This window comes from Coregonus clupeaformis, chromosome 33, assembly GCF_020615455.1.
Source record: "Coregonus clupeaformis isolate EN_2021a chromosome 33, ASM2061545v1, whole genome shotgun sequence".
NCBI lineage: Eukaryota > Metazoa > Chordata > Actinopteri > Salmoniformes > Salmonidae > Coregonus > Coregonus clupeaformis.
In genome coordinates this window covers 31,574,177-31,718,355 of record NC_059224.1, presented here as the reverse complement: position 1 = coordinate 31,718,355, position 144,179 = coordinate 31,574,177, and the positions used below count along the sequence as shown (strand labels likewise).

The 144,179-nt window shown below is 43.8% G+C and overlaps 4 protein-coding genes and 1 long non-coding RNA gene across 10 annotated transcripts in view; 2 read left to right on the top strand and 3 right to left on the bottom strand.

The window, feature by feature from the left end:
- Window positions 1-7,628, bottom strand: part of LOC121549298 (solute carrier family 22 member 6-A-like) — a 14,836-nt gene extending 7,208 nt beyond the window's left edge. Inside the window, exons 1-6 of the mRNA XM_041861160.1 lie at window positions 6,963-7,628; window positions 2,160-2,263; window positions 1,473-1,627; window positions 1,040-1,208; window positions 492-615; window positions 73-179 (exon numbers count right to left, since the gene is read on the bottom strand). Coding sequence (XP_041717094.1) covers window positions 73-179; window positions 492-615; window positions 1,040-1,208; window positions 1,473-1,627; window positions 2,160-2,263; window positions 6,963-7,370 — 1,067 coding nt within the window. The 5' untranslated portion in view covers window positions 7,371-7,628. The remainder of the gene's footprint in view (window positions 1-72; window positions 180-491; window positions 616-1,039; window positions 1,209-1,472; window positions 1,628-2,159; window positions 2,264-6,962) is intronic.
- Window positions 7,629-59,176: 51,548 nt separating this feature from the next.
- ccn6 (cellular communication network factor 6) lies at window positions 59,177-71,372 on the top strand. The gene is made up of 5 exons (XM_041860776.2): window positions 59,177-59,375; window positions 66,210-66,492; window positions 66,913-67,167; window positions 67,812-68,005; window positions 70,202-71,372. Exons 1-5 carry the CDS (start codon window positions 59,328-59,330, stop codon window positions 70,481-70,483), a joined length of 1,062 nt encoding a protein of 353 aa, XP_041716710.1. The 5' UTR covers window positions 59,177-59,327; the 3' UTR covers window positions 70,484-71,372.
- LOC121549006 (tubulin epsilon chain) lies at window positions 71,187-80,749 on the bottom strand. Of its 4 annotated transcripts, none has more exons than XM_041860772.2 (12): window positions 80,443-80,749; window positions 79,195-79,268; window positions 78,909-78,961; window positions 78,722-78,782; window positions 78,513-78,628; window positions 78,082-78,203; window positions 77,743-77,951; window positions 77,461-77,633; window positions 76,942-77,082; window positions 74,125-74,265; window positions 71,721-71,895; window positions 71,187-71,543 (listed from the first exon to the last, which is right to left on the bottom strand). In XM_041860772.2, exons 1-12 carry the CDS (start codon window positions 80,492-80,494, stop codon window positions 71,385-71,387), a joined length of 1,476 nt encoding a protein of 491 aa, XP_041716706.1. In that variant the 5' UTR covers window positions 80,495-80,749; the 3' UTR covers window positions 71,187-71,384. The 4 variants fall into 4 exon arrangements, with proteins under 4 accessions (XP_041716706.1, XP_041716707.1, XP_041716708.1 ...); XM_041860773.2 differs by having other exon boundaries at window positions 77,764-77,951; window positions 80,443-80,747; XM_041860774.2 differs by lacking the exon at window positions 80,443-80,749 and adding an exon at window positions 79,907-80,134.
- Window positions 80,750-81,350: 601 nt separating this feature from the next.
- On the top strand, window positions 81,351-93,049 carry LOC121549009. 3 transcript variants are annotated; one of them, XR_005996724.2, is made up of 4 exons: window positions 81,384-81,457; window positions 84,464-84,544; window positions 86,612-86,770; window positions 92,830-93,049. It is a non-coding gene; the product is annotated as an uncharacterized LOC121549009 (long non-coding RNA). The 3 variants fall into 3 exon arrangements; XR_005996725.2 differs by lacking the exon at window positions 92,830-93,049 and having other exon boundaries at window positions 81,351-81,406; window positions 86,612-87,658; XR_005996723.2 differs by lacking the exon at window positions 92,830-93,049 and having other exon boundaries at window positions 86,612-87,658.
- Window positions 88,822-115,983, bottom strand: LOC121549005 (laminin subunit alpha-4-like). The gene is made up of 40 exons (XM_041860771.2): window positions 115,632-115,983; window positions 111,886-111,987; window positions 110,990-111,117; window positions 110,545-110,625; window positions 110,053-110,267; window positions 109,220-109,320; window positions 108,373-108,553; window positions 107,131-107,214; window positions 106,833-106,984; window positions 106,384-106,494; window positions 105,712-105,823; window positions 105,256-105,420; window positions 104,959-105,152; window positions 103,336-103,452; window positions 100,514-100,662; window positions 100,047-100,188; window positions 99,844-99,937; window positions 99,631-99,747; window positions 99,306-99,491; window positions 99,007-99,146; window positions 98,683-98,847; window positions 97,753-97,898; window positions 97,252-97,414; window positions 96,900-97,033; window positions 96,456-96,627; window positions 96,138-96,269; window positions 95,870-96,012; window positions 95,520-95,649; window positions 95,269-95,406; window positions 95,027-95,160; window positions 94,701-94,856; window positions 94,150-94,303; window positions 93,494-93,687; window positions 91,506-91,695; window positions 91,185-91,340; window positions 90,495-90,654; window positions 89,732-89,862; window positions 89,540-89,633; window positions 89,279-89,398; window positions 88,822-89,065 (listed from the first exon to the last, which is right to left on the bottom strand). Exons 1-40 carry the CDS (start codon window positions 115,746-115,748, stop codon window positions 88,920-88,922), a joined length of 5,646 nt encoding a protein of 1,881 aa, XP_041716705.2. The 5' UTR covers window positions 115,749-115,983; the 3' UTR covers window positions 88,822-88,919.
- Between the last annotated feature and the right edge of the window lie 28,196 nt (window positions 115,984-144,179).

Sequence of the window (144,179 nt, the reverse complement as noted above, 5' to 3'; positions counted from 1 at the left end):
GTATTTGAGGCTTAATCGCTGCCAACTTCACAAGCAATTAGTGAACTGTGAAAAGAATGTCAGGACAGTCACCACAGGTAAAACATGATCAATGAGTTCCTCCTCATTTTTGGAGTTCGGACCAGGTCAACGACTGTGTATTTTGTGCTCTCCTCTATCTTCACCATGTCTTTGTACCCCTGGAAAATAACAAGAGCAGATTAGCCTTTTCACAGAGCATTTCACAGTGATGGTTATCAGTAAAGGAATGAGCTCATCAAAGCGATAAGCACACCAATGCAATGTAAATCATTTGCATGCCCCGCCGCATGCCTTACAGTATAGAGGGATAACATGCAAAGCATTTTAATATGCTCAGGCTTTAGCGCTATTGCTCTCAACATTGCTTGTATATAGAAGTGTTGTTTTGCAAGTGCTTTTATCAAGGCTGTTGGAACTTCTCTCTATAGCAATTAGCCTGTGGACAAGACAGCTTAACTAACAAACCACACCTGACATATCTCTATGTCCTCCCGCAGGGGTTGGCCGTTCATCAGAGCTGCTTTCCTGATCAGATCCACAGCCTCCTCGTTCCTCTGGTTGGCCATCAGCCACCGAGCCGACTTTGGTAGGACCCTAAGAATGTAGAGGAGAGCCACACACATAATCAACTACATATGACAACGGGCATTAGTTTGACACCATGGGAACAAGAGATAAACATGAAGTTACATTTACATTTAGTCATGAGGTAGGAAGTAGGCCAATACTTGTACTACAATATCAGGGAAAAAATGCAATTATTTGGTACTATGCACACAATTTTGCAATTTAGATATACTTAGATATTCCCAAATGGCATTTAATGACCCATCTGGTTTGGATTATTGAAGACAAAAGGGTTCCTCTTCATTCTCTTGAAATTCTCCTTTAGTGAGTTGGCGTGCTAGCCTGGAATCTAAACTGAATGATCCTTTCAGTTCACTGAAGATAATGAAAGTGAGTGATATTGAGTTTGTAGTCCAGGCTATAGGCATACTGCAGATGGCCAGTGACTCACCAAATGTAGAAGATAAAGAGGAAGCCTGGTGCTGAGATGGCCAGCTGGAGCTTACGCCAGTCTCTGATGAGGTAGGCAAGGCCTGCCAGGATGATGTAGCCGAACCCAAAGAAGTAGTCAGTGATGATCCCAGCTAGCATGCGGTGCTTTGATCCTGTCCACTCTGTGCCTGGGGGCCACAAACAGAACAGTATAGAGAGTATAAAACCAGCACCATATCATCTTCATTTTGCTAAGATCACAAGTCAATAACTTTATGAATATTTAATGTGTGTGTGTATGTGTGTGTGAGTGTGTGTGGTGTGTATGAGAGAGAGAGAGAGAGAGAGAGAGAGAGAGAGAGAGAGAGAGAGAGAGAGAGAGAGAGAGAGAGAGAGAGAGAGAGAGAGAGAGAGAGAGAGAGAGAGAGAGAGAGAGAGAGAGAGAGACTGACCTAAAACAAATGCGTTCATGATGACAGCAGAAATAGTGGTTCCAACAACAAAGCGCAGGAAAACATACATGTAGAAATTTGGGGCGAACGCAGCTCCGACCCCACAGGTTGACTGGATAGTCAAACCAACCAGGATTATGTTCCTGCGTCCATACCTGAAACAAGAGAGATTATACCTTTTTAAATGACTAGAAACTGTTTCACTTGAGGTGTCCTCACTCACGGTACTGTACGGGTGTGTTGAGAATGAATTGGACTGATAGGGAGTGGGACATGTGCTGCAAATTAGATGCACTCTTAAATATCCCGTGTTAAAATGCTTCAAATGCTTTTGACTGGGCTGGCCTACAAGAGCGCTGAATAAGACTGCTACTACTGAAAATAGTCTGTGCAGACATTTATCTGTGTACTTTCTATAAATAATCCTAGTTACACAAAGAAAATGTACTAGCAATACAAGCTGCAACATTTTTGTTTTACTTCACCTAAATTGGGACTGAGTTTGTGCAAACACTTTCTCCCTCTTTATTTGTTTTGCATTACCCTGCATTAAGTTTGTGACCTACCCACAATACATGCTTCATAGATCATCAGGCTCTTCAATGTATCTGAGCCAAGCTAATTATAAATTAGATTAAAAATATGTAAGTATCAATGGTGGAAAATGCACTGTTGATTTATACTTACTTATCAGCTAAGAAACCAAACAGCACAGCGCCAACCAGAAGACCAAACATGTAGATTGAGGAACCAATGTTGTTTAGATTGGTGTTGTCACACACCAGATCCCACTGTCAAGGACAGAGGGTTCAAATTAGTTACAAAGCTACGTCATATTGGCAAGCACCTGTATTTTCACCTATTGTCCACATAATTTATAAACCATGTACTAGGTATAAGATTCCACACCTTAAATGTTATTATATCCCTGCTACCAGTGTTTTGTTATTGATTGACTATACCTAGTCTATTACACTGTGAAGGCTCACAATTGCACAGCCCTGTAACCGTATTTTGACTGTGGTGTCCAAATCTTTTGCCCCTGAGCTATAGAAGCACCTTGCTTCTCAACAGATTCCATCTAACTGTCCATCATGGCTCTCACATCAAAAACAGATGAGTCGTTCCAGCAAGCCATGACACCCACCATCTCAGATCGTTCTGAAATCTGTATTTACAAAAGCCCCACCCTGTTCAGAGAAGTTAGCCATTGAAGTCACATTATTTACCATACATTTGTGTGAAAGTACCAGGTTTAGCCCACTTGATGCCACTGTTCCTGACACACCCTTTTATCAACTTCCTGGTCTCTTTTTTTGTGTTTATTTACATTTACGCCATTTAGCAGATGCTCTTATCCAGAGCAACTTACAGGAGAAATTAGGGTTAAGTGCCTTGCTCAAGGGCACATCAACAGATTTTTCTCCTAGTCATCTCTGGGATTAGAACCAGCGACCTTTCGGTTATTGGCACAACGCTCTTAACCACTAAGCTACCTGCCGCCCCAGATCACAACCCTTTCTTTGCAACATTGGGTCTGAAACCAATAGCTTTTGCTAATGATGAAAATAAATTAATCCTCACAAGTCAAGACAGTCTTTCATGAAAGCCATTCAGTTTGTCCTTCTCATAACAACCCTTATGCTTCCACCCAACTCTCATTGAATAGTCCAACGAATAGCAGCTCTCTGAGACATCTATCCCTATGGTGCAATTCTCATATGAAGACTATTTCCTGCAAGCCCAAAACTTTGATGGAGAAATGGGCTAGTGACTCAAATGTTGCGACAACCCTAATCAAATAATATAATTATAAGCCATTGCATTGCAGTCCTATATTTTTCAATACAATTATTTTATCTATATGTATGTGTAGTGTGATTGGTGACATTTACCATTAAACCCAACCCTTGGAATTTGTGGGAACATACGTTTATTGGTTTCCCATTGGCTCTAGGAACGAATCCAAGTTTCCTGAGCTGTAAAACAGAATGTTTTTTAAACGAGAAATGTTGCCTGTTCTGGGAAGGTACATTTTTAGTTGCAGGGAGGTTCTGAGAATGTTTTACGATGGTTCCCTGAAAGTTTTCCTGGGATGTTTTATTAATGTTCTGAGAACAGAAATTATAGGTTATTTTAAGGTTCCTTAAAACTTTCACTGAATGTCTCAATAAGACTTTTAATAAAACTGATAGCTTAGGTTAACTGTTATGAACTCCAAGCACAGTTAGGACACATATACATTAATTAATCATGCAAACACATTTATTGTTGCACAGCATCAGTGAGATTCAAACCTACGATCTTATGTTCTCTACCCATGGAATTAGTCCACTGCGCCACCAGTATGGAGCTAACATGCCATGTTTTTGTTAACTTATACAAAGCTGTTCATTTTAGTCTATTCAAACAGACCCCATTTCAAAGGAAACAAGCACTCATTAAGATCAGGTGTGGCCAAGTAGTGGCCGCGGCCAACACACTTAACAAGATAGAGGATAGTTCCTTAAAACCTCTTAAGGATCGGACCCTTTTTTTCAATTTTCACCTAAAATGACATACCCAAATGTAACTGCTTGTAGCTCAGGACCTGAAGCAAGGATATGCATATTCTTGATATAATTTGAAAGGAAACACTTTGAATTTTGTGGAAATGTGAAATTAATGTAGGAGAATATAACACATTAGATCTGGTAAAGGATAATACAAACAAAAAAACATGCGTTTTCTTGTTGTTGTTTTTTGCATCATCTTTGAAATGCAAGAGAAAGGCCAGACAGGGATGTCGGATTCTAGATGTAATTTAGATGTTGTCCACCAGATGGCAGCAGTGTGTGTGCAAAGTTTCAGAATGATCCATTGAAGAATTACATCACTACACAATATTTTGTATCAAGCCTGCCAGGATTTTTCCCAAATGTGCTGAATTGGTTTTCAAGTACATAACTATAGAGAACATACACAAATGCCATTGGTAATACAAAATTTACGTTTGCACACTCCCAGGAATGTCATAAATTATGGTTCATTAGCTTCCCTACAGAAAAGACACTAACCTTCACACATCTAGATGGCCGGGCGGGGTGGGTGTGGAGTCAGAGGTCAAACTGTAAAACCCAGTTCCTTTGAATATACATTTTTTTTTTCAAACAAAACTACAGAAAATTTTATCTCTGGGACCCTCAGGATAACAAATCAGAGCAAGATTACTGAATGTAAGTACATTATTTACCTTCAGAGGTGAATGTACCAAACCAGTTGCCGTGATAAAAGTGTTTTGTTGTGTGCACTATCCTCAAACAATAGCATGGTATTTTTTAGCTGTAATAGCTACTGTAAATTGGACACTGCAGTTAGATATCGGACACTCTAGTCACATATCGCATATTGAGCAACAACCGTCCTGTATAAAGACACCGATCCCGTAGAGGTTAATATGTGCTGAGAATGTTCCAAAGCCAAGCAACTATCCTGCACCATTCCCAGAATGTTGTAGGAAGGTTATATGCAAAATAACCATAGGACAACCACACTCTCACCAAGCTCTAACAAAACATATGGTTCTCAGAAAGTTATGTGCTAGCTGGGTGTGTGTTTGGGACTATAACCAGACCATTAGAGACCATAACATTAAAACCATTAGAACTGCTGTAGTACAATGGTTTGCTTGTTCACCAGGAATGGTCTAACTAATTCAGAACTTTTGTAAAGGGAATAAACCACACACAGAGCGGCCATTTCTTGGACACAGATTAAGCCTAAGACCAGGACAAACTAAATTGCTTTCATGGAGGTCTTGAATTGTGAGGATGACCACACATTTTATTTTCATCAAGAGCAAAAGCTATTGGTTTTCTACCCAAAGTTGCAAAGAAAATGTTGTAATCCATTTAAACACAAGAGACCAGCTAAATTGATTAAATGGTGTGGGAGTAGCAGGGACAGTGGCATCTAGTGGGCAAAACCTGGTACTTTCACACTTTCACACTAATTTATAATGTAAACGACTTCAATTGCTAATTTCCCTGAACAGGTAAAAAAAAACATCACCAGATTCACAGGGAATACATTACATAGGATGAAGAAGCAATAATCCAAGCTGCAGCTCCATACTACAATCTGAGAATCTCATAGAACCTCATAGAATGGCGCAGTGGTCTAAGGCACTGCATCGCAGTGCTAGCTGTGCCACTAGAGATCCTGGTTTGAATCCAGGCTCTGTCGTAGCCGGCCGCGACCGGAAGACCCATGGGGTGGCGCACAATTGGTCCAGGGTAGGGGAGGGAATGGCCGGCAGGGATGTAGCTCAGTTGGTAGAGCATGGTGTTTGCAACGCCAGGGTTGTGGGTTTGATTCCAACGGGGGGGCCAGTATGAAAAAAAGAATTTAAAAAAGAATAATGTATGCACTAACTGTAAGTTGCTCTGGATAAGAGCGTCTGCTAAATGACTAAAATGTAAATAGAATCTCAATTCCATACAACAATCTGAGATGGTGGGTGTCGAAAATCCTTTATTGTGCTTTTTGAGGTGGAACCACGCCCCATGGAATGTGACAGAGCGGGTCGTGAGTTGTCATACATCATACAGACAGCCTCCAACAGTTGGCCTCCCAGTGGAGGTCTAATCAAATCAAAGTTTATTGGTTGCGTACACAGTTCTGCAGACGTTATCGCAGGTGCAGTGAAATGCTTATATTTCTCGCCCCAAAAATGCAGCAATACACACATAATTTATTATGTTTTTGGTTTATGACATCAGAACGGGCAATCCTAGGTCAGTGTTTGTAAATCAACAACGTTCAACAGGTTCTGCTGGCTGGGACCATTCCACTATTTGTATTGTACCTTTATTTAACTAGGCAAGTCAGTTAAGAACAAATTCTTATTTACAATGACGGCCTACACCGGCCAAACCCGGACGACGCTGGGCCAATTGTGCGCTGCCCTATGGGACGGTTGTGATACAGCCTGGAATCGAACCAGGGGGTCTTTAGTGACGCCTCAAGCACGGAGATGCAATGACTTAGACCGCTGCGCCACTCGGGAGCCCTATGGTTAGTGTCGCTGTGTGAAGGTCCGTCAAGCAGCACTAGACCAAATCAGTTCATTCAAGTTACATAGTATCCCCCCACCCAACCCTGATCCACATACTGTATAATAGTGTGTCATGGGGGGAGTGAACTGGAGAGAGAGAGAGAGAGAGAGAGAGAGAGAGAGAGAGAGAGAGAGAGAGAGAGAGAGAGAGAGAGAGAGAGAGAGAGAGAGAGAGAGTCCATCTTACAACCCTCCGCTCTCCCAGCAGGCTCAGATATCACCACCATCACTACAATGTTACATAGCAGTAAAAATGCTTCCAGGGAAAAATGAATGGCTTCAATTCATGTGAGAATGTGGGACCAGGTGTTCATCACATTTGAGCCCCCCAGACAGACAGACAGAGAGCCTGCCCTGCCTGCTATGTCCATTTTCCTGCGGCGTCACTTACTCACCTCGGTTGCCACCGTGCTGTGGAAGGTCTCCTTGCTGAATTCCCATCCCCCTTGGCAACCCTCAGTGTCATGGCTGTCACTAAAGGCCAGGGCGGTGCTGTGATTCAGCTGGACCAGCAGGGTGCCAGGGATCCCCCCAGGGGCAGAGCAGGACCGGCCAGGGTCACCGTCTGGGCCCGTCACCAGGCTGAAGTTGAAATTGGGAGGGTCTGAGCTGGCGGCCAAGGGCCAGGTGGAGTTGGTGGAGCGACAGAGATGAGGGGGGACAGCCCCTGTGAATACGGATATCAGCATGTGGAACGCAAGCAGGATCTGGGGGAGGCAAATCCACACATACAGGCTCTTCTGGAACTTGCCAAAACCCCCAATATGAGAAAGAATCTCGTCAAAATTCATGCTTCTTTCCATAGCTGCTATTCCAATGCAGATCTTACCCTAATGTATCACCACAGATACAAGACGTCCAACACAACAGTGCACTCTCAAGTTGCCACCAAAGATCTGAGAGTGGAACAGAAGGCTGAAGGCTGACAGGCAGCTGGCACCTTACAGAGCTCAGGATCATCTAGAAAGGCTGGTTTAATAATGAGTTGTGTCAGTCTTCTCATTCAGATGCTATCACACCTGTCTGTAGTGTAGTGAACCCTGAGTGCAGGCAGGCTGCTGCTGTCGTCTGCAGTGTTGTGAACCCGCAGCACTGCACTAGCAGGGTAATATAACCGTCCTCTGCAGGGAGGGAGGGAACTAGATCCTGGGGTGGAGTCCCAGCTCAGAAGGAGGTGTTGCTCTTTGTGATAGCTGAGTGATTGCATTCGCTCTCTCTCTCTCACTTTTGCTCCCCCCCCCTCTCTGTTTATCTGCATGGTGAGAGTCTTATGTTTTGGAAACAGTGGGAATAAGTCATATAGAAGCCCATAACACAACATACATACATAAAGTGAAGTCTAATTGCCAAATGTAACAGAGGGACTCAAATTTAAAGAGGGATGCACAATAAAAGTCAACCTAAGCACAAAGTTACCCTTAAAAAGTGTGTACATGTATTTATGCTTTACAGTACGTTTTCAACAATCAAATTCCCAACAATGATGAGGGAATATTGCTAAGGTCAGCTATACATCCACTTGCCTGCCCCCTGAGACACTGCAGTTGCAAAACACCATCAAATGTCTTCAGTGGGGTACAGTTCTAAAGAAATGCAAATTCCCTCTGGCAGTGGTACCCAATCATTCATCTGGCATAGGGATGCCAATAGAGGAGAGCTGGCTGGGGCTAAGCTCGCCAGACAAAAGCAGCAAATAAATACCATGGGAAGGGACCAAGACTTTCCCCATGACACCAATGAAAGGCCTGTACTCTGGCAACTCCATTACCCATTATCCCCGGCTCCCGTTCTTCTGTCTTATCATTTCATATTTTCCTCTGTTGTGGTGTCACGTTTGAACATGGAGAGCACTCTTTTCTCTCAGTGAGCCGCAGCCCATCGCTCTCAGCCAGGGAGGAACTCAATAATGTCTGGATGTTGAAATGACTGCCACTGACTACCATGATCATATTCCTCAGACTCACATGTGAAACTCAGCATGTGAAGTTTTCCTGTGTCTGGAGTGACATAAAGACATAGAGCCTATGCATTAGATCCCGTGAATGGCAGTGTTGGAAGATCAGGAAGCCAATGAGGGACAATGTGTTTGTAAATTGTTTGTTAATTGTTTCTCCCTGATAAGGATCAAATGTGCAGTGCCATAAATTGCAAATGCTTTAATAATGATGACAACAAACAAATTAATGACAAGAAAGAAAAATACTAAATGGTCTAAAAGAAACAGCGATGTCTTTGAAATGGAAAGCTTTCAATCATTGATGAGAGTTACAAAAACAGAAAGTATCCACATACTCCCAGCTTCAGTGGAAATTACCACATTAATACTATCAGTTGATGTCATAAAGAGAGAAGTACAGTGCATTCGGAAAGTATTCAGACCCCTTCCCTTTTTCCACATTTTGTTACCTTACAGCCTTATTCTAAAATTGATAAAATTATTTTTTCCCCTCATCAATCTACACACAATACCCCATAATGAGAAAGTGAAAACAACTTGTTAGAAATTTTTGCACATTTATAAAAATAAAAAAAACAGAAATACCTTATTTACATAAGTATTGCTATGAGACTCGAAATTGAGCTCAGGTGCATCCTGCTTCCATTGATCATCCTTGAGATGTTTCTACAACTTGATTGGAGTCCACCTGTGTTAATTCAATTGATTGGACATTATTTGGAAAGGCACACACCTGTCTATATAAGGTCCCACAGTTGACAGTGCATTTCAGAGCAAAAACCATGCCATGAGGTCGAAGGAATTGTCCGTAGAGCTCCGAGACAGGATTGTGTCGAGGCACACATCTGGGGAAGGGTACCAACATTTTTTTGCATCATTGAAGGTCCCCAAGAACACAGTGGCCTCCATCATTCTTAAATGGAAGAAGTTTGGAATCATCAAGACTCTTCTGAGAGCTGGCCGCCCGGCCAAACTGAGCAACTGGGGGAGAAGGGCCTTGGTCAGGGAGGTGATCAATAACCCATGGGTCACTCTGACTGTGCTCCAGAGTTCCTCTGTGGAAATGGGAGAACCTTCCAGAAGGACAACCAACTCTGCAGCACTCCACCAATCAGGCCTTTATGGTACAGTGGCCAGACAGAAGCCACTCCAAAGTAAAATGCACATGACAACCCACTTGGAGTTTGCCAAAAGGCAGCTAAATGACTCTCAGACCAAGAGAAACAAGATTCTCTGGCCTGAATGCCAAGTGTCACATCTGGAGAAAACCTGGCACCATCCCTACGGTGAAGCATGGTGGTGATAACATCATGCTGTGGGGATGTTTTTCAGTGGCAGGGACTGGGAGACTAGTCAGGATCGAAGGAAAGATTAACAGAGCAAAGTACAGCGAGATCCTTGATGAAAACCTGCTCCAGAGCGCTCAGGATCTCAGACTGGGGCGAATGTTCACCTTCCAACAGGACAACGACCCTAAGCACACAGCCAAGACAACGCAGGAGTGGCTTCGGGACAAGTCTCTTAATGTCTCTAGCTAGTTGGTCAGGGTGTGAATAATCTATGTTTGTATTTCTATGTTTGGCCGGGTGTGGTTCCCAATCAGAGGCAGCTGTCGCTCGTTGTCTCTGATTGGGGATCATACTTAGGCAGCCAGTTTTCCTGCCTGTGTTGTGGGTTTTTGTTTGTATTCGGTTAGTGTGGCTTGTTAGTGTTAGCCTTCCGACGTCACGTTTCATTGTTTTTGTATGTTTATTCAGTTCAATAAACATGGATGCATTTCACGCTGCATCTTGGTCCGTCCCGTCTATGAACGATCGTGACAGAAAACCCCACCACCAATGGACCAAGCAGCGTGCCCAGGAGGAGCAGAGAGGATGGACCTGGCGGGAGATAAGAGAGGATCTGGCAATGCAGATGGAGGCCCTGAAAGGGATCAGGGTGGAGAGACAGACCAATAATGTTTTTTGGGGGAGCTAAAAGGGTGGTCGGGGAGCGACAGAGAGGAGCCTCGACCACTGCACTCGTGGGGGCTCAAGGAGGAGTCCTCACTGGAGGAGGACGGGGCGCGGAGTGTAAAGGACGGAGACAGTCTTAGACCTCCAGCGCTGGTTCCCAGTCCGGTACGCCCCGTACCTGCTCTCCGCACCAAGCCAGTGGTGCGTGTTCCCAGTCTGGCCCGGCCTGTTCCTGCTCCTGGCTCCAAGCCAGTGGTGCGTGTTCCCAGTCTGGCCCGGCCTGTTCCCCGCACCAAGCCAGTGGTGCGTGTTCCCAGTCCGGCCCGGCCTGTTCCTGCTCCTCGCACCAAGACAGTGGTGCCCGTCGCCAGTCCGGCCCGGCCTGTTCCTGCTCCTCGCACCAAGCCAGTGGTGCGCGTCGCCAGTCTGGCCCGGCCTGTTCCTGCTCCTCGCACCAAGCTAGTGGTGCGCGTCGCCAGTCCGGCCCGGTCTGTTCCTGCTCCTCGCACCAAGCCAGTGGTGCGCGTCGCCAGTCCGGCCCGGCCTGTTCCTGCTCCTCGTACCAAGCCAGTGGTGCGCGTCGCCAGTCCGGCCCGGCCTGTTCCTGCTCGTCGCACCAAGCCAGTGGGGCGCGTCGCCAGTCCGGCACGGCCCGTGCCCGTTCCACCGGTGCCTGGTTTGGCACCGGTCAGCTGCTCCACTCCGGAGCCAGAGCAGTCCACTCCACCGGTGCCTGATCCAGCTCCGGTCAGCGGCTCGACTCCGGAGCCGGAGCCGCCACCGAGGCTGGAAGCCCACCCGGACCCTCCCCTATTCAGTCAAGTTTGTGCGGCCGGAGTCTGCACCTTTGGGGGTAATGTCACGCCCTGGCCTATATAACTCTAGCTAGTTTGGTCAGGGTGTGAATAATCTATGTTTGTATTTCTATGTTTGGCCGGGTGTGGTTCCCAATCAGAGGCAGCTGTCGCTCGTTGTCTCTGATTGGGGATCATACTTAGGCAGCCAGTTTTCCTACCTGTGTTTTTGTTTGTGTTCGGTTAGTGTGGCTTGTTAGTGTTAGCCTTTTGTATGTTTATTCAGTTCAATAAACATGGATGCATTTCACGCTGCGTCTTGGTCCGTCCCGTCTATGAACGATTGTGACAGGAGGTGTGTTGAGTCATTGTCCTGTTGAAAAACAAATGATAGTCCCACTAAGCCCAAACCAGATGGAATGGCGTATCGCTGCAGAATGCTGTGGTAGCCATGCTGGTTAACCCTTCCGTTGTCCTAGGGTCAAAATGACCCGCCACTGTGTTGAACCAACTTTATTTAATTTTTACATTTTTGGGATCATTTGTGAGAAGGAGGCAGTGAGACTTTAAAGAAAGTAATTAATTGAAATGCATTCCAGGTGACTACATCATGAAGCTGGTTGAGAGAATGCCAAGAGTGTGCAAAGCTGTCATCAAGGGAAAGGGTGGTTGTTTGATTTGTTTAACACTTTTTTGGTTGCTACATGATTCCATATGTGTTATTTCATCATTTTGATATTTTCACTATTATTCTACAATGTAAAATATTGTAAAAATAAAGAAAAACCCTTCAATGAGTAGGTGTGTTCCAACTTTTGACTGGTAGTATATATATATATATTCTTAAAATTTCAAAAACCTGTTTTTGCTTTGTCATTATGGGGTATTGTGTGTAAATTGATGAGGAAAAATATAAATGTAATCCATTTTAGAAAAAGGCTGTAACGTAACAAAATGTGGAACAAGTCAAGGGGTCTGAATACTTTCCGAATGCATTATCTTTAGCTGGAATTGGTTTGGACGTTCGTGCTCACAGGGCAAGTGAACACTGTTCATCAACACCTCTGATCATTGGAAGCACTATAAATATCTAGCTTTAGTACAGTACAGACCGGGTTTAAAATAACATTCTGCCAGTTGTTCAAGGTGAAAGTGGGGATTTCATACATCTTAGAGTGGGCTGGATACTGCAGGCAACAGCATGACATCACCGGACAGGAATAAAAACCTTAGTAAAGTGGAAAACAGGTGGACCAAGGAATGGCAAATGGCTATTTCCAGTAAATGGCTGTTGGCATATCTGTCACAGACTTGGCATGGTGGGCCCTAGGCAGTGGGCTGTAATCTGCTGTAGTCTGATATACGTTTAATACAGATTCTTTGAATGGTGTGTTTCAAGGATAACTACAAATAATGTAAATCAGGGACGGCCTGTGGATCAATTTCCAAAGGCAAAAAAAACCAAATGTTTTTTTTTTGTGTGGGGGGGTGGAACTTAGTCGGGGTTTCAACTTACTGTTGAGAGTTAGAATAGTAGAATACACAAGGTGCCCTTTCAAACTTTGGTTGTGCATTAGCAGTTTTTCTCTTGTTATGTCACTCAATTAGCCTATGTCAGCTAAAATGTTTTAGATTGCTAAGTTAGTCTAGCGGCAAGCTATCTAAACTTGTTGTAATCATGGTTGAATTACCGACTGGGGGTCCCCCATTGATTTTGTTAGTCACTCTCACACAGATATCATATTAAAAACTGCAAACATTTCTCTCTACTCCATGTGTGGGTATGGATGTGGGTATGCAGACCCATGAGCCACTGTGGCCCCCCCATGATGAGTTCAGATTTTTTGTGGCCCCCACCCCCATCAAAGTTGCCCATCCCTGATGTAAGTGTATGTTATATCCATAAAAGAATAAATTAGTTTACAAACCTTAAAAAAACAGTAGACAAAACCGGCAGACCTGCCCTGAGAGAAGTCTTTGTTTCCACTACAGCAAGATCGACACATGAACATTCCTTGACGTTTACTATTTATTTGCCTAATTTCTCAAATCTAAGTGAACCAGATAAACAACAAATCTTACAACCTTTCATAAGCCTCATTATGTGAGGATGTGTTACACTTCTGTTGAAGCATCATGCCATTAGTTCTTCAGTCCAACATGTTGTTGACCACAGATGGTTTCTATAACGGAACCCACTTTGAGTAACTGGCAATGGCATTTACTCTTCTCTGTTTTAGTGTGAGATAATGTGAAAGGTGTGTGTGTAATTTATGAGTGGCTGAGCTGAGAACAGCACAGCTTGGGACAGGAATGTCCCCCAGGGCCCCCTTGTCTTGGGGACCTGTCAGAGATGGCTCCTGGGAGGAGGAGGATGTGGCGCTCTGTTTCAACGTTTATTAAAGCACTCAGAGGGGTTTCACCTACATTTTTGTAAAATTGTTTTAGTGGTCACCTACGGCGGAAACAGAAGAGTGAATAATTGGGCTGTAACTGTCAAGTCCAAGATACCAGGTCGTATATTTAACACGAGAGTGAAAGTAAAAATAACTACTCAGTTTGAACTAGAGACATTTACTGCACAGAAGGGTTAATGAAGAAGCTCTGGCACAAATTCCTGTTTGTGATATTAGATTCGCTCCGACTGCTCTGTGTGCCCCCTTCTGGTATTTGGAGAGATACTCTTGGAGAGATAATTCATAAAAGGGAGTCTTGCCTGAACAAGTAGTACAATGTGGATGCATTCCAGATCAGTGTGTGTGTGTGTGTGTGTGAGAGAGAGAGAGAGAGAGAAAGAGAGAGAGAGAGAGAGGATGCCTTGAGGTGGGTAGAGCCCCTCCTACCCACCCCAAGCCCCCCACTCCCACAAAGAGGGCCTCAACATGAAAGTCACACATACGCCCAGGCCGTGAGCAGGCAAACAGGCCCAACACCCACTCTTACACTAGCCCAAGCCAATGGCATGTACCAGATGCTCAGCAGGCTCTGCTCACAATTACTGGCCTGAGGCCAAACCACACAACCAACAACATTAGACACTTTATGGAACACAAAGCCTTCACTATTTCATCAAGGCCTGAGGTCATCTGCCTTTGGCCTAAAGAGCAGGAATCTGGACTTCACCAAAGAAATCGGAAATACAGACATTGTCATCCTACAAGAAACATGGTATAGAGGAGACGGACCCACTGGTTGCCCTCTAGGTTACAGAGAGCTGGTAGTCCCATCCACCAAACTACCAGGTGTGAAAAAGGGAAGGGACTCAGGGGGTATGCTAATTTCGTATAGAGCAGACCTAACTCATTCTATTAAATTAATCAAAACAGGAACATTTTACATTTGGTTAGACATTCAAGAGAAAAATGTCCTCCTGTGTGCTAACTATATCGCCCCACTAGAATCCCCATACTTTAATGAAGACAGCTTCTCCATCCTGGAGGGGGAAATCAATAATTTCCAGACCCAGGGACAAAATGCCAGAACTGGAGAAGAACCTGACACCCTCAGCACACAGGGGGACAAACACCTACCTGGAGGTGACAGCATTCCCTCCCCCATATGCCCCCCTAGGCACAAGTACGACAACATAACCAACAAAAACGGGTCACGACTCCTGCAGCTCTGTCGCACACTGGGTATGTACATAATCAATGGTAGGCTTCGAGGGGACTCCTATGGTAGGTACACCTATAGCTCATCTCTTGGCAGTAGTACTGTAGACTACTTTATCACTGACCTCAACCCAGAGTCTCTCAGAGCGTTCACAGTCAGCCCACTGACACCCCTATCAGACCACAGCAAAATCACAGTCTACTTGAACGCAGCAATACTCAATCATGAGGCATCAAAGCCAAAGGAACTGAATAATATTAAGAAATGCTATAGATGGAAGGAAAGTAGTGTTGAAACCTACCAAAAAACTATTAGGCAACAACAAATTCAATCCATTCTAGACAACTTCCTGGACAAAACGTTCCACTGTAATAGTGAAGGTGTAAACTTGGCAGTAGAAAACCTAAACAGTATATTTGACCTCTCAGCTTCCCTATCAAATCTAAAAATTTCTAACAGAAAACCAAAGTAAAGTAACAACAGTGATAAATGGTTTGATGAAGAATGCAAGAACCTAAGAAAGAAATTGAGAAACCTATCCAACCAAAAACATAGAGACCCAGAAAACCTGAGCCTACGCCTTCACTATGGTGAATCACTAAAACAATACAGAAATACACTACAGAAAAAGAAGGAACAGCATGTCAGAAATCAGCTCAATGTAATTGAAGAATCCATAGACTCTAACCACTTCTGGGAAAATTGGAAAACACTAAACAAACAACAACACAAACAAGAGCTATCTATCCAAAACGGAGATGTATGGGTAAACCACTTCTCCAATCATTTTGGCCCAATAACAGAGAACAAACAGCAAAAAAATATACATGATCAAATGCAAATCTTAGAATCAACTATTAAAGACTACCAGAACCCACTGAATTCTCCAATTACATTGAATGAACTACAGGACAAAATACAAACCCTCCATCCCAAAAAGGCCTGTGGTGTTGATGGTATCCTCAATGAAATGATAAAATATACAGACCACAAATTTCAATTAGCTATAATTAAACTATTTAACATCATCCTTAGCTCTGGCATCTTCCCCAATATTTGGAACCAAGGACTGATCACCCCAATCCACAAAAGTGGAGACAAATTTGACCCCAATAACTACCGTGGGATATGCGTCAACAGCAACCCTGGGAAAATCCTCTGCATTATCATTAACAGCAGACTAGTTCATTTCCTCAGTGAAAACAATGTACTGAGCAAATGTCAAATTGGCTTTTTACCAAATTACCGTACGACAGACCACGTATTCACCCTGCACACCCTAATTGACAAACAAACAAACCAAAACAAAGGCAAAGTCTTCTCATGCTTTGCTGATTTCAAAAAAGCTTTTGACTCAATTTGGCATGAGGGTCTGCTATACAAATTTATGGAAAGTGGGGTTGGGGGAAAAACATACAACATTATAAAATCCATGTACACAAACAACAAGTGTGCGGTTAAAATTGGCAAAAAACACACACATTTCTTTCCACAGGGCCGTGGGGTGAGACAGGGATGCAGTTTAAGCTCCACCCTCTTCAACATATATATCAACGAATTGGCGAGGGCACTAGAACAGTCTGCAGCACCCAGCCTCACCCTACTAGAATCTGAAGTCAAATGTCTACTGTTTGCTGATGATCTGGTGCTTCTGTCACCAACCAAGGAGGGCCTACAGCAGCACCTAGATCTTCTGCACAGATTCTGTCAGACCTGGGCCCTGACAGTAAATCTCAGTAAGACAAAAATAATGGTGTTCCAAAAAAGGACCACAAATACAAATTCCATCTAAACACCGTTGCCCTAGAGCACACAAAAAAACTATACATACCTCGGCCTAAACATCAGCGCCACAGGTAACTTCCACAAAGCTGTGAACGATCTGAGAGACAAGGCAAGAAGGGCCTTCTATGCCATCAAAAGGAACATAAAATTTGACATACCAATTACGATCTGGCTAAAAATACTTGAATCAGTTATAGAACCCATTGCCCTTTATGGTTGTGAGGTCTGGGGTCCGCTCACCAACCAAGAATTCACAAAATGGGACAAACACCAAATTGAGACTCTGCATGCAGAATTCTGCAAAAACATCCTCCGTGTACAACGTAAAACACCAAATAATGCATGCAGAGCAGAATTAGGCCAATACCCGCTAATTATCAAAATCCAGAAAAGAGCTGTTAAATTCTATAACCACTTAAAAGGAAGCGATTCCCAAACCTTCCATAACAAAGCCATCACCTACAGAGAGATGAACTTGGAGAAGAGTCCCCTAAGTAAGCTGGTCCTGGGGCTCTGTTCACAAACACAAACAGACCCCACAGAGCCCAAGGACAACAACAACAACAACAACACAATTAGACCCAACCAAATCATGAGAAAACTAAAAGAGAATTACTTGACACATTGGAAAGAACAAACAAAAAAACAGCGCAAAGTAGAATGCTATTTGGCCCTAAACAGAGAGTACACAGTGGCAGAATACCTGACCACTGTGACTGACCCAAACTTAAGGAAAGCTTTGACTATGTACAGACTCAGTGAGCATAGCCTTGCTCTCAAGAGAAGACAGGCTATGTGCACACTGCCCACAAAATGAGGTGGAAACTGAGCTGCACTTCTTAACCTCCTGCCAAATGTATGACCATATTAGAGACACATATTTCCCTCAGATTACAGTGATCCACAAAGAATTCGAAAACAAACCCCAATTTTGATAAACTCCCTTATCTACTGGGTGAAAAACCACAGTGTGCCATCACAGCTGCAAGATTTGTGACCTGTTGCCACAAGAAAAGGGCAACCAGTGAAGAACAAACACCATTGTAAATACAACCCATATTTATGTTTATTTATTTTCCCATTTGTACTTGTTTCCTATTTGTAACACTGTATATATACATAATATGACATTTGAAATGTCTTTATTCTTTTGAAACTTCTGAGTGTAATGTTTACTGTTAATATTTATTGTTTATTTCACTTTTGTTTACTATCTACTTCACTTGCTTTGGCAATGTTACAGTTTTTCTTAATTGCTAAAACACTAAAACCCATTGGCTGAACAAAGTTCTCAGTTGCCTGGACTCATTTAGCTAATTATGCAGTCTGTTGTCAATACCTTAAACCATTTCACATGGTAAAACACAATTTGCAGATCTCACTTAGACTTTTTAGCAAAACTCTAAACACATTCTCATTTTCAAAACACATTCTGCACTCTAATGCACATGTCATCCATACTGGTAAACACAAGTGGCAACAATCAAATAAAAATAGAGAACACATGTCATTGATTGAACACAACCACTCAAAATTTATTTAACCTGTTTCAAATGATGCGACACAACCAATATAAGCCAGTTCAGAGAGCAACAGGTTGTTGAAGGTGGGAACGAGAAAGTCTGAGAATGGATAGAAGAAACAATGTGAGAGGACGAGGACGAGTGCGTATGCGAGGTGGGCGACAAGGAGGAAGAGGAGGAGGAGGGCAAGAAAGAGGAAGAGGAGGACGAAGAGGAAGAGGAAGACAAAGAGTGGAAATATCTGATGAAATTCGAGCAACAGTCATAGACCATGTTCTTGTCCATGGACTGACAATGAGGGAAGCAGGACTTAGAGTGCAACCCAATTTCAGGCGATTTTCTGTGTCCACCATAGTAAGGACATTCAGAGAAGAGAACAGGTACAGTATACTACTGTATTTTAGTAATTGCAAATTTACTGTACTACACTATATGCAGCTGTTTCAATAGACATTTGTAAAGTTACAGTTTTTGCCCATTGCTTACACACTAAAACCGAATGCTTAGACCAAAGCCTCAATACCTAAACTTCTTGTAGCATACCTTAAACACAGTGTAACCACAGCTTAAACACAATGTCAACTTTCCACTTTGTTTGCAATTCTGTAACACACTTATTGTGAAACAAATGTTTTCTTACATTAGACACTTTGTTCAAAAACGAAATCACCTGTTATCATTGGGAAAACACTCTGTTCAAAATGCAAAACTCATCTGGCAATTGTATGCACTTACATACACACCTGAAAACACTTGCACAGAAAACAGAACACCAATCAGTCTGAGCCTTAGCACTACAAATAGGCCTCAGGTAAGCCATTTTTAGAACTTTGCAAGCATGGAGGCAATGAGAGTCAGAGTAAGAGGAGGACAAAGAGAGAGAGGAGTCGGATGTGGAAGAGGACGTGGAAGAGGACGAGGACCAGTGCGAAGACGTATATCAGATGACATCAGGGCTACTCTGGTGGACCATGTGATAAATCATGACCTGTCCATGAGGGAGGCTGGGCAAAGAGTCCACCCTAACCTCAGTCGCTACACAGTAGTGTAGTGTTTAAACAGTTTATGACTTTGTTGATGTTTGCAAATGGTGTGTTAGAAGAAGTCTGTTAGGTGGCCTCCTGGGATTGGTTTATGGGAAAACACCCATAAACCAATGATCGGCTATGAAAAGCCAACTGAGAGACCTGAGCCCTAGGACCATACGTCGGGACTACCGGCCGTGGTGACTCCTTGCTGTCCCCAGTCCGCCTGGCCTTGCTGCTATTCCAGTTTCAACTGTTCTGCCTGCGGTTATGGAACCCCTACCTGTCCCAGACCTGCTGTTTTCAACTCTTAATGATCGGCTATGAAAAGCCAACTGAGATTTATTCCGGGATTATTATTTGACCATGCTTGTCACTTATGAACATTTTTGAACATCTTGGCATGGTTCTGTTATAATCTCCACCCGGCACAGCCAGAAGAGGACTGGCCACCCTCATAGCCTGGTTCCTCTCTAGGTTTCTTCCTAGGTTTTGGCCTTTCTAGGGAGTTTTTCCTAGCCACCGTGCTTCTACACCTGCATTACTAGCTGTTTGGGGTTTTAGGCTGGGTTTCTGTACAGCACTTCGAGATATTAGCAGATGTACGAAGGGCTATATAAAATAAAATTGATTGATTGATTGATTGATTATGTTACATAGGGCATAGGATATAAATACCACGGTTAAAACAAAGGAGGACAGAACAACATATTATTTAGAGTCCGTTGTTCTCCAGATGCCTGCAGATGTCTGTCAATTTACGCTGAAATCTTGTGATATAAATAAACCTTTATAATCAAAGTTCAGTGTAAGCGGACTCCTTGTTCTCACAGCAAAATTAGCATAATTTTTTAGATACCACAGAATGGCGACGAGGAACATTTGGGGCGTGATGCGTCTCTCCAGTGTTCCATTCATGAGCTGCGATGTCACGCCCTGGCTCTGGGGACTCTTGTATGTTGAGCCAGGGTGTTAGTTTCTTTGTGTAGTGTCTATGTTCCGTGTTGGTTTGTGTTGTTAACCGAGGACTTCACGTTTCGTTTGGTTGTTTTGTATTTTGTATCGTGTTGCCAGTACACTATTAAAAAGATGTACGCATATCACGCTGCGCCTTGGTCCAATCATTATGACAATCGTGACAGAAGATCCCACCAATACAGCACCAAGCAGCGTGTCCAGGAGCAAACGCCGGAGGTAACGTTAGTGGATGTCCTCCTCGGTTGGGGGCAGATCACGGAGGAGGAGGCCGTCCGTTACCGGAGGGCGATGAAGGGGGAGACCCAGGCAGGAGAGGAGAAGCGGCGCCAACCGGGCCGTCGTCGGACAGGCGAGAGGCACCCCCAATAAAAAAAATTTGGGGGGCACACAGCATGGACGACGGGGCTGCTGGAGGCAGATAAAGGGCGAGTTTGTGGACGAGGAGAGAAGGCCATCAGGTTACGGGGGCCATTGGTCAGTAGAGGGAAGGAGAGTGTAGAGGCACGGCGAGAGGTACTGAGGTGTGTTACCAGTCCGGTCCGGCCCGTTCCTGATCCCCACACAAGGCCAGTGGTGTGTGTTCCCAGTACGGTCCGGCCTGTTCCTGTCCCTCGCACCAAGCCTGTGATGCGCGTCGCCAGCCCGGCCCGGCCTGTTCCTGCCCCTCGCACCAAGGCTGTGGTGCGCGTCGCCAGCCCGGCCCGGCCTGTTCCTGCCCCTCGCACCAAGCCAATGGTGCGTGTTGCCAGCCCGGCCTGGCCTGTTCCTGCTCCCCGCACCAAGCCAGTGGTGCGCCCGTCAGCCCGGTCCGGCCCATTCCTGCTCCCGCGCAAGCCAATGGTGCGCGTCGTCCTCCGGTCTGGCCTGTTCCTGCTCCCCGCACCAAGCCAGTGATGCGCTTCGTCAGCCCGGTCCGGCCCATCCCTGCTCCCCGCACCAAGCCAATGGTGCGCGTCGTCAGCCCGGTCCGGCCCGTTCCTGCTCTCCGCCCCAAGCCTGTGGTGCGCGTCGTCAGTCCGGCACAGCCCGTGCCTGTTTCACCGGTGCCTGGTCAGGTACAGGTCAGCTGCTCCACACCGGAGCCTAAGCAATCCGCTCCACCGATGTCCAGTCCAGCTCCAGCCAGCGGGACCAGACCAGGGGCGCTATGGGGGGGTTGTTAGAGGGTGGTGGTCACGCCCGGAGCCGGATCCGCCTCCGAGGAGGAATGCCCACCCGGCCCCTCCCCTGTTGGGTTTATGTTGGCGCGGTCGCAGTCTGCGCCTTTGGGGGGGGAGGGGGGTACTGTCACGCCCTGGCTCTGGGGACTCTTGTATGTTGAGCCAGGGTGTTAGTTTCTTTGTGTAGTGTCTATGTTCCGTGTTGGTTTGTGTTGTTAACCGAGGACTTCACGTTTCATTTAGTTGTTTTGTATTTTGTATCGTGTTGCCAGTACACTATTAAAAAGATGTACGCATATCACGCTGCGCCTTGGTCCAATCATTATGACGATCGTGACATGCGAAGTGACTCCCGCTCAAGACGCCAGCTCATAAGGTGAGATTTCTCAAAATGTTTGTGCGCTGGTCGGTTCGCTTGCTTATGTGGGTGTGTGCGCTGGAGAATTGTACCGTTTAAAAGACTTATGTGTGCAATTTTTGCTGTTATTTGCTGTGGGATAGGAGTCCGTTCTAAATTTCTAAATGTGTTTGCGCTGGTAACAACGCAAACAGGGGGAAGTGTCTATAACTATTGAAGAATAGAATGAAGGAATAAGGCCAAGGAAAAATGTATACAAATTAGGACATTGCGAATCTATGGAAGCCCTCTAACGAGGCGATCATTAGGATGGGCCGAAAAATCCTAAAAGCACATTAGGTGAATTTAGGTAAGTCCCGGGGACTTGGGGTTGTGGTATATATATTCGGTTGCAAGTTACCGCTCAACTTATAGTTGACGAACTATATGTTTGATGTAACCGCTCATCGGATGTCCGCGAACTCGTGGTAGCATAAATTTAGGAACAAGGAAAAATACGGCGCAATGGAGGTAGAATACTGCCTTAGAGGTCCGTAGGAACGGAAAAAAGCCTCTTAAACTGTTTATGTGTGTGTGTGTGTGTGTGGGAGAGAGAAAAATAATAAAATAAAGACATCTCTGTTGTGTTTAAACTGTGTGTCGACTCATGTTAGGATAAGATTTATGTTAGAGATATATACATATATATGTTTTGGTTGAGGATAGGGGTTTTTGTTTTTATAAGGAAATATGTAAGTTAAGGTTAAAAAATCTTATGAGTCTCCGTTGGTGAGAACGTTAATAATTGTTAACTATATATGAGCCCCCTGGAAGGACGTTAAGGTAAAAAATCTTATGAGTCTCTATAAAAAGAGAACGTTTACTAACTATTAGAATATCATGAGCCTACAGGGAGGAGTTTTAACAGTGTATAGAGATGTTTTGTAATGGATAAGAAAATAACTATAAATCTGCAGATTAGGATAAGTGAAGTTAAGAAACTTCAAAGTAGGATTTGTGTTTTATGTTTTATGTTGGTTTGTGAGTTCTGTTAAGTGTTACTGTTTGTCTATGGGGGGAAAGAGAGGAAGTACAGCGGGACTGTCTACTTTCTGTTGTTTAGGCTTGGAGAGAGCTGGGAGAGAGCTCCATCCACTCTGAAATCGCACTGGTGAATGTACTATGCATACGTGTGATTTTATGAGCTTAGAGTTACGTAGAGCAAATGTGCCACTCCTCTGCCTGCACTGAGCTGCTGGGAGACGCAGACTCAGAGCAGACAGAGAGAGGGTGAGATTTAAACACGAATGGAGTGTTCTGTTTGTTAAATAGGCTGTTGCTTAACAATGCAACTATTTGATTGAGATCTATTGAATTGATAAATGAGAGATATGTTGACGGATTAAAAATAAAAAATAATTAAATGAATAAAATAAAATGTTATTGAGCTATTTATACTATTCCTGAGTTAAGTTGTTTGCTTATTTCTTAGAGCGAATGTGACTAGAGGAATATTGAATGGTTGAAATATCCCAGTGAGTGCATAAACTACTAAATTATTGTCTGTTCTTTGTTCTTCTGTGATATGAGAGACGATAAGAAGGAGGAGACAGAGAGAGAGAGGAAGTGCTGACGAGTGCATCATGCGACAGAGTGTGCTGCAACGGATCAAGTCAAATCAAGGCTAGTACTGTTCTATTCACAAAACGTACCTTCCCATAGAGGATATTTTGGGTGCCTAGCATATTTGATGTTATAACATTTTGACAAGGACTTGGCAACAGACTGATCAATTGATGTAACAAACCTCCAAACGAGCTTCAATGCCATACAACAATCCTTCAGTAGCCTCCAACTGCTCTTAAACACTAGTAAAACTAAATGCATGCTTTTCAATCGAACGCTGCTGGCACCCGCCCACCCGACTAGAATCACCACTCTCGACGGGTCTGACCTAGAGTATGTGGACAACTACAAATACCTAGGTGTCTGGTTAGACTGTAAACTCAACTTCCAGACTCACATAAAGAATCTCCAATCCAAAGTTAAATCTAGAATCGGCTTCCTATTTCGCAATAAAGCCTCCTTCACTCATGCTGCCAAACATGCCCTCGTAAAACTGACTATCCTACCGATCCTTGACTTCGGCGATGTAATTTACAAAATAGCCTCCAACACTCTACTCAGCAAATTGGATGTAGTCTATCACAGTGCCATCCGTTTTGTCTCCAAAGCCCCATACACTACCCACCACTGTGACCTGTACGCTCTTGTTGGCTGGTCCTCACTACATGTTCGTCGTCAAACCCACTGGCTCCAGGCCATCTATAAATCACTGCTAGGCAAATCCCCGCCTTATCTTAGCTCATTGGTCACCATAGCAGCACCCACCCGTAGTCTGCGCTCCAGCAGGTATATCTCACTGGTCATTCCCAAAGCCAACACCTCCTTTGGCCGCCATTCCTTCCAGTTCTCTGCTGCCAATGACTGGAACGAATTGCAAAAATCTCTGAAGCTGGAGACTCTTATCTCCCCTCAATAACTTTAAGCATCAGTTGTCAGAGCACCTTACCGATCACTGCACCTGTACACAGCCCATCTGAAATTAGCCCACCCAACTACCTCATCCCTATATTGTTATTTATTTTGCTCTTTTGCACCCCAGTATCTCTATTTGCACATCATCTCTTGCACATCTAGCATTCCAGTGTTAATACTATTGTAATTATTCTGCACTATAGCCTATTTATTGCCTTACCTCCATAACTTGCTACATTTGCACACACTGTATATATATTTTCTGTTGTATTTCTGACTTTATGTTTTTTACCCCATATGTAACTCTGTGTTGTTTTTATTGCACTACTTTGCTTTATCTTGGCCAGGTCGCAGTTGTAAATGAGAACCTGTTCTCAACTGGCTTACCTGGTTAAATAAAGGTGAAAAAAATAAATAAATAAAAAATAATTCAGAATTGCATTTTGGAGTTTTTGTGCATGAGTGGGTTTGATTAGAGTTGAGTGGGGAAATCGAGCACTGACATTATTCTGTAAAATTAAGGTAATTGGGTGCTTATTAAGCAATGGGGTTTGTGAGTACTGTAGTGTTGCTGGATTAGAGGTCTTTATTTTTTGGATTGCTCTGAAGGTGACTACTTTCATTTACTTTCCTGATGTGATGTGGTAAGATTGCCACTAATCAATAATTTGGTAAAATAAAATAAAATGAACAAATAAGTAAATTGATGAATAAATAAATTAATTAATTGATTAATTAATTAATTTGGGGAAGAAAAAAAAAAAAGAGGGAACAATAAGCTACATAGTCTAAAATAATAAAATAATTTACAATAAAGGAATATAAAATAATTGTTACAAGGGGGAAAAAGGACATCAAAACTATGAAAGTAATTACTCCTGTTGATGTAGTAGAAAATAGTAATCCTTTAGTTAATGGTATTGCAAGGTTATCTGGAAAGGGAAAAACGTTGGCATGACATTGAACAACCATGGCTAGTGGAAGGGACTCTTAACCCTGACGTCATCAACATGATGAAAGTGATTGAATAATAGAGAGAGGAGAAGCAGAAACGACCATAAAGATTAATCCAAACTCCAAAATTAAGAAGAAAACGAGACGTCTGGAAACTAAGGGTGGAGTGAGGTTCAGGAAGATGGAAGTTGAAGATGATGATGATGATGATGATGATGATGATGATCAGAGTGATTGAGAGGAGATCATGGGTGGATATGACTCTGTGATCAGAAGGAAGTGGCAAGAGAGGAAAGAAGGGGTGATGGAAGTTGAAGGAAGAAGAAGGATACTAGAGATTCGATCTCTGATGAAAGTGAAGATGGAGAAAGCGATGAAGATTTGGAGATTAAAGGTGCTTTATGTTCAAGAGGATTTTATCCTACAATGATTAGCACAGAAGAAATAGAAAGAGATATAGACTGATGCATATCATGCCTGGATAAGGGGAATAATTTAGAAGAAGTAAGAACTGGAAGAACAACTCAAGAAGCTGAAGATACAGAAGAGAAAAAACTGCTGAGAAAAGGATCCCAAGAATTGGAGAAAAAGTATACATTGAGGCCAAGGAAAGAGGGCACCAGTAAGAAGATGATGCCAGTGATCATTCGAGGACAAAACCTAGAATATAAGCCTTTGAAGAATACCGATATGTCAGATATACTTGAGAAGCTGTCTACTCTTCAAGATGGAGCATATCCTTGGATTTCAAAAATTGGAAAAAATTATGGTGGGAACCAGTGGCGGCTCCTGAAAAAATTCTCAGGAGGGGCAATTTTTCTGATGATTTAGGTGACCTACACACATTTTAAAAAAGATATGTCCAGCAACAACATGAAGACAGGGGCAGCATATAAGTCAATACCAGAAGCATTTATTGACTGATCTGGGGAGATGGATTCCAGTTTCTGTGACAGATTATAAATAATCTCTGATGCCTTTGTTATATTAGCTTTTGGTTGAATGTACTGTCGTAGTAAATATATAATGTTATAAGCATGGTCGACTAAAATCTTGTGCATGACCCATTTTGTGTTGGGCCTTTGTATTCAATACAATGAACAAGAGTCCTATCTTGTCAGCCTTGTCAGCAGGTAGCTAAGGATAACACCCACGCCATAGGTCTCTCAGTTCTTCCAACTCACGAGTTCTTGCCCTGAGGACACACACACACACACACACACACACACACACACACACACACACATCATCACTGATAAACACACACACACACACACACACACATCATCACTGATAACACACACACACACACACACACACACACACACACACACACACACACACACACACACTGATAACAAACAAACACACACACACACACACAAATCCTCTTCTCTTAGGCTGAACATCTGAAGACAGAGAACCCGACTCAGAGCCAATGCAACAGTGACACTAGCCTGGAGGTGACCTCGCCCAACTCATCAGGACCAATCAGAAGATCAGAACTACTAGATTCAACCTACTTCATTTTATTGTATAAAATGTCAGCACACAATGTTTAGGGGCTCTTCTGATAAACTCCTCTACGAGTTTGAACAACGGGTCCGTGCGCGCGATTCCAGATATCTTTACCTCTGAATAAACTGCCTTATATTATACAATTATCCACCTTGTCCAAAAGTCTCTACTTGGTCTCCGTTCTCCAGTAAACTTGTTTTATCAACAATAGTAAGGTTCAATGACACAGAAAGCAGTTCAATGTCGGGGTACAGAGTCGCTCTCTTACCAGGATCGCGGTCCGCTCTGACCAGGGTGAAGCCGGCCGGCTCCACCTCTCTGTCCGGGACTCTGTCATCCAGCCAAGTCTCCCAGCTGTATTGGGATTCCGCTGCCAGCAGCGTTTTCCATTATTTAGTCCGTTCGTAGCGGGTATGTACCACGATCAACAAGATCAGTCCAAACCGAAGATCAGTCCAAAGCAGAATGTTTGCAGAATGTTTGTAAACTAAGTCTACAAATTAAAAACATAAAATAACGCCACACTGCAGGTCGCAACATAGACGCTGCTAGCCGCCCATTGTCTTGAGTTACGTTCAACGTTACGTCACGTATGACGAAAGCGGCGTAAGTGCATGCCCACAGACACCCATAGAGAATGTATTGAAAGCTTTGAAATGTGAAAAAAATAGATTTTACATGACAGGCTATGAGAGACTTCTGGGCGATTTTCAACCTGACTGAAATCGCCCAAAAAACGGGCGGGGCCATTTGAAGCACGACTTTAGCCTGATTTGACATTTAGTGGCTGGCAGATCAGACGTGAACACTGATAACTGCTGTTGCCGTGATATAATTGATTAGAAAAAAAATCCCTTCCTTTTCCCGTTTGGCAGTGCGTCGCCCATATCGCCCTATTGAACAAGCCGTCCCTGGTGGGAACACAGTCAGCCATAGGAGACATTAAGATACTTTTGGCTAATCTCCTTGGGATTCCAGATATGGAAGAAATATTTCAGAGAGCGGGACTTAATAGATATGTGGGGACTGAAGTGAATGACCCTGAATTGTTGGCTGCAAGTAGAAATAGGCTGTGGAGAGCACTGAAAGATAAGTTTCCAACAAATGTGCATTCTGACAACATTCTGATTGATCCACTAGGACAACAAGAAAATCTGAGAGCCTTTGTGTCAAGAGTTCATCAAGGGAGAAATATTATTGGAAATGATCCAGATGTGAGTCAAATTGAGAAGTCAATTTTGAGAGCTAAACTGCAGATGGGACTGCCCTCACAAGTAAGGAGCAAACTGGCAGAGGTGGTTGGACTTGGAAGCATGACAAAAGGTGTCTATAGAGATTATATAGCCCATCAAGTGGATCTGTAGAGGAAAAAGGAACACAACTAGAAAGAACAGGACCAAGAAACTCTCAGAAAACTAAATGAAATACAACTGGGGGAGAATAAGAAGGAGAAGAAAAGCTTTGGTTATGAAGAATCAGTGTGCACCAAATCAACAATCACTGCCACAGCTTCAACTGAACAAGGTCAAATGTAATTGTACCAGCCACAATAGAGGTACCAGTTGTTTCATATTCATAGACAGTTTCTGGAAAGAAAAAGAATTGGAGAGTAAGAGGAAGAGAAGGCTTAGGAAGAGGAGGAAGATTTAAGCCATACTTCCAACAATCTTAAGAAGTGTGTTATGATTGTGGACAGGTTGGTGACTTTGCTGTGAGTGTAATGGGCCAGAAGGAAACACAAGAGGGAATTTCAGAGGAAGATACAGGAGCAAGTGAAGATCATCTGGAGGACAGGTGAACCCTTATAGGGGCAAGGAGCAAGGATTCTAGGGGTGCCTAGAAGATCCGAAAGGGGGGTGTCAGCTGGTAGCACCAGTTAGGAAAAAAAGATCCAACAATTGAAGTGAAAATAAACAACGGACCATGGGAAGTGATGATGGATAGCGGAACGGCTTTTATCTGTGTTCAGCCTGAAGAGGTTACACATCTCACTATGTCAAATCAACTAATTAGGATAGGGATTTGAGGGAGTGAAACAGTTGATTACTCTTACGGAACCAATTGAGCTCTGCTATAAAAATTAGAAAATTATAATACCCATACTGGTACAGAACATATACCTATTGCATTGTTGGGAAGAGATGCATTGTGAAAGTTGAACTTCGACGAGGAGCAAGACCTCCTTGGAAGAATCAGTATCCATTGAAAGATGAAGCAATCCAAGGGATTGAACCAGACATTGAAGGACTTTCAAAAGCAGGTGTTTTGAAGACTAAATAAAAAATCCTTAGAGTAGCAATCAATTGTTGTTTTGGGAGAAACCATGAGGGGTTGATAGTAGCGCCTCTGGACTATTAGGTCTGATGATTTAGGAAGCTAGGGGTTAGCTAATGTTGCAAGGGGGGAGATTAGGAGAAAGATTATAAAGGAGTAGGGTTTTTGGGAATCATATTTGCTTGAATAGATTGACTATGTCATAGGCAGGTGGACAATCTGTCTGAAAAGTAATGTTTACAGGGGGTGACTGTTATTCTTGGTTACATTCCTACACCAAGAGGGGAATAAGATGTCAAACTAAGCTAAAAGATGCTCAATCGTTTGCCAAGTTTTTGTGTAAAGAAGTCATAAGCAGGTGGGGACTTCCGGATCAAATATCCTAAAATTAGTGGGAAAGGAATTTGTGGATAAATCAGTGAAATGGTTTTTGGAAACATTAGGGAAAAAGTCAGACTAAAAAGTTATGAAAACTAGGGTTGAAGGAACTCTAGGACAGTCAGCTCAGCTTCAATGTTAGTAGTAAGAGAGAGAGAACAGTGGTGAAGGGAAATGTAGAGTTCAGTGGGAAGATAGATATGGCAGGAGTTTAGATCTGTTAGGAGCAGTTGCATTGAGAAAGTTGCAATGAAGATTGAGGGTGACTGCAGTATCTATATTTACAATTCCCAGCAGGAAGATCAAGGTGACTATAAATGTATTTTTTATAATCCACAGTTTGAAAGTGAGGGATTAGAGTTGGGACTGAGAGTTAATGTAGTGACACTAGTGGTGATAGATGGAAATACAAGTAAAGAGTTCAAAGCTTTAGGGAGAATGGATGAATCAACAACAATGACATCAACACTTCAGCCTATTATAACAACAGTGAGAAGCAATTCAACTCTTTCAACATTGATAGTTATTAAAGCTATAAATGTATCACATTTGATTACAAGGGAGCCAATCGCTCCAGCACCAATTTTAGAGGAAAAGACTGTCATTAGGGTTAGGATGGGTGGTACAGCTCATCTTCCTTGTAGATGTGAGAGAGGGAATGTGTAGAGGTGATATTCCTCTCATGTGGAGAGATAATTATGGAGAAGAAGTGTTGTTATGAGGATAAGAAGTAGAAGCTGTTTCACCTAGTGAAAGGAAGTATATTTTGTAGAACGATATGAAGTGGAAGAGGGTTATGAGTGATTGCTAACTTATTTTGAGTAATGTTAGAGGGAGAATACTATCATGGAGGTATAGGATGAGTTGTTTGATTTTGATGGAAGACAAGAAGATATATCTGATAAATACTGTTCGTTAGGGAAGAGAGAAACTAAATGGAAGGCATTTGGATGTAATTCTTCTGTTTGGAAATTAAAGATGGATGGGCAGGTAGGAATATTTGGTTCAAGCAGTTAACTCATTCTATAAGATCAGTGAGGAATCTTGAGGGTCCATGTCTGTTGAGAATTCCAGCACAAGGAACATGGGGTTGAATCTTAGAGAATGTAGCTCAACCTCTATCAAGTATGTGTCAATCTTATGCTTTATCATGGCTGTTGTATCAGCAACAATCATTAACAGATACAATAATGTCGTTGTCGAAGTATTTGTTTAGGCCTAGGTTTAATTGTTCTTGGTTAAATGAATTACCCTATGTGAATTTGTTAGATGGGAAGGAAAATCAGTTAACAGCACTTCATGAAGCATTGGAGGTGAAACCAGTGAGGGCTAAAAGCTGTTTTTGTTAAAATAAAACATATGATGGAAAGAGGATGTTTAGGGGAATATCAGATGGTGATGATTATATGATGACTTTGGGGTAAGCATGAACATAAGGTTAGTAATGAGAAATATAATGTAACTTTTTATGTTCCAGTTAGTAAGAAGAGCAGGACTTTGATGGTGAGAGAAGTTTTGCATGGTAATGTTGTCACGATCGTTTAAAGACTGGTCGAACCAAGGCGCAGCGTGATAAGCGTACATGTTTATTAAACGAATAAACACACGACAAAACAACAAACAAACGATACGTGAAGTCTTAAGGTACACACAACAAACCTATACGGAACAAGATCCCACAACTAACTCGTACCAAAAGGCTGCCTAAGTATGGTCCCCAATCAGAGACAACGAGCTACAGCTGCCTCTGATTGGGAACCACCCCGGCCAACATAGATCTACACATCATAGATACTATAACAATGAACAAACACAACACGGAATATACACATCCTGACTCAACAAATAAATGTCCCTTGAGTCAGGGCGTGACAGTACCCCCCCCCAAAGGTGCGGACTCCGACCGCGCCATATAAACATAACAGGGTAGGGGCCGGGTGGGCATTCCGCCTCGGCGGCGGATCCGGCTCCGGGTGTGACCACCACTTACTCTCCACCTCCCCGTTGCGCCCCTGGTCTGGTCTGGACCTTGGCGCGCTGCTTCCTCTCTCCTTCCTCCCACGAAGTACCATGCCCTGTCTGTGGGAGACCCCGAACCTGGTGTGGGAGACCCCGAACCTGGAGAGGGGCTGACGTCTGGGTCTGGACTGGAACCGCTGACTGGAGCTGGACCCGACGACGGTGGATCGAACTGCTCTGGCTCCGGGGTGGAGCCGCTGACCGGAACTGGATCAGGCACCGGTGGAGCGGACTGCTCTGGCTCCGGAGTGGAGCCGCTGACCGGAGCTGGACTAGATTCCGGTGGAGCGGATTGCTCTGGCTCCGGAGTGGAGCAGCTGACCGGTGCCGGACCAGGCACCGGTGGAACAGGCACGGGCCGTGCCGGACTGGACACACGCACCACTGGCTTGGTGCGGGGAGCAGGAACAGGCCGGACTGGGCTGACGACGCGCACCCCTGGCTTGGTGCGGGGAGCATGAACGGGCCGGACTGGGCTGACGACGCGCACCACTGGCTTGGTGCGGGGAGCAGGAACGGGCCGACTGGGCTGACAACGCGCACCACTGGCTTGGTGCGGGGAGCAGGAACAGGCCGGGCCGGGCCTGTTTTTGGGCTTGTCTCTCCCCCGTGATCATGGCCTCCATCCCTCTTGCCAGACTCTCGCTCATCTCCTCCCAAGTCCATCCTCTCTCCTCGTCACGCTGCTTGATCCAGGATTGGTGGGATCTTCTGTCACGATCGTTTAAAGACTGGTCGAACCAAGGCGCAGCGTGATAAGCGTACGATCGTTTAAAGACTGGTCGAACCAAGGCGCAGCATGATAAGCGTACATGTTTATTAAATGAATAAACACACGACAAAACAACAAACAAACGATACGTGAAGTCTTAAGGTACACACAACAAACCTATACGGAACAAGATCCCACAAGTCAGGGCGTGACAAATGTGGCTATTGGGAATTTTAGAAACATCTGGGGTTTGTGGTGAGAAAGAATATATTCTTACCCTATGGATGGAAAGGATGTTGTTACATGTTGATGTTGAAGCTTCCATATGAGGTTTAAAATTAAAAGAGGGGAAGCAAGGGACATAGATAAACCTGATTCTGAAAGAGAGAAATTTCATAGTCTGGAAGCCTACCATTGGAGGATAAGTCTAGGAGAGAAGTGGGGACTTTTTCCATGGTATGGTGTAAAATTTTGGGAAGATTACATAGATAATATTACCTATACTTTGAAGGGTTTTGCAAATGAAACGATAAGAGGGTTTAACCTTCTGTCAAGACTCAAAGGAGTATTGATGGATAGATATCAATTTTGAATTTTTCACATTTTTAAATATTATGGTGATAGTTAGTATTTTGTGATTAATCAAAGGGGGGAAATGGTATGTGATTCATTTTATATATAATTTTATATATCATTTTTAGTTGATATTGATGTTTTAATTTGAATGTGTTGTTTTGCAAAAGATACTGTTTGGTCTTTTCTTTTCTTCCAGAAGCATATGGGGGAATGTGTAGATGGGATTCAAATACTCAAACATGGACAATATGAAGGGACAATATGAAGGGACAATATGAATGGACTGGAGGAAGTGGAACAAGGAAGGTGTGGAAATGTTCAGATTCCATCATCGAAGTTGAATTGGAAGTCGACACTGCTGAGGAGATGAAGTGTAGTGGACTACATTCCAGTGTCTGCAATGATATATAGACATATTTGCATGTGTAATACATAATTTGTGTCATATTCTTTCTGTATTAATTTTTGAAGAATGATATTTGCTGTTATTGGGTACATGTGGGGATCTCAGATGTTTTTGTTTATTTCGTGGATGCTTAGGGATATTGGGTCTAGGCAGGGATAGAGAGAATCCACAGGAGGGTCCGATGGGTCAACCAGCCTGTCACGCCCTGGCTCTGGGACTCTGTTATGTTGAGCCAGGGTGTGTTGTTTCTATGTGTTTTGTGTTCTAGGTTTTTTATCTAGTTCATTTGTTTCTATGTTGGCCGGTGTGGTTCTCAATCAGAGGCAACGTGTATCAGCTGTTGCTTGTTGTCTCTGATTGGGAACCATACTTAGGTAGCCTGTTTTGCCACAGTGTTTGTGGGATCTTGTTCCGTTTGGTTTGTGTAACCGTAGGACTTCACGTTTCGTATCGTTTGTTGTTTTGTTCGTTGTTGTACATTCAATAAAAAGATGTACGCATTCCACGCTGCGCCTTGGTCCACTTCTTCTCAAGACGATCGTGACAGAAGATCCCACCATAACTGGACCAAGCAGCGTGTCCAGGAGCCAACGCCAGAGGTGACTCTGATGGATGTCCACCTCGACTGGGTCAAGCAGCGCGTCCAGGAGCCAACGCCAGAGAGGACTCTAGCGGATATCCACCTCGACTGGGTCAAGCCGCGGGAGGAGGAGAGAGGCTGGACTTGGGAGCAGAGGAGCGAGAGTCTGGCGAGAGCCATGGAGGCCTGGCCCACGGGAGGAGAGACGCCCAGAACATTTTTTAGGGGGGCTCACGCCGTGGACGACGGGCAGCAGGAGCCGGGATAGAGTGGTTCAGTGGGTTGGCAAAGGAGGCCGCCAGGTTACGGGAGTCACTGGTCACCAGGGGGAAGGAGAATGTAGAGGCACAGCGAGAGGTACTGGGGTGTGTTGCCAGTCCGGTCCGGCCCGTTCCTGATCCCCGCGTAGGGCCAGTGGTGTGTGTCCCCAGTACAGTCCGGCTTGTTCCTGTCCCTCGCACCGAGCCTGTGGTGCGCGTCGCCAGCCCGGTCCGGAATGTTCCTGCCCCTCGCACCAAGCCTGTGGTGTGCGTCGCCAGCCCGGTCCGGCCTGTTCCTGCCCCTCGCACCAAGCCAGTGGTGCGCGTCGCCAGCCCGGTCCGGCCTGTTCGTGCTTCCCGCACCAAGCCAGTGGTGCGCTTCGTCAGCCCGGTTCGGCCCGTCCCTGCTCCCCGCACCAAGCCTGTGGTGCGCGTCGTCAGCCAGGTCCGGCCTGTTCCTGCTCCCCGCACCAAGCCAATGGTGCGCGTCGCCAGCCCGGCCCGGCCTGTTCCTGCTCCCCGCACCAAGCCTGTAGTGCGCTTCGGCAGCCCGGTTCGGCCTGTTCCTGCTCCCCGCACCAAGCCAATGGTGCGCGTCGTCAGCCCGGCCCGGCCTGTTCCTGCTCCCCGCACCAAGCCTGTAGTGCGCATCGTCAGCCCGGTCCGGCCTGTTCCTGCTCCCCGCACCAAGCCAATGGTGCGCGTCGCCAGCCCGGCCCGGCCTGTTCCTGCTCCCCGCACCAAGCCAATGGTGCGCGTCGCCAGCCCGGCCCGGCCCGTTCCTGCTACCCGCACCAAGCCTGTGGTGCGCATCGTCAGCCCGGTCCGGCTCGTTCCTGCTCCCCGCACCAAGCCTGTGGTGCGCGTCGTCAGTCCGGCACAGCCCGTGCCAGGGTCACCAGTGCCTGGTCAGGGTACCGGTTAGCTGCTCCACTTCGGAGCCTGAGCGATCCGCTCCACCGATGTCCAGTCCAGATCCAGCCAGCAGGGCCAGACCGGACCAGGGGCGCTATGGGGGGTTTGTTGGAGGGTGGGGGTCAAGCCCGGAGCCGGAACCGCCTCCGAGGAGGAATGCCCACCCGGCCCTTCCTGTTCGGTTTATGTTTGGCGCGATGCACGTCCGCGCCTTTGGGGGTACTGTCACGCCCTGGCTCTGGGACTCTGTTATGTTGAGCCAGGGTGTGTTGTTTCTATGTGTTTTGTGTTCTAGGTTTTTTATCTAGTTCATTTGTTTCTATGTTGGCCGGTGTGGTTCTCAATCAGAGGCAACGTGTATCAGCTGTTGCTTGTTGTCTCTGATTCGGAACCATACTTAGGTAGCCTGTTTTGCCACAGTGTTTGTGGGATCTTGTTCCGTTTGGTTTGTGTAACCGTAGGACTTCACGTTTCGTATCGTTTGTTGTTTTGTTCGTTGTTGTACATTCAATAAAAAGATGTACACATTCCACGCTGCGCCTTGGTCCACTTCTTCTCAAGACGATCGTGACACAGCCTGAATGTGGAAATTTTTGATTGTATTTTGTTTGCTGAGGCTTTGTTATGTGAATTATTTAACAAACTAGTTTAGTGTCTCTGTGCGTCTCCCAAAAGGTTGTAAGTCTTTTGGGATTTAAGTAACGGCCAGAGTCCCGGTCTGCATAGTCAGAGATATTTATTCATTGAGAATTCTGCCATCACAATTTCAGAGTCCATCTTTTATACTCATATGTCATACAAAAATAAATCCCTTCCCTCTGTAGGCGGGCTGTAGTTTTCCACTCTAAAACTGCTCTACTGACCTTCAGTTCACACACACACACACATATACACACATGCATACACACATACATACACACACACACACATATCCTACTCCCTGCTTTACTCAGTTATTGCCGTTCTCACAATATTCTGCACCATGTTTTCATAACAGTTTCTCCCCTCCCTAAATTGGGAGGCCTCTTTATCTTAGTTTCTCAGTTGTCTTTGTTGTCTGGCCTAACTCTTACTCACATTGCTAAATAGTGGCTCAATGCCATAGCCTTTACTGGTCCTACACTCACACATTTCTAACACATTATACACAGTTTCAGGGTGTAATAATTAGTCATTAATAATTAATCTATCAATTCCACCCTTTGACTAAATATTACACACATACAAAATATATGTTGTTATAGAAATGAATCACACTCATTGAAGTATATAAGTTGGTTTGCATATTAAAACATTACAGGTGTCTCCCGAGTGGCGCAGTGGTCTAAGGCACTGCATCGCAGTGCTAGCTGTGCCACTAGAGATCCTGGTTCGAATCCAGGCTCTGTCGTAGCCGGCCGCGACCGGGAGACCCATGCGACGGCGCACAATTTGTCCAGGGTAGGGGAGGGAATGGCCGGCAGGGATGTAGCTCAGTTGGTAGAGCATGGCGTTTGCAACGCCAGGGGTGTGGGTTCGATTCCCACGGGGGGCCAGTTTGAAAAATATATATTAAAAAATATTAAAAAATAATGAATGCACTAACTGTAAGTCGCTCTGTATAAGAGCGTCTGCTAAATGACTAAAATGTAAATGTAATTACAGGTTCATCAGGGTTACCCCATGATTAAAAGCATAACGTTACTTTTTAGCAATGGTAACTAGTGCATCATACTTAAAATGAGACTTTAATACACAAAAGATCATTACAATAACTTTTAAACTAGAGATTTATAGTTCTAGGAAAACATCCAGTCTCAAATTATCTGGATCGTCGTCGTCCTCCACCAAGCCTGGTAGGACATATCCTTCAGTCGGAGTCCGGGATTGGGCCGTATCTCACCATCTGTTGGGAAACCGCCTTGCTCACCAACCCTCAGACACAGGGAATAAGACAACATCCACAAAGAACAAGTATACCCATAGAAGCTATAACTTCACCCAGAATAGTTACAACAATAGTTTTCCATTTACCAAATATGTTATCAAACTAACCGTTTAGGGAGCTATCAATACCAGAGTTCTCAGCCAGTTCGTTCGCCAGCGTGGTGAGTCCCTGAAGCGCTTTGGTCACGGACCCGTCCGGTGCTGTATTGTTTGGGGATGAAAGTACAGCACATAGATCCAAACAGAACACAAACCCCGTCCCGCTCAGCCAAAAGCATATCTAAAGCTATTCTATTCTGCCATGCTATTAAGCTAGTTGCCGCTGTCTGCTCAGCTAATCCCTTTATTGCATCACGAGTGTGGTTTATAAATCTTTGCTGGTTATAGTAAATATAATTCATCCAATCTACGTTTTTATTAATTGTTGACCACCAGAAAAGACTTGATTCAAACCCAGCTGCAATCTGATTCCTAGCTTTGAATTCTTCTGGAACCCCTGGAGGTACTCCTATCCCATCAATATATATCCTTTCATCAAAGGATCCCGGGAGGAGGTCCCACTTTCTACGTGACAACTCACCAATCTCTGACACGTTTGATTGTTTGCGTATGTAGGTGAGTTCACAATCTGTTATCACCACACAACCATCAGATGTCAGCACGGGCCTGGTTTTGGTTCCTAAAATCCTCTGGCTGCAACAAAGAGGAGAGATTAGTCATGGTCTCTTTTAGTTGTGATATTCTCTGTGTGGGAGCAGGAGCTAAGATGCCTTACCCTGTATCCTATCTTATTAGTCCTAGAAAAACAATAAGACTCCCCTGTGACTTCAAACGGAGGCAACCCAGGTCGGGATGACTTAGTTATCGGGGGATACAGATAGTGCAAGTTACTACAAGACTCTTTCACCACATTCCCAGGTGGCTTGCATGGAACCTGACAGAGAGTTAAAGCCTGTCAAGGGGAACGAAGTAGTTGTTAACCTTGGTTTGGCTGTCCTACAGGCATAACAGTCCTCTTTAGACCGTATACTGAATCCATTCCAACCACAGGTTAAAATCTATTTACTCCGTCTCCATCTGTACTACTTCCTTCAGGTCTATAGTTTGCACTGTCTCACTACCTCCCTCAGAGAGGTTTACTCTATAGGGTGCCCCAGTTGAAGAAGATATCTCACTTGTCAGGTCTGTAATCTGTTTTAGCATAATTCAGACTTTCAGACAGTACCTACCCTCATATGGGTCGCACTGCCATTTCTGATAATTCCCTACTTTCACAATACTACACCTGTCCCTAAACTGTGTATGGAGATTGGTGATGTCCTTCCCTAAAGTCCCTAGTACTTTCCCCTTTCCCTACGTCTAGCTGTCTCCTATGCCTTTTCAACTTGTGTTAGGTTAACTACCACTTCTGGCTGAAACAGGAGGGTCCGTGTGTGTTAGGAATATGGCCCCCACAATCAGACAGCTACCTACCGTCGGGAGACCTGTGAATCCCCACCCTCGCCCTGAGAACATGTCAGACGCCAGAGGCCAACCCATTGCTTCACCTTCTATCGAACTCACACAGGGATGATCAGACAGGGTAAGGGAATCTTCGTTAAGGAGCCAACCCCCGAGCCCTAGTGGTGATCGGTTCTTTCTCCTAACTCTGTGTTTGTTCGTCAGGTGTAGCTGGGTTTACCTTTTTGCAGTGAGTGACATGCACCCAGATGGATCTCTCAGCTTCTGCTGGAAAAGGCAGCACTTGGTAGAGCCCTTCCCACCAGGCCTGCTTCAGTCTCCTGGTTAGATAGAGTGGGTCACCTTCTCCTTTAGTTCACCTGTGGGGCACAAAACCTCTGACATACAGGTGTGGTTAATAAACTACCTTCTCACGTGTTCTGCTAGGGTGCTCTCTAGTTCTATGTCTGCCTGTCTGGTCCTGCCAACTGTGGCATTCTGTAAGGTCTTCCAAACACTTTCTCAAAGGGGGATAACCCATCTTCATCTGGGGTTACTCTAAATTTCTTCCCTTCACTCCGTGATAACTCTATAAAATCAATTTCCAATTGCTGGAAAGGGTACTTAGCCGGAGGATACTCACCCTGAGGTGCCCTTTGTCTGCCCTGGTGATTATTTTGAGCACAGATAACACATCTTGAACATTTTTTATTTTATATATATATATGTTTTTATAATGAGTAATCCCATATGCCACAAAGTGTTGTCTAATCTGTTCTACCATCCATCCCTCCTTTTGACACATGTCACTGCCCATGTGTCAATATTATCACCTACCTAACAATCACTTAGGTAATATTGGTAATTTATCATCCAATTGCCATCCCTTATTTTTATTTATTGGTAAAATAAACTATCTTAAAGTCCTCCTCTCATGCCTTTAGAATTTACCAGTGTGGATGATTAATTAACACCAGAAAGTTAAAACAGAGTTCAGAGGCAATTGAAATTCCATCCCATAGTATACCAAACATTACCATTATTCTAAATATTTAATAAATGTTACTTATCCCAAGTGTTCATTAAGTCCTCATGACATTCATTCTCATAAGAAATCATATACCCCAAACTCAGCCAAAACCCGAAAAACTCCATAAAATTCACTGTGCGTGCTCCTCCAAGACCTATCACCCTTGACCTGCTGAAAACCCCCAAAATTGAAACAACAAGGCTTTATAAACATCATACTAGGTGTGTTGTTTTTTATTTGAAAACCCCAATTAAAAAACAACAACCAAACAGCCAGGTCATGAGGACTCCTGATTTCTCTCTTCCTCTTCTGCCTACAGTTTCTTAACTGGTGCCCCTTCCTTGCACAGTAACTACACGGTTCCTCACATTCTCTAGCAAAATGTCCCGTTTTGTCACAATTGTAACACTTCCACTCACTCCTGTCTCCACTATTACCATTTCCTTCTTGTCTGTCTTTGCTACCGTAACCTCTCTTCTCTCCTAGGTATTGACTAATAGTCTCACTGTCTCTAATTCAACACAAAACCCCATCATCCAATGTACTCCCAGCAGAACTGAAAAAAAAAAAAAAAAAACAGACTGTGATTTCCAGGACACTGCACCTTTGTTTCTGGCCTCACTATCTCCCCGGGAATTGGCCCTCCCTCAAGGTCCCTCCTAATCTGCTCTTGGTAAACTGCAAACCTTTTATTGCTTCTGGTTTCATAGGGTATTGCTTCTGACATGGCCTATGATTAGATTTGGGTATCACCTGTACTGGAATTACCCCTTTTATTAATCCTACGTCTGCTGGACCCCGGGACCACAAATGCTCTGGAACTTTTTGTAAGTCTGACTCCTGTTGTTCTGTCAACAGGTATTCCTCTCCTCAGCATCTGCTATTCTCATCTAAATGTACTATCTGTGGATGGGCTGTGTTGATCGCCACTCACAATATTGACCCAATCAGTGATCCTCTTACCCTTGGATACCCCCTGGCCCATGTCTTTCCAGTCCTCTGCTGGCTCCTTTGCTAGGGACACATGTGGGCTCCATATTTCCCTGAACAGTCTCTGACTTTGGAGCCCTAGTTCCACCTCCACTACTGCGTGGGTGTTGTCATAGTGAAACCATTTCAAGGCTATAGTCCTTTCTGTGGTTTTAAATAATGCTTTCTCATAGATTGCATCTGGACCTGGGTGTTTGTTATACCAGAGAGTACAGTGTAGGTCATCGGGGTACATTTTAGTGGGGCCTGGTACTACATCATCAGCAAGTTCCATCAAGGTTCGGGGAATATCAGTTATTCCCCCCCTAAACAAATCTTGCCTATACCAATAACATGGCTCCCCTTCCCCACAGACCACCATATTGTCTCTGACTATGTGTACTTTCATTCCCCCTCTCAGCGGAAATGACAGCCACATTCAATTTAGTCATTACATCACGTCCTAGTAAATTTACCCGACACAGCTTAGATATCAGGATGGGTATGGTTGCCTCTCATCCTGATTGGTCATGTTTTAGGGTTATTGGGGCTGATAACCTTTCAATAAATTGATGACCAGAGGCAGATCGCACTATGATTTTCTCCCCATCAATCCTGCCTCCATCTGGCTTGTCTGTTGCACAGGTTGCTGTCCTGCAGGCTCCCGTATCACAAAGGAATTTAATTTTCATACCCATTACTGTCAATGTCAAATAAGGTTTCTGTTCCTGTTGAAGTGCTAAGTCAATAGTAGCCAATTCAAACACCTCACAATTTGGATCAAAGGGTTCCTTAGTCTTCCCCCCACTAGAGTCTACTATTTCTCCCTCAAGGACTAGTCATGCCTTATCTTCCTCTTCCTCACGCTCAAAGCTGGGGGATGGACTTCTCTCTCTCTCTTCTCTCTTTTCTCTCTTTTCTCTCCTGTCTGACTTTCTCTGCCCTTGTCCTGTACTCCTCTACCTCTGGCTCTTCCTCACCTTCATCTTCCCTTCCTCCTCCAGCCCCTTCTTCCTCATAGGGAGGTGGGACCGGTGGGGGGGCAACATTATTCCCCTGCACTCTCCTTCTCCTCCCTACGTATTCATCATCTGGATTTTCTCTCCATGCCTGGTCTGCCAAGTTTGGACATAACCTTTCTGCCCTCTGCTCTGGGGGAGGCACGGAGACCTCAACCTTCACTTCTCTTTCCCTCTCACTCACTTCTCTTTTCTTCCTGCCTTATCTCCTCTCTCTCCTAAGTTTCTAGTTCTACCCGCCATCTCTCCCAGAGTGGCAATTAGTTACTCTGCATCTTCCTCTTCTTTCTTGGCTCTGTCCTGTCTGTTATTCTGCTCATGATGGATTGCATGTCTCTCTGAGGCTATTACACAATTCAGTTATTTTCCCAACATACTCTCCGTAATCGGCCCATGGCAAAAGTGTCCTCTGGGCATCCCCTGAAACCCACTGCTCTCTAACGGCAGCCCAAACCTTACTATTCCTGTTTTGGGGTGGGTCATTCTTTCTACCGCTCTGGCCACGTCCTCTGTGTTCATGGCCTGTCTGCTAAATGGCATATTATTATTATTACTGTATACATCTAAGGTTGCTGGGGCCCCTTTCATTCCCCGCCAATAGATTAGGTAAGGCTATCAGTGGGTACTGGCCCCCTCCTACTCTCTCTCTCTCTCACTGCTTATTTCTCCTTTACACACCTTATGTATCTGTTTAAGCATGGATTCGAGTTTATCTGCGTCTAGACGTCTCTCAAAACCATACCTCTCCCTACACCTGGTTACATAATGGAGATTTCTTCTATCCCTGGATTCCATTTTAATTACATCAAGCATTTCTCGTCCCCAGTAAATTCTGGGACCTCTTGTGAGGATTTGCCCCCCCATGGTTGGTACTGTTAAAAATCCCTTAGCCACCTCTTCTATATAACAAGTCAATTTAACAAGTAATTCAAAATAGCTTCACACAACAACACCTTGAATCACCCCTTCCTGTATATGTAATCTTGACTAGTCCCCCAGAATTATCTCATACTTTTACAGAGGGATTGATCCCCACAATGTAATCTTGATAATTCCTGACAGTCTCATACAACAGGAATGGGTTCTCCCCTCCTCTATACAACCACCTCTCCCTGTATATGTAGTCTTGACTAGTCCCCCAGAATTATCTCATACTTTTACAGAGGGATTGATCCCCACAATGTAATCTTGATCATTCCTGACAGTCTCATACAACAGGAATGGGTTCTCCCTCCTCTATACAACCACCTCTCCCTGTATATGTAGTCTTGACTAGTCCCCCAGAATTATCTCATACTTTTACAGAGGGATTGATCCCCACAATGTAATCTTGATAATTCCTGACAGTCTCATACAACAGGAATGGGTTCTCCCTCCTCTATACAACCACCTGGAATTATTCATGTGACTTTTGAGCAAACATTAGGTCTCACACGTATACAACCTTACATGATTATTGGTGTTGTATCGGTAACCTGGAGTTTATAAGGCTCCAGAACGGATAGAGTTACAGCAAAATCTACAGTTGTTTGTGACTTTTGACTTTACTAATATTCTATTTCTCACACATAATAATTCCTTCTGGTGTACTTTTTGTATTTGTTTAACCCGGATTATTTGTTGACTGTTCAATAATCTCTTACAGGTTACATCCCATAGGTGTACTTTTAATAGTTCCTTCTATTTCAACACCTGTCACGCTCTGGCTCCGGGACTGTGTATTTTGAGCCAGGGTGTGTTCATTTGGTTGTGTTGTATTTGGTTGTGTTTCATTGTTTGGTCGTGTGACTCCCAATCAGTGGTAACGAGTGTCAGCTGTCGGCTCGTTATCTCTGATTGGGAGCCATATTTAAACTGTCAGTGTTCACCTTAGTGTTGTGGGTTTTTGTTCCTTGTCAGTCATTGTAACGGAGGACTTCACGTTTCGTCATTGTTTGTTGTTTTCGTGTTTCGGCTTTAATTTAATAAAGTCATGTTCACCTTCAACGCTGCGCATTGGTCCTCCTCATTAGACGATCGTGACAGAAAAACCCACCAAGATGGGACCAAGCAGCGTGTCCAGGAGCCGTCGCCAGGGAGATCCCTCACAGATCTCCTTCGCCTCCTGGACTGGGTCAAGCCGAGTGAGGAGGAGAAGGGCTTAACACTATGGCAGAAGGGCGAGAGGCTGGCGAGCAATATGGAGACCTGGTCCATGGGTAGGAGAGACGCCCGAAAATTTTTAGGGGGGCTCACGACGTCGGGACCAGCAGGAGGCCGCGATAGAGCGGCCCAGTGGGTTGCCGGAGAAGGCCGCCGGGTTACGGGGGGCCACTGGTCGAAGAGGGGATGGAGGAGTAGAGGCACGGCGAGAGGTACTGGCGTGTGTTGCCAGTCCGGTCCGGCCCGTTCCAGATCCCGGTGTAGGACCAGTGGTGTGTGTCCCCCAGTACAGTCCGGCCCATCCAAGCTTCCCGCACCAAGCCAGTGGTGTGCGTCGTCAGCCCGGCTCTGCCCGTGCCTGCTCTCCGCATCAAGCCTGTGGTGCGTCGTCAGCCCGGCTTTGCCCGTTCCTGCTCTCCGCACCAGGTCTGTGGTGCACGTCGCCAGCCCAGTCCGGCCCATTCCTGCTACTCGCAACAAGCCAAGGGTGCGAGTCGTCAGCCGGATTCAGCCCATTCCTGCTACTCGCACCAAGCCAAGGGTGCGAGTCGTCAGCCGGATTCAGCCCATTCCTGCTACTCGCACCAAGCCAAGGGTGCGAGTCGTCAGCCGGATTCAGCCCATTCCTGCTACTCGCACCAAGCCAAGGGTGCGAGTCGTCAGCCGGATTCAACCCATTCCTGCTACTCGCACCAAGCCAGGGATGCGAGTCTTCAGCCTGTTCCGGCTCCACGCACCATGCAAAGGGTGCGTATCGTCTGCCAGGTCCGGTCCATTCCTGCCTCACGCGCCAAGCCAGGGGTGCGCGTCGGCAGTCCTGATCCAGCTAACTGGGTCAGATCGGACTGGGGACACTGCGGGGGGAATTGTAGTAGGGTGGTGGTCAAGCCCGAGCCGGAGCCGCCTCCGAGGAGCAATACCCACCCAGCCCTTCCCTATTTGGGGTGTAGGCGCGGTCGGAGTCCGCGCCTTTAGGGGGTACTGTCACGCTCTGGCTCCGGGACTGTGTATTTTGAGCCAGGGTGTGTTCATTTGGTTGTGTTGTATTTGGTTGTGTTTCATTGTTTGGTCGTGTGACTCCCAATCAGTGGTAACGAGTGTCAGCTGTCGGCTCGTTATCTCTGATTGGGAGCCATATTTAAACTGTCAGTGTTCACCTTAGTGTTGTGGGTTTTTGTTCCTTGTCAGTCATTGTAACGGAGGACTTCACGTTTCGTCATTGTTTGTTGTTTTCGTGTTTCGGCTTTAATTTAATCAAGTCATGTTCACCTTCAACGCTGCGCATTGGTCCTCCTCATTAGACGATCGTGACAACACCGGGTAGTTTCTTTTGGTAATGGCCTATTACCGTGAATCATTACGGACCCACCACCAGGATGACTAGTCCCCCAGAATTATCTCCTACTCTACGGAGGAGTCTATCCTCACAATGTAATCTTGATAATTCCTGACAGTCAACCCCACATTTCACTTAAAATGGCTACGCATTGATCAATTTGCTACTTTTCAATATTTTAGCAAGTCCTCAAATCAATTTCACCAAGTTAATGAATAAAGACTACTGACCTTATCCTTGCAGCCGAGATTCAATGTAGGTTTGGATTCCGTCACCGTCTCTGTCATTAATCAGGTGTCCTCTGGCCTGTTTTAACCCTTAATGTCAAAGGGGCAGGACTTTCTATTTACGAATGTATCATTCGCCCGTCGACGGTTTTCAGAGTTACCTGGAATGACAGAAACAGGGTATTGGAGTCCGGCTCAGAAGGACCAAGCTGTTATGTGAATTATTTAACAAACTATTTTAGTGTCTCTGTGCGTCTCCCAAAAGGTTGTAAGTCTTTTGGGATTTAAGTAACGGCCAGAGTCCCGGTCTGCATAGTCAGAGATATTTATTCATTGAGAATTCTGCCATCACAATTTCAGAGTCCATCTTTTATACTCATATGTCATACAAAAATAAATCCCTTCCCTCTGTAGGCGGGCTGTAGTTTTCCACTCTAAAACTGCTCTACTGACCTTCAGTTCACACACACACACATATACACACATGCATACACACATACACACACACACACACACACACATATCCTACTCCCTGCTTTACTCAGTTATTGCCGTTCTCACAATATTCTGCACCATGTTTTCATAACAGTTTCTCCCCTCCCTAAATTGGAAGGCCTCTTTATCTTAGTTTCTCAGTTGTCTTTGTTGTCTGGCCTAACTCTTACTCACATTGCTAAATAGTGGCTCAATGCCATAGCCTTTACTGGTCCTACACTCACACATTTCTAACACATTATACACAGTTTCAGGGTGTAATAATTAGTCATTAATAATTAATCTATCAGGCTTTCATGTGTATTCAAATTGCATCATAGTTTAAAATGCATTGATGGAGTACTTAAGTGGTTGCCTGGGGCAGAGGGGCCGTGAGAGAATTTTACTGTCTTGATTGATTGATGGATATTTGGGAAGAAAGCTGCCAGACAGGTTTTTCGCTCTCACACTCCATAAAGATTTGTTCATATTTCATAGAAATGTATTTACACTCCATAGAAAAATTTGTTTTTGGTTTATTGTTAAAGATACTCAATAAGAGAAATTGTTATTTGTCATAATCCTATTCTTTTTGTTTTCGAGACTTACAGTTTTTTCCAACTGCTTACACACAAAATCTTTTCATGTCACACGATTTTTGAAACCTCTCACTCAAAGTGCAAAACTACACACCAAATCTCCAAAACCATAAGCTATTTCTCAGCCTTTGACTCAGTTGTCAATTGCATAAAACACTTTTTTCAAAACACTACACACAATTCTCTACCTAAAACACAAAAATCTAACAGGAAGTGACTTGCTTTCCTTTTCCAAACACAACCAATCAAAATCCTACACTTATTCACCAGGTCAAACACACTCTCCTCACATGTTCAAACACTAATTGCTTAACTGATCACTAACCAATCACTGCTTTACTGTAGTATAGGACTGTTTTGAACAATGGATGCCAACAATGGACAGAGAGCAAGAGGAGTATGAGGGAGAGGCAGGGGACAACAACGAGGACAAATTCAAAGACGAATAGTTGGAAGAGGAGGAGTAGGAGGTAGAGGAAGAGGAAGAGGAAGAGGAAGAGGAAGAGGAAGAGGAAGAGGAGGACGAGGGCAAAGAAGAGAAGGAAGGAGAGCCATCTCTGATGAGATTAGGGCAACACTTGTTGATCATGTGATCAACCACGGTTTGACCATGAGAGAGGCTGGACTGAGAGTCCAGCCCAACTTGAGTCGATTTACAGTGGCGTCCATAATTCGAACCTTCAGAAATGAGAACAGGTATGCAACTATCTAATTACTATTTTAGCATTACAGTAATGTACTGTAAAATACGTATGAGTGCATAGTATTGCATAAACATTTGTAACTCTAAGCCATCCATTTACTGCACTGCATTGAATGAATGAGGTTGGTTATCATGCTGTACTACATTTTTGTGTACATTGTTTACAGTTCCTATGCTGAACACATACTGTGTTTGAATTCTGTACAGAGTGGAAAGGCAAAGACATCATGGAGGACGAGGACGCTTGTTTACAGATGTACAAGAGACTGCAATTATAAATATGATTTTGGCCAACAATGCAATTAGGATTTGAGAGATAAGAGAGCATATCTTGAATACAGTTTTTTTGGATTGCTTACACACTAAAATTAAAAGTAGTACACTATTAGCAAAACCTTACACTCAAGAAGCAAAACATCAGCCCATATTTGCACAACTATAAGCACATTGTCAACCTTACACTTGTTGCAAAACTCTACACACAGTGATTTGCAAAACACTAAACACAGTTAACATACATTACAGACAAAAATCTATCATGAAGTCACGTCCTTGCAATACCAAAGCACTGACTGTCAAATTACCACACCGTCCAACCAATTGGTTCAACACAGTCATCAGATGTGCAAACACTCGTTTGCTTAATTGTAGACACACCAATCAGGTGTATAAGCACTATAAAAAGCAGCAGGTGAGTTCATCGGTCTTCAAGCACAATGGAAAGAGTCAGAGAAAGAGTAAGACGAGGAGGAGGAGGAGGAGGAGGACGACGAGGAGAACGAGGAGGAGGACGAGGAGAACGAGGAGGACGAGGAGAACGAGGAGGACGAGGAGGAGAACGAGGAGAACGAGGAGAACGAGGAGGACGAGGAGGAGAACGAGGAGAACGAGGAGGACGAGGAGGAGGACGAGGAGGAGGAGGAAGGGGAGGAGGAGGAAGGGGAGGAAGAGGAAGAGGAAGAGGAAGAGGAAGACAAGAAGGTGCTCAAAGAGGACCGAATCTGACAAATGAGATCCGTGCAACACTGGTTGACCACATTGTCAACCACGGCCTGACGCTGAGGGAGGCTGGACTGCGAGTACAGCCAAATCTAAGCCGATATACAGTGGCAAGTGTGATGAGAACATTTCGACTGGAAAATAGGTATTGTAAAAATATCATCATATCAAAAACATCTGCACGGTTTCAGTAACTGCTTACAGTACTATATTCTATGCACTATCAGCACTTCTGTTACCTTTTCCTGTGAAATTACTGTACTATTGTATACTGTTTTTTTTCTACATAGGATTGAGGGTCAGGGACGACAAGGGGGAAGGCCTCCTATGTTCACAGAACAGCAAGAGAGGGGAGATAGTAAACATGGTTTTGGCCAACAATGCTATAACACTCAAGCAGCTCCAAGCTAACATTGTCAATAACCACGCCATTTTCAACGATATCCATCAGGTCTCAACATCAACACTGGCACGCATCCTAAAAAAAACATATTCAAATGAAGCAAATTTATCGAGTGCCTTTCGAGCGCAATTCGAAAGGGTGAAACGACTGCGGCATGATTATGCAGAGGTATGTATTCACTTTAGCAGTGTGATCTTGCATACTGTCTCATAATCTTTTACTGTACTGTAATATGTATACTAGATCTACACTGAACTACACAATTTTGCCTGACACTGTTTTTCAGAGAGTTTTACGAATGGATGGAGAGGAGATCCAGCATGAGTTCATTTACGTAGATGAGGCTGGGTTCAACCTGACGAGAACACGAAGGAGGGGAAGAAACATCATTGGCCACAGGGCTATAGTCAATGTCCCAGGGCAACGTGGGGGTAATATAACACTCTGTGCAGCCATTACACAGAATGGGGTCCTCCACCGCCATGCCCATATGGGCCCTTACAACACAGCACTCATACTTACATTCTTGGACCAATTGCACAACATAACAGCAGCAAATCAAATCGATCATATGCAATACATTGTTGTCTGGGACAATGTGTCTTTCCACCGCTCTGCTCTGGTTCAGAACTGGTTTCAGCAACATCCACATTTCACCGTCCTATATCTTCCACCATACTCTCCATTCCTCAACCCTATAGAAGAGTTTTTCTCGGCATGGCGGTGGAAGGTATATGATCTCCGTCTCCAGGCTGAGGTACCCCTCATCCAAGCCATGGAGGAGGCCTGTGACCAGATGGAGGTAGCAGCAATGCAAGGATGGATTCGTCATTCAAGACGTTTCTTTCCAAGGTGTCTTGCTAATGACAACATTGCCTGCGATGTTGATGAAATTCTCTGGCCAGATCCAGCTAGGCGAAGAGACAATGTCTAGTTATTTTTTTATTTTTTTTTGAACTTACAATACGTAAAGTGACGTTTGGTTACAGTATTATGAATCTCCATGTCAACATTTTGGGCGTGTTGAGAAATAAATGAGTTTCTTCAGTCTGCAACATTGGTCTTGTGTAGTGTTTGGTGAATTTACATTATATTTGTACTTTGTTGATAGTAGCCTACTCTAATCATAGGGAAGTAGAAGTGCTAAAAGTGTTTTTGGTTTATCACAGCAGAGTGTAACTCGTGCAAACAGAGTATAGTAATGTGAAACGTGTGTGTTTCATATGGTAACAAAGTGTGGTTTTTAAAAAGAAGTGTATAGTTTTTACAAGAGTGTTTAATTTTGCAAAGGATCTGTAGTGTTTTGCTAATTGGGTGTGTGGTTGTGCTAATTGTGTGTAGTGTTTTGAAAACACGGGCCCTGTTTTGAAAATCGTGCTTAAGCAATCAAAAAAACTGTAATGACACCATATTTAACAACATCAATGCTGTAAGCCTGTCGACCATACAACACATCCTCCAATGGCACCAAGTGACGATGAAACAACTTTACAAGGTGCCATTTGCGAGAAACTCTGACAGAGTCAAGAATCTGCGACATGACTTTGTAGAGGTATGTATGCAACACTACTTCCAGTACTTCAGACATACCATATTTACTCATCTGTATATCCTTTTGTCTGTTACAGAGAGTTTTGGAGATGGATGCCCATGTACATTTATTTATGTGGATGAGGTTGGCTTCAACCTCACCAAAACCAGGCGCCGCGGAATAAATGTAATAGGACAGAGGGCAATTACCAATGTCCCTGGACAGCATGGGGGTAATATAACTATGTGTGCTGCCATCACTCAAAACGGGGTCCTCCATCACAATGCCACACTGGGTCCGTACAACACCGGCCATATCCTCACTTTTCTGGATGCAATTTACACAATGCTTGTCCCTGATCCAGATCAGGAGCCTGCTAGATTTGTGGTTATATGGGACAATGTTAGTTTTCACCGGGCTGTTCTGGTCCAAAACTGGTTTGCCATCCATCCACAATTTGTAGTTTTGTACCTACCCCCATATTCACCTTTTCTAAATCCCATAGAGGAATTCTTCTCAGCCTGGCGCTGGAAAGTGTATGATTGCCAACCCTATGCCCGCATGCCGCTTCTCCAGGCAATGGAGGACGCATGTGGGGACATAGAGGTTGCCTCTGTCCAAGGTTGGATACGCCATGCTAGGAGATACTTCCCTCGATGTTTGGCAAGAGAAAACGTATCTTGTGATGTGGACGAAGTATTGTGGCCAGACCCAGCCCGGAGAAGAGATGAAGCGTAGCTTAGCACTGGTGACTGCCCCCCCTACCATTTCCTGGACTGCACCCCTGGGACCCCCCACACACAATTGTGTTCTTTACTGTATTCTAAATACAGTTTTTTCCAACTGCTTACACACGTTTTCAAAACTATGTCTCCTTTTTTCAAAACTCTACACACAATTCCCAAAACTGCACACACAAAATGCAAAATGCCTCACATCTCCTTCAAAATGTAACACTGCATTCAAAATGCCGTAAACACATGTCAGAATGAAGCATTTGCATCAAATGGCAAACACTTCTTTCATAATAGTACATTTTTGGATATACCATGTAAACACTGTTGTTCTAAATCTAAAGCTCTTTGGTCTTTCATAGGCTTATATCTACATTTCAATACAATGTTCTACAGTGAAAGTAATCTGCTGAGAGGGGTAACAAGTACACTGTAAACACCAATGCAATGTAGAAACAGAAAATATTTATTAGGCCAAACATTACTGTTGTATACAGTAGCACACAACAAAACCATAAACATATGTAAACCAAAAGTATATTCTTTAGAATACAGTAAAGAACACAATTGTGTGTGTGGGGTCCCGGGGGGCAGTCCAGGAATTGGTAGGGGGTGGGCAGTCACCAGTGCTAAGCTACGCTTCATCTCTTCTCCGGGCTGGGTCTGGCCACAATACTTTGTCCACATCACAAGATACGTTTTCTCTTGCCAAACATCGAGGGAAGTATCTCCTAGCATGGCGTATCCAACCTTGGACAGAGGCAACCTCTATGTCCCCACATGCGTCCTCCATTGCCTGGAGAAGCGGCATGCGGGCATAGGGTTGGCAATCATACACTTTCCAGCGCCAGGCTGAGAACAATTCCTCTATGGGATTTAGAAAAGGTGAATATGAGGGTAGGTACAAAACTACAAATTGTGGATGGGTGGCAAACCAGTTTTGGACCAGAACAGCCCGGTGAAAACTAACATTGTCCCATATAACCACAAATCCAGCAGGCTCCTGATCTGGATCAGGGACAAGCATTGTGTAAATTGCATCCAGAAAAGTGAGCCTATGGCCGGTCTTGTACGGACCCAGTGTGGCATTGTGATGGAGGACCCGTTTTGAGTGATGGCAGCACACATAGTTATATTACCCCCACGCTGTCCAGGGACATTGGTAATTGCCCTCTGTCCTTTTACATTTCTTCAGCGGCGCCTGGTTTTGGTGAGGTTGAAGCCAACCTCATCCACATAAATAAATCTCCTTCCTTCTCTTCTTTGCCCTCGTCCTCTTCTTCCTCTTCCTCTTCCTCTTCATTTTCCTCTTCCTCCTCCTCCTCCTCTTCCAACACTTCGTCTTTGAATTTGTCCTCGTTGTTGTCCCCTGCCTCTCCCTCCTACTCCTCTTGCTCTCTGTCCATTGTTCAAAACAGGTAATCTGACCTTTGACCTATTTATAGGCCTATACTACAGTAAAGCAGTGATTGGTTAGTGATCAGTTAAGCAATTAGTGTTTGCACATGTGAAGAGTGTGTGTGTGACCTGGTGAATAAGTGTAGCATTTTGAATGGTTGTGTTTGGAAAAGGAAAGCAAGTCACTTCCTGTTAGATTTTTGTGTTTTAGGTAGAGAATTGTGTGTAGTGTTTTGAAAAAAGTGTTTTATGCAATTGACAACTGAGTCAAAGGCTGAGAAATAGCTTATGGTTTTGGAGATTTGGTGTGTAGTTTTGCACTTTGAGTGAGAGGTTTCAAAAATCGTGTGACATGAAAAGATTTTGTGTGTAAGCAGTCGGAAAAAACTGTAATATACTTTTGGTTTACATATGTTTATGGTTTTGTTGTATGCTACTGTATACAACAGTAATGTTTGGCCTAATAAATATTTTCTGTTTCTACATTGTATTGGTGTTTACAGTGTACTTGTTACCCCTCTCAGCAGATTACTTTCACTATAGAACATTGTATTGAAATGTATATATAAGCCTATGAAAGACCAAAGAGCTTTAGATTTAGAACAACAGTGTTTACATGGTATATCCAAAAATTTACTATTATGAAAGTAGTGTTTGCCATTTGATGCAAATGCTTCATTCTGACATGTGTTTATGGCATTTTGAATGAAGTGTTACATTTTGAAGGAGATGTGAGGCATTTTGCATTTTGTGTGTGCAGTTTTGGGAATTGTGTGTAGAGTTTTGAAAAAAGGAGACATAGTTTTGAAAACGTGTGTAAGCAGTTGGAAAAAACTGTAATTAGTCTCGAAGGGGGGAAATATGTAGTGTTTAAACAGTTTATGACTTTGTTGATGTTTGCAAATGGTGTGTTAGAAGAAGTCTGTTAGGTGGCCTCCTGGGATTGGTTTATGGGAAAACACCCATATTATGTTACATAGGGCATAGGATATAAATACCACGGTTAAAACAAAGGAGGACAGAACAACATATTATTTAGTCCGTTGTTCTCCAGTTGTTCTCCAGGTGCCTGCTGAAATCTTGTGATATAAATAAACCTTTATAATCAAAGTACAGTGTAAGCGGACTCCTTATTCTCACAGCAAAATTAGCATCATTTTTTAGATACCACAGTAGCATCGATAATAAGGACATTCCGACTGGAGAACAGGTATATCTTCAAGTTTCTACTCCAGACTGTACCTACTGTGTGTGTCACATGATTCTGTATCATATTACAGTATTACTGTACTAACTATACTATACAAAAATGGGTAGTGCTGTGAAGTACTGTATATCTAAAGGAATACCATTGTGATGTTGCAGTACTGTGTACAGTTTGAAAGTACAGTATGTGAAAAATAACCTAACCAATGACATCTTGTGGTGGCATTTTCTACAGAATGGTTGGACGACCTCCTCAAGGTGGAAGGGAACGGCTCTTCACTCAACAACAAGAGCTTGCCATCATTGAAATGGTGCGAGAAAATAATGCAATCCGACTTCGTGAGTTGCAACAACGCATAATTGCAAATGGAAATGAATTCAACAATATCAACAGGGTCAGCATTTCTACACTAAGTCGCATCCTACAGAAACATAACTTCAGAATGAAGTAGCTGTACAGGGTGCCATTTGAGAGGAACAGTGTCGGGGTCAAGGATCTGCACCATGATTATGTGCAGGTATGTGTCACTTTACTTTACATACTATATATTGTGATGTGGGAATGAGGGTTTATGCTGCCACCTGCCCTGCCTGTAGCTTGTAGTTTTTGTCTATACTCACCCAACCCAGCCCCTACTTGTGTGAAAATATAGACATTGTAGTTACTGTATGTGTTTTCAGTAACACTATTCAATATTTTCTGTTACAGACAGTTCTGGAGTTTGATGCCGCCGAACTGCCGCATGAGTTCATCTACGTGGATGAGGCAGGCTTCAATCTGGCCAAAACCAGGCGTCGGGGCCGTAACGTAGTTGGACAAAGGGCTGTTGTAAATGTCCCTGGGCAGCGTGGGGGGAAATATCACCTTGTGTGCTGCAATTAGTGTCCAAGGAGTCCTGCATCATCATGCCACTCTAGGTCCCTACAATACAGGACAGATCATTGCATTTCTAGATGCACTACATGCAGTTGTGCAGGACAGACCACAGCAGCCCAGGTTTGTTGTCATCTGGGATAATGTTAGTTTCCACCGGGTTGCTCTGGTCCGAGATTGGTTCAACAACCATAATCATTTCACAGTTTTATACCTGCCCCCTTACAGCCCCTTTCTAAATGCAATCGAGGAATTCTTTTCAGCGTGGCGGTGGAAAGTATATGATCGGCAACCACATGCCCGCATGACTCTTCTGCAAGCAATGGAAGAGGCATGTGGAGACATTGAGGTGGGATCAATCCAAGGGTGGATTCGGCACACAAGGCGATATTTTCCCCGATGCCTAGCCCGCGAGGACATCGCCTGTGATGTTGACGAGATCTTGTGGACAGATCCGAACAGAAGGCATGATCCATAAGCCCCCCCGCCCCCCACCACACACACGCACACGCACACACACACGCACACACACAAGACAAGTATATGTTTTTTCCCCCAATAGCAATTTATCCAGTAATTGTTTTGTTTTTTTACTTTTGTTTTGTTGCTAAATTTGATGTTAAGAATTTCTATAAGAATGTTTGTTTTTTTGTAAAAACTTTTTTTGTAAATACTGTTTGATTACTGCAGAAATTCTACTTTTGAGTTTTACAGAAGACAATGACAATAAAATGACAATAAAAATAGAAACACAAAGACTGCAGTGTTTTATATAAAACCCATCAGTGTGTTTCTGGTGATATGAAAGAGTAATTCAAATGTTGCTTGTGTCACACCCTGGCAATGGGACTCTAGTTGTTGAGCCAGGGTGTGTTTGTTCTATGTGGTGTGTTTCTATGTTGGGGGTTCTGGTTTGTTGTTTTCTGTGTTTGCCTTAGTGACTCCCAATCAGAGGCAACGAGTGTCAGCTGTTCGTTGGTTGTCTCTGATTGGGAGCCATATTTAAACTGTCTGTTTTTCATTCGGGTTTGTGGGATTTTGTTCGTGTTGGTTTGTGTTGTAACCATAGACGTCACGCATTCGTTGTTTATTGTTTTGATCGTGTGATCATTTAATAAATATAATATGTTCACCCGCAACGCTGCGCCTTGGTCTCTCCATGACGATCGTGACAGCTTGTGTGTGTGGTTTTGTTGCAAGAATTTCATTTTTAGAAAGGAGTGTTAAGTTTTGATTGCAGTGTTTCATTTTGGCATATATGTGAGTTGTTAATCTCCAAGTACTATGTCTGATTGGCTTGTGTGTTGAGTTTTGACATAATGAGCCAAATTCTGCAAAGAGTGTGTAAGCAATAGGCAAAAACTGTAATCACTGTATGTATTGTACTGCATGAATATGTTTTGTAACTGCACAACTACTTTTTGTAGAATTGCAAGGCTGTCACATGCAGGTGGAAGGACAGCTATATTCACTCGGGAGCAAGAGGCCTTTATAGTTGTATACTGTAGTACTGTGCATTGTAGGCTGTATACTGTACAATGGACAAATTGTATGGCCCTGAACATTGTGCTTTCCATTTGTTAACAGTACTGACTGTTCAATAGATTTTGACTGGTTGCAGGTTCATATCAACAAAGAACAAGAATTTAAGTATCACAGAGACAAAGGACAAGTTTGTGAGATGCAGGGTACAGTACTGTAAAAATAGGGGTACAAGGAGGAGGAAGAATAAAAAACAAAATTGCAAAGAGCAAAGCAGAGTAGTAATTTCTGATCAATTTTGAGCTACTATGGTAGAACATGTTTTCATTCATCAAAAGACAATGATGGAAAAATATGAAATTTGTTTTGAGATATAAAATGTACTTCTCCCTGAGAACTGTATGTTTTGAACAATGTGTTTTCAATTTTTCTGTGTATTGTTTACTGACTGCTTGAGAGTGTTTATCATTTTGATCACTTAGTTTATGATTTGAGAGCAGTGTTTGATTTTGAACACAGGTAAAACTGTTTTGAGGCGAAAGTTTCATTTTGCGAGAGGAGTCAGAGGTTTTGTAAATAGTGCTTGAAGATTAGGTTTTGTGTTTAATGTTTTCAGGAAATGGAGCAAGGTTTCAGAAATTGTGTTTTAGCAATTGAGAAAAACTGTAACATACGTTTCCCATGCCAATAAAGCCCTTGAATTGAATTAAATAGAGAGAGAGAGAGAGAGAGAGAGAGAGAGAGGGGGTAGAGGTAGAGGTAGAGAGAGACTGTGTGTGTTAGTGTGTCAGGATGCCACAGGCCCTTCCACCACTTCATGAAGAAACTAACACATATACAGTACCAGTCAAAAATCTGGACACATCTACTCATGCCAAGGTTTTTCTTTATTTTCACTATTTTCTACATTGCAGAATAATAGTGAAGACATCAAAACTATGAAATAATACATATGGAATCATGTAGTAACCAAAAACACGTTAAACAAATCAAAATATATTTTATATTTGAGATTATTCAAAGTAGCCACCCTTTGCCTTGATGACAGCTTTGCACACTCTTGGCATTCTCTCAACCAGCTTCATGAGGTAGTCACCTGGAATGCATTTCAATTAACAGGTGTGCCTTGTTAAAAGTTAATTTGTGGAATTTATTTCCTTCTTAATGCATTTGAGCCAATCAGTTGTGTTGTGACAAGGTGGTATACAGAAGATAGTCCTATTTGGTAAAAGACCAAGTCCATATTATGGCAAGAACAGCTCAAATAAGCAAAGAGAAACGACAGTCCATCATTACTTTAAGACATGAAGGTCAGTCAATAGGGAAAATTTCAAGAACTTTGAAAGTTTCTTCAAGTGCAGTCGCAAAAACCATCAAGCGCTATGATGAAACTGGCTCTCATGAGGACCGCCACAGGAAAGGAAGACCCAGACTTACCTCTATTGCAGAGGATAAGTTCATTAGAGTTACCAGCCTCAGAAATTGCAGCCCAAATAAATGCTTCACAGAGTTCAATTAACAGACACATCTCAACATCAACTGTTCAGAGGAGACTGTGTGAATGAGGCCTTCATGGTTGAATTAATGCAAAGAAACCACTACTAAAGGACACCAATAATAAGAAGAGACTTCTTGGGCCAAGAAACATGAGCAATGGACATTAGACCGGTGGAAATCTGTCCTTTGGTCTGATGAGTCCAAATTTGGATTTTGTTTCAACCGCCGTGTCTTTGTGAGACGCAGAGTAGGTGAACGGATGATCTCCGCATGTGTGGTTCCCACCGTGAAGCATGGAGGAAGAGGTGTGAGGGTGTGGGGTTGCTTTGCTGGTGACACTGTCAGTTATTTATTTAAAATTCAAGACACTTAACCAGCATGGCTACCACAGCATTCTGCAGTGATATGCCATGGTCCTCTGTAGCTCAATTGGTAGAGCATGGCGCTTGTAACGCCAGGGTAGTGGGTTCGATTCCCGGGACCACCCATACGTAAACATGTATGCACACATGACTGGAAGTCACTTTAGATGAAAGCGTCTGCTAAATGGCATATTATTATTATCCCATCTGGTTTGCGCTTAGTGGGACTATCATTTGTTTTTCAACAGGACAATGACCCAACACATCCCCAGGCTGTGCAAGGGCTATTTGACCAAGAAGGAGAGTGATGGAGTGCTGCATCAGATGACCTGGCCTCCACAATCACCCGACCTCAACCCAATTGAGAGGGTATGGGATGAGTTGGACCGCAGAGTGAAGGAAAAGCAGCCAACAAGTGTTCAGCATATGTGGGAACTCCTTCAAGACAGTTGGAAAAGCATTCCAGGTGAAGCTGGTTGAGAGAATGCCAAGAGTGTGCAAAGCTGTCATCAAGGCAAAGGGTGGCTACTTTGAAGAATCTACAATATAAAATATATTTGAATTTGTTTAACACTTTTTTGGTTACTACATGATTCCATATGTGTTCTTTCATAGTTTTGATGTATTCACTATTATTCTACAATGTAGAAAATACTATAAAAAATATAAAAAGGTATCCTGTCCACAGACTCCATCCTTGTGTAAGGCCCAAGAGGAAGGGGGACACATCAGCAGCTTGTGCCCCCACATTCACTGGGGCCTGTCTCTGTCTGTCTGTCCTTCTATCTGTCTGTCTGTCTGTTTGTCTGTCACTCGATATCAGGAGGTCTGACTGTCAGTTAATCTCCTAATTTATACTGAACAAAAGTATAAATGCAACATGCAACAATTTGAAAGAGTTTACTGAGTTACAGTTCATATAAGGAAATCAGTCAATTGAAATAAATAAATTAGGCCCTAATCTATGGATTTCACATGACTGGGAATACAGATTTGCCTCATGCAGCACGACACATCTCCTTCGCATAGAGTTGATCAGGCTGTTGATTGTGGCCTGTGGAACGTTGTCCCACTCCTCTTCAATGGCTGTGCAGTTGCTGGATATTGGCGGGAACTGGAACATGCAGTCATACACATCGATCTAGACTATCCCAAACATGCTCAATGGGTGACATGTCTGGTAAGTATGCAGGCCATGGAAGAACTGGGACATTTTCAGAATCCCAAACAGATATAATATTTGACTATAACAATAATAATGTCAAACCTTGCTTACATTTGTATATGATCATGTGTCTCTCTATTATGCATGGGAATACTTGGGAAAAGATTTCCTAAATTAAAATGACTTGGAGCTGATTTCCTGGTGTTTTTACAGAGAGACTGATCACTACATTTAAACTAATGATTAACGCTTTATAACCATTTTTGATTGGATTATTTTAAAGTGATTTCAAAAATTCCAAATAATGTGCTTATACCACAGTAAATTGTAGCAAACAACTATCAATAACCTGTTATTATCTGTAACTGTAGTAGTAGAATGTTGTGTTAGGGGTTGGAGGTAAGTTACTGGCTGTGAGAGGGACCTCTTTACTCAGTGTAAATAATGAAGGAATGTTAACTCAAATATATCCAGGTCCACCAAAACAAGGACATGCCCAGCACCACACGAAGACGAAAAACCCTGTACATTCCTGCTTGAGAATATCACTTCTATATAAATTAATTCACAAATGGTGTCTATCTTTTAGAGTTTGTGTAGTGCAAACATGTTAATCTAAAATGTGTCAGTGGTTTCAAATACGTTTTAACTGAAAGCTACAAGGTTCGAGAATAAAGCACAGATGAATCCAATATGAATGTACTTGTGTTAAGCAATAGAGCTACAGACTGGGGGATAAACAAGTGGGCCGGACTTGGAGGTCTAAGAGCATACCAGAAGTTATGAAGATAAATATTTCTCCTTCGGATCAGTAAGCCACAGAAAGGTGTGCTTGAAGAGGAGACAGAGGGGTGCTTTGTGCCTCTCCACCAGGTCAGCTCCCTCGATCTCTCTTTCCCATTCCCCCTCCTCTCTCGGTCGCTATTCCTCCTTCCCACTCTTTCGTTCTCAAGCTCCCAGAGTTCACACAAACCTGGGTACTTAAAAGATGCTATCTCTGCTCTGCTCTTCGCTCCTGGTCATTCTAGCTCAACAGGTAAGAGCTGCGACTTTCCTTTTCTCTTAACAATAATGATGAGTTGTGTCTCCGCGGTCTCTGATAGGACCAGGCTTGATGTGATACTCAACACCTGCTTTCTAGGGAGAACCAGGAAAAGGTGTTGACAACAAACCACAGAGAAAGGTGGTAGGGTTGATCTCAAAGTAAGGCATCAGTTGTACAGATGTTATTCACACCTTACAGTATGTGGAACTTACGTTACTTTCTAGGTTATGTTATTTGAATGAAAGTGTTTTCTTGGCCTTATTTTATGTTTACAACTTGATTCAAGGTTTTGTTGTGAATGAGTGGCCAATTCCACAGTGGCAGGAAATGACTATTGAGGCTTGCTGAGTGAGGTAACGTGACAGTAAAGCCGCAGTCAAAAGGGTTCCCTTTACGTCACGTTTTAAAAAGACATCCATGGCAAAAGAGGGCAAGAGGTATGAGGTTTGCTGTGCTTTTGAAATGAACTCATTCTGTAAACCTGGCAGAAATGCTTCAGATTTTTGGCATAACCAATCAATCATTCAAATTTATTTTATAAAGCCCATTTTACAACAGCAGTTGTCACAAATTGCTATACAGAAACCCAGCCTAAAACCCCAAAGAGCAAACAATGCAGATGTAGTGGCACGGTGGCTAGGAAAAACTACCTAGAAAGGCAGGAACCTAGGAAGAAACGTAGAGAGGAACCAGGCTCCGAGGGGTGTCCAGTCCTCTTCTGGCTGTGCCGGGTGGAGACTATAAGAGTATGGTCATTTAGTAGAGAAAATAGTTGACATTGTAATCAGGGGTTGGGAAAATATTTTTGTGTTATAATGGTTTTACAGGATTGCAAAAACTGGGTACCTTGCCCTTGTCAATATCTCAGTTTTTATAGTCAGAAAGAGCATGTCTAAGATCACACAGGACACCTGATAGGACAGACTAGCCCTTGCCCTTGGCACATAGGCTATTGCAGCATAGATACTGGGGACTGACACAGGGGGCAACCAAGCAGGATATAACCACACTCACTTCGCCAAAGCACAGCCCCCACACCACCAAAGGGAAATCAACAGACCACTAACTTACTACCCTAAGACAAGGCAGAGTAAAGCCCACAAAGATCTCCTTTACTGTACGAGCCCGAGGGTTCGTAAAAACGGACAGAAAGATCACGTCAGTGAGTCAAGCCACTCAAGTCGAGTATAGCAAAAAAGCCTGGCATGTCGTGATGCGTCCTAGAGATGGCATGGGAGCCCCCCGTAATAGGGTCAGAGGCTAGGCAGAGACAGCAAGGGTGGTTCGTCACTCCAGTGCCTTACCGTTCACCTTCGCACCCCTGGGCCTGACTACACTCAATAGTAGGACCTACTGAAGAGTTGAGTCTTCAGTAAGGACTTCAAGATTGAGAGACCGAGTCTGCGTCTCTTACATGGATCGGCAGACCATTCCATAAAAATGTAGCTCTATAGAAATACTAGGACAATAAGGAGGCCTGCGTCTTGTGACCATAGAATACGTGTTGGTATGTACGGCAGGACCAAATCAGAGAGATAGTAGGGGCAAGTCCATGCAATGCTTTGTAGGTTAACAGTAAAACCTTGAAATCATCCCTAGACTTAACAGGAAGCCAGTTCCTGTTAAGGAAGCCATATTACTCCAGAGGCTAGCACTGGAGTAATATGATCAAATTTTTTGGTTCTAGTCAAGATTCTAGCAGCTGTATTTTACAGTAACTGAAGTTTATGTAGTGCCTTATACGGGCAGCCGTAGAGTACAGCATTACAGTAATCTAATATTAAAAGCATGGATGTGCCTTTCTGCATACTTTTTGGACAAAAAGTATCAGATTTTTGCAATGTTACTAAGATGGAAAAATAACTGCTCTTGAAATACTTCTGTAAAAAAGATATGAAGGATATTGGTTTATAAAGTTGGTTTATCTTTAGTAAAAAGATTTACAGCTTTGCCGTTCTTTTCTTTTTATTTAAAAATCATCTTATTAAAATATATTCTACATGTGATAAGGACACACAGAGGGCCAGAGAGAACAGACACTTATGATCATCTGAAGTACCCAAAAAGGCCAATAGATGTCATCTGATAAAATTCCATACATTCCTTAAAAGTAACCAAAATTCTGGTAGTTTACTGGTAAATTTAGAAAGTTTCCAATAATATACTCTCCCTTTGCAACCCTAATCATAGTCAATGGGCATTTCATTGACTCACTCCCTTTTTCCATTGAGTTGTCCCTTTTTTAAATAATACATTTGAAATCTGTGCTATAGAATTTCCATATCCTGGAACAGAAATGAATTGCTCCCAGTTAAACTGACCTAAATAGTGCGACTTACTGCTAATGTACAAGGAGCTACTTGTTTATGTCTGAGGGCTGAAGAGATTTTTCGAGAGCTCCATGTTCTGTTTCTTGATTAATAATAAGCCATTGCTGATACTGGAATGAAAAAGACAAAAATGGTAAAGTAATCTACACAGGAATGTATAATAATAATAATATGCCATTTAGCAGACGCTTTTATCCAAAGCGACTTACAGTCATGCGTGCATTCATATTTTATTTTTTTGTGTATGGGTGGTCCCGGGGATCGAACCCATTACCTTGGCGTTACAAGCGCCGTGCTCTACCAGCTGAGCTACAGAGGATGATATATTGTGTGTACCAAAATGCTCATCTGAATTATATCACTATTAATACTGATATAATTGATATAATTTTTTGCCTCTTATCTTTTTATCGTTGTTCGTAGCCTGTTGACTGTTGTGAATGTTCTGAAAATTTTACCTTAGGTGACTTCTTGGTGAACTTTAAACTTTATCAAGAATTGACCAAAGGCAAAACTATATGAAGTCACATAAGGCTACACTTTAAATCGCAGGCACTGTTACCTATTGGGTAACAACTACCTTTGACTACATATCCATAACACATTTACAGTATTACACATCTATAAGTATTTCATTAACATTTTATAACAGGTCCCAACCGCATTATTAAAGGTTAATGAAATACTTCCATAGCATATCTATAGCGGATTCATGTCATGCTATGCAAGAGCTCATATTTAGGCATCATTACAATGAAAGTGTAGCGTCATTGTTATGGCAGTTTTTTAATATAAAAGAGTGCTTCTGCATACCAGTGTTAGTCAATAGGACAAACCATGTTTTGTAAATTATGCTGATATACACTACCAGTCAAAGGTTTAGAACACCTACTCATTCAAGGGTTTTTGTTTATTTTTACTATTTTCTACATTGTAGAATAATAGTGAAGACATCAAAACTATGAAATAACACACATGGAATAATGTAGTAATCAAAAAAGTGTTAAACAAATCAAAATATATTTTATATTTGAGATTCTTCAAATAGCCACCATTTGCCTTGATGACAGCTTTGCACACTCTTGGCATTCTCTCAACCAGCTTCATGAGGTAGTCACCTGGAATGCATTTCAATTAACAGGTGTGGCTTGTTAAAAGTTAATTTAACTTCAATTAAAAGTTAAATCACTGTCTGTGATTTATTTAGAATTCAAGGCACACTTAACCAGCAAGGCTACCACAGCATTCTGCAGCGATACGCCATCCCATCTGGTTTGGGCTTAGTGGGACTATCATTTGTTTTTCAACAGGACAATGACCCAACACACCTCCAGGCTGTGTAAGGGCTATTTTACCAAGGAGAGTGATGGAGTGTTGCATCAGATGACCTGGCCTCCACAATTCCCCGACCTCAACCCAATTGAGATGGTTTGGGATGAGTCGGACGGCAGAGTGAAAGAAAAGCAGCCAACAAGTGCTAAGCATACGTGGGAACTCCTTCAAGACCGTTGGAAAAGCATTCCAGGTGAAGCTGGTTGAGAGAATGCCAAGAGTGTGCAAAGCCGTCATCAAGGCAAAGGGTGGCTTGCCTCATATTGGCTCACAAGTCGGTTTTGTTGCTAAACAACCAACCCACCTATAGGCCCGTGACTTACCTTCTTCTTCTTCTTCTTCTTCTTCTTCTTCTTCTTCTTCTTCTTCTTCTTCTTCTCACAGAGGTCATTGGTGCATGTTGAATCCTCAGGGTAAATTTTACGGATCAATTTGTGTAGTTGAGGGTCATAATATAACTTTTTCGTAACTCATTACAGTTATTTTCAATCATTTTGGCAAATTTTTCAGATGTAAGTAGAATATTTTAAAAACTCTAAGTACAAAAGTCTAAACTGATAAGACTTGCAATGCCCCTTATCTTATGTTCAGAACCTTCACTTGTGCATTCACTCATGAGTCATTAATGCAAAATCTATGTTTTCCGTGAAATACCATGAGAATATTTAGTTTAGTCACCAATACAACAAATAATGAAAGGCTCACCATTTAGTCATTTTAACTACCATTGAATCCAAGAGCAAAAAATACAAGATACACATTTCAAAACTGTTCTTTTTGAAGTGCTGAATATAAACAATAGTTGATGGTATCATTTTCCATACAGTATTTTACGATAACTTGACATTTTTTAAATAATTTGTATGCAATGGCAGGTTGTGAGCATGTTGAGAAATATGTCAGTCTTAGTTTCATTATCCTTTTACAGTACATACATAGGACAAATCATTAGAAATAAGGGTATTGTAGAGCAGTTGGCTACTGTAAAAACGTAGCACGATGTTGTAAGCCATAACTGCCCGATTTAACATTGTACAAGATCACCTTTCTACGCGACTTGTCAACTGATACAGTATTGCCTGTCAGCTTAGTGTATCAATAAAATCCATATAATTAATGGAATATATTGTTATATACAACCCAGGTATTTCAACAATGCATCGTACACTACACTATAATCCCAAAGGGTAGCACACAGTGACGCTTTCCACTTTGTCCTATTGAAACAATGGAGAATGATGAAGTAGTATTTACAGCCACATCCATATATGATTTGGTTTTACCTTCCAACATAAATTATTGTCTAATTGATCCATTTATAGAATTGTGTGATAGTTAATTGTATTGTTAACAAATGACAAGAAAATCATATCAAAAGTAAAGTGAATTTTGAAAAGAAGATACTTAGATTGAATATATATCCAAATTGAAAGAGTGATTTGGTGCAGTGAACAAGTGACTTTGTGGATTTGTTTGCTGTACTCAGCAAATAAAAATGTGCTTAGAGTTTTGAAACATGAGCCACTTTGATGATCTGTTTAGATTTTGGTGCTTAGTTGTGAAAATGTACCACGTACTTGTGGAAATTGCACCAAAGTGATTGAAAAAAACTGTAACAGCCCTCCTCCACATCACAATTAGGCCTAAAATGGTCATACTGCTTTATAACGCACACATGAAGGGTCTATGTATGAATTCTATGCAGTCAAAGTAAAGTCAAATCTATTTTCCCATTCATAAAGCATTTATAGCTAAGCACTTCATGGTAATTAATGCTGCGTTCACGTGCTATCGGTAGCTCCTAGTGCCCAGTGGGAAATTTCACTTGAATGACCCTCCAAGTCAGAATTAAAAGTGGGAAACTGAGAAAATGTTGTTACCTGATTTGCTGAGTTGTGACATTTCACCACTGACTTGTTTTACCCTTTCAACCAAAAACTGACAACAAATAAGTTTGACAATTACAACCTTATCAATATGGATAATGTAGCTAGTCTGACCATATTGTCAATGTTAAGCAAGCTAGATAACATTATTTTTAGCAATGTTAGCAACTTTATCAAGCTGGCTAAAATGTTCCGACTTCAAAAGCACTTGAACACAATTATGTCTGATTTACCACTTCCCAGTTTCCCATTTCTCACGAGCATGTGAAGCCAGCATACCTGTGCAGTTTGCCAACATTGAAAGGACTATGAATTCTATGCAGTTAATGTACTGTCATTTCTATTTTCCCACTTATAAAGCATTTATAAACATGCCACGCTTATAAAAAATTATACAGACACCACAGATTAAGCAGGTTGAGAGAATGCCTAGAGTGTGCAAAGCTGTTATCAAGGCAAAGGGTGGCTATTTGAAGAATCTCAAATATAAAATATATTTTGCTTTGTTTAACACTTTTTTGGTTACTACATGATTCCATATGTGTTATTTCATAGTTTTGATGTCTTCACTATTATTCTACAATGTAAAAAATAGTAAAAATAAAGAAAACCCTTGAATGAGTAGTTATTCTAAAACTTTTGACCAGTAGTGTACATTTTCTTCATATCATAATGTTTCTTTAGACCTGCCTAAAACAAATAATGGATTTATTGTGATGGTGTATATTAAATTGAGTTAGACTCATTTTAAATGTAGATGTTCCAAAGGTGCATATCAGTAGCTTGTATGCGGCTTGTAGCCTATGCATGGAGGCCTGGAGATGCTAAATGTGTTTATGTTAATTATGGTCAATTACCGTGAGACCGGCATTCTTTTGCATGACAATAACCTTCTGACAAAATGACATGACCGTCACAGCCCTAGTTTGGCCTATAGACATATTCACTAACACTGTTATGGCAGAAGCACACTTTTGAGAACAGCCATAATGACGACACTACGGTGTCATTGCAATTATGCATCTATTAAGATACCTAAATATAAGCTCTTGCATAGCATGACATAAATGCGCTATAGATATGCAATGGATATAGCTAATTAACATTTCATAATGTGGTTACGACCTGTTAAAAAAGTGAATGAAATGCTTATAGATGTGTAATGAATGCATTATGGCTATGTAGTCAAAGTAAATTGTTACCCTGTTAATTCCACCTCCCAAGCAGTGGTATTTTACCCATAACCCTACAAGAACCCTGTCCTTCCTTCCCTCCAGTCTCTATGCAGGGCTCAGAACCATGGTGGGCAGCTGTCTGCTCCGCGAGGCGGCAAGGCCGTGTTGGAGAGGAAACAGTTCTGCCAGTGGCCATGTAAGTGCAAGGCCAAGCCCCAGTGTGCTCCGGGGGTCAGCTCTGTGCTGGATGGCTGTGGCTGCTGTAAGAGCTGTGCCCGGCAGATAGGAGACGCCTGCAACGAGAGGGACATCTGTGACCCCCACAAGGGCATGTACTGCGACTTCTCTAAAGACCAGCCGCGATATGAGGTCGGAGTCTGCGCTTGTGAGTGAACGTTTCATTTCATATGTTACCCCTTCGGGCTATTCATAGAGTTAAAAGTCAATGTATGACAATTACATTTTTTCAGAGGGGGCAGGAGCTGGATTGTGCAAAAGGACTCAGCTACTTCAAAGAACTGGCTAGAAACTGTACTACAGCTAAATACTTTAATCCCATGCCACTCACTCAGGATTGGAGATTTGCATAAACCTGTAGTTCCATGGGATTGGTTGACTCATTTACCTATGGTCTCTTTGATCATCAAAATAACCCATTAGGTCACACACACACACATATCAATCAGGCAAACAACCCATGGCCAACCACACTAATAGAAACACACTAAGACCAGAAGAATGCTGCAAGCACTGCATAGGCCAGTCAACCGAGTTTTGTTCAGTTTCCCCATCTCCTTCTCTGTAGACTTGATGGCAGTCGGTTGTGACCTGAACGGGGTCCACTATGAGAACGGCGAGGCCTTCCAGCCCAGCCCACTGTATAAATGCACGTGCATCGCGGGAGCCATCGGCTGCACCCCGGCCTTCATCCAGAAGCCCACTGATTTCCTGGGTCCTGCCCCTCTGAGGAGCAACGCACCCCTGCCAGCTGGCCTCCAGAGCGCCCCCGGTGCCTCCAGAAAACACCAGCAGGACACAACCAACATGGCCGCCATGCCAGGTGTGTGTTTGCAGGGAAAACCAGAGCCAGAACCGCTAGCTTGTCTGCCCTGGAATGCTAATTGCTGTATAATATGGATGGAAAGAGTGAGGCAGAGGGCGTTTTGATTACTTTGGCTGGGAAGTGCAGAGAGAGGATGGAGTGTGGCTGACTGACTGTGGTTAGCCACGCAGAGGGAGTAGGGTGGATGGTTCCAGTCATGCACAAACATCCATAGAGAGAGCTCTAGCTCACATTCCATCAAAAGCACCAATGCCTCTTTTAAGTATGCTTCTTTGATATATTTGAGTAAATGTTCGCTTTGCTTGGCTTGAAAAACAAGAAAGTCCTGCTTTCTAGCGAATCTGAAAGGTTAGCTGTCACTAGGTCTTGATGTTTTCTATATTGCCAACACACAAATCAAATATATTTGCAATCACTGACTTCAAACCTTACAAAGAGGCAATTGAAACCATCTTGACATCATGACCTGCCTAAAGATAATTTCTCTCCAACTGGGTTATCCAATCATCTTTAGCAGGCAGAATGACTGAGGACCGATGGCTCTTGATTCACTCTGAATAGCATGTGCTCTGTAGCAGCATGGCGGCGTACAGGCGGGTTCCTTCCTCTAGCGATGGCCTTTAATACTGTAATACCGAAAGCTTACAGGGATCCTCCTTTAGCCTGGAAGAAGAACTGCCTGATCCAGACCACTCCGTGGAGCCCCTGCTCCAAGACCTGCGGCCTGGGTATCTCAGTCCGGGTCAACAATGACAACGGCAAGTGTGAGATGAGGAAGGACCGCCGCCTCTGCCTGCTGCGGCCGTGTGAGAAGAGCATCATGAAGACCGTCAAGGTGACTGCCCACTGACCAGCCAGGCTCTCTCTGTGGGTTGATGATGCATTGTCCAGATGGTGATGATGGGTGAAATGTAAAATAAATGACTTGTATGCCCACAACACCGTGATATTTCTAATTCTGAAATATGAAATGTGATTTATTTAGAATTCAGGGCACACTTAACCAGCAAGGCTACCACAGCATTCTGCAGCGATACGCCATCCCATCTGGTTTGGGCAACTCAATTGAATCATGTATTAACCAAAAACAAGTATTAAACAAATCAAAATATATTTTATATTTGAGATTCTTCAAAGTAGCCACCCTTTGCCTTGATGACAGCTTTGCACACTACTGGCATTCTCTCAACCAGCTTCACCTGGATTGCTTTTCCAACAGTCTTGAAGGATATGTGCTCATATGCTGAGCACTTGTTGTTGCTTTTCCTTCACTCTGGGGTCCAACTCATCCCAAACCATCTCAATTGAGTTGAGGTTGGGTGATTGTGGAGTCCAGGTCATCTGATGCAGCACTCCATTACTCTCCTTCTTGGTCAAATAGCCCTTACACAGCCTGGAGGTGTGTTGGGTCATTGTCCTGTTGAAAATCAAATGACAGTCCCACTAAGCGCAAACCAAATGGGATGGCGTATCGCTGCAGAATGCTGTGGTAGCCATGCTGGTTAAGTGTGTCTTGAATTCTAAATAAATCACTGACAGCGTCACCAGCAAAGCACCCCCACACCTCCTCCTCCATGCTTCACGGTGGGAACTACACATGCAGAGATCATCCGTTCACCTACTCTGCATCTCACAAAGACACAGCAGATTTCCACCGGTCTAAATGTCCATTGCTCATATTTCTTGGCCCAAGCAAGTTTCTTAGTCCTTTAGTAGTGGTTTCTTTGCAGCTTTTAGACCATGAAGGCCTGATTCACACAGTCTCCTCTAAACAGTTGATGTTGTGATGTGTCTGTTACTTGAACTCTGTGAAGCATTTATTTGGGCTGCAATTTCTGAGGCTGGTAACTCTAATGAACTTATCCTCTGCAATAGAGGTAACTCTGGGTCTTCCTTTCCAGTGGCGGTCCTCATGAGAGCCAGTTTCATCATAGCGCTTGATGGTTTTTGCGACTGCACTTGAAACATTTTTCAAAGTTCTTGACATTTTCCAGATTGACTGACCTTCATGTCTTAAAGTAATGATGAACTGTCCTTTCTTCTTGCTTATTTGAGCTGTTCTTGCCATAATATGGACTTGGTATTTTACCAAATAGGACTATCTTCTGTATACCAACCATACCTTGTCACAACACAACTGATTGGCTCAAACGCATTAAGGAAAGAAATTCCACAAATTAACATTTAACAAGGCACACCCGTTAATTGAAATGCATTCCAGGTGACTACCTCATAAAGCTGGTTGAGAGAATGCCAAGAGTGTGGAAAGCTGTCATCAAGGCAAAGGGTGGCTACTTTGAAGAACCTCAAATATAACATATTTTGATTTGTTCAACACTTTTTTGGTTACTACATGATTCCATATGTGTTATTTCATAGTTTTGATGTCTTCACTATTATGTAGAAAATAGTAAAAATATAGAAAAACCCTGGAATGAGTAGGTGTGTTCAAACTTTTGACTGGTACTGTGTGCAGTAATCAGGCCTGGGTGTGGCTAGAGGAAATGAACTCAGGTGTGATAAACCACAGTTGAGTTGTGTTATAACAGGGGGGGCAAACACTTTTTCACACAGGGCCATGTGGGTTTGGATTTTGTTTCCCTTAATAATAACAACCTTCATTTCAAAACTGCATTTTGTGTTTACTTGTGTTATCTTTGACTAATATTTAAATTTGTTTGATGATCTGAAACATTTAAGTGTGACAAACATGCAAACAAATAATAAATCAGGAAGGGGGCAAACACTTTTTCACACCACTGTATGTATATATATATATATATATATATATATATATATATATATATATATATATATATATATATTTTTTTTTTTTTATATACAAATGTTGAAACATTTGTATAGAGTATTGTGTAGATCTTTCACCCAAAAAAATACAAATCCATTTTAACACAACAAAATATGGAAAGTCAAGGGGTGTCAAAACTTTCTGAAGGCACTGTATGTTCACCAAAGGAGAGCAGAAGTAGTATGATAGGGAAGATCTAACAAATGTCCCTTTTCCCTCTAGATGCTGAGAGGAAAGACGTGTAAGCCCAAGTTCCAGGCTAAGAAAGCAGAGAAGCTGACCCTGTCTGGGTGCACTAGCACCAAGAGTTTCAAACCCACTTACTGTGGCATCTGCACTGACAAGCGCTGTTGCGTCCCCAACAAATCCAAAATGGTGACCGTCAACTTCAAGTGCAAGGGCGGCTCCAACGTGCGCTGGAAGATGCAGTGGATAACGGCCTGCGTGTGCCAGAGGAAGTGCAATGACCCCGGGGACATGTTTGCAGAGCTACGCTTCCTCTAGCACCTTCTCCAGCATCTATATCAACCTCAGAGCCATATGCACACCCACAGACTAACACAGGCCTGGCCTAACTGCCTCGGTCTCTGTCCGAGTCATGGTAGTTGGGTGGACAGGGCTGAGCTGGTCACGGTTCGGCCTGGTCCTGAAGTGCTACTAAACAGTGCCTGTGTTCTCTGGCGATATGCCAATGGTCTGATATGGAATATTTAAACGTGGAACCTCAACTCATGAAGACTGGAGAGAGACAACTTGTTCTGGGTATATTGCTTGACAATTAACATGAAGGGAAATGTAATGTAAGTGATGACAATGTGGGGTTAGACCTCAATTCTATGGTTTTAACAGCACCTCATTAACAGTAAGGCTGTCAGTGAGGCCAGTAGTGGCAACAGGAATAGATAGAGCAAACATGCTCTGGGTCAGTCATCTTAATTAATATTTTTTATGATCTAGAGAACCACTGATCATACCCCTTATCAACACCAAACACAGTGTTGTACCAGCTGGATCACAATACATCTTCCTACCATTTAATTCACAACCAAGTTAGCACCACAATACCTCATACAATCGCATGTTCACTCTGATTCACTAGAGATTTAGATACAGAATCAAAACAATAAAATGAAGTGTTAGTATTATTTTTTGTTAGTATTGTTGATCTTCTGTTTCAAGGCATACATATTCATAACTCAGTTATTCATTGTAATTTATTTTAATGGATGAGGAATATCATTTAGATACAAAGGTGTAAGAAATCCTTTGTAACTTATAAAAAAAATAAAAAAAATAAACCAGCTATTAATCAAATTACAGTACTATTTTCTGCTAATAGAAACACACACACACACACACAATTATGTGTAAAGTCTGCTAGTGCTAACACACAGACAGAGGACCTTCATGTGGCGATGTTGAGTCTGGCTGCATCAGGCATCAGTCTGTCCTTGGTGGCATCCAGCAGACTGTACTCTTCTATCAGAGAGGAGAGGGAGGAGATAGCCTCCGTGAAGCAGCCCTGCTCCATCCCATCCACATGCAGGTAGTGATGCATGTGAGCCTGCCAAAACAATCCATCATGTTAGATAAGAATGCTTAAAGAACATTAACTGTTTGTCATTCTTTAGTATAACTCTGGTATTGTCCACTGTGAAATGGAAATGGGTCTTTTTGCTGTCTTTAACCCTCAATCTTCTGGACCGTAAACACTTATTTTGCAACAGAGGTTAGGATGTACCTTCTTCCTGTAAAGCTTGGCGAAGCGGTCTCGGAGCTCCATGAAGGTGGGTTTGACACAGGTGTTGTTGGCCAGGGCCAGTAGTGAGTGGGAGTGACCAACAGGGGGCACAGAACACAGGCCTGTCTTCCATCCCTCCTGGTTCCATGACACAAACGGCAGCGTGGGCTTCAGTCTGAGAGGAAGAAGAAGAGAAGGCAAATAAATGCTGTTTTTCCTTCTCAACAGAGAATCACCATTGAAAGTGCATTTTAGGCTCTGGGAAACCAACCCACAGGGTATTTGATTTTTTACTTAGTCACAGGAAACCCATTGAGACCAGGGTCTCATTTTCAAAAGTTTTGATAATGACACAGGTATTGGCCTTCACAAAGTTTGCTGCTTCAGTGTTTTTAGATATTTTTGTCAGATGTTACTATGGTATACTAAAGTATAATTACAAGCATTCCATAAGTGTCAAAGGCTTTTATTGACAATTACATTAAGTTTATGCAAAGAGTCAATATTTGCAGTGTTGACCCTTCTTTTTCAAGACCTCTGCAATCCGCCCTGGCATGCTGTCTGTCAACTTCTGGGCCACATCCTGACTGATGGCAGCCCATTCTTGCATAATCAATGCTTGGAGTTTGTGGGTTTTTGTTTGTCCACACGCCTCTTGAGGATTGACCACAAGTTCTCAATGGGATTAAGGTCAGGGGAGTTTCCTGGCCATGGGACCCAAAATGTCGATGTTTTGTTCCCCGAGCCACTTAGTTATCACTTTTGCCTTATGGCAAGGTGCTCCATCATGCATACAGATGAATATTACAGGATATTACAGGTACCAGACACTGAAGCAGTCCACATATCCAGGGTTGACTTTAAATCGTATCTTTATGAGCAGGCTAATTCAACAAGAAAGGTGAATAATACTAAACGTGCCACGAGGTCTCTGTGCTCCACGAGATTTCCCCTCCTGATTTACATGGTGGTCACACACACACACAAGTATGTGCTCTCATAGAAGCTCCTGTTTCTGTTGCTCTTGACAACATGCCACATGAAAAAGGTCTCTCAGCGAGAGGAGGGAAGAAGGTGGGAGCTGAATGGGCCAGTCATGAATCAGGGGCGTCTGTAGTGGAGCACAAACACACAGCGGTGAATGGGAACACTATTTGAGAGTGAGCAGTTGGGAAGGTCATCTCTGGGTCTTATAAGTAGTTATGATGCTGGGTGAACTGGCAGCACTTTTTATTAGAGACGGGGGAGGGGAGGATAGTGCTCAAAGTCATTTCCCCCTTTGGGATCAATGAAGAATTGTTCCATGTCATTTCAGCAAGCCATGACACCCACCATCTCAGATTGTTCTGAAATTGGGTCCAAATCAGATGTTAGTTACTACACTGAACAAAAATATAAACGCTACTATGAGCTGAAATAAAAGATCCCAGAAATGTTCCATACGTACAAAAAGCTTATTTTTCTCAAATTAGTTTAGATCCCTGTTAGTGAGCATTTTATCCTTTGTCAAGATCATCAATCCACCAGACAGGTGTGGCATATCAAGAAGCTGATTAAACAGCATGATCATTACACTGGTGCACCTTGTGCTGGGGACAATAAAAGGCCACTCTAAAATGTGCAGTTTTGTCACGCAACACAATGCCACAGATGTCTCAAGTTTTGAAGGCGCGTGCAACTGGCATGCTGACTGCAGGAATGTCCATCAGAGCTGTTTCCAGAAAATGGAATGCTAATTTCTCTACCATAAGCCGCCTCCAACATCGTTATAGAGAATTTGGCAGTACGTCCAACCGGCCTCACAACCACAGACCACATGTAACCATGCCAGCCCAGGACCTCCACATCTGGTTTCTTCACCTGCGGGATCGTCAGAGGGGGAGGGCGGGATGCTGAGGAGTATTTCTGTCTGTAATAAAGCCCTTTTGTGGGGAAAAACTAATTCTGATTGGCTGGGCCTGGCTCCACAGTGGGTGGGCCTGACTCCCAAGTGGGTGGGCCTATGCCCTCCCAGGCCCACCCATGGCAGCGCCCCTGCCCAATCATGTGAAATCCATAGATTAGGGCCTAATACATTTATTTCAATTGACTGATTTCCTTATATGAACTGTAACTCAGGAAAATTGTTTCATGTTGCGTTTATATTTTTGTTCAGTATATATTTATTGAATATTATGTGAATCCTAGAAATTAAAAGGACCAATTTGCGTGCAATCAAGTAGCTTAATTTCTCAGATATCAAATACAATTTCAACAAAAAAATGTTTCAGGAATGCCAATCTTACCTGTTTCTAACTATAGAAACAATTTCAGGAAAATCTGAGATGGTGGGTGTCGGAATCCTCTTCCTTGTCCTTTTTAAGGTGGAATGACCCTATTAGCTCGCTCTCTCTCTGGGTCTCACCTCTCTATGTTCCTGCGGAGGTCAGACACCTGAACGTTGCCGCGGACCATGAGGGCACAGGCCAGGTACAGGCTGTGTTTGGGGTCAGCCCGGATCAGCTGGTGGTCTTTACTGAAGGCATCAGTGAACATCTGATCAAGCCTGAGGCAGACAGAGTGCACAGCTAAGGAACAACAAATATACAGAAGGGATACATGCCATTTACCTTTGACTCATTCAGCAGACACTATTATGGTGCCTAACAATAACAAAAAAAGTGCATTCAACTAAGAAAAGTGAAATACCACACTAGCCCTTTTGCAGTACACTTTACAGGCCTGGACATGATCATTGGCACAATGTGCTGCTAATATATTTCCCACGTTCATCTTGAATAGAGGTTGACACAGGAGTGAAAATTCATTCCTGTTCCGTCTTGTCCTGTACATTTTTTTGCCTGTACTGTCCCAATCCCACAACAGTTCTATAACCCCACAACTTTCCTGTCCTGTCCCGATAAACCCCCCCCCCGTCCCCCCCCGTCCCGTGCTCATTTGAACACTCAGAAATCAGAAATAACTTATTCCTTTAGCGGCACTCTGCTGCGTGAGTTTATCCTTGATTTATTTGGCGTGGGCTACGGCCAAACAGTAGCCTGTGTTGAGTTTGGTTAATAAACTGGGAATTCGTAAACTAAATCCTCTGTCTGGACATTTGTTCATTTATGATCTAGCCAGGTCATTACAATATATACAGTGCATTCGGAAAGTATTCAGACCCCTTGACTTTTTCCACATTTTGTTAAATTACAGCCTTATTCTAAAATGGATTAAATTGTTTTTTTCCCCTCATCAATCTACATACAATACACCATAATGCTAATTTATAAATAATCTCTGTACTTTGCCCCATTCATCTTTCCCTCGATCCTGACTAGTCTCCCAGTACCTGCCGCTGAAAAACATCCCCACAGCATTGTGCTGCCACCACCATGCTTCACCGTAGGGATGGTGCCAGGTTGCCAGACGTGACACTTGGCATTCAGGCCAAAGAGTTCAATCTTGGTTTCCTCAGACCAGAGAATCTTGTTTCTCATGATCTGAGTCCTTTAGGTGCCTTTTGGCAAACTCCAAGCGGGCTGTCATGTGCCTTTTAATGAGGAGTGGCTTCTGTCTGGCCACTCTACCATAAAGTCCTGATTGGTGGAGTGCTGCAGAGATGGTTGTCCTTCTGGAAGGTTCTCTGGAGCTCTGTCAGAGTGACTATTGGGTTCTTGGTCACCTCCCTGACCAAGGCCCTTCTCCCCCGATTGCTCAGTTTGCCCGGGCATAGCAAAGGGTCTGAATACTTATGTAAATAAGGTATTTTGGCTTTTTATTTTAAATACATTTGCAAAAATGTCTAAAAACCTGTTTTCGCTTTGTCATTATGGGGTACTGTGTGTAGATTGATGAGGAAAAAATTGTATTTAAGCAATTTTAGAATAAGGCTGTAACATAACAAAATATGGAAAAAGGGAAGGGATCTGAATACTTTCCAAATGCACTGTATATTATGTGAACTGTTGGAATCATATAAATAAAAATGAGTAAGCTATTCTAATTCTATGGTTGGTGTTGTTGTTTGTCATGACAATGAATGAAAAAGCCAGTATAGTAGGAGTTGTGACAGGGTAGAAACCAAAGTGTTGGTCAGTTTTTCCCAGGGGACCCAACCTTTTGAATAGAAATGTTATATTCTGACAATTATTTTAGAATATGCTTCACCTATTCTCTCGGATTCAGAACATGACGTTGCACAAGCAACATGCTGGCACCACCACTGGCACAAGCCTGTATTATAGCTAACGTTTGCTAGCCAGATATGCCCTAGCTCCATAATCTTTGCTAGCTCAATATATTTAGCTAGCCAGCATTAGCAGCTAACGCAAACATTATTTGCCACATGATGTGGAGCATGCTAAGACTAACTTACTAGCTGTTGGCAGAGATAAAGATACAGAAACTAATAGTATAATACAAAACAACATGTGGATTGATATGAAGAAGCAAAGTTGAAAGCGGTATCGTTCTTGTTTCTTGAATGCATGGGCTAGCTAGCAGAAGCATGCAGACTCAAGCTGTCTCTAATGCATTTCGGAAACTCGGGACCTCAGAGTTCAAATAAAAAGTTATTTGCGTAGAGCTTCCTATTGTTTGATTCAGATATTTCCCAAGTGGGAAACTCGGGTATCATCTTTCTACAACGAGTAAGCATGTCGAGCATGTCACTCAAGCTGTGCCTGCTTGAGTGACACGGGGTGGAGCTTGGTGTGTCATGTGTGTGTCGGAAGCAAGCAGCTGCATGAGAGAGAGGGAAACTGGAGCGAGACGACTAACAGAGTAAACCAGAAAAAATTGACGTTACACGTATAGCGAAAAATATTTCTTTTAAATTGCAGCCTCTTCCGATATTGCACGTCAATATCGCAATTTCAATTAAAATGTGATTACTTGTGCAGCCCTATCCCGTCCTGAACTTGACTCTAGAATGTAAGTCCTGTTCCTGCACGAATCCCGCAGGAGTCCTGTTCCCTGGTCAACCTCTAATCCAGAGATTAAATTTTGAGATACCTGGATTTATAACAAATGCGTAGTATCACGCTATCACTGTCACTGTTTTATACAGCACAGATCAGAGAAGACAGAAATGGATAAGACAAAGCTTTGCCATTCAATAACTGTCAACAAACGGTACTTGTACTGATGCCGGTGGAGGAGCTCCAAATATAATAACCTGAGTTACTTAAGAGTCTAAACAAACATGAGTAAAAATAGCAGTAGGGACAGCAGAGCAGACCTTCTGGTGGGGATGTTGACATCAGCCAGGGTGTAGAGAGGGGTGAGGCTGGGCACCAAGTAGTGCAGTCGAGGGAAGGGCACTAGGTTCATGGCTATCTCATTCAGGTCCATGTTGAGTGATCCCTCAAAACGAGCTGAACTGCAACATCAGAGAAACAAACAGTTAATTGATATCACACATCAGACATTTCAGAATCAAGCAGACAAACGCCATCGCCTAAAACTAACAACTAGTCTTCTTTATTGACATAAATAACCCCTTTAACAGTGCAATGACTGCACTGTGCAATTAAGTTGTTGGTGGTGGGTGGGTTTTTGAAATTCTATTGCAGCACTTAATTCAGAATTTCCTCTAAATTTTCTTTTAAAAAGACAGATGTTGATTTTTACACTGGCAGTAAAGTGCACTGGAGGAGACCAGACTCAAACACCTGGAAGGCTTAATGAAGAGGGTCTGTGAAGGTCAATAAAAGGCCTAGTGCCTCAGACAGCAGCCAGTTTGTCTCCAGTAGTCTACCTGGTGATATTGAGCAGCAGGTTGGCTACGATGTTGTTCATGGCATCAAAAGGCTTCTCGGCTCCACTGACCCCTCCCTGGCCTGAGATGATGGCACTGTCCTTCTTGATCACAGAACCTGGCTTCCCACTGTGGGACATGTGCTTGATCTTGTTCATTATGTCTACCAATGACTGGAAGAGGAATCATAAGAATGGACAAATGGAAGGGAATCGTTATTTACAACAGTCAGTAACAGATTGTGAAACATTGTCATGTATCATATGCATAATAAGGAAATACCTTGCACGCACGCACACACACCTGATTCTCCACAGGGAGGACACAGTCGGCGTGCTCGGTGAGCTCTCGCATGGCCAGGACACTGTTGTAGGGGGAAGTGATGACATCGTCCTCGGCTGAGGGGTAGACTGAGGTGACGATACGACATACCTCGGGGAACTCCTCCTCCAGAAGTTTCAACACACAGGTGCCCAGGCCTGATCCAGTCCCTGACCATCACACCATAGGACACAACACATTATGGTTATCCAAAACGTCACACTGAAAAAGCACCAATGCCGTTCAGTGTTTCAGTAGTTATGAGACTATGAATACATTTGTACACTCCTGAGTCCTCACCTCCACCCATGGAGTGAATGAGGAAGAAGCACTGCAGGCAGTCACAATGCTCTGCTGCCCTCCTCAGCTGGTCCACGATCTGTTCCCTGTAGGCTGAGCCATACATCCAGTGGCCCACTGCCCTGGAAAATAATAAACGGGTGGCACACTTGCCATTGTTTTACAAATTCATGTTATCAAACATAAAATGTACCTGCAATAGTACTGGTGGAAATGACTACTGGGTGCCAGTCTGGTGCTATCAGTCCTTGTCACTCATAGTCATGCCATAAGAAATGAGCAATGGAGTTGGCAAGAGCACCAACAGATCTGGGACCAGGCTGGGAAATTACCATGTACAGCCTATACAGAACAAAAAAAATGACTTTCATAAGCAGTATTTTGAAGGCATCTGAGATGGCACCCCGTGAGGCAGGCAGACAGTCCCTAACCAGTTGTTGCCTGAGCCGGATACATCAGTGATGAGCTGAGTGCTGTCAAACAATTCTCTCAGCGGGCCTTGTAGGATCTCATTCACCACACCCTCCTCCATGTCCACCAGCACCGCCTGTAGAAGACATTAGTCTTGTCAGAGGGTGTGAAGCCGACACACAAACACACATCAATCAAACTGTAGCAATAACTCATCACTGGAATTTACCCTGGCCTTCAGGGATTGGATCCTCCCACCGGTGATGTCACAAGATCCCCCAACGCTTCTCCTGGAAATACACATAGCAGTGAACCACAGCGGTCATTTGGTTGTCTGACTGAACATGCACGTTTCACAGCCATGTAGTAGCTAGGGTTGAATGGATCACAGCAAGAGATTGGCGGGATGGAATTACCTTGAGTCAACATTCCGAAAGAAGCTGCTCAGCGCCTCATCGTAGATTCCTTTCTAAAAAAATAAATAAATAGGAAAGACATGTTAGAGATACTGCTGTTCAGATAATGAATAGCCTATGCTATGTCCAATGGAAACATACCAGTATACTTACTTCCTGTCCCAATTCAACACAGTAAGTGATACAACAACAGGAGACAGGTATATTTAGGCTACCAGCCTGGACTTTTTCCACATCAAATCAAATATTTCACCTTTAATTATTTTCTTTAAAAAGTATTACTTACTTTATTGACATGGGAATGTTCCCGCAAAGCAAGATCCCAAAACCTGCAGCCCACCTGGTTACCACACTGTCCAACTGCAGAACACAGACCATGAAAGCTAAGGGGATAGTCAGTCATAGAAAATTATGAAACCAGCTGACCCATATAAACATTAGCTAGCTCTTCCAGTTTCAAGTAATGCTATTCCCGTTGATATTCCTTACTCATCATCAGCCATCTGGGTAACACAACTTCCGCCAACATGGCGCTGCTTTATTTACGAGACCACGGTAAACAATGTGCTCAATATACACAGCCCATCTGAAATTAGCCCACCCAACTACCTCATCCCCATATTGTTATTTATTTTGCTCATTTGCACCCCAGTATCTCTATTTGCACATCTATCATTCCAGTGTTAATACTAATTGTAATTATTTTGCACTATAGCCTATTTATTGCCTTACCTCCATAACTTGCTACATTTGCACACACTGTATATATATTTTCTGTTGTATTTTTGACTTTATGTTTTGTTTTACCCCATATATAACTCTGTGTTATTGTTTTTATCGCACTGCTTTGCTTTATCTTGGCCAGGTCGCAGTTGTAAATGAGAACTTGTTCTCAACTGGCTTACCTGGTTAAATAAAGGTAAAATAAAAAATATATACAAAATATAGATCATCTTTGTCAATGCTCAAAAATCGTAGCAGACAGCAAACAAACTCACCTTGTACAACAACGGATTGGGTCATCACTGGAAATAATATCCGACGGTAACTTATTGCAACATTATCGTTAACAGAACTTCACAAACTTTCAGCGCAAATGTACACGAATGTAACAAGACAGTTTGATAACCGCGGCACAAGTTTGTCGCAAGTTGATAACGTAGATTTGTCATGGAAACAGAAAAACCGTTGACCAATGCAAATCGTTTCTTTCATCATATTTTCCCTTTAGTTTGACATCGGCTTGCATCTGTATGGCCGAGATGCGCGCGCGATGAATGTTGAAGCAATCGAAGAAGAACGCGATGAATCAGCGCAGAGGAATGTTCCATCTTACACTGTCATCATACGCTAGATGGCAGTATACTGTCGTTGAAATTCATACATCTCCCTCCTATCATAATCAACCCGATACAGGTAAGACCTTATTTATTGCCTTCACATACAGTAATAGTTTTTTTGTTTAGGGCCGACTACATCCAAATGGTTGTATCGCTGCCCACTTCTGGATTCAAAGTTAAAAATAAAACCATACCACAAAGTCGCTGGGGCCTGAGAGGGTAGTACGGCTCGTGACAGCCTTTCATGTAACTTCGTAGAGGTCCTCCAATCCCAGAAACCGCTCCACAAGGATGTCCGTTTTTCTGGACTTTTCCTCCACTTTGGTAGTGTCGTTGATCACTATAGCCACTAATACTACAAAGCCTATCTTCTTAACATGTATAATATCTGGGTCCTGCTGATGAGAGGCAACACCTACCGCCTGCAGTGAAGGCCTACCCACCACCATGGGCCCTTCGGGACCATTCACTCCCTCAGCCCTCTTGACAGCAGCTGCATATGATACAGCATGTTCTGGTTGGCCCTGACTTTAGCCACCAAATTTTTTCACCCTAGTCGGGCATTCCAAAAATGTAGCAAAATGGTTCCCAGCACAATTGCAACATTTCACACAACCAATACCCATACCACAGTTAATATGTTCTTATCCACAACTTTCACACCTTGGCTTCTTTCTTTTACAGACACTTTCCACATGTCCAAAGGCACTACAGCGATCACACTGCATCAATCTTGGGACAAACACTGTTACATGGTAATTCACATATCCCAATTTCACCTCGGTAGGGAGGGACTGCTTCAAAAACGTGTAACTTGACATTTGAATACATTCAATAAGAATTGCAAGCATAATTCATTTTCAGAATTATTGCTAATCCGTTTACGACTATGAATATATATTCTGCTGTGAATCAAAAATACATTTGATGATTTTGAATCTGCGCGCTTGGAGTTCTGTCACTGTTGTCATGTTGTAGAAAGTTTTGGATGTTTGTAGGAAGAGATTTGCAAATAATAACATGAATTACGCTCTGGGGCAGGACGTTTTACTCCTGACCAATCAGTTCCCTCTGCCAAAACCACAGCCGCCTAACCATTGGCTGGATTTTTCCATCAATCAAATATCAGGAAGTAGAGCAAGAGCAAGTGAAGATGAGGTAAAGAAAACCAAAACAATCTACTTGAAGGGAATCGTCTCTTTTATCTGTGTACGTCGATTTTTTTTTTTTGGGTGAAAAGGCATGACAGTAGTTTGCTTATCATGTGAAATATAATGGTACATTTCAGACAAACTCCAGACCAGCATTGCCAGCCGCTGTTGCGTTAGCTATCTGGCCTCTGACATTCTTCCTAGCTTTACTAACAACTGGCAACTTTATCAGGTAGCTTTAAATATGAGGCGAAAACGAATATGTTTACTGATTGATAGTTTATATAAATGCCATTAACGTTAGCGAGCTAAATTGAAACTGCTGGGGGGAAAGGTTCCCAGTTAACTCCCACCATCATCACTGCAGTGTAGCTAATGTTAGCTAGGTTTCTAGAAAATAAAAACTATAGCTATATTTGTTAGTTATATTTTAAAGACTTGTTTCTGACTTTTGAACCCTTTTTGTCAAACTACTTCATTCCACTGCCTGTGTATTTATTAATTGGTGACTGAAAAAGTTGCAAAGAAAAATGTCCCCAATTTCACTGCAAATAGACTAGTAGGCTGTATTGGTTGGGTATCATTTGGCTGATGTGAACATTTACATGACTGTTTAGTTAGCCAAGTTACTGACTGGGCATATTGTAATTCATGTTTTTGTAAGATCACTAGAAAGCAGCATGCTGCCAGACCACCACATGACCCTAGAGCAGGGGTGTCAAACTCATTTTAGCTCAGGGGCCACATGGAGGAAAATCTATTCCCAAGTGGGCCGGACCGGAAAAATCATGGTATATATATAACTTAAAAACAACAACTTCAGATTGTTTTCTTTGTTTTAATACGATCAACATACAACATAAAGCTGGAGCCTGAGGACAGTGTGTCCAAAATAGTACAAGCACAACATCACTATTAATCATAAAACACGTCAAGTTTATTTGAAAATTCTAAAGAAAAAGAACACACAAACACACAATGCCTCAGTGATTAACAGAACTGTTTCACAGATCACAGAACTATATCAGGGTGTCATGAAATCCTGTTCCCCAAACAAGTGCAAGAACCACAGAGTCAAGAATAGGTTAAATATACAAATAAAATAAAATCAATTAAAAACAATAGCACATCAACATAAAAACATATAAACATAAATCTGAAAGCGTTGCTCAAACTCCCGTAACAGTCCAGTTATTTTATCTTTGAACCGCTTCATGTCTGCCACATGTTGGGTCGCGCACACATTTTTCAGACAGGGGAAGTGAGCTGCATCACCACCGGTAAGTTGCGTCTCCCACAATGACAGCTTCAACTTGAAAGAACGTATGCTGTCATAATACTGCGTGACAACTTTGTTGCGCCCTTGCAGCTGTTTGTTCAAGTTATTTAGGTGCTCTGTAACATCCACCATAAATGCAAGGTCCGGCATCCATTCTGCGGAATGAAATTCTAACACTGGTTTGCCCTTTTCTTCCATGAACTGTTCAATTTCTTCTCGTAAATCAAAGAAACGCCTCAGCACAGCACCTCGGCTTAACCATCTTACCTCAGTGTGGTATGGCAGGCCATAGATGTGGTCTTTCTCTCTGAGAAGGCTGTCAAACTGACGGTGATTCAGGCTTCTGGATCGGATGAAATTAACAGTTTGGATGACCACCTTCATGACGTTATCCATCTTTAATGACTTGCAACACAAAGCCTCCTGGTGCAAAATACAGTGAAAAGTCAAAAAATCACGTCCTCCATTTGCAGATTGCACTTTCTCTCTGAACTTTGTCACAACGCCTGCTTTTTTCCCGATCATTGAGGGCGCACCATCTGTAGCCAGGCTGACAGCACGGGACCAGTCCACTCCGACCCTGTCCAGCGCGCAGACGAGTGCGGTAAAAATATCAGCTGCTGTCGTTGTATCTGTCATCGGCACCAACTTCACGAACTCCTCGGTGACGGTCAATGTGTCATCAACTCCGCGGATGAAAAAATGGCCAGTTGTGCAACATCTGTAATGTCCGTGCTTTCATCAATTGCAACCGAAAACGCAATAAATGACTTTACTTTTTGCTTCAACTGGCTGTCCAAATCCACTGAAAGATCGGAAATCCTGTCTGCAACTGTGTTTCTTGTCAGGCTGATATTTGCAAAAGCCTGCCGCTTTTCAGGGCACACAATCTCCGCTGCATTCATCATGCATGTTTTTACAAATTCACCCTCACTAAATGGTTTTGAAGCCACTGCGATTTCATTAGCAATGAGGTAGCTAGCTTTCACTGCAGCGTCACTGATGTCTCGGCTGTGAGTAAACACAGACTGCTGTTTCTTCAGACCCGCCAACAGTTCATTCACCTTCTCTCATCTCCACTGTCCTTAAAAGTTGTCATATTTGTCGGCATGAAGACTCACATAGTGGCGACGAAGGTTATATTCTTTCAGCACTGCAACATGCTCTGAACACACCAAACATACAGCTTTCCCATTCAATTCCGTGATTAAATAGGATGACCATTTTACTTGGAACACTCTGCACTCTGCGTCCACTTTTCTCTTTTTTGACAGACATATTGGGGCAATGAGGGTGCCAAAGCACATAATGTTAAAAGTAGAAGCTGTAATAAATATCGCTGGCAAAACAAAGTAGCTCATTGGTTGCACGTGATTGACCTACTTGCTCTGCCCCGGTATAAACAGTTTGCTTGCTTAACACAATTGCTATTGCGCCATCCAGTGGACGCAATTGGAACAGCAGTTTATTTTATTGAAAAATTGCAGCGCATTTTTATACTTAAAAAAATAAAAATAAATTTTTTTTTTTCTTATTTTTTTTCAAAATCATCTCGTGGGCCGGATTAAACCCGTTTGCGGGCCTGATCCGGCCCGCGGGCCGTACGTTTGACACCCCTGCCCTAGAGGTATTAGTAAAATGCTTATGAATTGGATGTTGTATGTGAATTGCCCATTTAGATCAATTATACTAACAAAATGGTTGGATTGTTCAGTAACGTGAAGTAAATGCTAACACTGCTTTGGTGATGAAAGGTACATCATTCATTTGTCATCTCCCTATCAGGCCACTCCATGCTGTGACAAGGGCCTGGATGGTGACACACATCTGCTTCAAGCTGCCTGACTGAATACTAGCCCTTCAGTGGTACCTTCCCCTTTTGATTACAACAAGAGTCTCGTTATCTCTGTCTTGTAGCCATTTAACATGTACTGTATGTAACAACTGTAATTCATACAAACTGCTACGAACACAAGAACTGACTTATATTCACTTGTCCCTGGCTGTGTTTAGACTGGCAGCCCAATTCTGATCTTTTTTCCACTAATTGGAAAAATCAGCTCTTTTTCAGAGTTGATCTGATTGGTCAAAATACCAATTAGTGAAAAAAGATCAGACTTGGGCTGCCTGTCTAAACGCAGCCTATTTGTCATATTCTTCAGTCTTGTTTTGGATAAAAACTCAGCAAAAAAAGAAACATCCTCTCACTGTCAACTGTGTTTATTTTCAGCAAACTTAACATGTGTAAATATTTGTATGAACATAACAAGATTCAACAACTGAGACAAACTGAACAAGTTCCACAGACATGTGACTAACAGAAATTGAATAATGTGTCCCTGAACAAAGGGGGGGGTCAAAATCAAAAGTAACAGTCAGTATCTGGTGTGGCCACCAGCTGCATTAAGTACTGCAGTGCATCTCCTCCTCATGGACTGCACCAGATTTGCCAGTTCTTGCTGTGAGATGTTACCCCACTCTTCCACCAAGGCACCCGCAAGTTCCCAGACATTTCTGTGGGGAATGGCCCTCACCCTCCGATCCAACAGGTCCCAGACGTGCTCAATGGGATTGAGATCCGGGCTCTTCGCTGGCCATGGCAGAACACTGACATTCCTGTCTTGCAGGAAATCACGCACAGAACGAGCAGTATGGCTGGTGGCATTGTCATGCTGGAGGGTCATGTCAGGATGAGCCTGCAGGAAGGGTACCACATGAGGAAGGAGGATGTCTTCCCTGTAACGCACAGCGTTGAGATTGCCTGCAATGACAACAAGCTCAGTCCGATGATTCTGTGACACATCGCCCCAGACCATGACGGACCCTCCACCTCCAAATTGATCCCGCTCCAGAGTACAGGCCTCGGTGTAACGCTCATTCCTTCGACGATAAATGCGAATCCGACCATCACCCTTGGTGAGACAAAACCGTGACTCGTCAGTGAAGAGCACTTTTTGCCAGTCCTGTCTGGTCCAGCGATGGTGGGTTTGTGCCCATAGGCGACGTTGTTGCCGGTGATGTCTGGTGAGGACCTGCCTTACAACAGGCCTACAAGCCCTCAGTCCAGCCTCTCTCAGCCTATTGCGGACAGTCTGAGCACTGATGGAGGGATTGTGCGTTCCTGGTGTAACTCGGGCAGTTATTGTTGCCATCCTGTACCTGTCCCGCAGGTGTGATGTTCGGATGTACCTATCCTGTGCAGGTGTTGTTACACGTGGTCTGCCACTGCGAGGACGATCAGCTGTCCGTCCTGTCTCCCTGTAGCGCTGTCTTAGGCGTCTCACAGTATGGACATTGCAATTTATTGCCCTGGCCACATCTGCAGTCCTCATGCCTCCTTGCAGCATGCCTAAGGCACGTTCACGCAGATGAGCAGGGACCCTGGGCATCTTTCTTTTGGTGTTTTTCAGTCAGTAGAAAGGCCTCTTTAGTGTCCTAAGTTTTCATAACTGTGACCTTAATTGCCTACCGTCTGTAAGCTGTTAGTGTCTTAACGACCGTTCCACAGGTGCATGTTCATTAATTGTTTATGGTTAACTGAACAAGCATGGGAAACAGTGTTTAAACCCTTTACAATGAAGATCTGTGAAGTTATTTTGATTTTTACGAATTATCTTTGAAAGACAGGGTCCTGAAAAAGGGATGTTTCTTTTTTTGCTGAGTTTATATATTTTAGTTGGCACCCCTGTGTGATGTCTTATATACATTAATAAAAATGTATTCACCTTTTGAGACTTTCATTGATTTTAAACCTTTTTCGATCATAAGCTGTAAGTGTTGTCTTGATGGAGAAAGTATGCATGTTGTCAGATGTTTAAGTTACAAGTAGTTTAAAAAAATAACTTTAGTAGCCTGTTATTTTTACTGTAACCTACAAAAAAAAAGAAACTTGAGTAGTTTATACCAAACTTTGATAGTTGCATTCTTCCTCAGGGAACTGTCTGCTGCTAGCTGACAACAGGGTGGCAGGTTTTCTGGATGTGCTGCTCCAGAGTTCCATGGCCCAGCAGACTCACCTGGGATAGGGGGATGACATGTTCGTTTTTAATAAAAGTCTGGGAGACTTAGAGGGAGGAGAGCGCATGAGTTTGAGTGAGTACAGTAAATCCAATCCAACCAATGGCCCTGGATAATTAAGCAATAAGGCCCGTGGGGTTGTGGTATATGGGGGAGGCTTGTTGTGCCGTCTGTCAGAAAAGTTGCAAAGACTCTCCAACCAATTAAAAATGTAAAACAGCATTTTTTCCACTCCGCATGAGTGGAGAATTAGCTATACATGTATATTTTTAAATATACATGACTTACTGACATGGAGTGCTTCATGTTCCTGCTGGTAGCAGGCCTCAACCTGTATGCAGGGAAATGTCCTGCCTTGGAGGATTGTTGTATTCATCTCAACCAGGTGCCTGGAAATCATATGACAAACCTGCATAGATTAACAAAGGAAAATGGTAACTGTATTTAGTCAATTGAAGTCATGAAAACCATAGGTTCTTTACACAGGAGTGTATAGGTTTTTGTTCCAGCACCTAACTAACACCTCATTCAACTAATTGTGGTCTAAAGTGAACAAAAACTTGCACAGTTTAGTCCCCTGGGACAGAAATCACCCACATCTGTATTATTGAATGAGCTTCCCAAGTTACAAGCTTAGCTACAATTCTGCATGATGGAGAATAATGTGTGGATCTATTTCGATCATGATTTTACTTGCAAATCTCTTCCTAACAATGTACACAACTTTCTACAATGTGACAACAGTGACAGAACTCAGAGAGCGCGCAGATTCAAAATCTTCAAGTGTATTTTTATTCACAACAGAATATTCATAGTCGTAAATGGATGCTTTCAAATATGATTGAATGTATTCAAATGTAGAATTACAAGTTTGCTACCGTTGTTAAACCTTTCACACATCATGATACAAGCTTGCAAAATTAAATTGCACATTTGCGAATCGTAATTGCAACCACGAAACCCCTCAATCTCCCTGTTTCCCATTCTTTTGGCCCATAGTCCAATCTTCCTCGCTTTCACCGCCATTAGTTCCTAGATATACACCTGCTCCTGCCATCTTTTTCTCCGTTCTGGCCTCTCTCTTTTTCTCTCTATCTCTCTCTGTGTGTGTGTGTGTGTGTGTGTGTGTGTGTGTGTGTGTGTGTGTGTGTGTGTGAGGGGAATAAACCAATAACAGCAAGGATTATTGAAGATACATTTTATTCATCAAGAAAAAAGTAGAAAAACAGCACTGTGACAAAGCAATGAAGACTATTTTGTTACATACAGATGTAGCAGCATTCAGATGACAAAATAGGGTGGTGGAAGCATTGTCTGGAACTGGACTTGGCTGCACTCCTACAGTACATCACAGCTCTCTTTGACAAAAATAAAAACTATACTTTAGGGTCCTATCAACCAAACACAAACCCATCCCTTTGAAATGGGATTTATGAGTTGTCTCAATGTAGATTAAAGGCCCAATGCAGTCTTAAAAAAAATAATATATATATATATCAATATCAAATCATTTCTGGGTAACAGTTAACTACCTTACTGTAATAGATTTCTATTAAAATGGGCAAAAATATTTTTTTTGCAAAAAACAATTTTGCTAGTACTGTCTGGGAATGGTGGGGAGTGGAAAACTAAAAACTAGCTGTTATTGGCAGAGAGGTTTGGAACTCTTTGTTATTGGTCTATACTGCATGGTGATGTCACCATGAAAAAACAAAAATGCCGCCCATGCAAACCTGCTGATTAGAAGGTCCTGTGTAGATTATCAGGAAATAACACTGATAAAAAAAAATCTCACACTTTTACAGTGTTAGTTTCATCAGCTGTTGTACAATATGATATAAAACAATGCATTTTGACTGTACTGGGCCTTTAAGAAAATGAAGCTACATTTACAAGCCTTCTTCAGTTGGCTATAATATGAGCAGTGGTCCTTAATCACATCATGTTGCAGTCCTTGAAAGAAATAAAAATACTGAGACTCTTTGGGAAACTCTTTTGGGGGATATTTTCTCATGTGAAACTAATTCATATTGCAGGGTTGGTTACGTTACCGGGTCATTCTCTTTTCCAAATAAAAACAAACGTGCTCGTGAACATCGAACAAGAATAGACAATTTAAAACACAATTAAAATGGCTTATCATGCTTTATTGACAGTGTGGAAACTTGTTAGGAAGCAGAATTTGTTGCTGGAGAGCTGGGCTGTATTGGTTATGACACGCCATTTAGGCAGCTGGACAGGAGCCCACACTGACGGCCCCGCTGACCAGGGCAGCTTTGCTGAAGATCACTTGACTCTTGTTCACCATCAGGTTCCTCATACAGCCTGTGTAGGCCCTCCTTGTGGCAATGCCTTCTGGGAGAAGAGATTCTAGGAAGATATATAATAAACAACATTAAAAACACATTTCCTTTTATTTTGCAAACTCAAGGTTGATAGTGCTGCCTCACCCTGTAACCTATAAAAGTTGCAAGTGCAACAGTTTGGATGTGTTTTGTTAGTTGGAATGTCAGATATTGAGTCTAGCAAAAACACTTTTGTGTGAAGTTCAGTAGTCTTGAAATGCATGGCCTTGCCACTGACCTGGAGCTCCACCAATGAACACAGGGGTCCTGGCACTCTGGGCACTGGGGTTGAGAGGTCCCACCACATGGTTGACCTCTGAGTCCACATCCAGCTGGACTACATTGGCATCTCGGATCACTGTGAACCAGAGGCAGAAAGGACAACAGAACACATTGTTGTCAGTCACTGTACATAACATTGGCCAATCATTGCAAATTAACCGTGGTCCCATACTGTTTAAATCAGGGGCAGTCAATGCAATGAAGGGAGGTCTCTTACCTGTGATCCTGTGCCAGTTCCCATCACACAGACCCAGTCTAGGAGTGACCTGAGTGAAGAACTCACGGACCCCATTGTTCACCAGCACCAGCACCTGTGAGCATAGAACAATACTTGCATTGATGACAAGTCAAAGATCTACTAATAGCAAATTAGCAAATTACTACTGATTACATTGTATTAGTTGCTTACCGCTCCTTGATGAATATACATGGTTAGGTACTCCTCAGCTGCTGTGTAGACGTGCAGTAGCACCCCTGACGCCACACGAGGGCGCACCTCCACCACCAGCTCAAACTTCAGCCCCAGGTTGAACGTGTCATCTGAGGGAGACGGACAGAAAGAGTAATTCAAGTAAAGTCTGCTCTACCACCCCCTCTGTCCATTCTGAACCTCACCTTTAACGGCTGTAACATGGAATGTTTCACTGCGCTTCGGCCCAATGAGGCATGTGCACGTGTGAAACTTAGCCAGCCACAGTAGGGTGTGAAATTGCTCTGCGCTCATTCAAACAGCTGCAGCTTGGCTTCCAAGACCTTTGGGTCTGCAGCTCTCCTCCCCGCCCTCAACTTTTCCCCCAGGCCAAATTTTCACCACAGCTGCACTGGGGATATCAAATTCCGATATCCTGTCTAGAGCCTCTCTGCTTCCACGTCTCTGTGGTGATTGGTGAGCAGCCCAGGGGTTTTCTCTGCTTTCCAGAGAAAATCTAACATGGCGTGTGATATAACAGACACGTTGTTTCCAAACAGCTACAGGCCCTGCCAAAGTATGTCCTGAAGATTGCAGCAAATCAATGTTTCACAAGCTTTTCCTTTGGTATCATACTTCAAATTAATCTGGTAAGGTTCAGCCACAGTATGAAGCCAGAAGGGCCTTGAGGAGAATCATATGTCATTGCTGTCTTAATTCCTAGCAAAATGGAGAGTCTTGGCAAAGTGTGTTTGTGTGTTACCGAAGATGACATATCCTCCCTCTTCAGAGAAGTATGTCCCCGGCTCAGAAAGTCCCTCGAAGCACGGCGTCACCCCGAAGGTCTGGGACACGGAGGACAGCCATTGGCCATTCAGCTGGAGGTTCTTCACACAGCCAGTGAAGCTGTACGCAGAGTTTCTCTATAGGAGGCAAATACAGCACAGGAAAGTGTAAATGGGTGGTAGTACAGATATCTGTAGGAAATATGTTCCACTATCAGATGCGGTCATGCAGAGTTTAAAGCAGAGAGGGGTCACGCTGATGGTTTCCTGTTTTCTGTGGGAAACGTATCATCTGAGCACAGCAGTCTGAAGTGAAAATACTTGGATGGCTCCCAGTGTGAACATATAATGGCAGAAAAGACTAGAGGACCATAAATCATCCCAGACATCTCTTATAATGATCTTTATCAAAAGGTTAGGATTTTCACTCTTTTATTCTTCTTTAACGTTCTTGGCCAGGGTTTTCATGTGTTTCCAGGATTCCACTGTAAAAACATATTCTGCTCCATTTTCCTTCAGTAGTCTACTAGGCCCAGGGCTGCATCCCAGATGGCACCTTATTCCCTATATAGTGCACAACTTTTTGACCCTGGTCAAAAGTAGTGCACTACATAGGGAATAGGGTGCCATTTGGGATGCGGCCCTGGGCGCTAAGGGCTGTATCTTACCAGTAAGTTCTGCTGGGCCTTCCCTGGTGGCACCCCTCCCACATAGAGGGGGCTGCTGACGTGCCAGGAGACGTTGGAGCCCTGAGCTCTATCCTCCAGCAGCGTCAGTCCATCAATGATTAATCGGCCCAGATTCCCATCACGAATAAAAATGACCTGCAGGAGGAGGGACAGGGGTGTCACACTGTGGTGTAGAACTATGTCACTGCTGAAAACAAGTGGCTTATCTCATAGAACAATCTATTTATGTGTGACGGATGTCAGAGGTAAAAGTGATGTATTTTAGTATATGGATAATGGGGAATAAGTACATTTACTTACATTGTGCCATGTTCCGTCGTTGTACTTCTCCTGGCTCTTGACCTTGACCCGTTGTTGACCCAGGTTGAAGGTGTACACCAGCTTCCCATGGGCCAGGAACAGAGCCATGTAGTTGTCCTCTGCCTCGTCTGATGCATAAAAGATGAGGCCAAACAAGGACTGGGTCTTCAGGGACAGGGAGAAGTGAGACCTGGGGGTAAAAGGTGCATTATAAACCGGGTGATTTGAGCCCTGAATGCTGATTGGCTGAAAGCCGTGGTATATTTAAGCACTAAGGCCTGAGAAGGGTTCGAGGGCCTTATTGCTTTTATAAAACGGTTACCAACATACATGAATTACATTTTTTCATTAAAAACATGATTTTAGTAAATTCGTTTTTGCATTCTGAAGTTGCTACCCAAGCGGGCTGGTCGTTAGTTATTTTCTCATGTTTTGACCCAGCCGTTAATTCTAATCATTCTATTCATTCGACGTTGCTATGCTAAACAAATCATTGGCATGTAGCTAGCAGAACTTTAATAAATAATTATTTAATAAATATCCAATAGGCCTACATAGGCCGCACTGCTCTGTTTATGGTTTCCATGGTGAATTATTAGTTTTGCGGTCATTCTTGGGCTAGCTAGCTAGCCTACTGGCACAGGAGAGACCGCATTTGTAAAATGATACATTGTTGCACAGGTAGTAGAGGCAGACAGGTAGGTTTATACAACCCCCAACTGTTGCAAACCAAATAGCAGCATGGAAAAATAATGCTGTAGATGCTTTTTTCCCTGAGGGAGATGAAGTTTATGAATTTCCTGCCTGGGCTAGGGGACATGGAATTATGACATGAACACGTCATGGTTGTCCCACAACTCCCGCATATCAACCAATCAGCATCCAGGTTCCAAGCAACCCGTTTTATAGAAGACCTATACTGTTGTCATTATGTTGGTAACCAGTTTATAATAGCAATAAAGCACCTCAGGGGTTTATGGTATATGGCCAATATACCACGGCTAACTTCTGTATTCAGGCACTCCGCGTTGCGTCGTGCTTAAGAACAGCCCTTAGCCGTGCTATAGTGGCCATATACCATACCACCTCGTGCCTTATTGCTTAATTATAATCAATTATAAGTAACTATACTTAAACCATTACTCAGAGACCCAGAGTAAAGTGCATGTGACTAGTACTTAGACCAAGAAAACAGAGTGGAGTTCATGTGTAGAGTGGGTTCATGATTGACCTTTGGTTGACCTCTGGTTGACGTCTGGTTGAACAATGACCTATGGTTGTAACCTCAGGTTGTGTCCCAAATGTCACCCTATTCCCTTTACAGTGTACTACTTGACCAGAGCCCTATAGATGCGGTAAAGTGGTCAATGGAATGCAGACCGTGGAGAATAGAAGAAGGACGCCGGATTGATCTAACAAAGTGGATATTCGTCAAATCCGTCATGATTGATGTATTGTAACAGGCCCACAATGTGGTTAATAAAGTCTGATTTGGATATCTTTGGCTGTTTTTGCTGCATAACATTTAGAAGTTGTCCCTTTTCAGGTTTAGAGGAAGTGTATGCTAAATGCTAACTCCTGTTCATATAAGCTGGTAGCATACAGTAGCTAGCATACAGAAATCGGTGGTGGTAGTCAAAGTCATTTTAAACTGTAATGCAGTTGATTGGTGACAATGACATGAACATGTATTGGGGTTGACATCCATAAAAGTATTATACCATTTTTACCTCAACATAGTGTGAAATACACATATAAACAATAGGCTAAATGTAGGAGAATTTTGCTGGGGGGCAATGAGGAGATTCGGGATCTTTCCCAGACTGCATTTTTTCTCCACGCGTCTCAATAGCATTTCCATTGTTTTGGTTGAGTTCCATTGACCTCTTTACCGCATATATTGGCCCTGGTCAAAAGTATTACACTATATAGGGAATAGGGTGCTATTTGGGATGCAACCCGAGTGTTCTTCCCAGTCCTGGACTTACCTCTCAGTGAGGGACTCTGGGATGTCAGTGTACTCCTGCCTGCTGTTGGTGATACCACCGTAGTGGTGGGCGTGGCGGGTGGCACGGGGCCTGGCGGACAGGTAGCATGGTGTCTCCTCTGTCTCTCCTGGCTCCTGCTCATCACTCTTCAGTCCCAACAGGCCTTGTGGCTGGTTGGACTTGTCTCTGCCCACCTTAGTGAGAGAAGGGAAGTTACTTGACTGTTAGTAGTGGGTCAATGCATGCCTATTGTTCAGTATACAGTGTCATCTTTAAAGATCGAAACTAGGGGGAAGCAGCGCTACTGTTTGCCCCAGCGCCTTTGCTATTGTGGGGAAAGGAGCCTCCGGCAGCGTGGGAAAAAAATGGCACTACATATTCTGCTGTTCAATGATGTCCGAGGAAACAGTGTTCGTTGTTTGGAGTAACTTCTTTGTTATTGTAATATCCCAAATGGATGTGGCAGTTTCACCAATTAAGGATTCCAGCTTTAAGTGATTATAGACTCTTTTAAGACTTGAAAAGACAGGGATTTTTTATGAATACATACTACATTTACGATTTGTATCCGCATTGGCAGGCATAAATAAAAAAATAATTTTAGAAGCCAAACTTGAGTTAAATGACATGTATTTAAATTATCATTATTTATTTACCTTCCTAGTATGGCCCTGCTTGGTTTTGGCAGAGTTTTTGCTGTGCTTAGAGAGCAGGGCAGCGGGCGGTCGCTCCACAGGGCAGTCCTGCAGGGAGGTCTGGACATTCTCAGTGTACTTCTGAAAGTCCTCAGGCTCAATATCCCTGTCTTGTCTGAAGAGAGAAAGAGAGAAAGAGAGAGAGAGACTAGCAACTCAGTGCCAAAGACATAAGAGCCATAGAGATACTCACACACACACACACAACTCTGTCTCCATGGAAACAAACTCCATATCCTCCCAACCCGCTCTCAACAGCAGCGCTATTCCTGTGCCTGGCTTTCTTCCTCTCATAGATACAGCTAGGCAGCTCGGTTTTCACCAACCAACCTGAGCCAAATGACCAATAAGCATGCTATCATAACAACGTTCTCTGCAGATAGGAAGTGTGTCACACTTGGACTCTTTCACTTGCTAGTATTAGATGCAATCCATTACAATCCATTACATCAATTGCATTAGGCTTTTAATGTGGTCTGAGTGCTGTGGCAGTGAGAGAGTGGCCAGGTCACCTGCTGATGTAGGCGTAGCTGATGCAGCCAGTGAAGTTCTTGATGCTGCTACTGGGAGAGCCTCCTAAGTAGAAGCTCCTCACTGTGGAGGCTGAGGGGGCGGAGGACGGACGTTTCTTCTCATGCTTGTCTTTGTCATCCACCACCAGCTCATATCTGATAGAGATAGATAGTAATCGGTCAATTGTTACAGTGAATAATTATAATACATTTTGCTTTTAAATCACACTTTTATATATGAAGAAATATAAATGTGGCTTGACAGCGAGGCAATATTGTAAAAAATACTTGGCACAAGATGTTTTTAGGATACATTGGATTCTTACTTGTCATTATTCACTGAAGCTACCAGGAAATGGGTCATTCCATCGTTGTACTGCTTCTTTTGTGATTTGACTCTGGTGCCTCTGGAGTTCAATACCACTGCTCCGTTCTCCAGGGCGATGGTAAACTCATCAGACTAAAGGAGGAAGAGAGTTTGCAGTCAAACAACAGTTGTATTTCCTTTGCAGTTCCTTTGGAACTCATATGAAAAAAAAACTATTTATTCAGGCAAGAATCAGTATACCCCTTCGATGTGGTAGAACAGGAGACCAGTAGGCTGCAGTGTCCTGAAGTTAAGGCCTCCCTCGAAGGCGTCGAAGGGAGATATCTTTGCTGCAGACCCCAGGTAGCTCTCTCCAGTGAAGTAGGCTTTACGGGACATCTGTTAGAATCCAAGACACAACAGGGACATTGTCAACTATTATAGTTCAGTTGATTCTGTATACACTACTGATGCTTTATCTAGTAGCCTTTCATATGGATTACAGTACATACAAAGGACTCCTCAGGACAACCGCTGCTGATGCCAATAGTGCCAGGTTCCTCCAGGAGGTTAAAGTCTTTCTTCTGGAACTGGAAGCCCTTCACACAGCCCTTCAGCCCCATCAGGGAGGACAGCTCAGGCCTGGGGGAGAGGGAATAGGCTCAGAGTCACATAGGGCATTGGGGAACAAACCAGCCGGAACAATCAAAACCCTGCTGTCCAACTGTACTCAGTCTAATGCAAATGTTATAATCTGTTGATATTGTGTTACAATTGTCAACTATACTTTCAAAGTTAGACCTCTTAAGGTCCTCGGATTGGTGTGAGGAAGTGCACGTGTGTGGTTAGGTAACTGACTCACCTGGAGAGGAGAATGCGCAAGGGGGCCCCACCTATGTAGATATCGGAGAAGGGCAGCGTTTTTTTCTCGTTCTCCATGGACTTCACGTGACTCTTGTCCACCAATAGAATGATCTTCTTGGAGTAATGATAGATGATTGACACCTATAAAAAAAAAACAGCACAGCTTAGATTGGATTAGGCCTACTGTTGAAAGGACATTAATTTAATTCATATCTCAATAGGCACACCCCTGCCGACAGAAAGACAATAGGTTGATTTAGATTTACCTCATGGTATCTTGCGTCATTGATCTGTAGTTTAGGTAAGTTACTCTCCATGACGATCGGGCCTCCACTGAAGCCAAAGTCGTACATGAGACGTAGGAAGCCATTCTTCAACTCTAACAGGAAGAAGTTGTCCTGGAAATAATTATTGAATTATTGTTTTTTTCTAGAGTCATTCTTCCAAGTTACATGATGCAGAAAAAGTATTGGTAAATCTCTCTATGCTCTCTGAAGTATTGTAAGGCATAGCATTGCATCACTGACTGACTGACTATGTTGCTGGTTCAAAACTAAAGGTGACATTTTCACTACTATATTTACCCCGTTGACCATGAGTAACAGGATGCCGTTGTTTGCTACTGTCCGAACAGCAATGTCAAACCGGGTGACAATGCCAAATTTACCCCTCCTTTCCATGTTGTTGATGAGGGCATATCCAGTTCCGTCAAACAGGTAGCTGGCGATACGACTCTGTGAGAATGCCAGCTTATACCTGATAGGGCAAAGAAAACAATAATAATAATAATAATAATAATAATAATAATAATATGCCATTTAGCAGACGCTTTTATCCAAAGCGACTTACAGTCATGCGTGCATACATTTTTGTGTATGGGTGGTCCCGGGGTTCAATGTTACAGTTAAGTCGAAATGAAGTGACTTGTCTGAAGGAGCCTCAGATGGAGACATGTGGACCCTTTAAGGGCAGAGGTAATATCTAAAGTTCCCAACAAAAACGTCTGGACAAGATACAGTATATCATACCTGGGACAAGGTGTTGAAGCAACTACATCCATCTTGTGGGTCTGTTTGAAATTGTACAGACTGATGACATCGTTATTCAAAGAGGCCAACTCGATGCAGCCCACGAAAGGAGCTAGGCTGAGTGCAGGTGGAAGCTACAAGAAAACCAAACATTCAGAATCTTATCTTGGAAGGGAAAAGTACATAGAGAGTCATCACAATACTGATTCAATCCTGCTGTGTCAATGGTTCATGGGTGAAGTACAGTTTACATCAACACTGTATGATGGAAATGGTCTGCTATGCATTAGCCAATGCCACAGAACTCTGATCAGAGGTTGATGTCATATCCTGTTAGAAAGTAATACCGTACCTTGACATCAGTGGGGACACCACCCACGAAGAAGACAGTGTCTTCAGGGTCCAGGTTGAACAGGGAGTCGGTGCCAAAGGCTTCGCCCTTTTGGATGAACTTCTGCTCGTCAGTGGACGTCTGACTGGGTACGGTAAGGAACACTTTTCCATGTCTGCCCAGCCTGTCAAAACAAAGACACAAAGCGGCGTGAATAATCAGTCACATCAACACCATTACATCCTGCATGGGCAGAACAGCCTCATAGCTCCCTGTGAGTGGTTAGACTAGACAGGTGTCCTGTGTGTGTGAATGGATGGACGGTCTTTAGCAAGGTCGCAAATCTGGACAGCATGTGCTTTAGCCAAGTTCTTTGTCATTGGTTGTAAGTCATGAAACATGCATGGCATGACAACAGACACGACAGATGTCTTGTCTAATAAGCATTAGCCGATCTGCTACCAGGCTATGCCAGTCTATCTGTGTGACTGGATCTGTTGCTTAGATAACGCACTACTGTACCTCTCCACTTTGATGAGGTTGAAGACTGGAGGCCATTGGCTGACAGGCTTTGAACCCAGCGGGATTTCAACATCTTCCCCTCCCAGGTTGTAGACGTACACCAGGTTGTCATTCTTGATAGCCAGACCCATGTAGTCTTTCTTACCCTATATGATATATAGGAGAGAAACCAAGGTGACAGGTTTTATACAACATAATGCATGTACTGTAATATGGAATCCCTGCCTGCGATCTTATTCAGGGAAATCTCCTAATCTTTGCTTTATAAAACCAACGAAGGGTCACAGAGTGCCATTTCTAAGCATCAAGCAGACTTACACAAACACCACTGTATAATTTACAGCAGTGTCACCAGGGTAAGCAGCATCATTAAAGAGAACAGAGAGGCCCAGAGAGGAGAGCTCTGCCGTCATTAAGCTCCTGTGGATGGGGGGTAACGGCATTTATGTAAATGAGCCCTGACTTTGAAGGCAAATGCACAAACAACAGGCGTCTCCTGGAAACCTTTTGAAAAAGGCAACTGTCTGCTCTCAAAGGCCTGTTCTGCTCACATGATCACAACAAACCATTAATCTGCACACAAGCTGCTCTCTCCCTTTTATCTCAAGCCATCCTCAGGGTCCAAGTCTGCGAAGTTTCAATAGCAGATCTGGGCCATTCTGCAACCCCCTCCTCCCACCCACCCACTTCTTGCACACAATAGAAAAATACCTCAGTATTATGACAGGGATTGATGTGTTATATACTGCTCATTGCTAGCCTGATCCCAGATGTGTTTATGCTGAATGGCTAACTCCCATGGTTGTGGCATGACAACAAAAGGAGTCGGCTATACAGGACAAATAGATCTGCCTTAGAAAAGAGCCAAGCTGCTGAACCCAGCACCAGCCCCCTATTCCCTGTTCCCCCCTCTCCCCCCAGCCTCCTCACGTTTCTGTCACCCAGATAGAAGATGAAGCGGTCCTCAATAGGGTCCTTATCTGGGTCCACCCTGATGAACAGGCTGATGGTGGTCACTGTCTTAAGGTCCGCCACGTTGGTGTGGGGCTGCACCTCAACCGACGACTGACCGTTGAACTTCATGGACACTTGGACCTATGGTGTAACAAAACATGATATATCTGTGTCATACAGGACTCGATTATGAACAAGACTTGGGATTATAGTAACACAAGACTATACAGGGTTTTTCATTGGTGGTTGAAAGTACATTTTGGTTGTGATATTAGTGATTGTTCAGGTGATAATATTGACCTTCTTGGCCACACTCCTGGCCTGGGCGATGAGCTCTCTGATCCTGATGATGTTGGTGGTCACGTTGTTCACTGGCTTCTTCTCCTCAATGACACGCAGCTTGTCCAGCAGCTCAGGAACCAGCTCAGACAGGTTCTCAACTAAAAACCCCACCATGGATGGAGAGAAAGATTACAATAATTAACAACAACCACTTTTTTCTTCAATTAACACTTACTAGTTTGAGTGTAATGCTTAGTCATTTAGTCCTCTCTGTTGAGGATTGAAATACTGTAGAAGTGTTAATGAGTGTACTGTACCTGCTTCCCCAGCGGAGACTACAGCACGGTCGAAGGCTGCAGCAGAGTAATCTTGGTTCTTCATGTTGGTGGCCCACTCCTCTACCTTCTCGTGGATGGGGGTGATGGTCTGCAGGACCTCCACGGAGTGGTTAAGGGTGCCTTCAGCCACCTCCTTGGTGAGCTCCAGACGCTTGGTGGTTCTGTCTGGAAGGTCAGAGTGGAATTCAGAACAACAAATTCAGTACAGAGATGAGGAGAGCAATCTTGGAATGGCAGTGAATACAATTATGTGTATGTCAGAGACCCTAGATAGGCTATGGTCCAGAACAAGAATGTGTTTTACCTGGCTCAATTCCCTTGATATCTTTCAGTACTTCCGCTAGTTTTTTGGTGTTGTCATCCATGGTCTCCTTGGTCTCCTCAATATATTTAATCTTGTCCAGAACCTCAGCTTCAACCTCTGTTGAAATAATTCACACATGCATCATTGAGGAGAACCTGTACAATCTAGTCTAACAATAATCAGACAATGCTCAATCTAAAAAATATGTCATACCAAGTTGCTCAGAACGCAATGAAATAGATTCCTTGAAGATGTTGTCACTCTGGGTCTTCAGGAATCCCAGTTGTGTGTTGATCCCATTGATGGCCTGCCATAGACAGCACACTTTTAGCTTATCAATTGAAAACCACTCTATATTAGCCTAAATACTGTATGTAGCTAATGTAGCTAACTGCTGCACATTTCAGACTACCTACATCCTCAGCTCTTGTTGCTAAATCCAGTGTTGTCAGTCCAGTGATGTTGGCCTCTTCAATGTACTGGACTATGTTGTTGTATACATTGGCTGCATCCAGAGCATTCTGCACGAATCCGTTGGCATCGCTGCGTTTCAGATCACTAGGTGAAAAGAAACGTACAACAACGTCTTTGTAAAGCATTAAGGATAAAGAACATAGCTGTAGTGTTGGCCTACTTTTAACTGTGATACTACTACTGCACTACTCATTTGTGCTTCAAGTAAAGTGTGATTGAGTGTTGATCAGTGTTGGATAAACATGTTCAATGGTGGTTTTGTTCTTGAATGTGGTCTGCATTATAATGGAATAAAGTGGGTAATCAAGTGTAGTCGTGTTTAGTAGTTAGTTGGTTGGTTCTACAATGTGATGTGCATTAGAGTGATGCCATTATGAGATCACTACTAAATAACATCACTACTACTCACTACTCCAGCTCGTCCGCTTGACTCTGTAGATCCTTTGCGTGGTCCTGGGCTCTCTGGACCAGGTCTCTGTCTGCCAGGGACAGCGCCTCAGTCTTCTCCTGCAGCAGCTTGCTGGCGCCATCGATCGCAGCGTGGTACTCAGTCACGTTCTACACAGATACAGACCCCATTCTAAGACTTAACTAACAAAGTTAACTCTGAATGATTCTATTTCCCCACTGACTAAACCAATAGACAGGCAATTGACTTAAAGGGATACCTCGGGATTTTGGCAATGAAGCCCTATGCTTACCATTGATGTTCAGTCATTGTGCTAACGCTAGTTAGCAATTGCGCTAATGGTAGTTAGCAACATTCTTCATGCACAGACATACAAATGGTATCCATGAGTTCATCTGACTCTGGGGAAAAAGACAAAGTGCTTCATTTCCAAAATCCTGAAGTATTTGAAACCGAAATGTACTTAATGAGGGTAGTATACAATATTATGAGTTGTTTAGAAAATGCCATCAGAGGGCGTCAGAGTTTGCATCAGCGTTTTTGATCTCATGCAATTCCAAAAATGTGGTAATATCATTTTGGGTGTCTTGTTAGATTTGTCATGGATTCATACTAAGTGCATGGTCAATACATGGTACTCTCCCTGTTATGCCATACAGTGCCTTTAAATAGTATTCACACCCCTTGACTTTTTCCACATTGTGTTGTGTTAAGGCCTGAATTTAAAATGGATTACATTTAGATTTTATGTCACTGGCCTACACACAATACCCCATAATGTCAAAGTGGAATTATGTTTTGAGAAATGTTTACTAATTAATACAACTGAAAAGCTGAAATGTCTTGAGTCAATAAGAATTCAACCCCTTTTACGGCAAGCCTAAATAAGTTCAGGAGTAAAACTTTGCTTAACAAGTCACATGATATGTTGCATTGACTCACTCTGTATGCAATAATAGTGTTTAACATGATTTTTGAATGACTACCTCATCTTTGTAACCCACAAATACAATGATCTGTAAGATCCCTCAGTCGAGCACTGAATTTCAAAGACAGATTCAACCACAAAGACCAGGGAGGTTTTCCAATGCCTCGCAAAGAAGGGCACCTATTGGTAGATGGGCAAAAAAAAAGCAGACGTTCAATATCCTTTTGAGCATGGTGAAGTGATTAATTACACTTTGGACTTTGTATCGATACTCAGTTGCCGGAGAGGAAGGAAACCACTCAGGGATTTCACCATGAGGCCAATGATGACTTTAAAACCTTTACAAAGTTTAATGACTGTGATAGGAGAAAACTGAAAATGGATCAACAACATTGTAGTTACTCCACAATACTAACCTAAATGACAGTGTGAAAAGAAGGAAGCCTGTCCAAAATACACATTTTCCAAAACATGCATCCTGAATAAGGCACTAAAGTAAAACTTCAAAAAATTGGCAAAAAAAAAGAACTTTATGTCCTGAATACAAAGCATTATGTTGGGGCAAAACCAACATAACACATCACTGAGTACCACTCTTCATATTTTCAAGCATGGTGGTGGCTGCATCATGTTATGGGTATGCTTGTCATCGGCAAGGACTAGGGAGTTTTTTTCAGGAGAAAAATTTACGGAATAGAGCTAAGCACATGCACAATCCTAGTGGAAAACCTGGTTCAGTCTGCTTTCCAACAGACACTGGGAGACAAATTCACCTTTCAGCAGGACAATACACTAAAACACAAGGCTAAATATACACCTGAGTTGTTTACCAAAATGACATTGAATGTTCCTGAGTAGCCTAGTTCCAGTTTTGACTTAAATTGGCTTGAAAATCTATGGCAAGACTTGAAAATGGCTGTCCAGCAATGATCAACAACTAACTTGACAGAGCTTAAATAATTTTTTTAATAATCATTTGCAAATATTGTACAATCCAGGTGTGCAAAGCTCTTAGAGACTTACCCAGAAAGACTCACAGCTGTAATCGCTGCCAAAGGTGATTCTAACATGTATTGACTCAGGGGTGTGAATATGTATGTAAATTAGATATATATATATATTTATTTTTTTTGTTGTTGTTTTTTTTGTTTTTTTTGTGTGTACTTTTTGCCCCTTTTTCTCCCCAATTTCATGATATCCAATTGGTAGTTGCAATCTTGTCCCATCGCTGCAACTCCCGTACAGACTCGGGTGAGGCAAAGGTCGAGAGCCATGCGTCCTCCGAAACACGACCCCGCCAAGCCGCACTGCTTCTTGACACACTGCTCGCTTAACCCGGAAGCCAGCCGCACCAATGTGTCGGAGAAAACTGAAGTCAGCGTGCATGCGCCCGGCCCGCCACAAGGAGTCGCTAGAGCGTGATGGGACAAGGACATCCCAGCCGGCCAAACCCTCCCCTAACCCGGACGACGCTGGGCCAATTGTGCGCCACCTCATGGGTCTCCCGGTCGTAGCCGGCTGCGACACTGCGATGCAGTGCCTTAGACCGCTTTTCCACTCGGGAGGCCCCCAAAATTAGATATTTCTGCATTTAATTTTCAATACATTTGCAAACATTTTCTAAAAACATGTCTTCACTTTGTCATTATGGGGTAGATGGGTGAGAAATAAAAAGTATATTTCATCAATTTTGAATTCAGGCACAACATAATGTGGAATAAGTAAAGGGTTATGAATACTTTCTGAAGGCACTGTATTCAAAACATGCACTGAAACAATCCAATCCATCGTAATTACATGTATAATACAGGTGACCTCATTCAGTGGGTCCAAAATACAAAGCTTTCAGGAATAGGTTAATGGTGACTGTGGTGTGTACAGAAAGAGAACTTACCTGCACCAGGAGATCCATCTCAGCAACAGTATTCTCAGTGTCCATGATGAGGTCTTCAGCAGTCTGCAAGGTGTCATTCACAGCTTCGTAGTTTTCCATCAGTTTCTGCTGCTTGGCCTGGGAGAGAGAGTGGACAGGACTGGTGACTACTTGAATACATTATAGTAGCCTGATGTTCAGTCATATCTTTCTGTTTTAGTACAGAGCAGAGGAGGCTGGTGGGAGGAGCTATAGGAGGACAGGCTCATTGTAATGGCTGGAATGGAATAAATATAATGGTATCAAACACATCAAACATATGGAAACCACGTTTGACTCCGTTCCATTTCAGCCATTACAATGAGCCCATCCTCCAATAGCTCCTCCCACCAGCCTCCACTGGTACAGAGAGTATACAATATGTGTAGTGAGTACAGGTTATGTATGTCTCCCATATGAACATTCTTATCATAAAAGTAGGTACAATAATATGAAATGTCAAATTAAAACTATGAAAGACCTTAAATGTGTTTTGCCCCAAAGATAGAGATATTTGTTGACAAAGATATAAGTATAGTACAGTAACATCATCCTACCCCCATAGTAACCCTGGCTTTGTTTCTGTTGCTACGACTAGTGTTGACCAATCTGCTTTGGGAAGGAAGAGCCCCAGATTATGGGAGGCCTCCTGTTTGGACAGTGCACCATTCATGGCATTGGTTTACAGCAGAGGCCCTGATCATGGAGATAACACACACATACAGCACTGCAGCAGCTGGCTGCTCCAAGCTCCACTGGAGCACAACCACAATGGGCCCATAATGTCAACTTGAGCATGACAACAGGCCAGTCTGTGTTATAAAAATTATCACAATCCCTCAGGTTTTCACACCATAATGTATAGGAACAACAGGGCTGTTGTATTGTATTTGTGATCTAAAAAGCAGAACAGAAACGCCCAAGACTGAAATAAATGTTAAGGAGCTTTACAAAATGACTATACACATGATACCCCATTCAATGTGAAGCAGCTGTAGGTATTTAACTCTAAGGGGCACAGCCTCTTAATATTGGGATATGATTGTGTTGTGCAGTAATGCATCTCCCCCAGTTTGTGCCTCCTAACAATCCATAACAGCTGTTTCTGTGTTACTGTTCTCTACTACTAAATACCATGGGTAATTGAGTTCTCTGGCAGACTTTGGGAACAATAACAATCCCCATAATGTACGGTAGATAGAGAGAAATGATCTGGTGTATTCCTTGGCAGGAGCAGGACAGTGTTGCTTCCCAGTGATAAAGCCAAGCTGAACTCGTGCAACATTCAGGGGGAAGATAGAGGTAGACTGCACTGAGGCAGAACTGAACAACATCAAACTCCCCCAGAGCAGGCTTGAGCTGCACTTATCTTTTTAGCAGGGCATTCTCACAGTGAGCTGTAGTAATGAAACCCATGCTGACGAACATAGAGAGCAGGGAGTCAGGGAACCAGAGAGCCAGGGAGTTAGGCAAGCAGTCAGTCAGTCAGTCAGTCAGTCAGGCAGCCAGTCAGGAAGTCAGCTAGAGACATTTGGGGAGCCAGGAGGAGAGCGGCTCCCGGCGGCACGGTCTGGGCCAAGCGGAGTCCGGGGTCGTGGAAGTTACCTCACTCCTCTGGAATTTGACGGTGTTGGCCTTGTTCATGTCCTCCGTCTCTTGGACAGTGTTGGCAGCCTTCTGGAGGATCTCCTGGGCCTCAGAGAGCTTTTTGGTGAAGCGGAAGAGCACCTCCCGTACTGGGGCCACACGGCCGTCTGTACTGATCAGCTTCTTCTCCAGCTGACGCATGCGTCTAAGGACTGGACAACACACAAACAGGACCACAAATGCAGCCTCTTGTAACACATCATCAAAAATGTGTGTGTGTTTGTGTGTGTGTGCGCATGCACGTGTTGTCCTCACGGTCGTGGGCCTCAGTGGACTCATCGGTGGCGATGGGCTCTCGTGGGGACAGGTCCAGTTTCTTCATCAAGGTCACCATGCCCTCGGCCATGGCCGTCTTCTTTCTGATGACCTCTGGGTCCAGGTCCTGATGTACACTGTACAGCTCCCAGTCACTGATCATTTCTGTGAGACACAAACATAACACAGAGCACAGGGTGAAGGAAGGCTGGGATGTGACTGAGGCCTCGTTACCAGAAGCACCCCTCGTAAATAAGTAAAACGCTGATAAATGGATGACAGTAGGAAATACAGCAACGGTGATTTGGATTTAAATCTTAAAGCAAGGCGGCATTCAAAAGTTATTGGATATCATATATCAACATTTATAACATACATAAAAGCCTTAATAATCTCAGGGAGGTGTACGGTACTCAAAGAGGCATAGCAGTGTAGCTTTAGCACGCTTAAAAATACCTTCAATGAGTACGTTGAGGGCGGTGAGGTTAGTGGTCAGCTCGTCAGCCAGAGTGACGCTTTGTAGTGTGTCTTCATCCACTCTGTCCCCCATGGACTTCACTACATTCTCCTGGCCCACCACAAACACCACACAGATCAGTGACAAAGTCAAGACATGACAAACACCACAGAACACACAAATCAATCACACAGTCAGGACATTACCACTACAGCTCAATAAAATAGATTTGATGGCTCTGAGAGATAAGCTAACTGAATTACACTCCCCTATGTATTTATTTGGACAGTGAAGTTATTTCCTCCAGGTATTTCTATTTGAGGTCAAATGTTTTTTCTCAGGTGACAGTACAGAATGTCACGTTTTATTCTAGGGTATTCATACATATCTGTTTTACCAAAAATATTTGGACAAATTCACTTATAGTTGGTCAAAAGTTTAGTAATTTGCCCCATATTCCTAGCATGCAATGACTACATCAAGCTTGTGACTTTACAAACTTGTTGGATGCATTTGAAGTTTGTTTTGGTTGTGTTTCGGATTATGTTGTGCCCAATATAAATAGTTTTCTGTATGTGGACTTTATTTTACCTCCAGAGTAATGTAAACAGTGAAAGAGGGAGGAAGAGGAGTGTGAGTGAGTTAGATGAGTGATGAAGGTGTCCTCTTACTGTCTCTGCAAGATGGTTCATGTCTGAGAGTAGAGCAGCACTGGCCTCCTCCAGCTGCCCTGTCTGTGTACTCATCAGAGCTGACTTATTCCTCCAGTTCATAAACTGAGTCTGAAAACAAAACATAGGAGAAATTAGATGCACTTACACAATACTATTACAATACAGTAAATGCATGTTAGGATTGTGAGAAGAAAAGTGTGTGATGTGCACTGTACAATGGTTGGTGTATTGGTAGGTTAGTCGGTTGGTTGGTTGGTTGGGTGGTTGGTTGGGTGTTTAGTGTGTGAGATTTGCCAATAGCCAGTGGCTTTGTAATAGTAAAACTCCTGAAGTTGATTTGCTTATTTATCTTATTTAAATCAGAATGAACTGATAATATAGTTGTGTATAAACATAATTGAGTCCAAACTATATCAGCGTGAGCAGAAAGAGAGGCTCTACTGTACCTGCAGACGGAGGGCAGTGTAGTTGTAGTACTTGAGTCTGTCATTGGCTGCAGCCCCAGTGGAGATGTTCAACACACTGACCTTCACCTGGTCCAGCGTCTTATTGGACAGCTTCAGGTCACCAATCAGGTGCCAGATACACTCATCACAACCTGATAGGAGGGAGGAACCAAATTAAACGCAAATTATTTTCAATGTTATTTCCCCAACATCACATCATGCTAACGTCCAACACAAATAAATGGTTGTTTAAGATGAACTGAAACGTTCATTTTTATTTCTAACCAGGCCCTCTTACTGATGTTGCAGAGGTTGACCGTGGGTGCTTCAGGGAGACATTCCCCAGTGTGCATGTCACAGTGGCCGCTTGCACAGTCACATTCTGGATGGAAGAAACAGACACACACATCCACTTCATATAGCTACAGTTGATTACATGTCGAGTTCCCTTCATCAAGTTTAATGCTTTATCAGCTGGACATGTGAGAGTCAGTCTGGGTACCAAAAATATGATGGAACCCATGGTGAGGATTATGGCTGGGAAGGAGTGCTGCTGCACATGCTGAGTGGTTTGGTACTGGCACTGACCTTGTACTGTATATAGCTTCCTCTCTTAGTTCTTATTTCTCATGTTTTGCATTTTCTTTTCTTATTATTTATACTTTTTTGATATTGAATGCTGCACTGTTGGGTAGGGCTTGCAAGTGAAAGGTGCAATTTGCCGAAATCGTTCCGCCATTTCCTGGTTGCAAATATTCTAATAGTTCAGTTTATGGGACAAAACAATCTATGCATAGTGTAGAGAATCATTGGACCATCTAAACCGCTGTGAAATATATTTTAAATAACCAAAAATATTGTATTTTCAGCTGTTTGAAGCTGGTGTACAAAACCAAAGTAAAAGACGCAAAAACTAAAGTTAAGAACGGGAAGCATAGAAATAGCGCAACAGCTCTACCGCTTCTTAGACATGCTTTCAACGAGAATGACAGATCTATAACTCACATTTCGATGTGAATTTGGTTGGGTCGCCCAAAAGTTACATTGCAGCTTTAAGCATTTCACTATACTTGTGCATGTGACAAATCAAATCAAATCAAACTTGAACTTGGTTCCCTGGTTCTCTGTACTGTGGCTGTGGGATGGTTTTGGCAGCTGGCCAGATAAATTGGGGCTGGGAGGTGATGTCAGAGGAAAGTCGGATGCTAGCTGCAGTCTGTCCCTGTGGTTGTGTACAGATGTGTACAGCTGGCCCTGGGGTTGCAGATCGCAGCGGATGCCTGCCTGACATCATGTATGAGTGGGTGTGGGTACGGTGGACTGGCTAGCTAGCTGCAGTAAAACTCTGGGAAAAACATAATCTGTTCTGAATGTTTGACCAAACTGGTCTGGGTGGTTTATGTCCTTGAATGTGTGAAACACAGAGAGGGTGAGTTTTTACATGTATGACAGACACTAGCTTTTGATTCCAGGATTTCCTGCATGTTGGTGATTGAGACGGGAGTATGGTAACATAAAATTAGACAGATGCAAGACTTACTCTGGCACCCTGAGGGGCCGTAGTTCCAGTGGTCTGGGAGGCAGCGCTCGCAGTATCGGCCTCCGGCCCCTGGTTGGCACTGGCAGCTGTGGGTCAGAGGATGACAGGTAGGCCGGAGACCGGCAGGCCCACAGTCACACCTCCGGCAGCCCTGGCAACCGTTGAAACCTGTGTGACCCTCCTAAAGCACATTATAGACACAAGCCTTATAGTTAGTTTTGCTTGTAATTGTTGTTCTTGCTGTTGTTAATTATACACTGCTGGGACATCATGTCTTGCTCCATCCACCAACGCCACGTTGCACCACAGACTGTCCAGGAGTTGGCGGATGCTTTAGTCCAGGTCTGGGAGGAGATCCCTCAGGAGACCATCCGCCACCTCATCAGGAGCATGCCCAGGCGTTGTAGGGAGGTCATACAGGCACGTGGAGGCCACACACACTACTGAGCCTCATTTTGACTTGTTTTAAGGACATTACATCAAAGTTGGATCAGCCTGTAGTGTGGTTTTCCACTTTAATTTTGAGGGTGACTCCAAATCCAGACCTCCATGGGTTGATAAATTTGATTTCCATTGATCATTTTTGTGTGATTTTGTTGTCAGCACATTCAACTATGTAAAGAAAAAAGTATTTAATAAGATTATTTCATTCATTCAGATCTAGGATGTGTTGTTTAAGTGTTCCCTTTATTTTTCTGAGCAGTGTATATTCACAGTAGCCTAAATAATCTTGTCTGCTCTCTTCTACACCTGATTTGCTTAGTTATAAGGAAAGACTGTCCAACAGTGTGAATGTGTGACAACATGGTTGTAAGGCTCGCCTTGATAAGGCCCTTGAGCGACTCACCTCACATTGGTCACAGAGTCGGCCGGTGACACCAGGCTTACAGTGACACGTCCCGGTCCTGTCATCACACGAAGCTGTCCCGCACTTACTGCACTCACACGCTGTAGCTCAGGACACACTCATAGTTAATACAGCACAGGTCAAATAAGTATTACATGGCCACAATAGAACATGTTATTTTTGTCCTTGCGGAGGCCTAAAATACAAATGCTAATCCTGCAACAGATTGACAAGGAGTTTCCCATGTCCATTAGTATTCTATGACGTTTTCTACAAGTGACCAGAAGATTGACTCTTTTTCTCATAGAGTTACTAGAGCTTGACTTTCCATGATGCTATTCTTAACCTTGTGCCATGTGCACATCAGTGTATCTGTGTTCTACTGTACTGTCTCTGAGGCATGCAGGTCTTGTGTCATTAGAGCATGGTAGGAATTCTCACTACCCAGCCTGCCAAACTGTGGAAACACACAAAATAGACTTAGTTTCACATAGAGCTTTGTGATTTGCTTATGTCTATAACACCCATTATGAGCAACACAAGGGGGAATTGTTAGAGCTCTATTGAAGGCAAAGCCATAGTAAGCCTTTAAGACAAAGAGCAAGGTAAAAGCAGGGTTCAAATACAGAGTTGAGCATGGCAAATGACTGCTCATGGACATATCTTCACCCTCCAGACAAGTGGGTATCATTTTTAGACATATAAATATCTGTTTTTTTCCTGGATGATTTTCCATGGGTAGTCTTCATTGACTGTAGGGCTGACTTGACTTAGTGGAGCAACGGCCTTAGGGTAAGTCATGTTTAATAGTACTCTTGACAGTTGGCACGCACCTCTGCAGTTCTTGGCACTGATGGCATCGCCGTAGAAACCCGGGGCACACCGTTCACAGTTGGCTCCAGCCGTGTCCGCCCAGCAGTTCTGACAGAAGCCGGTCACGTTGTGGCACTCATTGAAGATGTGGTTGGGGTCTGAGTTACCGTTACAGTCACACCTTTTACAGGAGTCACCAATCACCATGGGGTTGCCATAGAAACCTGGAGCACATCTGGGTGAGGAAGATGCAAGGTGATTGCCAGTAATTGTTTGACTTAGGATGTCTTATCACTTATACTGAAACATTACTGTTATTTGAAAGCATTTCCAAATATTTTCCTTTCATGTTGAGAAAAATCGGCCCGTATTCAAAATGTAGAAATAGTGAAAATGCAAGATATTAATTTGTGGCTATTTGAGCTGATTTAATGTTATGAGTGTAATTGCTCCCGTGGTGGAGTTGCAGTAACCCATGGTTGTGGCCAAGCCAAGTCCCTGTCAGCACTGACCTCTCACAGTAATGTCCAGCATAGCCCTCTTGGCACTTGCACCGTAGGATGTTACTGCTTCTGTCACAGTGCTCTGCAAAGCTGGCCAGACACACAGGGGAAAGAATGTCAGTCAGTGAGCTCTGCCCGCCAACACACAGCCCACTGGGCACAGACGTCATTTCAGCGTCTAGTTTTGATTGACATTTGGTTGACTAACGTGAATTCAACGTGAAATCAACAACAAATGTCATTAAAAGTTGGGTGAGAAAAAGACGAAATTCCCTAACGTTGATGACTTTTTGCAAATCCAATCAGTTTTTCACATTGATTCAACGTCATCAGATTTGTATTTTTTTATGACGTGGAAACAACGTTGATTCAACCAGTTTCTGCCTAGTGGGAGGCTTCTCCCTGGAGGGCCGACACAACAGTAGGGTCTGGATGTACGGACTCTATGGCTTACTTGTTGGAGGGGATAGAGAGGGGACAGGCGCACGGCCGGCAGGAGTGTCGTCCGTATGTGGTGACGTCAGGCATGTATCCATCTTCACAGATCTCACAGAAATCCCCAGTGGTGTGGTCCTGACATGACTGTATGGTAGGGGAGATTGGGGTAAATTGAGGTTGGGGTCTCTATAAGCTTGAATATGAGGTCCTAAACCTAGCATGAAAGTTCATCCTTGTGGCTGTGTGGGCTAATATAGTCAAAATGTTTGCCTTGGGGTAAGTTGAGCCAATGGCCATGGGGTAAGTTGAAGTGTTTTCTTCCCAGACGTAATGCAAGGCATTATCGCTGGGATATGAGGTAACAACAGAGCCTGGCCTATGTTAAAAGTGTTTTAAAAAGTACAAAGTGTTTGTTTGCTGTTAAGCCGGTGTTAAAAGATGCTTAAAATGATTAAAAGACCAAAATTATTTTGATTGTGTTGAATTGTGTTTGGGAAATTAAGATAAACATGGTTTTAAATAGGTAGTGGTAATATTGAATTCAGTACAGAAAGTTGAAGGCGGCTTAACTTAACCTATCCCGGAGTAAGTTGTGCCAAGAGACCACTTTTTTTGGACAAGCTATGTTTTGAAAACTGTAATGTTTACATGAATTCTGATTATTTCCAGGGATACACATCACCCTAAAATATATGTAGATATCTTTGAGAGAAATAATACTATATTTCCCTTGAAGGAGTGATGCTGAATGTAAAAAACAGCTCAACTTACCCCACTCTACCCTAAAGAGTGTAATCTAGTTGAACTCTATTACTGATATGATATTAGATTGTAATCTAAAGATTGTAATCTGTTACACCACAGTGTAATAATGATTAATAAAGAGGATGTAATACATGGGAAAATACTTACTATACAAATGCCTGTGATGTCCTCACAAGTTTCTGAATGGCCTTTGCAGTTACATGGTAGGCATTTGTTCTGGTTACTGAGGAAATATCCTTTTGCACACACCTAGGAGAGGGAACATCAGGGAGATTTTTTAAAACAGAGTACAACCTCAGTTTCATACAAATAAAAATGTGCCCCTGAATCTGATCTATCTTAAAATGAACCAGTTTAATGGCTGCAGAATTAGAAACATATTGACCAGAGAGCAGCTGGGTTCCTGACATTAATGCCAAATTGCTAACGAGGCACTCTATCATTCAACAGCAATTTCAGAAAGTAGAGCACCTGGAATCATTTTGGCCAGACTGGTTTAGGATGTCTGTCATCAATGGAATACAACGTTCCACTGTTTTCCACAACATCTCTTATCAAACACACTCACGTTCCTTCGTAGGAAAAGAGGGTCTCTTATTCAGCTACTGTAAGATGTGAGAGCTAAGCACAGTACTTGACCAGGACAAAATTATTACATACTGGATACTGCTCTATAATACTTATCAGGCATTTACAGAATGTCAGTTACACAAAACAATTGTGCCCAATTCACTCTGCCACTGGTAGTGGTGTGGATTAAACTTCAGGGATGTGGGAACGACAGTCCCAGCTCCGACATCTCAGAGTTCCTTCCTCACACGGCCGACACGGAATATATGAGACAGTACTTTTAATCACCCCAAGTCTGGTAGATGTAAATCCACTTAGAGGCGGTTTCCTACTGCAGTGTGATGTCAGAGTTCAGTAACCCCCCCCCCCACACACACACACACACACACATCACTTTGATCTTCGGTCACCCCATTCAAAGAGCGCTCTGATCATACAATACCACTCTGTTCATATTGGCCTGCTGTAAGAATGTCAAGTTTTGCCCCCTTGTTCCATCCAGTCAATTGGACATTGATGCTGTGTCCAGAGTGGCTGGCACAAATACGTTATATACATTCCAGAGATACTGTATGCACCCAGTTGTGATGCATATTTTCCCTTGATTTATTCGGAGCAGGCCGTGAGACAAAGAAATGCCTCTCCAGTGAACTAATGTGAAACATCCTGTGAACAGCAGTGCTTTCATGACCAGAGCAGATTTTTCCTGTAGCCCCTTCCTTCCTGTGGCTTTTCTGACCTATAGTAAGCAAAGTAAATAAGAACAGACTTATACATCATATTGTTATGATGTTATATGATGTCCTGGTTATATGGACTACAGGTTAGTTCAATCAATTCTACTGACCTTATGTGCACACACATACAGTATGTTTGCATTACAACTCCTGTAGCTCAGTTGGTAGAGCATGGTGCTTGCAACGCCAGAGTTGTGGGTTCGATTCCCACGGGGGGCCAGTATGAAGAATGTATGCACTCACTAACTGTAAGTCGATCTGGATAAGAGTGTCTGCTAAAATGACTAAAAATGTTTTTAAAAATGTAAAATGACATACTAAAGAGTATTTGTTATAAACTAGGCCAGACATAATGTAAAATGATCTGACTGGGTCCTGGGACGATAAGCAGTCTAGAGATCCATATCACAGATGAGGCCATTGGACAAGGGTTCTAGTCCACCACAGAATGTTAGTCCACCAGTTGTAGTGGTGGCTGACAGTGCTGAAGAACGACCCTTCATTGCTAATGACTGGATTTAGAATGATTAGCTGTGTGACATCCTGTGATGGGCCAAACAGCTGGATGATGCATATACAACCAGACCCATGGGACAAGAGGTTCCTGGGAAAGATGGAGCAGAATCAGCAGATGGTTTAGTGTGGGATAGGCTATGTATGGCACCCTATTCCCTACATAGTGCACTACTTTTGACCACCAAGGCCAATACAGTAGGGTTCTGGTCAAAGGTAGTGCACTATATAGGGAATAGGGTGCCATTTGGGACGCAAAATGTAGAAGTGTGTATACAACCCAGCAGCCTTTACACCATGTCATATCTAATTACATTATTTCCTGTTCGTATTAATGCTTTCATTAACATTTCATTTAGTTTAGAATCCCCTTTCATTCAAAAACCAAGCCCAAACTTCGGGTGATATTTCCCCTGGGCATAGGGAGTAATCCTGTGATACTGAAAATGAACCCCTCAATAAGATTTTACAGCATGGTGAGTGCTCTAATCCGCTCCTAAGTGGCATGAACATTGAAATAATTCACATCTGTAGCCTTCTGGTCCTCTATGAATGTCCCCTGTAATGTGAGCAATTTCTGAACTTCTTCTCTGTGTGCCCACTACTGTAGAGAACAAAGATTACATTCACCATGCAGTATAGCCTTTCTGTGTTTCATATGCAGCAGCATGTCCCAAAGACTAGGTCAATGTGTTCCACTTCTAACAGGACTGAACATTGTTAAATGGTATGCGTTTATCACTAGCTGTTCATATCATGTGTTCAGAAGTTCTATAGTAGGCCTACTTTATTAGATTCACAAGATTCACCATGAGTCTGCCTCTATCTCTGCCTCTGGGACAGCGCTAAATAAATACAGTGGGTTTCAGCTCAGGCAAAAAAACAAGAATTGGCTTCAAACAGGAATTCAGTCCAAAGTCAACAACTTCAGGTCTGAGGCTGTGGGACTGTGTGGCTGTGGCATCTTTCTCTCTTTGCAATGGGAACAACAAACCATGTGCACCCTCTTCCTCCCTGATCCCACTCCTCACAATAAGGGGCAGATAGCTTATTGACTTTGGCCCTGGTGCAGGCTTCAGTCCCTGGCTTAGTGGTAAACTTCTTGGAAGACACTGGGGGAAAAGGGCCTGGTTAGGTCGTGAATTTCATCATAATCCAATAACAGAGCAGAGACGATATGTCTGCAGTGGAGAGGCCTCATTCTCCTCATGGGACTCTGGTATTAGAATGCTCACAGAACAAGTAAACAATCTTCACATTTCACAAGAGGCGGAAGATCATCAATTCTCAATCGAAACACTATGGGGGGTCTGCTCCCTGCCCCTCCCCCCACACAAATCTAGCTATTCAATTCATTGTTCTTACATTAGTCTAGCTCTGGACACATTGTTTTGCTTGTGTCCCCCTGAGATAGAAGAAGGCCTCTTTAAGCTAGATGCCCATTCTTTGGGTCTCCATTGGCCCACAAACAGGAAATATCAGCCTGTACCCAGTCTACCCACTATAAATATGTCAGCAGCACATCTTGTATTGTTTCTCATGCCCTTTCTGCCCTCTGTGTTCCCTCTATGTGTGTTGCTCAACACTTGGCAGCTGGTTTCCATTAGGGCTCTATCGGGGGCCAGTGGGTGCCAGTAGAGAATGGCACGGCCCTCATCGGGGTCTCGGCTGGAGCTCCGCCACTAATAGCCCGACCCCAGGCGGAACACAGAGGGTTGAGACGCAGCACTGAGTGGCCAGAGTGCGGCCATAGAGATATGGATCCACGCAGCAAGATCCTCTCACACCCAAACCACCCAGCACTTCACAAATGTCTAAGAAGCACACTGACTGACTCACAAACCTGTCTGTCTTACAGTGGCTTTCAAATCTAAACCCATTAGGGTTTAGCTACAGGAGCATTCAGCACAATTCTTTGACATGATACAGTCCAAAGGATATGACTCTTTTCACAGTCGTGGAAAAGTTTGCAACAACAACAGGCCCTCTATATTTAGCTGTGATAAGGCACTGGAAGCCTGCTATGCATCCTGTACCAGCCAAGCAGAGGAAAAACTAAAAGTCTGGTCTTACTTTCACCACCGAACGCTGTTCCAAATTTAAACCATTGGGAGCCGCTGGGCAGACGATCCCTGAGAGGATGCTGGAGAAAACAAGGCAGAGGCAGGGCAGAGCTCTATTAGCAGACATGTCTGTGTGTTAGTCCAGTGGAGCACTGCTCCCTCTCCCTCTCTGTCTCTCCCTGTCCTGTCTGTAGTGAAGTCTCTCTGGGACACAGGCAGCTCTCTCTCTCTCCCTCGCTCCACTGCACCCGTTGGTTTCACTTCTCCACTGGTCCGACCTCCAGATGCAGTGCCTGCGCCAGCCCAGCCCCAAGTCCTGTAAAACTGTGTGGACTTCCTCCTCTCTCTCCTCCCCCTCTCCTCTCGACTCCCCCCTATGCCTCCCCCAGCGGACCTGCCTCTCCCCAGAGCCTGAGCTTAAATCACATACAGATGGGAAGTCTGGAGAGAGGGAGAGAGAGAGGGAGAGAAAGGGGGGGAGAGAGAGGGGGAGAGAGAGGGGAGGGAGAGAGGGAGAGAGAGGGGAGAGAGAGAGAGGGTGAGAGAAAGGGGCGAGAGAGAGGGGGGAGATGGAGCAATAGTGAGTTCACTAGACTAGTGTGTATGTCCAGCATGCAGGCAGACAGACAGTGTAGTGTAGAAATCCAGACGGCATACAGTTGAAGTCGGAAGTTTACATACACCTTAGCCAAATACATTTCAACTCAGTTTTTCACAATTCCTGACATTTAATCCTAGTAAAAATTCCCTGTCTTAGGTCAGTTAGGATCACCACTTTATTTTAAGAATGTGAAATGTCAGAATAAAAGTAGAGAGAATTATTTCTTTCAGCTTGTATTTCTTTCATCACATTCCCAGTGGGTCAGAAGTTTACATACACTCAATTTGTAATTGGTAGCATTGCCTTTAAATTGTTTAACTTGGGTCACACGTTTCGGGTAGCCTTCCACAAGCTTCCCACAATAAGGTGGGTGAATTTTGGTCCATTCCTCCTGACAGAGCTGGTGTAACTGAGTCAGGTTTGTAGGCCTCCTTGCTCGCACACGCTTTTTCAGTTCTGCCCACACATTTTCTATAGGATTGAGGTCAGGGCTTTGTGATGGCCACTCCAATAGCTTGACTTTGTTGTCCTTAAGCCATTTTGCCACAACTTTGGCAGTATGCTTGGGGTCATTGTCCATTTGGAAGACCCATTTGCGACCAAGCTTTAACTTCCAGACTGATGTCTTGAGATGTTGCTTCAACATATCCACATAATTTTCCTTCCTCATGAAGCCATCTATTTTGTGAAGTGCACCAGTCCCTCCTGCAGCAAAGCACCCCCACAGTATGATGCTGCCACCCCCATGCTTCACGGTTGGGATGATGTTCTTCGGCTTGTAAGCCCACCCCCTTTTTCCTTCTAACATAACTGTGGTCATTATGGCCAAACAGTTCTATTTTTGTTTCATCAGACCAGAGGACAGTTCACCAAAAAGTACAATATTTGTCCAAATGTGCAGTTGCAAACCGTAGTCTGGCTTTTTTATGGCGGTTTTGGAGCAGTGCCTTCTTCCTTGCTGAGCGGCATTTCCGGTTATGTCGATATAGGACTCGTTTTACTGTGGATATAGATACTTTTGTACATGTTTCCTCCAGCATCTTCACAAGGTCCTTTGCTGTTGTTCTGGGATTGATTTTCACTTTTCGCACCAAAGTACATTCATCTCTAGGAGACAAAACGTGTCTCCTTCTCGAGCGGTATGACGACTGCGTGGTCCCATGGTGTTTATACTTGCGTACTATTGTTTGTACAGATGAACGTGGTACCTTCAGGCGTTTGGAAATTGTTCCCAAGGATGAACCAGACTTGTGGAGGTCTACAATATTGTTCTGAGGTCTTGGCTGATTTATTTTCATTTTCCCATGATGTCAAGCAAAGAGGCACTGAGTTTGAAGGTAGACCTCAAATGATGTCAATTAGCCTATCAGAAGCTTCTAAAGCCATGACATCATTTTCTGGAATTTTCCAAGCTGTTTAAAGGCACATTCAACTTAGTGTATGTGAACTTCTGACCCACTGGAATTGTGATACAGTGAATTATAAGTGAAATAATCTGTCTGTAAACAATTGTTGGAAAGATTACTTGTGTCATGCACAAAGTAGATGTCCTAACCGACTTGCCAAAACTATAGTTTGTTAACAAGACATTTGTGTAGTGGTTAAAAAACGAGCTTTAATGGCTCCAACCTAAGTCTATGGAAACTTCCGACTTCAACTGTATCTACCTCTGACTGTCAGAGTCACATTGAGAGTGTTGTCTGGCAGCAGTCGCCTCCGTTTGCAGGGTCCGTGTGTGGCACCCTTTCACCTTGGGGGCCTGAGCAGCAGACACAACCCCCAACCCCCCCCAGACCCCTATCCCTCCCCCTCTGCTCCACTCGTCCAGGAAGAGAGGGCAGCCGGAATAAGCCTCAGCACTCTGTCTGTAGTACAGGCTGAAGACCTAACAGCTGCCCTCCCACCCCAACTCCTTACCCTTCTCCTCCACCTCTCTCCCTTGCCGGCACTGCCTCTCTGTTTGTTTACCCAGGTCAGACTGTCAAAGAAGGTGATTCATTTATGAAAAATGTGCTTCCCCACATCAGGAAGAGGCCGGTAACTGACTGACTGACTGCTTCTTTCAGTCACAAAGGAAGTATTGTTCAAACTTTGGGAGAACTATAGTCTAAAATCAAACTATGGTTCTGTGTATGTGTTTTTATGTGTATAGGCATTTTTAATGCAGAAACTCAAGACTATAAAGAGTGATGTCATGCCGGACATTAGATTGTGACAGGGTGGTTTTGTTCTCGCTTCCTCTCTCTGCCTACAAAAAGTGTGTTGTAAGCTGTTCCAAATGCGGCTGAGTTGTGCCATTGGTCCTGACTGGACCATGTGGAAGCTATATGTCTCAGATGACCAATAAACAGGTCGTCAAATTCCATTGATGCATGTTAGGGATGTTCCTTTTAACTCTTACTTCCACGCAAGAGCAAAACAACACCACAACAACATGGCAGTTAACCACTTCTACTTGAATGGGACACATCAGAGGAGAGCACACACACAGCACACACAATGCCTTATGTAAGGTTTGTGAGAGGCTGAGACCTCATAATATGTTGTGCCAATTTACAATAATTATAACCGTAACCAAAAACAGCAATTCAGCATTCTGAAACCCCCAAGTTTGTCTAAACTCAGTGAGCACCATGTAAACAAACTTCTCTGGCTGCATGTTGAAGAGGATGTTGAGGAGACTGTGAGTCTCCTCTTGGTCTCGAGTGTCCCTCCCCCCTGTTTGCCCCATTGCACATTGGTATTCTCAGCAGAGGGTCGGTCTGTCTAAACACAGGGGGAGATCACTGACAAGGAGGAGGAGATCACTCACAGGGCAGTGCCTTCTGGAATGATCTGTGGGCTTCACAGAGGTTCACTGCGTCATGGATAAATCAGTCTGGGGTGGTCTACACTGCCCCATTCAGCCCACTGAGACCAGGAGTCACAGCAAGGCAATCAATCTGATGAAAAGCCTGGAATGAGGCTCCCCGCCCCTCCTCGCCCACTGAATACTACAACAGGCATGACGCTGAAAGAGATCTGATGTATGGCGCTGCCGCCACCTGAGTCAGTTCTGCATTGTTCATTGGTGTTCAATTATGTTGTTCTGTGTGCCCTACTGCGTTCAGGATCCTTTCACTGCTCTGAATAATAAGGAATTTAATTAGAGGCTACTGCCAGCACATTATTTAGGTGTTTTGATAGAGACAGATGCTATCTAACCCCAATCTCCCATTTATCTAACATTTATCTAACGTCCAGTATGGGCTGAGAATGTCATGGTACTGTATGGAGAGGGAGTCTTTACTGCTGCACATGAGTGTGTGGTTGATTAAAGTGATGAAGCGTTTTTGATGATAGACCTTTTCTCTGGCTGCTTGGACTTGGCATGTGGCAGAGAGTGAAAGAGGATCTCCTAGGCTCAGCCACACAGCTGTAAGGGACAAGGAGGGGGACAAACAGGGGTGTGGGGGGTCAGGACGCTCTTGGACTCTCTGATCTCCCTCTCACTCCAGGAGAGACGGTAAAGCCAGTCTGCGTCCCCCTTCCCCCCTACCCTATGTGACCCTGCTCAGCCTAACCCTGTTACGGTGGAATGAGGTATACATTTCACAGGCGAAATGACTTGGATTAGGTCTAACACCCAAACTGTTTTCAAAATGAACTCGAGGACACTTAGTTGACCATAGAGACTGACAAAATAAGAAAAACATGCTTACTTTTCATTTCAGACCATACAAGTTGTAAGGGCTAGAGTAAAGGGGACAAACATACCCTTGGAGTACTTTACACTCAGTTGGGCCATAGTAAAGTGAAGTGGAGGATACAGTCCCAAACGGCACCCTGTTCCCTATATAGTGCACTACTTTTGACCAGGGCCTATGGGGCTCCGGTCAACTGTAGCAGTGGCGTCATGACCATAAGGGGCACAGTGGCACGTGCCCCAATATTGTTTTTGTTAAATTTTTGGTTGTTGTTTCTCTGTAATACTACTAGCCACCTAGACATTTAATGAAGTTGGCTTTAGCTAGCCCAGATAGGTTCCCAATCTCCCAACCTCATAACTAGCTACCAATCAAGTAGCTAGCTTGTCTTTTCTATCTTAGCTGGCATGCTTGCTGGCAAGGTTGGTAGACTTTAGAAAAACAAGTAATTACTAAATGTAGTGAATAAGACATTCCTTTCAATCTTGTACCCAGATTTTATCAGAGATGCAGAGAAGCATATGTTGTTTCTTTAAAGGCCAAATGCAGTCTAAAACATGATTTTATATATTTCCACACTATGAGGTTGGAATAATACTGTGAAATTGTGAAAATTATGATGCCCTTTTAGTGCAAGAGTTTTTGAAAATGTTGCATGTTTTGGTGGGATGGAGTTTTGGCCTGCCTGGTGACATCACCATGCAGTAAATTATTTAATATACCAATAAGAAAGAGAGTTCCAAACCTCTCTGCCAATAACTAGTTTTCAGTTTTCCCCTCCCCATTCAAACCACTCCCAGACAGTGCTAGTTCATTTCTTGCTTGAGAAAATGCTCTTTGCTAAGAAGCTCTTTGTAAAACTTGTTTTTTTTGTTGTCGTTTTTTATCACAGTAAGGTACTTAATTGTTACCCATAAATGATTTGATATTGAGATTTTAAAAAATGGATGCATTGTACCTTTAAAAAAATAACCACCAGTCTGGAGGATACAGACAGCTCAAGAGGTACTGTATCCTTAGATAAGCAGAAAATTAAACATATTTTTTACATAGATTTCAGCATAATGATTATGGCTCTAGATTGCAGGAAAAAGCTGTTTCAGGTGTTTGGAAAATGCAACATTCTCCAACTTCTGGACTGGGGGCTTAGCCCCGCTCCAGACTACCCCCCCAGCCATCCTCACGTACTTTGTGCCCCCTCAGATTTTTGGAGTGCATTACGCCCCTGAAAGGTAGTGCACCATACAGGGAATAGGGTGACATTTGGGATGCATCCACTGAAGCAACATGGTGAAGGATATACAGTATGCATCAATTCCTGGTCAGGGTATGACGATTATCCAAACATAGGCCACCTGATGATGACGAGGACCAAATCAAAGAACAGGAAACATATCACTGTTTATATCACTGGTTCCAAGAGTTGAGATAGAATGCAATTTATTCCCACCTGGTCTAAATATACGTTGAACATGGAAATACATATTTTTCCTATGTAATTACATGTTTTTGAACTTGTCTAGTATATATGTACACATTCCTTTAGACAAATGTAGTACATGTATTATGAGTGTATGGTTTTTATGAGTAATCTCAATACTATAACAACATACTTCTTACTCTGTCCTTGGGTATTTTGAAAGGCTCAAATAAAATGTATTATGCCATTTGAATTATATCTCTAACTGATTTGTTGACAATAAATTCTCCCGGAGGGGAGTCTGTATAATGTGGGGCGAGGAAAGGAATGCTATTTATTGTCCAGTTTATAGTCTGTCATGCAGTTTCTCAGTTTATGAAAAGGCTACCATGGGGAATAGGAGAGAATTGGATCCCTGGGCCACTGGTGGTTAGTGATGATTAGAAGCAGATGCAGAAAGGAAAGGGGGTGTGTGAGAGAGGGATAGAGGGAAAAGGGGGTATGTGAGAGAGGGATAGAGGGGAGATGGGAAAGAGAGGGATAGAGAGGGATGGGGCGAGGGGTTGAGAGGAGAAGGGGTGTGTGGGAGAGGGATTTCAACGTGTAGAGCGGTCTGACTGGTTGGAAAATGTGTAACACATTCAAGACTGGTTTTACATACATTGTTCCTGTCTACAGCAAAAAGAGATACAATCGGACAAAGTGGCAAATGAAAAAGAATCCAAGGCAAATGAAAAAGAATCCGACCTGTGACTTTGGAATGTAGAATGTATTTTTATGCCTTTCATAATTAAATATACTGAACAAAAATATAAATGCAACATGTAAAATATTGGTCCCATGTTTCATGAGCTGAAATAAAAGATCCCAGAAATGTTCCATACGCTTATTTCTCTCAAATTAAGCTTATTTCTCTCAAATTTTGTGCACAAATGTGTTTACATCCCTGTTAGTGAGCATTTCTCCTTAGCCAAGATAATCCATCCACCTGACAGGTGTGGCATATCAAGAAGCTGATTAAACAGCATGATCATTACACATGCGCACCTTGTGCTCGGGACAATAAAAGGCCACTCTAAAATGTGCAGTTTTGTCACTCAACACAATGCCACAGATGTCTCGATTATTGAGGGAGCGTGCAATTGGCATGCTGACTGAAGGAATGTCCACCAGAGCTGTTGGCAGAGAATTTAATATTCATTTCTCTACCATAAGCCGCCTCTAACGTCACTTTAGAGAATTTGGCAGTACGTCCAACCGGCCTCACAATTGCAGACCACGTGTAACCACGCCAGCCCAGGACCTCCACATCTGGCTTCTTCATCTGCGGGATTGACCTGACTGCAGTTCGACGTCGTAACCGACTTCAGTGGGCAAATGCTCACCTTCGATGGCCACTGGCACGCTGGAGAAGTGTGCTCTTTACGGATGAATCCTGGTTTTAACTGTACCGGACAGCTGGTCTGCGTCGTGTGGGCGAGCAGTTTGCTGATGTCAACGTTGTGAACAGAGTGCCCCATGGTGGCGGTAGGATTATGGTATGCGCAGGCATAAACTACGGACAACGAACACAATTGCATTTTATCGATGGCAATTTGAATGCACAGAGATACCGTGACGAAATCCTGAGGCCCATTGTCGTACCATTCATCCGCCCGCCATCACCTCATGTTTCACCATGATAATGCACAGCCTCATGTCGCAAGGATCTGTACACAATTCCTGGAAGCTGAAAATGTCCCAGTTCTTCCATGGCCTGCATACTCACTGGACATGTCGCCCATTGAGCATGTTTGGGAATGCTCTGGATCGACGTGTACGACAGCATCGATCCACTGATTTCCTTATATGAACTGTAAGTCTTGGAAATTGTTGCATGTTGCATTTACATTTTTGTTCAGTGTATAAGAACTGCAGCTGTCCCAATTCCACAAATACCAAAGGAAAACAGAAGCCATCTTGTATATGGTCAGATGAAACCACATATCCTTTAATTGGACATCTATTTTTTTAACTAACCCAAATAAAAGTATAGAGCTATGTATGACCGCCTCAGCTGGTGGGGCAGTGGTGAATATATCCTTACATGGCGCTGGTCTGCCTGCCTGCCATGGGCTTGGTTAGAGCAGCACAGTCCCAGCCATGCACAGCTGCTGTGGCCTACAGACCTCAGAAACACTACTCCACCGTTAGTCAGTTGCTGGGTAATTTTCCAGCCTACACATTAACACAGCAATACCATGAGGCAGTAAATTGTTTGTCATATTGTAATACAGGAAGAGTGGTTGCAAGGTCATACTATACATGAAATGGTGGCATTAAACAGATAAGGGACATCATCATCTCTTATGAACATAACTACATGTTTACTGAGTTGTTGTCTGTGATTATGCAGTGTGACTTTATACTATCCAAAATGACAGCAGAATGTTGCCATAAACTATTCAAAATGTCACTTAGTGACCTTGTGTATAGGCTGTGTATCATATTCCTAATGGTTGAAATTCAAACACACTAATCATTGTTAGTGTCTGGGCCCTGAACAGTGTACAATGCTTCCCCAACTCTCAGCAGGAGTAGCACACACACAGGAAGTGTTAGTCTTTTGGATGTGCGTTCCTCCACTATCTCAGTGTGAAGAGGAACAGGCCAGATGGCAACCAGTCTGGATACTAGTAGTGACACTCAGGACTCCCTCCTGTCCTGCTCTGTGTTTACACAGAGACACTGGCTGGTTGGAGCACAACTGACAAGGACATTTCATATCCTGTCCAGCATCCTGTCACCCTATCATGGTCTCACACTCCTGGTTCCAAACCAAGTTCCTTTGAATACTGTTAGTCCATCCTAAAATCCATAGAGGGAGTAAGCAGTTGAAACATTTTTCGGTTGCATGATGTAAATTAAGTAAAAGTCTGAGTAAAACGCTGCCTAATTTCTACTGTATCTTGTTTTAAGCTTGATAATCTTTTAATGACCCTTGCTTGATCGTATTCAAAAGTGTTTATCTCACAATGTAAAAAGTCATGAAGTGAAGATAGACTTCACCTAATCAACTGTGCTGGGCCCGGTTGGTTCCTATGGTTCTAAGATTCATTTAGCCTTAAAATGCTTTTGGGAAACCGGGCCCTGGAATAGTATTTTAGTTATATCAGTGCCCCCTGGTGATGATAAACTAAACTACAGTTCATTTCCCCCAGTAGAATGTCCTGAGCAGTCCCCACTTTGGATTCACCATCCTCATCCTCATTCAGAGAGGAGCATGTTTTTGACAAAAAGCATTGAGGATCTTCACACTGGATAAAAACAAATTATAATTCAAAATACTGTGTCATCCATGGTTGAGAGCTTCTAAGATCTAGTATATACAAATTCAACACTGCCACACGTAGTGGTCGTTTCAATATTTACTGAACATCCTGCTACAATTACCATGAAAAAGAAAAAAGCAGCCATCTTCAGAGGGACTGTCAAAGTCTCCAGTTGATATTGATCTGCTCCCTTCCCTTCCTCTAGTGAGGTGCAGGCGCTGCTGAGAGCAGGTCTGTGGAGGAGGTGTAATCCTATGGTACCTGACAGAGCACTTTCCCACAGAGACAATAAACCCTATCCATCACCTCCACCCACCTCCACCAGCGAACACCACAGCACAGAAAGATGACAAATTACATTGATTTACTTTTGGAATACAGCTACCACTGCGCAGAGGTTCATTGCTCCTCACTTCAAAGTGATTATTTTGTTTGCGGGCGGACCAGTGGAGCGGTGTGTGTGTGTGTGACAAATGCTCTTCATCTTATCGGTGAGCTGGCTTGATCAAAGCAGCTCACTCCCCAGAACTGTCAGTGCCCAGCCTTCCGTAGGAAGCCCAGCTCAGCCCGCATTCAGGGAGACAGTAAATTACATTTTCTTTCTTCAGAGGCCAGTCAGACAATAATTGTGTTGTGATGGTCTGTCAGACTAATGAAAATACCTGGAGGGGAGTCACTGGCATTTTAATAACTTCATTATGTTTCATTAATTCATTAGATTAAAACATTCTCCCCTCTGAGTAGTTTTTAGCACTTTTTTCCACCCAGTACAGGTATTATTAGGCCTATTGAGCTGTCACCTGTCTTTTTGGGCTTTACATGTGCAGAGAGTATATTTCAGTAATATTTGAGAACAATACTTGAAAGACAAATAAGAAATGTACAGGATTTAGATTCGCAGTTGGACCATATATGCACATTGTTTGTACAATAGTTACTCCCACAATGTGATATAAATTCTAGGTTAGTTTATCTTTGCAAACTGTTGTTTGTAAAAGTGAGACATGAGTCTATCTATAATGGTTGCCTGGCTATTTTCCGCCAAGTAGGTCTATATAGGCTTATGGTATTGAGCTGTCACCTGTCATCTTGTGCTTTAGATGAGCAGAAAGTATAATGTTCCAGTAACTCAACTGTGTTGGAAAATAAACCAGAATACCATAGCAACATGGCTGCATGTTGATTCCAAATGGATTCTGCAGAATGATACCTATTCATATGGTAATAATGGACATGGCACCTGTGAAGCTCTTTCAATCTGAATTGAGATTTTTTTTTTTAAGTATGAAAATGTGAAACATTGGCTTGTGATTGTATGAATAGAGATGGCTGGTGTCCATACTAAAGCAAACTATTCATATTCACTATCAGTTATTCTATTTTTGCAATCTGTTGTTTATAAGTGTGTAAGTGAGACAATAGTCTGTAATGGTTGTGAAAGCAGTGAGTGATGTAATGGTCTTTGAAGTAGAGGAACTAAGAGTGGAAATGTCAAACCCGTTAAACCCATAGAGTCCCAATTATTTCAAATGTGTCATCATCATTAGCTAGCAATAACATTAAAAATATATATATTACATTTTACAAACATATCAGCCATCAACCAGACCCAGTTCCCCATGAGCAAGATTTCACCACACACACAGACACCAGCATATATCAACATTTGCATGGTCAAACAACACAATAAATCTGACTCAGTCCCTAGGATAAACAATCTGATTCGTCATCATCAGCAAACAAAGCCTGCAGTGCAGCACTGTTAGCCCCATCTCTCAGTCAGAGTCATGCCGGCTGGATGACTGGATGTCTGGCCCACATTTCTCCCCAGGCTGCAGTACCCTGCCAGACACTCTAGAGGACAGCGCTGCTCACAGATTCAGACCTGGACCAACCGCAACATCTCCCTAAAGCCTCCCATTACAGGGAGAGAAAAAAACAGGCGGTCTTCCTCTTCCTAGTTTCTGCAGGATGGGACCCCTGCCAGCCTCCTCCCAAATATTAGACACACGGAGAAGAATGAGTGAAAACCCTATGGAGCAAAATACAGGCCACAAACATTCAGACCTGGCATGTGCCATTTCATTTATGGTCTTGGGGAGTGGATGTCGAGGTATCTTTTGTTCTTCAGTAGGCCTAAATAATATAATCAGCAACATTTCACAATTGCAGTCAATTTGTCTGGTTGCATCAAACAATGATAGATGTAATTCAAAAGAGAGGTAAGACATAGAAGGCCATAAAGCACTGCTTTTGATAAATCTGCCAAGAGCATTTATATTGTGATGTGAAAATGTATATTTTGAAATAAAAATTAGCCAAGGTGAAGGAAAGACCTTAAAATAGGCAAGAGATGTCTCTTTAAATGCTATCTACGACTGGAATGCTATTGTCAAAGACAACAGGCAGGTGTCAAAGGTTACCAAAGGAGATGTAAATACAGACGGCCTTCTTCTCTCCGGTCCCCAAGGCATTATGGGGGGGTTATCAATGTCAGAGCAGGCGGTGTGGGTGTGGGAGAGCCGTGCTATCCTCCTGTGATTGGGTTAAAATTTCCACTCTACCCCAATAGCACACACCCACACAACACATCAAACCTGTCAGTCTCCTCATGCCCTTAGCTGTAAATCAAACACGTCCTCCAGCTCCCAGATCTATACCCTGGGATTCACGCCTTACGCCGGCCTCCCATTTCTGACAGATAATGACAAGTACATATTTCAATGTCTCTCCTGTCTAATCCTTTTTCTAATATCTCAGGAGAGACTAGGAGAAAGGTCAAGGTTGAGGTGAAAGCAACCAGGCAATAATGATTAGAATGTCTAATTCTGAATCATCAATCATGTTTGGTCAGATATGTCTTGTTTCAATATAAAAACAATCTTTAGAGAGTGCAAAAAATAACAAACATCAGCTAAATGTGGGGAATTGTAAATGAAACGGCCAGGCACTCACACCCATAACAACCTAGTGTTGTATACATTTCTATTTCCTGCATCAAACATTCAAGAGCAGATTAAATCAGAGTCCCTTCCCTGAAGTGACCCCTCCCTCCCCTGTGACTTCTGGGACTATGGCTACAAAGTGACCATACTGATTGTATGCACCGATATGATGATTATTGATGCCCTATGACTGTATGTTCATATATATGTGTGAGTATACACACAAACATAATAGTGTGTGCATGTAATGAGAGTACATACAAGCACCTCGAAAAATAAGGCACTGAACTGGATGTGCGCCAGCCAACCTGCTTGCTTGATGACAGTTAGAGGAACCATGTCCTTATCTGTAAAAACAAACAACACCATTGAGGAGTATGCTTACACTGTGAGAACACCTCAGCCCTGTTTAGCAGTCAGCCTCAGAGCTAGGAGTCAGAGGCAGGGCAGTAGAATGCAGAGTGAACGGACAGCCAGACATCTGCTGCCTGCCAACTTGTCAATATTAGCTTTAATAATTGCCAGGTGCTGTATTATCCTCCGAAACCCCCTTTAATAACTGTCAATCAGTCCCTCAAATAAGAAGCCGTAGTCTGCCAGCACTTTCTGTTGATATTTTAAATAGGCTGTACATTTCCACGTTTATCTGCCAAGCTTATTTTTTCGAGGTGTGAGGTGTTTGTTTTCTATGAAATGTGTTCAGGTTCTCCAACAGAACACACAGGGAGGGAGAAGTGTACTGTAGTAGTCATCGCATAGCTTCAGGGTCGTCACTGCTAATGTGCAGGATACAGCTCAAGTACTGCAAAGCAAAGAAAACATGTCACCTTGATACAGAGATGTTTCCCTCCTGCCCTACCATGCAGGTTTTAGAGCATGGCCTGAATGAAATGAACAGCAGCTCCCCAAACGACCTTGTCTGCTTATATAGTCTATGGCTGAGATGTAATTTGGTGGAAGGTGTGCTTTGCACTACTTCAAAGGGGGAGTAGATTCATGCACAGAGGAGGGAGAGTACAGAGGAGGGAGAGTACATAGTAGTTCCATGAGTCCCCCTTGCCCAACTCATAGTTTACCAAAAACAGAGATCTCACATGAGAGTCATTACCCATGTATTTCACAGATTCCACACAGTGTCTTATTTAAAATACTCACTTTGATTCAGCAAAAATGTTGACCACAGTTCCTTATGATTCTACTCTGACTGAGAGCACGTTGCCTGAGGAGGAATGTACCCGTTGCTCTCTGGGTGCAGCGGAGGCAGCTGTGGTGGACCTTAACCATTGATTTATTATTCCCCAGCACATTCTACTGCTTTGTGTCAGTACACCATTTTGTTTTTCCCCCGGAGCGCTGCGCCTGATCTCAAAAGGAGACATGTCATAAAATACAGTAAACGCAGTGTTGAAATTATTACAAAATACCCACAAAATATGTGGCTTAGCGATTTATGAAACCACCATTCAATTAAGTGTGTTTTGAAAAGAGTCAAGACTCCCCTAAACCCTACTGCTTTGGGTTGGCCAGCCAGTCTTTCGCTTTTCACTTCACAGATTTGTGTAACTCCAGTGCACAGCGATATTGAAGAATTATGCCTCCATTTCTCTCCTTGCATTCTGTAGAGAGAGAGGACACATTTTCCCATCTGTTTCTTCTCCCAAACGGAAAATGCATACACCTTTACCTCATCTGTTATAGTAGAATTCAGACATGATCACATGGAATACGTTATAATGGGAACTGACATTTAAATGCCCAGATGTTAGTCATAAGAAATCTCCATGCAATACATTACACTCCACAGTCAAATGTCTCTGTACATTCTTGTTTCACCATGCGAGGCTTGCTTTTAAAAAAAGGCCTCCATGTGAGTGCTCCTGTCCAATGTTAGTGACAGTAAATAAAGTGTGTTTGGAGTGAGTGGCCTTGGTAAAGGCTTGTATCCCAAATGGCACTTTGTTCTCTATGTAGGGCACTACGTTTGACCAGGGCCTATAGGGAATAGGGTGCCATTTGGGACGCAACCATAGTGTAAAGCTGATGTTGTGCAGCATGGACCAGACCAGAGGCTCATGGTGCTATCTGTGTCAGGGAGGTCCAGCCAGCAGGACTCTATCTACCAGAGCATGATTAAACAAACACAGCTGTTGGTTATTATAACACCTCGGTCTCTAGACAAACATTATCGTTCAAATATATTTTATGGGCGTTCTATTAACTAAGCAAATATTCAACCCAAATGATTTCTGCAGTGTATAAAAAAAACAGTGACTTATTTATGTTTATTCCCATTCTGGGCATTCCACCCCCGTCTCTTCTCTCTTCACTCACGTCAACCTGACATTGTGCACCTAGTCTCCTTTGCTGTCACTGACGACTAACCCCACGAAAATGACGGCGGTGCTACCTGAATCAAAATGTAATAAACCCATTCCCAATGAGGAAAATGACATTAGAGAAGCAGTCAGATACAGAGAGCCATGGCGAGTTTCCAACAAGTTGCACTTATGATTAGCCGGTGTGAAGGACTCCTGCTCCACCAATTCCTTGGCTCACTGGCCTTCTAATGGGATTAAACTACTATCACAGCCAGATAAACCGGATTCCCATATCACTCCTGGCAGGAGGGCCTAGGTTATTTTCACTGGAGGAGCTACCGAGTGCAGGAGAAGAGAGGGAGAGAGGGATGGAGGAAGGGGGAGGAGGAGAGAATTAAAGATGGGAGGTGATTAGGCTAGATTAGGGGCCACAGGTGTCCACATCTCAGCTCTAATCAGTCCACAAGGAGAGCGGGAGAAGAGAGGGAGAAGAGGAAAGAGGGAGAACAGGAGAGAGGGAGGGAGGGAAGGAGGGGATGATGAGTCCAAAAAGCAGCGGTGCCCTACAGAGAGGAAAGAGAAGTAACTACGGTAATCAGCCCAGTCTCCTATGAAATGGACTGAAGAATGGCAGTGGAGCTGTACTGTGGAAGTAGTGCCTTTGTAGGACATCATTACTATAATAAGCTTCAGACACTCAACTAGTGTGCTACTTGAACAGAAGCATTTACAACTAACTGCTAACCTACACTCTTACAAAAAAGGTGCTATCTAGAACCTAAAAGGGTTCTTCAGCTGTCCCCATAGGATAACCCTTTGAAGAACCTGTTTAGGTTCTAGGTAGAACCCTATTGAGTTCCATGTAGAACCCTTTCCCCAGAGGGTTCTTCATGGAACCCAAAAGAGTTCTACCTGAAACCAAAAAGGCTTCTACCTAGAACCTAAACGGGTTCTTCAAAGGGTTCTCCTATGGGGACAGCTAAAGAACCCTTTTGGAACCCTTTTTTCTAAGAGTGTAAGATAATGCTAACGCTACCAATCTAGGATCTAGACTACAGTATGACACAAGGGGATGGATAGCAGGCCATACAATGATATCCTTCTGCTCCTATAATGCTACAGCACAATTGCTTTTGCATGATACAGTATCACCCTGATGATCCCCTTTAATGATCCTCATTCAGGGCTCTTGGCAGTAGAGCACATCTCCCATAGAATTAAAGAGATCATATTCTCTGGCTTCTCCCCCTCCCTCCTTCCCACGTCCTTCAGCAGTGTGTTTTTTGTAGCAGTGTGTATTGTAGTATACAATATACAGTAAGTGGCAGTTGGTGCCGACCCCCCTGGAGCAGTGTAGTAGGAGTGGTGATGGGTGATGCCAGACCCCATGTGGATAATAGGAACCCTGTACGATGGCCCAGCTGCTCCTGGTTGGCCTCCGCACAGCCAAAGGCAAACAGCGGGCCTCATACAGTCCACTCTCCACACAGATAACACACTCTGCTCTGCCACTGGCCAGTCGTAGGCCAGTACAGGCACACATCCAATCACAGCAGAGCATGGCATGTGGCGATATCTCAGGCCTCTGCCCATCTGCTTCCTGGCCTAGGTGACCTTGGAGGTGACCTCTCTTGACAGATGTGACAGACTAGACCTGGCATGAAGTCTGGATGATGTCTGAGTGCAGGACTGACCCCTGGTTAACACACAACCTACATTCAGAGGGACTATCTGAAACATGGACTTGTATGACGGTTATTGCATGACATCGTTTTTTCACAACAGCATGTATGTCATAACTATTTGTACAGCACAACAAGTTGTTGTTGTAACACACCAATAACTCACTCCTGTCTGGATCTCATTCTCCTTCCTCTGATGAAAACCAGAGGCCTGTACCTCAAACAGGTTTCCAAATGGAGAAACTCCATCACTGAGACAAAACAGAAACAGAAAGAGACACTTCTGGTAATGAGAAGCCTGACACCGGCTGACAGTCAAAAAACAGCTATTGACCTGGTGTAATAAAACTGCCAGGAGCTTCACTACTCCCCTGTCAAGATGTGAATGGCACAGAGCAGACTGACTGACAGATAGACGGTCCCCACTTCATTTCCCCTGCGTATCAGGCAGCCTTACTGTGCATAGAGGAAAATCAACAGGACGTCAACTGATAAGTCAAGTAAACACTGAGCGAAGGTGACAAACTGTCAAAAGCAGAGAGTGGCGCTCTGGGAAATAGGATGAGAGGAGAGGCCCTAGCTGAGGCGGAATGCTTACGAAACACATAGATAAATCACAGAGCATAAACATGGCTCACACAGGTGGGGTGGCTGAGATGAGAAGTGCATCCGGTCATTCCCTTGTATGATATGTTTAACCCATGGTGCACAGGGGAATGGTTTGGTGGGATCTGGGATGTGGGTGGATGAGAGGATGCAGGAGCACCGCTAGAGGGGAATATTTCCCCTGGGCTCAGGTCTGGATGGTGGAGGGCGGTGGGATCATACCCCTGAGAGGAAGGTAGGCAGTGTTTGGGTAGGGGTGGATGAAGGAAGTGGATGGAGTGATAGATTAATGATGTAAGGAGAGTGGGTGGTAGTTGCGGGTGGATGAATGGGCGAGATCTAAGGATCAAAGGGCGGTGGATGGTATAGAAGGGTGGTAGTGACACCCCCAACCACCACCCACTCTCCTTACATCATTAATCTATCACTCCATCCTCTTCCTTCATCAGTCGACACACTAACCAGCAGCTGGAGGTGGAGGTGCACCAGTAGTACACCACTGTCACACTCTGGCTCCGGGACTTGTAGTTGAGCCAGGGTGTATTCGTTTTGTTGGGGTTTGTTTTGGTTAGGTTGGGAATAGGGTGTGTTCATTTGGGTGTGTGTGGTTTTGGTTAGTTCTTGTGTAGTCATGTGACTCCCAATCGGAGGTAACGAGTGTCAGCTGTCGGCTCGTTATCTCTGATTGGGAGCCATATTTATCTGTATGTTTTCCTTTGGGTGTTGTGGGTTTTTGTTTCCGTTTCGGTCTGTGTAACCGTGGACTTCATGAGTCGTCTTTTGTTTGTAGTTCGAAACTTTAATTAATAAAGTCATGTTTCTTGGACACGCTGCGCCTTGGTCTCCTTCGCTCCTAGACGACCGTGACAGAAAAACCCACCATAAGAGGACCAAGCAGCGTGTCAAGCGGCAACAGGACCCAGCTCCAAAGGATTCCTGGACATGGGAGGAGATTTTGGACGGAAAAGGGTCCTGGACTTGGGAGGAAATCCTGGAGGGGATGGATCGCCGTCCATGGAGCGAAACAGTGGAGAGGCGACGGAGAGAGGAGCAACGGCGTCGGCAGGGCCATCGTCGGAGGGACGAGAGGCAACCCCAAAAAGTTTTTTGGGGGGGCACATGGCTTGGGCGGCTGGGCAGCAGGAGGCTGCCACAGGGAGACGTGGAGAGAAGGCTATCGGATTACGGGAGCCATTGGCGAGTAGGGGAAGGGAAGTTGTTGCGGCACGGCGTGAGAGACTGATGTGTGTTACCAGTCCGGTCCGGCCCGTTCCTGATCCCCAGTTAAGGCCAGTGGTGTGTGTTCCCAGTACGGACCGGCCTGTTCCTACTCCACGCACCAAGCCCACGGTGTGCGTCGCCAGCCCAGCCCGGCCTGTTCCTGCTCCACGCACAGAACCTACGGTGTGCGTCGCCAGCCCAGCCCGGCCTGTTCCTGCTCCACGCACAGAACCTACGGTGTGCGTCGCCAGCCCGGTTCGGCCTGTTTCTGCTCAACGCACCAAGGCTATGGTGTGCGTCGACAGCCCAGCCCGGCCTGTTCCTGCTCCACGCACAGAACCTACGGTGTGCGTCGCCAGCCCAGCCCGGCCTGTTCCTGCTCCACGCACAGAACCTACGGTGTGCGTCGCCCGCCCGGTTCGGCCTGTTCCTGCTCAACGCACCAAGGCTATGGTGTGCGTCGACAGCCCAGCCCGGCCTGTTCCTGCTCCACGCACAGAACCTACGGGGTGCGTCGCCAGCCCAGCCCGGCCTGTTCCTGCTCCACGCACAGAACCTACGGTGCGCGTCGCCAGCCCGACCCGGCCTGTTCCTGCCACTCGCACCAAACCTACGGTGCGCGTCGCCAGCCCGGTCCGGCCTGTTCCTTCTCCCCGCACTAGCCCTGAGATGCGTGTCTTCAGCCTGGGACCACCAGTTCCGGCACCACGCACTAGGCCTTATGTGCGTTCCCAGGGTCCAGCATGCCCTGTTGCTTCTCCCCGCACTAGCCCTGAGATGCGTGTCCTCAGCCCGGGACCACCAGTTCCGGCACCACGCACCAGGCCTATAGTGCGTCTCGGCCGGCCAGAGTCTGCCGTCTGCCCAACGGCGCCTGAACTGCCTGTCTGCCCAACGCCGTCTGAACTGTCCGTCTGCCAAGCGCTGCATGAACTGCCCGTCTGTACTGAGCCTGCAAAGCCGCCCGTCTGCCATGAGCCTTCAGAGCCATCCGCCAGACAGGAGCCGCTAGAGCCTTCCGCCAGACAGGATCAGCCAGAGCCTTCCGCCAGACAGGATCAGCCAGAGCCTTCCGCCAGACAGGATCAGCCAGAGCCTTCCGCCAGACAGGATCAGCCAGAGCCTTCCGCCAGACAGGATCAGCCAGAGCCTTCCGCCAGACAGGATCAGCCAGAGCCTTCCGCCAGACAGGATCAGCCAGAGCCTTCCGCCAGACAGGATCAGCCAGAGCCTTCGGCCAGACAGGATCAGCCAGATCCGTCAGCCTGCCATGAGCAGCCAGATTCGTCAGCCAGCCATGAGCAGCCAGATCCGTCAGCCTGCCATGAGCAGCCAGATCCGTCAGCCAGCCATGAGCAGCCAGATCCGTCAGCCAGCCATGAGCAGCCAGATCCGTCAGCCAGCCATGAGCAGCCAGATCCGTCAGCCAGCCATGAGCCGTCCAGCCAGGATCCGCCAGAGCCGTCCAGCCGGGGTCCGCCAGCCAGCCAGGATCCGCCAGAGCCAGCCAGCCAGGATCCGCCATGCAGTCCGGTGCTGCCCCTTAGTCCGGTGCTGCCCCTTAGTCCGGTGCTGCCTCTTAGTCCGGTGCTGCCCCTTTATCCGGTGGAGTTAAGTTGGAGGGTGGTCAGTTGGAGGAGGCTACGGAAGCGGGTAGTGACTATGGTGGGGTGGGGACCACGACCAGAGCCAGAACCACCGCCGAAGAGGTATGCCCACCCAGCCCTCCCTTGGTTAGCCCTAGTTGAGGCGCGGTCGCAGTCCGCGCCTTTAGGGGGGGGTACTGTCACACTCTGGCTCCGGGACTTGTAGTTGAGCCAGGGTGTATTCGTTTTGTTGGGGTTTGTTTTGGTTAGGTTGGGAATAGGGTGTGTTCATTTGGGTGTGTGTGGTTTTGGTTAGTTCTTGTGTAGTCATGTGACTCCCAATCGGAGGTAACGAGTGTCAGCTGTCGGCTCGTTATCTCTGATTGGGAGCCATATTTATCTGTATGTTTTCCTTTGGGTGTTGTGGGTTTTTGTTTCCGTTTCGGTCTGTGTAACCGTGGACTTCATGAGTCGTCTTTTGTTTGTAGTTCGAAACTTTAATTAATAAAGTCATGTTTCTTGGACACGCTGCGCCTTGGTCTCCTTCGCTCCTAGACGACCGTGACAACCACACCACACTGCTGTGGCTCCACTCTCAGGAAGTCAGGCTGCTCTGTTCCCACATTCCTCCAACAGATGTTTGACAAATAAAATATTTCCAGAGCTGGGAGGGAAAATAAATGTTTTATGATATATCATACTGGAGGTAGCGAAAAAGAAGAAAACACACACAAGATGATATTAAGGTCAATTTACTGTTCTCTCAGTGTCTTCACACGTTTGGGCCAGACCACTTTATGTCCATTCAGAGTTTCCTCAATCTTTCCCAGGTTTCACTGTGTCACTGCTCTGGGGTGAATTCCAGCTGATCTTTATCCATACATCATTCATCCATCAGCCTGGTGCATGGGTGCATTCTGTTCAGGGCCCTGACACTAACAACGATTAGTGTGTTTGTCAACCATTAGGAATATGACACATAGCTTATATGTCACAGGTTTGACTCATTTGCAATTTTTTACCTAACAATATTTTATATTGGTTAAGTGCCTGGTCATGTGACTTGAGCTGCATGTATTTAAACCCCCCTGTTTTGTGTTTCTTGGTGGCCGCCTACATGAAGTGATGCAGTCTGGAGGTGTGGTTGAGAAGAGCATGTAATTGCAGCGGTGGGTTTGAGCATATGGCTAAAATGGAGATAGTATGATAAAATATAACATATTATGAAATGGTTGCCTGCCTGCTGGACTGTGCCGCATTTAGTTTGTTTTGTGTTAGTTTGTTCTGTTGTATTTTAAATAACGTGGTTTGTAAAGCTAAAAGAATAAGAAAATGATACAAAATGTGTAAATGATTTATGGAACTGAAACATGAACGTGAACCGAGAACGAGCATTAACTTTGATTTCAACTTGTGGAGAACCATGCCTTAAGGAAATAAATGTTAACTTTTGTTGTCTGCCTCTGGTTCACTAAGCGTGCTCAACCCAGACCTAGAACCTGTCATTTTCCACCCCATGACTTTTATACAATGTAACTAAGTGACATTTTGAATAGTTTATGGCAACATTCTGCTGTCATTTTGGATAGTATAAAGTCACACTGCATAATCACAGACAACAACTCAGTAAACATGTAGTTATGATCATTTAAGATGATGGCCCTTACTTGTTTAATGCCACCATTTCATTTATAGTATGACCGTGCAACCACTCTTCCAACTGTATTACAATATGATAAACAATTTACTGTCTCATGGTATTGCTGTGTAAATGTGTAGGCTGGAAAATTACTCAGCAACTGACTGAGTAGTGTTTCTGAGGACTGTAGGCCACAGCAGCTGTGCATTGCTGGGATTGTGCTGCTCTAACCAAACCCATGGCAGGCAGGCAGACCAGCGCTATGTAAGGGTATATTCACCACTGCCCCACCAGTTGAGGGATACGTTCAGGTAACTGCCAAAATAACGGAAACACCAACACAGTGTCTTAATAGGGCGTTGGGGCACAACGAGCCAGAACAGCTTTAATGCATCTTGGCATAGATTCTACAATTGTCTGGAACTCTATTGGAGGGATGCGACACCATTCTTCCACGAGAAATTCCATCATTTGGTGTTTTGTTGATAATGGGGGAAAACACTGTCTCAGGTGCCACTCCAGAATCTCCCATACGTGTTCGAGATCTAATGACAAACGGCCATGGCATATGGTTTACATCGTTTTCATGGTCATTAAACCATTCAGTGACCACTCGTGCCCTTTGGATATGGGCATTGTCATGGTAGCCAAAAGAATGGCCTGCCCAGCATTTTTATACATGACCCTAAGCATGATGGGATGTTAATTGCTTAATTAACTCAGGAACCACGCCTGTGTGGAAGCACCTGCTTTCAATATACTTTATATCCCTCATTTACTCAAGTGTTTCCATTATTTTGGCAGTTACCTGTAGTTCTAAACTTTTATTTGGGTTGGTTTTAAAAAGTGATGTCCAATTAAAGACAAAGCCTAGGAGATGTGGTTTCATCTGACCATATACAAAATGCCTTCTGTTTTCCTTTGGTATTTGTGGAATTGTCACGGATTCTGCCGAGACTGCCCTTCCTTCAGGCTGCGGCGTTCGTCGTCACAGGAATACTAGCTGCTGCCGATCTATGTTTTATGTTTCTATGTTCATCTGGTTGTTGTCTAGTGTTGCACACCTGTTTCCCATTATGGTTATGTCCTTCCCTATTTAACCTGTTCGCTCCCACTGTGTGTGTTTGTTACTTGTTACGAGTGTCGTTTGTGAGCGGGTTTGCTCCTCCCTGTGTTGGAGGTTTTGCTTGTTTCTTTACTATTCAGTAAAGTAGATTTTCATTTCATTCTGTGTCCTGCACTTGACTCTGGCCTACCGCATTCCACAGACATTCATGACAGAAACACGCAACACTATGGAGTCAGCAGGAACAGTCGGATTAACCGAGACAATGGAGAAACGAGTCCAACGACAAGAAATGATGATTCAGACTCTCGGTGTCACCATGGAACGAGTGTTCCAGACGATGGAACGATGGGAGAGAGGTGGTATCCCGTCACTATCTCCAACCACTCAACCACCTACAACACTGGTCACCACTCCGCCACCTGGGTCCAGTGGGATTCGGCTCTCGCTCCCAAGGGCATATGATGGTACACCTGCCGGGTGCCAGGGATTTCTCCTCCAGGTCGAGCTCTACCTGGCCACCATTCACCCGGCGCCCTCGGGATACGAGAGCATGTACGCCCTCATCTCCTGTATTGATATTGTTTTTCCAGAGTTTTCCCCCCATTCCCAGCATAAGGCGCTAGTAGATTCAGGCGCGGCTGGGAATTTTATTGATCGCCAGTATGCTCGTAGTTTAGGGATCCCTACTGTGTCTGTTGATAAACCTTTCCTTGTGCATGCATTAGATAGTCGCCCGTTAGGGTCAGGCATAATCAGGGAGGTCACCACTCCACTTCTGATGAGGACGCAGGGGGGTCATGAGGAGAGGATTAGCCTCTATCTGATTGATTCTCTTGCGTATCCTGTGGTGTTGGGACTTCCCTGGTTAACCATTCATGATGCCACGATTTCATGGCAACACAGGGCTCTCAAGGGATGGTCCGGTCAGTGTTCAGGGAGGTGTGTAGGAGTTTCCTTGGGGGCAACTACGGTGGAAAGTCCAAACCAGGTTTCCACTATGCACATTCCTGCCGAGTATGCCGATTTGGCTATCGCCTTCAGTAAAAAGAGGGCGACTAAATAACCACCCCATCGTCCGGGGGATTGCACGATAAATCTCCAGGTAGGAGCTGCACTTCCCCGGAGTCACGTGTATCCTTTGTCTCAGGAGGAGAGGGCGGCTATGGAGACATATGTCACCGAATCTCTGAGACAGGGATACATTCGGACATCCACTTCACCTGTCTCCTCGAGTTTCTTTTTTGTGAAGGAGAAGGATGGTGGTTTACGCCCGTGCATTGATTACCGTGGCTTAAATCAGATTACCATCAAGGACAGCTATCCATTACCCCTGATAGCTAGTATGACGGAATCATTGCAAGGGGCATGCTTCTTCACAAAATTGGATCTCAGGAGCGCGTACAACCTAGTGCGTATCCGGGAGGGAGATGAGTGGAAGACGGCATTTAGTACCACCTCTGGACATTATGAGTATCTTGTCATGCAATACGGGTTAATGAATGCTCCATCAGTTTTCCAATCATTTGTGGATGAGATTTTAAGGGACCTGCACGACAAGGGGTAGTGGTGTATATTGATGACATCCTTATATACTCCACTACAAGGGCCGAGCATGTGTCCCTGGTGCGTAAAGTGCTTAGAAGACTGTTGGAGCATGACCTGTATGCTAAGGCAGAGAAATGCCTGTTCTTTCAGGAGTCCATCTCCTTCCTAGGGTACCACATGTCCGCGTCTGGGGTGAGGATGGAGAGTGACCGCATTTCGGCCGTGCGTAATTGGTCAACTCCAACCACGGTGAAGGAGGTGCAGCGATTCTTGGGGTTTGCCAACTACTACCAGAGGTTTATCAGGGGCTTTGGTCAGGTAGCGGCTCCCATTACCTCGTTGCTGAAGGGGGGACCGGTGCGTCTGCGGTGGTCAGCTGAGGCAGACAGGGCTTTTAGTCACCTGAAGGACCTGTTTACCTCAGCTCCAGTGTTGGCTCATCCGGATCCCTCCTTGGCCTTCACGGTTGAGGTGGACGTGTCCGAGGCTGGGATAGGCGCTGTACTTTCTCAGCGCTCGGGCACGCCACCCAAGCTCCGCCCCTGTGCTTTCTTTTCGAAGAAGCTCAGCCTGGCGGAGCGCAACTATGATGTGGGGGACCGGGAGCTGTTGGCTGTGGTCAAAGCCCTGAAAGCGTGGAGACATTGGCTTGAGGGGGCTAAACACCCTTTTCTCATTTTGACTAACCACAGCAATCTGGAGTACATCCGAGCGGCGAAGAGGTTAAATCCTCGCCAGGCAAGGTGGTCCATGTATCTAACCCATTTTGTTTTCACCCTTTCTTACAGGCCAGGCTCCCAGAACGCTAAGGCAGATGCTCTGTCCCGACTGTATGACACGGAGGAGAGTTCCGTGGAGCCCACTCCCATACTTCCGGCGTCGTGTCTGGTGGTCTGGGAGGTTGACGCGGACATCGAGCGGGCGTTGTGTAACGAACCCAGTCCTCCCCAGTGTCCAGAGGGTCGTATGTACGTACCGCTGGAGGTCCGCGATCATTTGATCTATTGGGCTCACACGTCACCCTCCTCTGGTCATCCTGGCATCGGTCGTACAGTGAACTGTCTTAGTGGGAAGTACTGGTGGCCCACCTTAGCTAAGGACGTGAGGGTTTATGTTTCCTCCTGCTCGGTGTGCGCCCAGTGTAAGGCTCCTAGACACCTGCCCAGAGGGAAATTACAACCCCTACCCGTTCCACAACGACCGGGGTACCACCTATCGGTGGATTTTATGACTGATCTTCCTCCCTCAAAAGGGAACACAACCATCCTAGTCGTTGTGGATCGGTTTTCTAAGTCCTGTCGCCTCCTTCCTCTGCCCGGACTCCCTACGGCCCTACAAACTGCTGAGGCCCTATTTACATACGTCTTCCGGCACTACGGGGTGCCTGAGGATATAGTGTCTGATCGGGGTCGCCAATTCACCTCAAGGGTTTGGAGGGCGTTCATGGAACGGTTGGGGATCTCGGTTAGCCTTACCTCAGGTTTTCACCCCGAGAGTAACGGGCAGGTGGAGAGAATCAACCAGGAGGTGGGTAGGTTTCTGAGGTCATATTGCCAGGACCGGCGAGGGGAGTGGTCGGTTTTTCTACCCTGGGCAGAGATGGCAATAAACTCCAACAGCCACTCCTCCACTGACCTCACTCCTTTCCAGTCAGCCAGCCCTGGCACCGTGGCATCAGAGCCAGATCGAGGTACCTGCGGTGGACGAGTGGGTTCGGCGCTCGCAGGAGACCTGGGACGCTGCCCATGAACGCCTGCATGTATGTACTGTCACGGATTCTGCCGAGACTGCTCTTCCTTCTGGTTCGGGCAGGCTGCGGCGTTTGTCGTCACCGGAATACTAGCTGCTGCCGATCTATGTTTTATGTTTCTATGTTCATCTGGTTGTTGTCTAGTGTTGCACACCTGTTTCCCATTATGGTTATGTCCTTCCCTATTTAACCTGTTCGCTCCCACTGTGTGTGTTTGTTACTTGTTATGAGCGGGTTTGCTCCTCCCTGTGTTGGAGGTTTTGCTTGTTTCTTTACTATTCAGTAAAGTAGATTTTCATTTCATTCTGTGTCCTGCGCTTGACTCTGGCCTACCGCATTCCGCAGACATTCATGACAGGAATAGGGACAGCTGCAGTTCTTATATTTAATTACAAAATGCATACAAATAAATTCCACATTCCAAAGTCACAGGTTAATTTTTATTTTTTATTTTTTTGCTTAGATACAATGCTTCCCCAACACTCAGCAGGAGTAGCACATACACAGGAAGTTTTAGTCTGGAGCCAGAATAATGCACTGCACAACACATTCACTTCACATTGTCTGATTGTATCTCTTTTCGAAGTAGACAAGAACAATTTATATAAAACCAGTCTTGAATGTGTGACACATTTTCTCACCATGTCCATGGACCTTACTATGCACATTCCCGGTTCCACACCAAGGCCCATGGAGTTCTGTTAGTCCATCCCTAATATGTAACAAAGCAGTTGGATGTAATTGAATGCAGTAGTTGGATGACTTGATGTTTTGTTTTGGATCATGTCAGATGGAGAAGCTAAGAAGTGGTCTTTATCAGGCAGAATAAGAGCGCCAGCCCAGTACAGGGTTTATATGGGAGACTGTGTGTGGTTCCCAAATAACACCCTAACCTACACAGGAAATAGGGTGCCATTTGGGATGCAGCTGTGGTCTTATCACCCAGAATACGAGCGCCAGCCAGCGCGCCAAGTACGGGGTGCTTTATATGGGAGCCTCTCTCTAGGGCAGCGTTTCCCGAACTCGGTCCTGGGGACCCCAAGGGGTACACATTTTGGTTTTTGCCCTAGCACTACACAGCTGATTCAAATAATGGACTCTACATTAAGCTTTTGATTATTTGAATCAGGTTTATAGTGGTAGAGCAAATCCAAAATGGGCAGCCCTTGGGACCCCCAGGACCGAGTTTGGGAAACGCTGCTCTAGGGGAAGGCCCCAGTGTTCTCTGAACAGAAACACCAGAAACACCAGGGACCAATTAAGCTCTATTTTCTGGGCTTTGCCTGGGCTGTTTTGATCCAAACTTAATTGAACAACTTGCTGAGACAACAATTTTTCTTCTTAGAAAAAAACTCCTTAACCATTCAGTGTTTTATCTATCAATTGAAGTCAAAATAACCGGTAACAAACGCAACTCTGGTCCCCAGAATATTGTAAACGTGCATCTGTCTAAGGGATGGACGAGTTGTATTTGAAAGGCTGTAATACAAGACATAGTCCACTGGAGTGTTATGACATTTAAATCATACTGTACATTTACCCCCGCACTGAACCCTCTCCTCTCTCTTCTGTGTTGTTGAGTTTGAACATTCTCATAATGGAAGGAAAACATGGCCTGGGAGAGATCAATATCCCTTCTGTTATTATTGCTTCTGTGGCCTAGAAACGCTCGTGGAGCCTGGCCAGAGGCAGCAGGGCAGCGTGTCACTCAAAAGACCAGAGAGGAGAATCCTGTCTGAGAAATACAGTAACAAACCGGATTGACAGATAATGCACTATATCTCAACTTTGATGTATAGTAACAGAGTATTGAATGATGATGTGAGGATGATGATGATGCTGCTGATGATAATCATCATTATTGAATTGTGTTGATGTCTGCCCAATTCATAGTACATACTGAATGCTGTGATCTATGGAATGTCTTGAGGATGTGTGCTAGTTTGTACACCTACTGTACATGAATGCTGACAACATATATCTTTGTCATCTTAGTCTTTTACCCTTATCCTTGATAAATATACTCCTAAGTGAAAGAGGAAACGTTCCCCCATTTTGCCACTGATTCCTAACAGGAAAGATATGAGCTTCCTGTAGCCTCTAGCTGTTGCCATGTTAGTCCTGCTTGCTGACCGGTAGTGTCATACCCTCCACTGTCTGTACTGGTGTCATACCCCCCACTGTGTGTACTGGTGTCATACCCCCCACTGTGTGTACTGGTGTCATACCCCCCACTGTGTGCTGCTGTCCACACTGACCAGACGGCCTCCTACAGCAGCCATGGTGTCTGACCTCCTGACGAGCCTGCCCTGAGTCAGGATACAGTCACTATGCTACAGCAGTGAGGACTGGCTAGCAGTTACAGTATCAACTCTACTCTGTGTTTTACTTAATGCATTAAGCGGTTTTGGATTGGCTATTGATTGATCATACAGTATTGTATTTATTGAATGTAATGCATTAACACAACTCCAACAGTGATTGATTCCAAGCGGAGAGTCAATATCTCCTGCTAATCCCACTGTTTTCTTCCAATTCACCAGGGCACATTAATCTCAGTAGTCAGAAACAACCTCTGTAAGCTATAGGCACTAATATATGCAGGGACGGGTTTGTAAAACAGGGATGGTAGACCATTACTTCTTTGCGTTTCCCTTATGGTCAGGATGTTGCCTAAAGGCCCTCCACACCCCTGCTTACGCTCAACACTCAGCTCCATCTATCTCTATGGTTAAACATCTTTAATGTTTATTAGGAGGGTTGCATTTTTCTAGACGGCTGGTACCGTGTTAGGAAGAAAAGTTGAATAATTTGCTTCCTGTGTATGTCCCATTCCCACTTAGGATTTTGCACACTCACATATGCTATTGCAATTCGAGAAGAAGCCCTGCGAGTATTTTTCAAAAATATGAATCATGAGTGCACATGCACAAATGCACACACACACACACACACACTCATGCAGACAAGCACACACATAAGCACATGATGCACCTGCATATGCACACTACACTCAGTATTTAAAAAAAAACTTAAACAACTAATTGACCTACAGTGCCTTCAGAAAGAATTCACACCCCTTGATTTTTCCACATTTTGTTGTGTTACAGCCTGAATTTTAAATAAATTAAATTGAGATTTTATGTCGCTGGCCTACACACAATACCCCATAATTTCAA

What these genes read in the sequence shown, in the direction of transcription:
- ccn6 (XM_041860776.2), top strand. Translation starts at nt 59,328, where the DNA reads ATGCTATCTCTGCTCTGCTCTTCGCTCCTGGTCATTCTAGCTCAACAG. An exon ending in TGGTCATTCTAGCTCAACAG is followed by an intron (nt 59,376 to 66,209) that starts GTAAGAGCTGCG and finishes CCTTCCCTCCAG; the next exon opens with TCTCTATGCAGGGCTCAGAA. An exon ending in CAACATGGCCGCCATGCCAG is followed by an intron (nt 67,168 to 67,811) that starts GTGTGTGTTTGC and finishes TAATACCGAAAG; the next exon opens with CTTACAGGGATCCTCCTTTA.
- LOC121549006 (XM_041860772.2), bottom strand. Translation starts at nt 80,494, where the DNA reads ATGAAAGGCTGTCACGAGCCGTACTACCCTCTCAGGCCCCAGCGACTT. An exon ending in AACATTCCCATGTCAATAAA is followed by an intron (nt 78,962 to 79,194) that starts GTAAGTAATACT and finishes TTATTTTTTTAG; the next exon opens with AAAGGAATCTACGATGAGGC. An exon ending in CTCCGCAGGAACATAGAGAG is followed by an intron (nt 71,896 to 74,124) that starts GTGAGACCCAGA and finishes TCTTCCTCTCAG; the next exon opens with ACTGAAGCCCACGCTGCCGT.
- LOC121549005 (XM_041860771.2), bottom strand. Translation starts at nt 115,748, where the DNA reads ATGTCTGCTAATAGAGCTCTGCCCTGCCTCTGCCTTGTTTTCTCCAGC. An exon ending in TGAACCATCTTGCAGAGACA is followed by an intron (nt 105,824 to 106,383) that starts GTAAGAGGACAC and finishes GTGGTGGGCCAG; the next exon opens with GAGAATGTAGTGAAGTCCAT. An exon ending in CCAGAGTCCCTCACTGAGAG is followed by an intron (nt 91,696 to 93,493) that starts GTAAGTCCAGGA and finishes TTTTACCCCCAG; the next exon opens with GTCTCACTTCTCCCTGTCCC.